Source organism: Camelus ferus, chromosome 26, assembly GCF_009834535.1.
Source record: "Camelus ferus isolate YT-003-E chromosome 26, BCGSAC_Cfer_1.0, whole genome shotgun sequence".
Taxonomy (NCBI): Eukaryota; Metazoa; Chordata; class Mammalia; order Artiodactyla; family Camelidae; genus Camelus; species Camelus ferus.
Genome location: NC_045721.1, coordinates 10,099,273 through 10,225,462, shown reverse-complemented (window position 1 = coordinate 10,225,462; position 126,190 = coordinate 10,099,273). Strand labels below are relative to the sequence as shown.

General features: G+C 42.2%; 1 long non-coding RNA gene across 16 annotated transcripts; it reads right to left on the bottom strand.

Annotated features, from left to right (window-relative positions):
- Positions 1–26,631: 26,631 nt before the first annotated feature.
- Positions 26,632–80,648, bottom strand: LOC106728480. Of its 16 annotated transcripts, none has more exons than XR_004315339.1 (13): positions 80,374–80,648; positions 70,307–70,406; positions 68,836–68,953; positions 62,734–62,868; positions 59,802–59,990; positions 59,490–59,565; positions 57,193–57,522; positions 54,476–54,615; positions 43,352–45,319; positions 39,222–42,638; positions 37,827–37,928; positions 30,310–30,446; positions 26,632–26,683 (listed from the first exon to the last, which is right to left on the bottom strand). It is a non-coding gene; the product is annotated as an uncharacterized LOC106728480 (long non-coding RNA). The 16 variants fall into 16 exon arrangements; XR_004315331.1 differs by lacking the exons at positions 26,632–26,683; positions 30,310–30,446 and adding exons at positions 32,939–33,282; positions 46,668–46,844; XR_004315332.1 differs by lacking the exons at positions 26,632–26,683; positions 30,310–30,446 and adding exons at positions 32,939–33,282; positions 46,668–46,780.
- Positions 80,649–126,190: the final 45,542 nt, after the last annotated feature.

The window sequence follows — 126,190 nt, the reverse complement described above, 5'->3', positions numbered from 1 at the left end:
TTTATTGAATTATTTCTTTACTTCCCCTGCTCTATTTTCTCCTGTTCTGTCAGTAATTCTCACTATTCATAAATGGTCATCTAATTTTTTAAATCTTTTCTCTTGTACTACCCATTTCTTTGTCTTTTTGTTCTACTTTTTGGGAGAGTTCCACATTTTACCTTCCTGTCCTTCTGTTGACTTTTTAAAATGTCTGCTCCCACATTTTTTATTTCCAAGGGTTCTTTTCTGTTCTCTACATATTCCTTTTTCAGAAGTTGCATATTGTTTTTAGTTAGTAAATGATATATCTCCTAGTATTTCTCTAAGGAGATTAACAATAGCTAAGCAATTTTTTTCTTCCCTGAAAAGTCTCCATTTCCTGTAAGTTAAACTTTTATTACTTTTCTCTGTTTTGGCCTCTGTCTTTCATGTCAGGAGGTGCACTAACTTTACATCATTTCATATCAGGGATGCACTGAGTTGGCTTCCCTTGAGGGTCCCAGCTTTACGTCCCAGGCTTAGTCTCTTCAGTTTGCAGAGCACCCAAGACTCAGTAACCCAACAGTAATGCTAATTTAGGATATAAGTAGGTTTCTCCAGGGTAACTGCTCTTATTAATCCTCCTTCTACCTACTGGTGTATTGCTCTGCTCCCAACTCAAGATTTAGGTCTCTGCTTTTATTTTCCTTTTCTTTCTGGTTCTTGAACATTTCCCTTACTTTCTAGAATGTCCTACATACATCATCATTATAACTTTTGTTTGTTTTAATTTATCAAGAAATGAGTTATATTTCAGTGGGAGTGGCAGCCTCAGAGCATCTGGTCCACAACACACCCTCAATTTTCCACCCTCCTCTCTCACTTTGTTTTAACTCAACTTCTTGTAAAACAGAATAATGAACTCCTATGCACCATTATCCGGTTTCAATAATTATCAACATTTTATTATTTTTATTTCATCTAACTGCATCCTCCCACATTATGCTTGGTTTTTGTTTTTAAAGAATTTTAAGGCAAGTTCCTGACATTTTATCATTTCCTTCATAGAAACACCAATCTGAATCTCACCTATAACATAACTGTGATACAATTATCATGCCATAATATCTAATACCCACCCTGTGTTAACATTAATTTTCACACATTGTTTCCCTGATCTATTTTCTGAGTTTCTTATCTTTTCCCCATAATTTCTTCTCTCCATTCTTCAAGATCTCCTTGATTTTCCAGGCCACTAATTCAGATATTAAGAGGGAATTCAGCTACTAACATTTTCACTATGCAAACCGTATTTTTAAGCTGCAGGATTCTTGAGGTTGAGGCTCATTTTTTTTTCCCCTTTCAGGTATCCAGCTATCACCTTCAATAACTCTGTTTCACTGGCCTCTGTTCTGATGATTTAATCTCATTTTCCTCTTTCTGACAGCTCCAACTTCTCACATGGGCAGTTATTTTCTCTCTCGGATACAAGTCTTCTTGATGGAATACCTTTAACAGCAAAAATTCCACAGGCTGTGACAGCAAAGGTGTCTTAATTAATGTTTGTTGAGTCAGTAATGAATATGTAGCCAGGATTTGTGTATCTCCTTCCACTACTGTTGTCGCCTGAACAGACTGGAGTTGTAATAAAATTTTCACCTGAACAACTGCTCAGAATTTTCATTTCTAAAGGCAATCATTTCCAGGAAAAACGGTCTCTCTTGGATATATTTTTAGTTGTTATATGGGCTGTGCCAAGCTTGGTCTTGAAAATACCCCTTGGGTCAAAGGAATATTTGTCATATTTGGCAATTAAACTAAGGATTTGGGGATTCTGCAGGGATGTATTGTATGTGTGTGCATGTGCAGGAGAGGCTGTAGGTGTCAACTGCAAAACCAAGGGTTCAAAGTAAGTGTAGGGTTTTAAAAGTGATTCTTTAACTTTTACGTTTCAGTTTTCTGTTAAATTCAGTCCTTTTTTCCTAGAAAAATAGACAAGTACAAATAGTCATAAACTTGCATCCAATTGCTCTCAGGTTTCCAGAAGTCTCTTCAGAGGCAGAGCAAACAACGTAGTTTTGAGAAGGGGAGGAGGAAGAGTCAGGGAGGCATCATCCCCTATCTGGCAAATAGGAAGACTTAGGCTTAGATTTGCCACCAGCTAGCTGTGCATTCTGAGTGAGGCACTTAAACTGTAAGACAGGCATAATCATACTCACCTCATAGGGTTGTTTTAAGGATTAATGGAGGCACAGTAAATTGCTAAAAATAAACATTAGCATTGTTATTTAAAATTTTAATGTAGGGTCCTAAACACCATGTGTCTGCTTCTGTAATATAGCCATATTCTAGAATTTGCCTCTGATGGTTCCAACACCTCTGGACTTTTGGTGGCATTGGTCTTTTTCAATTATGCACAGAGCAGTCCTATAGAGGATTAACTTGGTGTTAGTAAATAAGTGTTATTCTATGTTTAAAAATCCATTTAGATGTTAATGCCCTTCTCCCTTAAATGGGTCTCAGTGGAAAGCCCAACTTCAGCTGAGCAAATTTGCCCTGAAGGGGACAAGGCAGAGAAGGCTCTTCACTGCTAATGGAATAATTAATACAATGTGTTTGAGACTGAGAATGGAATGGTTAAGAAAACACTCGATCCAAGTGAGTGAAAATCAAATCTAAGTTTTCTGGAGAAGTGTAGTGAGCTGAACTGGGCATGCTGAGAACTGTGTTATCCGTCTGCCGCAGATAAGGGGGAGGCTGAACAACCAGGAAAGGAGAAATGTGGGCACTGGGAGACAGGACAGGAAATTACTAGAGAAAAGTCTATTTAAAAATAGAGAAGAGAGTTAACTGCCACATTGACTTTCTTCTTTAAGAGAAAAAACAGGTACCTGATCTACCAGAAATCAGAATGTTATGACTTTTCTACACAGACAGTGTGTAAGGCAGGAAAGGACATGACCATGTACTTTCTACATGACTCATTCTTATTTTGAAGCTGGGTGTTTCCAGGCAGTACTTTTCCAGATGGTCTGTTCTTAGTGGTCAGAGCAGGACACAAGGATTTGGGGGCGGGGCCGTGAGGTTAATAAAGGTAGAATCTGGAGCACTTGTTCAAGAAAGAAACAGATGAGAAATAGGAAGTAATTGTTAATAATTTTGTTCAGTGTGATAAAGACAGTATGGTCATAGTTTTGTTAGGGTAGTAACACTGATGGTTCTGGACATCTCGCAGCATTATGGTATTGAAGCAATGTCCAAACTCTTAAGAGATGTATGGAGGGATAAAATTTCATGATGCCTTAGATTTGCTTTTAAAAATATGAAGTAAACCAAAACTGTAACTGTCATTTTGTGTAAAAGCTGTGGTTAGCGGTGGCCTCTCTGCCTGTGAGGAACACTAGAAACACTAGAAAAAACAAGCATGTTGTATTATAGCAAATGGGAAAAACAATAAAGCTATCTGTAAAATTTAAAATATATACGTTTTTGTCTCCAGGAACAAGTACCTTTGATAAAGCTCTCTTGGCTATGTTGCTACCTAATTAAAAGCAGAATATATTTGATTGGGTGGAGAGAGCCATTTCTTCATGTCCTGCTTGCCAGTCTGAGAGAAGAAAAGCTGTTACTATGTAGACTCCTCAATAGGACCATAAAGGGGACTCCTGTGTGGTTGTCTGCAGCGCCTGATTGTGGTTAAATGAGGCATTTGCTTCATCAAAAATTGAAAAATGCCTCTTCCACCCTTCCCTCTTTCCTACCCTTACTGCAGCCTGTGTTTCTCAGAATGCAGGGAATACACATTCTTTTCACAAACTTCCATGCCAGGTGCAGGAGATCAAAAACTCCTTCAGTCAACACATGTTTTAAAACACTAACTATATATTAGGCAGAAGGGCCCTATGTGTGATCTAATGCCCCGATGGTGCCATCTTGAAATTCTTAAGAATTTTTGAATTTCAAGCGGCTCTGAATTTTCATTTTGCTCCAGGCTCCACAAATTATGTAGGCAGTCCCCAGTGGTTAACAAAAGAGACACGTATTGGTCTCATGTAGCTTATTCATAGATTAGATTTTGGTCCTGGTCCTGGTCCTGGTCCTGGGTAGGGGTAGGGGGCATACAGTCCTGTGGGAAGACAAGCAGATACGTAAACAAGTGGAGGTGACGGTGGAGAGAAAGAGGAAATGGTCCTTGGTAGGGGACAAGGTTACCCTTAAAGGGGGAGTGAGATGTTTGCTGGCAGAAGCCTATGTGGGTGGAAAAAGACTGTAGAGATGCTGAGCGGAGCACTCCTGTGTGCCTTTGGCAAGACTGAGTTCACAGTCTAATGGACACAATATGGTAAAATAGAGAGGGCCAGTGAAGGGCTCAATTCTGGAAGGAATCAATACGTCCATGATAAGGAACTGAAGCTTCATCTTTGGGTCAATGGTTCTCAACTCTTGGCTATTCATCAAAACCAATTGGGAAAACCTGAACATTATACCAAGCCTCCATTTCCATTAAATCAGAATTCTGAGGGATTAGGGCAAAGGAACTGATATTTTTTAAAGCAACCCCAGTGAATCTAATCTTTAGCCAGGATTAGAAACAATAGATTTCAGCAAAGGGGAGCCAGGGTGTAGGATATTATACTAATAAAACTGTACAGGGAGTACTGAGTGATAGCTGTATTTTTGGAAGGTCTACAGGAGTCGGAGAATGAGTTAGAGAGCCACGGTCAGAAGGGACATGAGTTAGGACAGTGCTGATGAATCACCTGGGGATATCGTTAAAAGGCTGACTCTGATTGGGTAAGCCTGAGGCAGGGTCTGAGATTCTGCACTTCTAACAAGCTCCCAGGTAATACTGACGTTGCTGCTTCTCTGGCCCCACTTTGAATACCTAGGACCCAGGACACAACTTCAGTCATCCAGTCAAGAGACACGCAAGGTCTGATAAAGGCAGTGTGCATGGGGATGGGGGCATCCAGGACAACCCCTAGATTTCTTGCTTGGATGACCAAGTAGAAGTTGCAAAAGAAAATCTTTTCACTTAGAGCAGCAGTCGCCTAAGAGCCATCAAAACTGAATGCTGTGTTTCCTCACCTCTGATTCCCATCCACTGAAGCTGAAAGGATGTGCACTTGGAGTGACCTCCATGCACCTGACCTAATGGAAGTCTCATTGTGGATAAACTATAGGGCTTGTTTTTAACCAACTACAGATACTTGGTTCACATTAACCAATCCAAAATGACCGTTTTCAATTCTTAAAAACTAAAAATAGACTTACTATATGATCCACCAATCCCACTCCTGGGCATATATCCAGAGGGAACTCTTAATTTGAAAAGACACATGCATCCCAATGTTCATAGCAGCACTATTTACAATAGCCAAGACATGGAAACAACCTAAATGTCCATCAGCAGATGATCAGATAAAGAAGTTGTGGCATATACGTACAATGGAATACTACTCAGCCATAAAAAGAATGAAATAATGCCATCTGCAGCAGGATGAATGGACCCAGAGATTATCATACTAAGTGAAGTAAGTCAGACAAGAAAGACAAATACCATATGATATGACTTATATGTGGAATCTAAAAAAAAAAAAAAAAAGACACAAATGAACTTATTTATAAAACAGAAATAGACCCACAGACATAGAAAACAAACTTACGGTTATCAGGGAAGGGAAATCAGCAGGGAGGGATAAATTGGGAGTTTGGGACTTGCAGATATTAACTACTATATATAAAAATAGATAAACAACAAGGTCCTACTGTATAGCTCACAGAACTATATTCAATAGCTCGTAATAACCTATAATGGAAAAGAATATGAAAAGGAAAATGTGTGTGTATGTATATATGTACAACTGAATCATTGTTATACACCAGAAACTAACACAACATTGTAAACTGACTGTACTACAATAAAATTAAAAAAAAAATGACCACAAATTCTCCTTTTCCATCATTTTAAAAGCACTAATTTTTCCCTCCCAGGAAACTACGTTTCTCTTAAGCTCTACTGGTCTTTGACAACATTGTACCATTCAGCAAACAAAGAATAAGGAGAAAGATCTCGTGGGTGGGAGTAGGTGGGGGACATGGAAAGGATAAGAAGATGAGCTCGGCTTGAATACATTAAAATGTGTGGTGCCCTTGGATGCAGAGGTTTGGTAAGTGGGTGGATATACAAACCTGGATACACAAGGGGAACGTCTGGGATGCAGAAATAGTTAGAGCCGTCAGGATACATGTGGTTGGACTTGAGAATGAGACCATCCTGGTGGGAAGAGGACCCTGGGAGACACCAGTGCCTCACAGATGGGCTGAGGATGAGAAGTTACATAGAACAGCCACTGCAGGATGTTTGGGAATGGCTTCGCCTCTGACAACCCCTCCCCCACCTTGTAGAGGAGCTTGGACAGCTCTTGATATGGTCTGTTCATCAGTGGAGGATGCACATGCTGCTGGGATGCCCGGATGGAGGTGCGGGGGGAATTGGGGGGATGACCAGGCAGAGTTACCACACTGGTTTGAGAATCACTCTGCCCCTCCTACCATCAGGTGCTGAGATAGTATGATTTGTCTTCTTCCCTTTCATTGTATTTTCTCTCAGAGACCTAACACCCCCTTTTCTAATTTGGCTTGTGTCTTGCTGAAGAGAGGGAAAATTTTCTCTCTACCTCTCTTGAGCTCTTGTGGCTGAACTAATAATAAAATTGACACAAGACAGTTTAGAAGGAGAAAAAATTTTAAAAATTTGTGCACATAGAGGTCTCAGAAATGGGACTGAAGAAGTGGCCAAAGCTTTTATACTTTTTAGACAAAGAAACAATACATTTGTGAGGAACTGACAGGATAAAGAAACTTAGACTTTGGGTGCTTAATTAGTGATGAATCTAAATGAGTTTGTTCTTGGGGTAATAAATTAAAGAGGTAACCAGGTGTGTTGATACACACATATCTGGCAATAAGAATGTCCTTCTACCTCCAGATATGCAAGGGTACCTTTCACATGGGAGATTTATTTCCTGCTTTCAGAGAAAGAGGGTCAAAGTGTCCATTTTGCACTGACTGTTTCTTAAATAACTTTAATTCAAAATAATCAATATGCCATTGAGGTATATTCTGGGTGGCCTTCCCTGGGCCCCAACAGTCTATTCCTCAACCTCCATTACCTCAATCTCTGGATGTGTGCAAAAATGTTAGCCCAAGAGAATCCCAGTTCCCACAAATCAGTAGAGACAAGTGTATAAATCCATGTTCCAGATGCATCAAAATCTTAGCTTCAGCCCTGCCAGGATCCCCACTTCATAAAAGAGCTACCAAAGACCGCTGTCCTGTTGTGAGATGGCTGAGGGAAGAAAATGGCCACAAACGAGCAGACCCCTTCAAGACAACTGGAAGTCTTTAAGAGGCTGGGAGGACAGAGGAAAGGAAGAAAACCAGGGAACAGAGTGACAGAGATAACAGTCACCAAATTGCCCCCAGAATTATTCAATAAGTGAATATTTGGGGAGGAAAAGGCAGAGCAAAACAACAATAATAACCCACTACTGCCACCTCACCCCAACATCAACAAAATCCCAACTTGAGTGTGGTTCCAGGTTAATTAAGACTAGGCTACATTTTAGCTGTTGCTGGGGGCAGCTGTGTGTTTGCATGACTGTCCCAGCTGTTGTACTAGGCTGAGTGCCCTTAGGTCCCATAAGGAAGACCCTGTGGGAGGCAGGTGTGGTGGGGGTAAGGTCACTACCTTAAATTTTAACTGACTCACAGTAAGGCTGCAGGGATTAACTAAAATCCCAAGATTCCTTGCTCTTGACCGGATTTTTATCAACTCCTTACAGAATTCTGATCAGCTCATGCTCATCAAAACCTGACAAGGCGAGACACTGGTGTGTTTGATGAGTGAAAACGGGAAAAGTAAATTATGAAGGAATGCAGTTTTCTTGGGAAAGAAATTCTTACAAATATGGTTGCCGTGATGGTGGCAGAATATGGGGGCTGTGTGTGTGCATGTAAAACTTTTTATGGTGACAGGTTGGAACATCAGTACTGAATGCCTGGTGTTTGGAGCTTCATTCAACAGGTATGAGCAGCCAATATGATATAACAATTTGTGCTGGTGACATTTAACATTCATGTCAAACAATAACATTTTAGTACCTCACAATATAATAAAGGAAGACATATATTCATCAATTTTTTTTTAAATCAGTTGTACTTCAGGGCTTGATATGAAGCCAGCTCATTTCATAGATGTGCCTCTGAGGAAACACTAAGGTAGGTAAGGGAGATTGAAAATCACAGGTTTAGTGTTTGTTAGTTTTCAGAATTGTGTAGCCCAAGAGTAATAATGCTGTACGACTCTTTTTACCTCACCCTAGGATGGGGAAGGCATGGGTGGCTGAGGAAACTAAATATTCACTCATAGGCATATTAAGTGACATCTTTGCTCTCATCCTTTGTTTTTTTTTTAAAACCAAACTGATCAGTTTATTTCTATCTATTTCGTACCCCCTGGATGGTTATGCTGTTGTACAATTTGTGCTTATACAGCAAGATTATTTAATGAATTTTGTGTCAGTGTATGTCTTGGATTTAATAAAATAACCCTCCCTTGGAGACAGCTACAGACATGCTATGAGTAGAGCATAGTCAAGGTGTGTGTGGGGTTCCCTGCACGTACCATCTGTCTTTCATTTTATCAGAAAACACTTTTTAACTTAAATAACAAATATATTTTAAATACCAATTATAGCAAAGTGCTAACCATTCATTAAGCTGAAACAATTTAAACACTGAATTTCAAACAGATTAAACGAAGATGAATTTAACTTTTTTATGTTTTATTTTTCCATTTAAAACAAAATAAGGTTTAATGATAAGATTAACTCATATACTTTAAGGAAGGATACATATTAGAATTAATATGACGTAAATGATCAGATTCACCAATCCCTCACACTGCCTCCATGTAAAAAAAGTTAAATGTTCTCAAAAAGATATCAGTTACTACTTACTTAAAAGAAATCTTCAACATTACCCTAAGACTATAATCATTAAACCTTATGGTAATGGAAGAGGTAGTGGTACACATTTATACAAGTATTAATACAAAATTTATGCACTGGAGAATTTATAAGGTCAGTTTTTTAAAATACTGCTTTCAAGGATGGCCAATATCTTTTTACATCTCCAAAACATGTAAGTAAAACATTCCAAACTTGTTTTTAAAAGTAAGCAAATTTGCTTAAAATTAATTATTATAGAGATTTATTGATACTATATTTGGCAAAGTTAGAGAGGGAACCTCAAAAGATTAAAAATTATCTTTAAAATGATTCCCAGGGTTGAGCCAAATGGTGGAATAGAGAGACTCACAGCTCACCCTCTCCCACAAATACACCAAGAATTACATCTACAAACCCACTGAATCGCACAGAACACCTACTAAACTCTGGCAGAGTGTCTCTTGTTTTGATATACAGGAGAATCCTCACAAAACCCGATAAACAAGTTTATACTGTATAGCACAGGGAACTATATTCAATATCTTGTAGTAACTTACAGTTAAAAAGAATATGAAAACGAATATATGTATGTTCCTATATGACTGAAGTATTGTGCTGTACACCAGAAATTGACACATTGTAAATAGACTGTACTTCAATAAAAATATATTAAAAATAAAATTAAATTAAATGATTCCCATATGATTATGGTAAAGGCATGCAGAAGTTTAGAAATTAGACATTTGTTCTTTTAAATAAAATGGCAAGTTAATTGTTCTTAATAATATATCATGGGGAACCACCAACTATATCTGTGAAGTTTAACAAGCAAGACTTAGAGATGAATATAAAATATCTATTTTGACAGGCACCTATTAGCAAAGTCAGTCCATGAACTACTGCAGGAGAGCACAAAAAACTCAAGGAGGGTAAGGCATTATATTCGTAAATTTATTCATGACATACATATTAGAAGCTAATGCTGTGTTTGGCAGTTTATGCATAGCTCTTTAAGACAGATCTCTTTCTTAAAACAAATACTGTATTTTAAAATCACCATAGTAGAAGATAACTCAGTACAGATTCTGAAAATTAACGTGGGCAAGGACTGGAGGGTGACATAAACGAAAAAGTCAAGGATTGCTGGTGAGACTGCGGAAGATTATTTTTCTTATGTAGTTTTCTACTCTGCTGTATCGTGGATTAACAAGCCAGACCTTCAGACAGCAGCTTTTAAAGTACACAAGGACTTGATGCAAGCTTATGCTCTGCTGGCCACCATTGCCAGCTGATCTAGAGGTGGCCCCTGTGCAGCAGTCCCCAAAAATGGGGCTCTAGATGAAGGTATAAGCTCCTGTTTGGGAGATACCTGTGAGCTGCAGCGAGGCAGATGGAGAGCGCAAAGAGAATATGCACTAGCCTAGTTACCTGAAAGCGCATCCCAGTCCATAGGGCCCTAGAGGTGTGCCTGCCCTCAGCCAAAACTACTCCTGTACCAACAAAGCGGCCTCCTTCCCAAAAAGCCTGGGGGCGGGGGTGCCTCAGTCCTCTGTGTAGTGCCCCTGGCGGCAGCCTACCACAGGCCGTCTCTCCCATTGCCACACTCCTGTGGGATCCAAAACGCAAGCCCCGAAGGCCACCTGAGCCTAGCGACCAAGGAAGGAGTGTCCCCCAAGGTGGCAGACAGAAAGAGGGGGCGCCGGACGCATATAAAAGCTCTGACCTGGCCCAGCCCCTGGAGGCGGCAGCGCAGGGAGAGTGCGAATATGGCGTCCGCCAGTCTGCGCCAGGGGAGCACCAGCACGCCCCCAAATGCCTGTAGATGAAACGCCTGTCTCCACGCCAACTCCAAGGCCAGCAAATGGGCCTCTCCCACACCGAGTCCTGGCACCCCACGCCCCCGGCGCTGCGCCCCTCTGCCTTGGGGCCCGTCAGTCCCAGCGCGAGCCCTTTAAGAGCCCGGAACGCTATAACCTGGTGGGGGCCGAGGTCACGCGCGGGCTCCGTTGGTTTTCAGTTACATGTTTTAGGAGCCGGCCTCTCAGGGGCAGGTCTTTAAAGTGGGGGATGCGCGATGTGGGGTTCAAACGCTTTGCCCCTCAGTGAGAAGCTGTGGGCCTCCCACACACGGGGTGGAGGAGGTGCGGGTGGGTGCTGGGGTTTATGCCGAGATTGTGCCCCGGCCTCTCTTACCTGCTTCAGTGTGGCCCTTCTCTCACTTGGGGGTGCCAGGAGTGGCTCAGCCAGTTTCTAGGTGTTTTTCAGAGGAAGTTATACAATGAGCAGCTGCAGAAGTGGCTTGTTTGTGAGAGGAGGTGAGTGTAGACTCCCCTTACGCTGCCATCTTGAACTAGAAGCTTGACTTGGAAGGACCGCAGTTTACCCAGAAGGCACTGGGGCAAATAACCGGTAAAGGAAGGCTGGGAACGGACAGGGTTTGGGCCATGGGGTCCAGCTCACACCAGGAATAAAACTAGGGGCATATCATCTCCCTACGTGTATTTTTGGCTCTGTCACAATTTCAGCCCAGGCTCTGACTCTACCATCTAGTTCTCCGCTTTTATGTAAATTGGGCCCATAAATCCCTTTCCTACTTAGCTTCCTATTTGTGAAAAAGAATTGGTCCCTTTTCAGGCCAAATCATACGCCTCTTAACACGTAGGGAGGCTAGGACATTTTTTGACACTTCGCATCTCTAGAGGATCAAAACTTGCTCAGGATTTTAGAGAACAATGGTATGCAGAACTAGGAGAAGTTTCAGAGATGAGTCACAAAGCTGACTTTCTAATGTCGGAGAGTAAGGAAAAGGCACATGTACTAGAATTATTTAACCACAATAAGATTAGACTTTCAATATAATAAATAGCCATTCGTATTTGAACACGGTAACAATTCCCATTTGGACAGGCATATTGTATGGGAGGTAGAAAGAATTTCCAAACTGTAGTTGAAACCAAAAAAGGAGTTGAGTGGGGGCTAGTTTGGGTTATTACATTATTATCTGTTGAGCTATAAAGAGAAGATCATCTGACTGATAAAAGGACTTCTGATCCTCTTGGTTGATGATGCCAAAGGCATTGACTATTCCTCATGATGAATCACCACCCAGATTTAGCAAATGCCCACACACGCTGAGGTGATTTCCAGGCAGAAAGGGTACCTCATGGCTAATTGAGGACATTGACTGTTGGTAAAGAAATCCTCAAAGAGGAAGAAAGAAGGTACGTAGCCATGGGGCTCTTCATAAAAAAAATTACTCCTTCTGGCAGCTTTTGCCACATTTTTAAGGAAGTGGTAGTTCTGAAAGAGCCTGCTTGCTGAAAGCATTTCTTACTGATGAGCTGGTGTATGTAAAGCAATTCTCTCTGAGGGACAGATGCTCTCTCAAAACATTTGTGTATAAGAAGGAAATATCTAGAGGGTAGAGGTGAGCCTACCCACTGTTGGAAGGACCAGCCAGGTACAGGGTCAGGTGAATGCCTCCACCGTGAGGTACTCACCTCCATTGTGGATTCAAGCAGCATTCTATTTGAATGAAGAATTGCTAAACTGAGAGGATTTACACCTTGACTGAATCATAATGAGGGGAAAAAATGTACTATGCCAAGAACAGTATTTTTGTGTTTTTGTTTTCTTGACAATAAACACTAGTCTGGTAATCAGCCTTGACAGAGAGCTGCTTCAAGCAGCCTCCAGAGGGGGATTTTCCCCTCAGATTTGAAATTATATTCTTTATCAGAGTAGACAAAAATGCTTTAAACAGACCTTGGCACTCAATCAAGTGGGTGAGACTATGCCCTTGTCTTGATTGTGAAAATCAACCTGCTAAAGGCTCTTTATTATTGGGTCAGCAGTGGATCTGAGAGCCTGCGTTCTCTGTCCTAATGTTGGTGAATGATATTCATCATGCATGGGATGATTATCAACACTGAGCTAAAAATCCTTCTCAAGCTCTTTTTTATGCCATTAGGTTCTAAGTGCCTTTCAAGTCTTTCTGTAAAGATATCGTTTTCTTAGGACGCCCTTTGGCGCGTGGGTGGTGAGATGGTAAATGTTGTGTAGCAAGGGGATTGTCAGTCCTTTACTCGGCCCACATCTGCTCCTCGATCCAGGGCTTGCTGGAGTTGGTTAAGCAAAGAAAGTAACGGATCACGTTTCAGAAAGGGGAATGGAAAAGTATTCTTATGTGCTGGCTTGGCTGAGTCCCCAGTCTGGGGACAGAATAAGCACCTCTCTAAGGTGGGCTATTGTGGTGGAGGAGTTCATAGTCTTTGGCACCAGATAGGTTGACACAGATGGACCTAGGCATTACACAAACCTGGGTTTTATTACCACCTCCCTTCTTTACTACTTTGTGACCCTGGGCAAATTACCAAACTTCCCTGGCCTCCATTTCTCCATCCGGAAAAGTGGGCTAATAGTGACTAATTTATGGGGGTGCTGTAAGCATTGGATGGAAAAACGTTGAAAATGAGTTTAGGGGTGCTTGGCATGTGGTTGTTTGTTAAATGTTCTAATTCATGTTTCAGAGGGGAGGCTCAGCAGAGCCTTAATTGACAGAACAGGTAACACCCACAACTGCTGACAGTCCAGATGAACATGAAAAACTCAAGAAGGGAGAAGCAAAATTACCATGAGGTCTGGGGTTAAGATCTGTTATTAAGTGGACCTCAAGGATTACATTGATCCCATGGGAACTTGAACCAGCTCCAGTCACTCAGGCATTAAGTTTGTGTAAACCGTGTAGGAGCGCCAGGTCTCTCTTTGACTAAAGTGTTTGCAGGACATAAAAAGTTTTCTTCTCACCTCTTACTCTACCAAAGAAGTATAAAAAACAGCTCGCCCCTTTCAGAGAATTATCCCATAGATGACTTGAATAATGAAGTTTGATGAAAGGGATTACTTTGGTTGCTGTCTTGATTAGGCTGGAAATATATCGAGTCTATATAAGCATCCCTGGACTGAGAAGTCATTGCTTATTGGTGCTTTCCTACCTGAGGCTTGATGATTAAGCTGCTCTGTCTCCCCTGGGGCTGTGTTCCTATTCCAGAGGTTGATCTGTCACAAGTATAAAGAGGATCAAATATTATGGGAACTATCTAGGCTACTAAACATAACACACTATTCTGATGATGTTTGCATTCAACCATGGCTTGGAATAATCATGGATATAAGAACCCTTCAGAAAAGTCTCTCATTAGCACATTTATCCACAGGTGTCTAAAAATAACAGCTCTCAGTGAAATGTCAGGACGCTTACTGATTTTCAGCTAACGCTAGTTTATCAGCAAGGGTGCTGTGAAAAAGGCACTTGAGTGTAAAGAAAGCAACCATTTCCCTAGCAATCTGTCGTGCGTAGCAAATTGGGACCATTCTGCCTCCTCTCCATACAAGATACTCGCGACAGACAGTTCAGAAAAGGTTTACAGTGCTCGACCTTATCAACAACCATGGAGGGAAGCATGAGGCTGCAGCTGCCTCATCACAGTTGGAATCTTTTTGGAAAAGGTTTCCACTTCCATCCTGTCGGAAAATCATCACCAGAGAACACAGACAGAAGACTAGGCGTCAGTATGAGACAGGAAAATGTTATATGGATTTACCGATGTGGTAGATTGAAATGGCCACAAAGTCTTTGCAGGTCCTTCCATCAAGAGATGAAATCTTATTTCCTCACCCCTTCCAGCTGGGCTGGCCTTGTAACTTGCTTTGACATGAGATTTTATCTTTTTGAAAGATGAAAAATTATAAAAGGAAGATGTGAGAGAAAGCATGAAAGCAAGAATAAACATGCTGGGGGACTGATCCTAGAGGGGCAAAGTGAAGAATTAGTGGGAAATCATATTGGTTGACATATTGATTCAGATTATCTAGGAGTTACAGACTGACACTGGCTTAAACCCAACAGTGTGTTAGATTGGATGCATTCTAGCTCATAAGACTGACCTTTGAATTTTCAGGAATTTTGTGAGCCAGTTGTTAAATATAGCCATTATAGAAATTAAATGATATAAATTACAATTGAATTAATTATATGATAGACAAAGGTAATAAATACTCAAAACTCATTACGTCCTAATTATTTTGCTACATCTTTCATCATTTGTGCTCTTGAGGTTATTTATATTTATTTTATTTCCATAGTTGGAATACTGTATAATGGTGTGCTATTACGAAGCTTTTCTCATCTTTGTACTTGGTGACATCTCATTGGTAGCTTGAAATCAGCCACAGTGGAAAAAGGTAGAAGACTTTACTTGGCTACAGCAATTAATATAACATATAATTAGTGCAAGGATAAATAGGGCAAATTGATGAATAGAGTCCAAAAAGAACCACACATATATGGACACTAGATTCATAAAGAACTCTGCAGAGCAAGGGGGAAATGACAGTCTTTTCAATAAACGGTGCTGAGTCAACTAAATATTCACATAGAAAATTGAAATTGACCCCTACCACATACATGTGAAAATCAATTTCAAGTGGACTGTATCTTTACACGTAATAAAATACTTCAATACATTTTCTAGAACATAACAGAATATCTTCATGACATTAGGATAAGCAGAATTCTTAAACAGGACACAATCCAAGTATTAACCATCAGTTAATACTTGTGTGTTGTATTCATCACAGCTATCTCGATGGGAAAGAAGGGCCACCAACACTGTGGGAGAAGATATTTGCAACACTTGTAACTGACAAATGACTCATATACAGAATACTCAAATTATAAGTATGAAAAAGACAGTTAGAAAAGACAAATAACACAGTAAACAAATGAGCAAAAAACTTGTGAACTCATTTTGTAAAAGAATATCCAAATAATATATGAATATTATTAAAGTTTATGTTCATAATATAAACCATATATAACCATATTTGCGAAAAATGTTCAGCTACATTAGTTATCATTAGTCATTAAGAAAATGCTGGTAATTTATATATATATATATATATATATATATATATATATATATATATATATATATATATATATATACAGAGAGAGAGAGAGAGACCTGGGCGGTAGTTACATGGGTATGCTCCCTGTGTGACAGTTTATTAAGATGTAGGCTTGTAATTTGTGTACTTTTCTGTATTTTTGTTATACTTCAATTAAAACAGTATTTTAAAAGTCTCTTTTAATTTCAATTGGCTTTATTTAGATGGGCTTCGGTCATTTCCAATGGACCCCAGGGAGTTAACATAGCAGGATTAGTGCCATTGGTTTCTCAGCTAGTCAGAAAGCTCCATTGGGATTACTTATTTAAATTCTCTCTATCACTTTTTAAAGACATCTTTGGGATTGTAAATGAAGCCTTTATCAATCAAGTTAGACAACACAATGGGGGCTTTGAGAGAAAAATGAGAGACAGCAAGCTATCATCAAAATACAAAGGAGAGCCCTGGGTGTGTCCTGCCTAATTCCTTTAGAGAAGTGGGGAAATGGTTCCTTCTCGCTGTGGGGAAGTGCTTTTCCATTAAGCTGAGAAACTGAAACAAAGACAGAGCCCTGAGGCTTTTGGGCAGGGGAGGAGGGTATAGGTCCCTCTAAAATTGTCGATCTCTCAAGGGATACTCTTCTTTAATAGGAAGTGGCAGGAACATCTCAGAACTCACCAGGCTGTGAACCCATCCCTGGCTCTCTCTTTGAGGATCTGTGCCGGCCGTAGAGAATGCGAGACCTAACCAAATTCATGGAGTCCAGCCTGTGTACCCAGTAGGCAATGTGGATTGAGTTGCAGAACCAACCCCTTCTGCTCTCTTGCAAACCCTTGCTAGCCAGCAAAGGGTCGATAAAGAGCCTTTATCCCGATAAAGAGGGAATAATTTGTGAAGCGTATCTGTGCTTAAACGTAAGGATCAGTCTGTTTTTAAAACTTTTATCCCACAGAGCTAAAGAGGAATTTAGGACAGGGGTAAAAATACTTTACAATTAATTAAAATAACAACACAATGATTTCATTTATCTTTCCTCATGTTAAGACAAACTGAGGCATATTAAAAATTTGAGTTTATTTGAGCCAACATCAATTCGAATAGGCTTGTTAGTACCAAACCAGAAGCAGTTAGGAGATCTTATTTGGCAAAACCTAGTTGGTTGGTTGTGATTGGTTGTCCTTAGGTTTTGATTTCTGAACCTTGAGGTATTCACAGGGTCAGGTTTTAGTTTGCTTAACTTAAGGCTGCCAAGGCATTAGAACCACCTCAGTCTAATGGCCTCCGCGTTTAATTAATTTAACACTCAGCTAACTGTTCTGGGTATTTAATGCATAAGCGCTTTGGAAAATGATTTCCTCACCTGCCTGTTAGAGATTGAATTATGAGCTTATTTCTAATATCTGGAGGTGCCACCTTAATAAAATGCCTGGAGAGAGTCAGTCTTGAAACAAATTGACAGTTCTTGACACTAGTGAACCAAGCTGGTTATAGCATGTTTGCTTTCAAATAGTGTCTATAATTAGAAGCAGATTCTCCACCTGAGGCAAAGTAAAGGGGCATTTGGTCAAATTTGACACTAATTAAGCAGCTCTTCCAGGATGATTCCAGTTTGTTTAGCCTTTCCCCGTGACTTCTATAACCTGAATACTTGTCTGTGCTTGTACATTTAAAAAATCTAGAGAACCTTAAAATCCAAAGACATCCTCCTAAATGTAGTTTGGGCTTCAAAACACTTAAAGAAAACACTATTTTTTTTAAACTCTTGAAACTGGTTATAAATTCTTAGAATTTGAGATGGGCACGTAGTCTTTATTCATATTTTTATTTATGACCTGGATAATACACTTTGCATGTGGTCTCAGATACATAAGAAGTAGCTGACAAAGATTATGAAAATCAATGGTAATAACAACCAGACAAAAATCCTTAAACGTCAAAAAAAAAAAAAAATCCATCAGAATGACTTAGAGCCTTTAAATGGTACTAGGCATGTAGTTTTCATTTTTAGAGAAATAAAAAAAAATTTTAGTGATAAATTACATGAGCTAGATAAATGCAAGTTTAGACATTCCAGGAATGCAAATGACTTCATTCTTAGTAATTCATTTGACTTAAAAATTTATTTTCTCTATCTCTGTATTGGAAAGTCCAAAAAGAATCCATGACATAGTGAAAGCTCACTTTTAAGCATTTTGAGTTGAGCATTTACTATGCTGCTATCTGTGCTTTATAGAACCAAACCCGAGCAGGCTCAGAAGGGATGTGGTTGAATTAGAAAGGTCCTCTCCTGGCTCATGTTTAAGGCCTATGCAGATACATTTCTCACCTGCAGGGGCAAATCCTCAACTCCTGGTTAATGCCCAGTGTAACATGGAGGTTACAAGAAAATTCTTGGTCTAAAGCCATTTCTATTGTATGGCACTGTAGGGGAGGGAAAAAATTGTTTTCCTATACCATCTTAGGTTCTCAGGTTCTCTGTTCTGAAAAAACAGATTAACAAGAGAAAAACAGAAGTTTATTAACCTGTGCATTGAGCATACACAGGAGAGTACCCAGTGACCCACAGGAGTGGTTAGAATTGTGCTTATATAGCATCTTAAAAGGACAATAAGGTTTTAGAGAAGTGCAAGACAAAGGAAAAGGGCTTTGAGTTTCTAGGGTTGGCAAATTGTAAGAAGGTGAATATACTGGGGAACTAATGGAAGATAATTTTAGCAAAGTTTGTTGTGTAGTTTCCTCTGCAATGATCAGGGTCTAGAGTTATGTCTGGTGATTAACTTCTGTTCTTCCTGGTAGAGAGTGGAGAGGGACACCTCTGTAAATTTGTCGTGCTTTTAGGTGACTAGGGGGAGGGCAGAGAGCCTTTTCTTCTATCTGCTTCTTCTCAGTTGCCTTCAGCTCAAAGTCATCCTTATGCCAATGTGGCATGTTCGGTGGGTGGCATATTATGTGACTCTATGACACTACTGATGGAGTCTGGCTAAAACATTTGTCTGGGGCAGCCGTACTGAAGGAAATGGCAAAATGGGGCAGGAGTTTGTGTGTGATGAAGGGGCTGTGGAGGGCGCCATGCCAGTTTAAAACAAACTACATGTTAATACTGATTCGTATGCTGACTTAAGTGTGACCTTGGACAGGTTAATCTCTCAGAGGCTGTTTCCTCATCTGTAAAACTAGGATGTAAGTAATGTTTACATTTAACATATGATAAGTAAATGGGATAATATCTGTGAAAGTGCTTCCTAGGCCATAACTGCTATACAAGATAGTCCTACTGAGCTTTATTTATCTGTATTTTTGTAAGGAGGTGGAAGAAAGTTGGAGAGAAGGCTATAGATAGATTTGTGTGTGTGTGTGTGTGTGTGTGTGTGTGTGTGCATACACGCACCTGTATTCATGAGTTTGTAAAATACACACCAAAATAATTAAATAATTTATACAATTTTTATTTATAAATAATTTAAAGTAGTCACTGTAGTTTTAGAATAATTGATCTCTATTCTGTCTGTTCAAATTATGGAATGTTAGGAATGTGCATTACAAATAAATTTATAATGACACTAAAGTTATTTTTAGCTTTATAGGAAAATCCTTTCTCCCTCTTTTTCCCTCAGTTATTGCCCAGTTATTACCCTAAGCCTCAGATAGTTGTCTATTCCTAGGGAAAGATCTCAATCTAAACTACCATGGAGTAAATAATCATGCAAGTTGTGGCTTTTATTTTTAGTTACTTTTAACTTGTATATTTGGATGAATCACTTCACTTAAGTTTAGCTAACCCTATGAAAGTTAGCTGAAGAATGTTTTTGTCATATTTATAGAATACATAAGTGAGTGTTCTTAGAAAATCTATTTTGGGGCTATTTACATTGCTACTTGAAAGAAGAAGAATTCTTTTCAGATGGTCTTCTACTCATGGCATCTGGAGGAATGTGGCTTTTGAAAGCTGTATGATCCTCCAATTTTCATTTTACAATAGTGTGTGTTTTCTACTTGTGCCCAGTAAATTTAGAAAGCTGGGGGAATTCATAGGTTTTATAATTTGACACTGGTTTGCTAATGAGCCAACTTCCCCTACTCCCCACAGCCCTGATTTGTGGTATGTGCTAATTTCCCTGATACAAATAGTTCCACCATGGCCAATTTCATGATAGCATCAAGTTAACAATGGACTCTCCAGAGCAGGTACAAGCTGGCTCCAGCACACCACTGAGACCACAAAATTTAATCAGGCATCACTTTTCTAAAAGATAAAAGCAAGATGAAGAAGAGTGGGGACAGTGGCTGTTTTTGGTCTGAGGTCTTTGGCATATGATCTATGTATTAGAAAGATGTATGAGTCACTCTTCACAATAATTAGTTCAGGAAAAGTCAGTGTAGGACATTTTCTCCTATTTGTCCATTACTTTACCTCCCCATCATGTCTTTGATAACCTTAAAAAATCTCTAAAAGAGAATGGTTTATCAGAGGTGATAGTATAGATATGGTTTACTTTTTTAAAAAATAAAGCAGGCTATTTAACACACAGGAGTGTATGAAAATACAACTCATCAAAGTTTCCAGAATGTAGTCAGCAAAAGAAGTGGTTGAGGAAATTGTATAGCACAATTGTATAGGGAATTGTACAAATGTAAAGGGAATTGTATTGAATGCACATATTGGAAAAGAAGAGAGATCTAAAATCAATAATATAAGCTTCCACCTTAGGAAACTAGGGGGAAAAAAGAAGAAATTAAATTCAAAATAAGCAGAAGAAAACAAATAATAAGAATTAGAGTAGAGATCAATGAAATTGAAAACAGGAAGTCAACAGAGAATATCAACAAAACTAAAAGTTGGTTCTTGGAAAAGATCAGTAAAACTAATAAACTCTAGCTGGACTAGCCAAGAAAAACAGAGAGAAGACACTAAAACACAAAGAGGCATCAGTATTCAAAAAAAAAAAAAAAAAGCAAGAAGAAATATTTGCAAACACATATCTGATAAAGGAAGTGTATCTAAAATATATAAGAACTCTTAAAATTTGCCAGTAAGAAAACAAACAACCCAATTTAAAAAATGGGCAAAAGATTTGAAAAGATACCTCACTAAAGAAGACATATGGGTGGGAAATAAGCATCTGGAAAGATACTCAACATCTTATGTCATTAGGAAATTGCAAATTAAAACAACAGTGAGATACCATGACACACCTATTAGAATGGCCAACATCCAAAATACCGTCAACACCAAATGCAGTGAGGATGCGCAACAGCAGGGCCTCTCATTCATTGCTGGTGGGAATACAAAATAGTATAGCTACTTTGGAAGACAGTTTGGCAGTTTTTTAACAAAACTCAACATACTCTTACCATATGATTCAGCCATTGCACTCCTTGGTATTTACCCAAAGGGGTTGAAAACTTTTGTCTACACAAAAACCTGCAAGCAAATATTATATCAGCTTTATTCACAATTTCTCGAAACTTGGAAACAATCTAAATGTCCTTCAAGAGGTGGATGGATAAACAAACTGTGGTGCATCCATGCAATCCAGTGTTAGTGTCAAAAATAAACCAGCTATCAAGCCACAAAAAGACACTGAGGAATCTTTTTTTTTTTTTAATTAACAAGAATTCTTTTGGGGGAGATAATTAGGTTTATCTATTTATTTATTACTTTTGGTGGAGGTACCAGGGATTGAACCCAGGACCTCGTGCCTGCTAGGCATGCACTCTACCACTGAGCTCTACCCTCCCCCTGACACTGAGGTATCTTGAATTCATATTGCTATTGAAAGGTGGAAGAAGCCAGTCTGTAAAGGCTACATACTATATGATTCTAGCTATGTGACATTTTGGAAAAGGCACTAGTATAAAGACAACAAAAAGATCAGTGGTTGCTGGGAGTTCTGGGGGAGGAAGAAGTGAGGGATGAATAGGTGGAGCACAGAGGATTTTTAGGGCAGTGAAATTATTCTCTGATACTGTAATGGTGGACACGTAACATTATGCATTTGTCAAAACCCACAGAACTTCCTGACACCAAAAGTGAACCCTAAGGCAAACTATGGACTTTAGTTGATAATAATAATGTATCAATATCGATTTATCAATTGTAACAAACGTGCCACACTAACGCAAGTTAAGAATTGGGGAAACTTTGTGTGTGGTGAGGCGGAAGGGGCATATGAGAACTCTCTGCACTTTCTGCTTAATTTTTCTGTAAACTTCAAAGTTGTCTAAAAACATAAAATCTATTAATTAAAAAAATGTAATGTAGACTGTTTAACACAGAGGAGTGTATTTTTTATCCTAGAGCAGATTGGCAGACTTTTTCAGTAAGGGATCAGATAGTAAATATTTCAGGCTTGTGGCCATGCAGGTCTCTAAGATTTCCTCACCTTCTCTTCTTCCTCCCCGCTCCCTTTCTTCTTAAACAACATTCTTAGTTTACTATCTGGATTGGGCCCAATGTCCGTAGTTAACTGATTTCTACCCTAGAAACTTTTCCTCGTTCCTTAATCTTGATCATACCCATCTACATATCCGCCTCCTTGTTTCTACTCTCATCTACATTTGAAATAGAAACTTGTGATATTTAAGTCATCTCCAAGTGATTTCCCCTAGTATTTGCCTTACTTATAAATAGGGTAATTTGAAAGCTGAGTAAGAAAAAATGAAAAGTCAAGAATTAACTCATTGGCTGGAAGTAAAAGAAAGGGCATTTTTTTGTTCTTAGGTTCTCAACTCCTCTTACCAAGATTTAGGATAGTCATCAAGAGAAGAAATACACTGCAGGTATTGGATTTACCCTGAGCCTGCTGAGAATACTTTATTCAAAATAAATTTTCATTAAAATTATTTTAATAGAAGCACTGTAAAAACAAGATTAAAGACTAATTTAGTAAAAATTATGATTATGTAATTCCATAATCCAAAATAAGTTCAGTTTGCATGTTAATTTTTAATTGCATACATTGGCTTGTTTTTCATGTATTCATATTTCTTTGTGTTTCATTAATTTTTACTTATTACTTTATCATATAAAATGTTTCAAATTTTTACAGTCTTTAAAATTATTTTCTTTAATACATAAGATTCCATTATATATACTGTTATATATATTATTACATTCTACCATAATATATTAAACAGTTCCCCTAGCTTGGGAATTATTTATGCTGCCATAAACATTTACATACCTACATCTTTTTTTTAGCTGAATTACTTTCTTATGATAAATTGCTAGAAGCAGAGTACCCATATTGAATATGATATTTATATTTGTAGTTCATGCAGCATATTCCTGTTTTCCTTAAGGGACAATGTATTTTTTCACGAAAAAATTTAAGGATTAAGTTTAGGGAAATGATTTAAATGTGAATTTAAATATTAGCTCTGAGAATCACTTCTTAGCATTTAATGAGTGCCTACTGTGTACCAAAGATAAAGAACACTTGGTCTCTGTCCTCATAATATTTACTGTTTAGTGGGAGAACAGTGCCAAGACTTGGATGTGAAGTGAATTTAAAGGGGTACCAAAAACCCCAGTAATCAAGACAAATACTGTTTTAATGCAATATATTAAAAAAGTCAACCCGGCAAACCATGGCTCATGGGCTGTCTACCTGTTTTTGTAAATAAAGTTTTATTGGAACCAGAGCCAAGATTAGGGAAGGGCAAGTGAGGCAAGGTTGTGCAAGGGCAGGTTGAATCTTGTTGCTATTTAAAATTTTAATATTTTGTTCATCATTCATTTTTTTGCATTTAATTTTATTTCTAAAATAATGGATTAAAATGTTATTTATCTTGATAACTGAGTTTTTTTGTGTCCTCTTAAATTTTTTTCCCAAGACAAGTACCTCACTCACCACATACATCCTAGTCCTGCCTTTGTGGGGGTGATCTAAGAACTGGATAATTGAAAGGTCAGCAAAAGACACTGGGCATTATGAAATCTGTGTGTGTGTGTGTGTTTTCCAGTGGTGATGGTTTGTATTTCACCACCCACCAGGACCATGGTGCTAAGCAACATGTAATATGAGACACCCCTGGGCGAGGATGATGTGTTTGGAATCAGCGAAGAGGGCGCCGGCTCATCCTCAGCACAGGCTGCAGCCATGCTCACACCTGTGTGGGGTCAGCTGTGTAGCCTGAAAATCTAGGCCAACCTTTGCCACTTAGCAAGGTCCGTCTGTACTTTTTGATTGACTAGTTTGTATAATCGTTATTGTTCCTTAACGCATTAAACATAGTATTATGTTCTTTAAAAAGAACTATAATAGTGGGAATAATTTATGCTGACCGTGTTTTAAAAGCTGGGTCACTAAAGTACTTGTAAGGCTTATCTTGTCAGAGATTACTGCCTGCCAGAGTATAATCAGAAAATCCTTCCTCTTGTCTAAAAACTGGTGTAAGAAATGGTTTCCAAGTTTGCTAGGAAAATGAACAATTTTTCTCAGAGTCCAAATATAGTAGACTCTAGGTTGGGTTATAAATATCTGGTCCTTCCTTAAACGTATTTCCCTTTCTAAATCTCACTTAATTTATGGTAAAATCAATTTTCAGGAAATGCTGAAAAATAAATCCTAACAACAGATACTATTCCATTTTTTCCCAGACACTCACTGCAACATCAAACTATAAGTACCTAGGATGTTTTTAGAAAGACGAAGGCATTAACACATAAATCTTTAGGCCAATATTTTGTAACTAAAAAGATAATTTGTATTGATACTATCATTTCTCTAGTACATGTGATGGGGTTCTTGCCATTCTACAATTCAATAAATGTATGAAATTTGGGCTAGAGGTGAACTTTGAGAAACAGAAATTGACAAAGAGAGGCAAAATATTCTGACAGTCATTATAATGGACCATTATGGAAGAAGTGTCTTGTGTCTGCATAGACGTAGAGGCAAGTCATTTCAGAACTTTTCTAAGGTTTTGCTATATTTCTAGTACACTAATGCCACACTCCTCACTGGGGAAAAAAGACTTCCCCCATCAGGTTTCAGATTCCTGTGTGCTCTCTGCTGGCTCACAGTAGCTGGAGGTGAATGGATATGGTTGAATTAGAAAGTCTGTGGAGGGAAGAGTCGGCCTGCCCCTCCCCGAGACAGGAAATGGCAAGGAGATTAAATATGCCTGATGTCTGTTGTGGGCTTCCCCTAGGCAGTGAAAACAAATAGAACACATAATTAATATTCTTCCTGCAGCTTGTGGAAGGCCTTTAGGCGGAACATCAGTGCTCATTTTACTATCTATATTCAGGCTGCGTTTTGATGCATGATATTTTGGGAAAATGGGGAGCATTGCATAATCTGGGATCATTTGTAAACAAATGTTGGTTTTCTAAACAGAAGAGCCTGCTGGGGGTTGTTCTGTAGTCAAGGCCAACCTGCTCAAATAGCAGATGTGGAGAAAGGAAGAGAAGTGGTGATTACTGGTGGAGAGTAGGAAGGCGTTGTTTTGAAAGGGAAGGTTCAGGCAGTGGCCTGCATACTGTCTATTCTGTTCAGTTTCAAATCCATTCAATAAATACCTTTTGAGCACTTACTGCATGCCAAGTTCTTTGTTGTCGCTAATACAGAGAAAAATAACACAGGATTGTGGATCAGTTTATAGTCTAATGGATACAGATAAGAGGAAGGAGATTTTTCAGATTAATCACAGCAGAATTCTGAACCACTGCCTGACCACCAAATCAAGAGCTGCAGAGTCCTTCCCCACTTGCCTGTGGCACTTACAACTGTCAGCCCACTGGACTCAAGAAGTTTGTGGGCAACTAGGCAAGTCCTATACCTTTGTTGACTAAAAAAAATGCACAACCTGAAAGTTGAAATTATGTTTTATTTGGTGGACTTACTGAGGACTTAAGCCTAGGAGACAGCCTCTCAGAGAGCTCTGAGGGTCTGTTCCATAGGGGTAAGGGAGGAGACAGGATATGTAATTTTTGCACAAGCAAACAAACACCAGAGGTAGTTGGAACATCAAAAGATTACTGTTAAAGAAAACCAGACATTGTTGCTCTCCCTCTGCATTTGTAAGGCAAAACCATAAAAAAGAACAGTACCTATAAATCTCATGGGTCCTACCTGCGGCAGGCAGGGAAAGACTGTAGGTTTCTGGCTGATCAGAGGTTGCTTCAGAATTCTGCCATGTTTAATTATGTTGTATTAGATGGTGCCCATTTGGTTTCAGACTTGCTCAGGTAGGTGTATAAGAATATGTGTGTGTGTATATGCATGTGCATATGTGTGTGTGTGTGTGTATGTGTGTTACTGTCAGTGTCCATAAGTTAGATGCAATAGTTACCCCAGTAGGTGATGCTAGATCAGGTTCTTCATCTTATGAGATGAGTCTGTCCCTTCACAGACTTAAGTCCCTTCTGGTTCTGTCATTCAGTGAGCCTGACTTTCTATACTGTTTCCCAGTACACGCAGCTTTTGTTTTCCCACGGTGGGAGAAGCGGGGGAGAGGAGGGAGTAGACTTAAGAGAAGTCTAACCCTTGATGATGTTGCATTCATCAACAGGAAGTTTATCGAGATGAGAGATAGAAACACATATGAAACACCTATAATGATGCAAGATAGTCTATAATTAAACTGGAAATTATTTAAAAGATTTAAGAATTCCAAAGGACACAGAGTCCATGGGACCTGAGAGTGACTAGGGGACATTTCTATGAAAGAAATACATAGTCATGTAAAACTTTACCTGGGCAGAACTTGAGAGATGAGGATGTGATCATGCCAAATAAATAAATACATAGTACCTGAAAAATACATATCGACATGAACAGCATTTACATACGCTCATTGATTTGTGTGGTCGTTGTCACTTATTTATATATTTATACAAGGAGATGCAAATGACACAACTTTGATCCCAATAAATTAATTAAAGCATAATGACAAAGCAAGTATCAATGCTATCATTTTTAAATGTAAAAGGAATAATAATACTAATAATAGCAAATGCTTATATAATGTTCAGAGTGCTATGCTCTGAGATTTGTACCTCTCTTAACTCATTGTCTATTCATAATAATCCTATGAGGCATAGGTTATTATTATTCTCATTTTACAAATGGAAAAATCGAGGCATAGAGAGGTTAAGAAGCTTGCAGCTGATCCAGTTCATGGAACTGGAATTTGAATCCAGGCAGTCGAACTGCAAGTATATTCTGAATCACTCTAGGAAAAGGAAGCTGTTTAACATAGACTATTCGTAACTTCTGTTAATTCCAGTGGAGTCCTTTTCTGTCTTCAATGATGTTGTTTATTCTAAGAGCAAAGGACACTGCCCCTGTCACTGGGTCAGGGGCTGGCAGCTGCTTTTCTCTCTGCACTGGCAGCATTGTGCTTCTTGTGCCCTCACGTGTCCCAGCCAAGGCTAGGGTATCATTTGGGACCTCAAAGGGATACTCTGCAGATGCTGTGGTCCTGGTATCTTCTGTCTATTCACAACCAGGCAAAACCTTTCCTAATCCTGGAGCATCAGAGGTAATCTCACGCCCACAGGACCTGTTTTTAATTTTAACAAATGCCACCTATAATTAACCATCACCATTAATGTTATGGCATTTTCTCATCTAGTTTTTTGTCTGAATTTCCTCCTGACTGTTTCTTACTATTGAAATTTTAGTATGTAAGCAGTTTGATATACTGCTCTTTTAATATATCACAAGCATTTTCTCCTTGTATCATAAATTATTCATAAATATAATTAAATTTGTTTGACAAGTGAAAGAATTACATACCCATGGCAAATATTTCAAATGGTACTGAAAGACTTTTCAATGCGTATAGTAGCATATATATGAACGATTAATTTTTGTTGATATAAATTGATCAAATGGTACACTATTCTGTAACCTGCTTTTCTCTCTCTCTCTCTCACACACACACGTCCTCTCAAACACAGAGAGATATTATTAATTTGGAACTGATATTTCTTTTCATTTTCATTTCATTTACTTAAGTGGGATTTTTCAATACAAAAGTAACACATGCTATTGTAACAATAGAAATGCACAAAGGCAGATAAAGTTAAAGCAAACCATCTCCTTTGGCCTCAGCTCCAGTCCCCCCACCCCCGCCCCCCCACCCCCAGCTACCCATGCTGACACCTGCTGTCTACTGCCCATGCCTTTCCCTTGCTCGTTCAAACAGATGCAAATGCATATTTACATAGAGATAGGTTCTTTTTTGGTTTGTTTTTACTCAAATATAATTAAAGCAAGTGCATTAGTCTGCAACTTATTTCTTGGTGACTCCCCACCCCTGTTGACAATATATTAAGAATATTCCTAATGATTCAAGAGATATGGTTTGATTATATTTTTCCTTCCTAATTCCTCTTTCTCTACACACACACACACACACACACACACACACACACACACACGCTTGTCTCACAGTTTTCATTTGCAATTTGGCTTTGCAGGCACCTCAGACCTGCTGATGTCCTGGGAGGTTCCTAGCTCCCAATCCTATCAGTCAAGATAAAATATGCACCAGTGACTCAATCCAACCAGATCCCCATTCCTTCAGGGAAAAGAGAATGAGGGCCTCATGGTCCAGCAGCTTCTGCACATAGAAAGCCATTGAGCCCCTGTCAGGTGAATAACCGGATCTATCTCTCCTTTCCTGAGCTTTTAAACCCACGGTCTTGGATGGAGAATAACGGTTGCAAGACGGCCAATTAATAAAACCCCTTTCTTCACCTGAGTTCTGAATCCATCAAGAGATCAAAACAAGAGTCAGATGAAAATATCCTCTTACTGATAAGCCAGACCCAGCCAGCTTAGAACTAGGGGCGCAATGAGCCCGCATCAGTTTGCCCGTCCATCCCCAGACGCATGCATATACAACGTCATACCCAGACAGCATCAGGCCGCCCCCTCCAGGGTACATGGTTGCTGAGAAGAAGGCAGCCTGAGAAGACAGCGCTCCAAGTGGAGCTCTTCCAGGACAGGAGCCAGGGATGGCCTTTCCTTTTCCCCAGTCTGACCCCTTAGAGGAGCCAGGCCTCCTCCTTAGTTGAGGAGAAAGATGGGAAAATGGGTAGACGTTTCCTCCCTCTTATTCCTGAAAGGGAGGAAGTTTGACTTCAAGGGCTGAGATGGGAAGACAGGGATGCACCCACAGCTCACACGCTGAAGAGTGAGTCATGTCACAGAAGCTAGATGTATACTTCAATCTGTTGTTTAATAAATAGGTTTCACCATTGTGTTCATCCCAGAGCGGGTACTATGTATTCACGCGGGAATGACGTACATTTTGAGAACACCTCTTGTAGCATGTTTCCTACCTGAGGATGCACTGGAAACACCCAGACGTTCTGGATGACTGATGCATGCCCACACCTCACAGAGGGATGGGGACAGGGTGATGCACATTCAGAGCCAGCATCCACCCACATCTGCATTTGCTCATCTGTCAAATGAGGAGATTGATTAAATCATCTCCCCAAGGACCTTATTGTGCCAGCCTTCTGTGATTCTGAAACACCGCCTCCTCTGTAACTGCTGAGGACCACCTTGTCCATAAATAAACTGGCAGAGCTGTGTAAACTTGCTGATTTCTAATGACTGAGAGCATCTTTTAGTCACGATAGGAGCCCAAGATTTACTTCTAAGCCAGTGGGCAAGATTGGGACCTACCAAGACCTCCAAGAATGACATACTCCGCTATCTGTAAAACCCACCTTTCTGGGAGGATAAACTGGTATAAACTCTTAGAAATTTCCATCAAAAAGCCTACACATACCCTTTGATCCAGCAGTTTTACTTTAGGAAATTTACCTTATAGAAATGAATCGATTCAAATAGCAGGGTTATCAATATAAAGATACTTTTTTGGGGGCAGCATTCTTTATAACAGCAAAAAACACACAACTTAAATATCTATTAATGAAAGATGGATTAGATAAATATGGTTCATACATAGAAAGAATAACCATGCAGCTATTAAAAAATATAATAAGGAAAATCTGTAAGTGCTAATGTGGAATATTGTCCAAGACAGAGTACTGATTGAAAATAGCAAGATGCCTACAGTATGTTCATATGATGACATTTCTTGGTGTGTGTGTGTGTTCTTATATAAGCTTAGAAAAAAAAATACATCCCAATCTCTTCACAGTGTCTATCTTGGAGAGTTTGCATTGTCTGCATGGGGGTGAGGGCTGCTGAAAACCAGAAAAGTAAAAACTTTAATTTTTTTACTTTCATTCATTTCTATACTCTAATTTTAAAAAAAAAAAGGCAATGGAATAGAATCTGTAAAAAAAATAGAATCACTGATGTACACCTGAAACTAACACAAAATTGTAAATTAACCATACTTCAATAAGCAAAACAAAACAATACGCACTAATTATTTTTATGGCACTTACAAAGAGAGCCCCCTCAACCTTCCAAGCCTTCTGGGGGAAGGTTTCATCATCACAGTGAGGGACCATCTCAGACTCTGCCTCAGACAGTGGCATTCTTCCTTGTGACAACAACTCTTTTTTTTTTATTCCACTGAGTCCTGGTACAGGAAGAAATTTGAAAATAACCAAGAGCTATTTGCTTTTATTCTTCTTATGAAAGAGTTGCATGGATTAAATGTGTTAATTTAGAAAAACTGCATAGAACAAAACCTGATAAAACAAATACTCATATTATCATTATCATTACTATTATTATTACTATCACAGCACTAGTGATCTTCTAGTTGCAAAGTGAGTAACTCTAAGAAGAGGACCTAGATGTCCTCTAGTCTAAACTCCAACTTTACAGATGGGTAAACTGGGGTTCAGAGAGGAGACAAGATTTGCCTGAAGCCACAGAATTTACTAGTAGCAAAATGGGATTAGAATCTAGGTGGAAAATATTAATTTAGAAATTTCATATCTTGGAAGTCAGCCAGCACATACCAGAAATTTTTGAGATGATAAAGTGGCAAGATAATCCTGGATTCCCCAGAGAAGTTTTGGAGAGGTTCTTTCCCTCTCATCATTTCTATTCCCTTGGCCCTTAGGATCCCCTCCACAGGACCCCAAGGAGTGCCTGCTTATTCAGGCCTGGGTTCCTTCTGAGTGGCTGCACCAGAGCTGTGTCTTGGGATTATGCACAGCTGTGAATGCATGTTGCTGTTGGGAGAGATGGAAGTCTGTCATGTTTTTTGGAAGCTGGATTCCTCACGTGGTAGAAGGGAAATCAGGAAAGTTTTTTCTAACTTTTCATGAATTCTTCCTTTTTAAGTGACATTGTTTCATAGAAGGCATTTGTATTTAGTTTACTAGGGCTGTGTTACAAAGTACCACAAACTAAGTAGCTTAAATGAAAATGTATTGCCTCACAGTTATGGAAGCTAGAAGTCCAAGCTCAAGGTGTCAGCAGGGCTGTTTCCTTCTAAGGGCTGAGAAAATTTGTTCCATGCCTCTCCTCTAGTTTCTGCTGGTTTGCTGGCATTCTTTGGTGCTCCTTGGTTTGTAGAAGCATCGCCCTGACCTCTGCCTTAGTGTTCACGTGGCATTCTCCCTGTGTGTTTGTCTGTCTTCAAATTTCTCCTTCTTATAAGGACACTAGTCATCTTGGATTAAGAACATTAATGGCCTCATTTTAACTTGATTACTTCTTTAAAGACCCTAGCTCCAAATAAGGTCACATTCTGAAGTACTGGGAATGAGGGCTTCAACATATGAATTTTGGGGTGCAAGGCACAATTCAACCCATAACAGCACTGAATAATTTTGACATGTGGAGATTGTGTCTGTTCCATTTACCATGAATGACCCAATGTCTAGTACAAGGCATGGCACATATTGGACCCCCACAAATTTGCTGAAGTAATGAACACACTTAATAGTCCTCATCTAATTATACTGGGGGTTTTCAGACTGGCTGTTCATAAGGTGTTAATTTTCCCTCAAAGTTGTTGATTATCCTTGGTGATGTGGGAGTTGGAAGACGGTATAGTCAGTAACTCCCCAATCCTGAGTGTAGCCAATTTAATGTCAGAGTCTTCACCCATGAGCACATCCAAATGCACTATTACCAAGTATAAAACTGCCTGACGTTGACTTTTGTCTGTCCTGTCTGGAGCCTGGTGGAGGGTACGCTAAGCTGTGAATTTATCTGAAAGCAGTGGCAGTAGGAAGAGGAAAAGAGAATAACAGAGTTGGCAGCCCTCTGTTCCTGTCTTGGAAATCCCATTTTGACTTCTGATGATACCAGGAGAGGTTGACACATGAGCATCTGGGTGGCACTGGCCATGGGAACGCTGCCCAGGCAGACGAGGAAATTCTCACAAATGCCTTTGTGACTGGGGGTAAGCCAGTTCTTCCATATCTGTGTCCCATCTGTAGGAATAGCAACTCCTTACAAATTAAACCTGGACTCAGAGGCCCAAGTAGTAAATCCTGTCTCAGTCTTTTATATTTCCCATTAGAATTGTTCGTGCACATAAACACCAGATGGAAGAGATTAATGAGACACATTATACTCAAGTAGAATAAATTGGTCTGAAATGTGGCTGTGGTGCTCTCATTTGGCAGACGGTAATATCAGCTCACATGGAAGATCACAGTTGTGCTTCCAGACTTTCTGGGCACTTGTGACACAACCTGCTAGCATCAGTGTAGGAGGACCCAAGTCAGGAAGCAGACTTACTTTAAACACCTGTACCCTTTTCACAAAATACTGGAGCATCCAAATCATGCTTCTTGAGTTGTTTCGAAAACGGATGACGATGATAATAGCAAAAGAGTACCTGACACGGGATCTGGGCACTTGTTTATTTTTATGTGTTTTGCTCTGTTGTATTTCGAAGTGGGTGAGTTCGCCTGTGAGTGTGTGCCTACATGACCATCTGGGCAAAAACTGGAGAACAGATTTGGGGGCCCTTAGTTCTTCTGTTTGATGGGAAATTAGCTCCCTCCTTGGACTTTAATTTACAGTGTTTAATGGAATAGAAATGATTGGGAGCGTGTGGTTGACTGTTCATGTTGGAGAGAAAGCTGTACTTAGTGTCACAAATGAGCTCTTTGCCCATTTATTGGTTAGTTCCAGTGAATGGAAAGAGATCACAGCATCTAAGCACTTAGACACAGAACTTAAGGGCTCAGACCAAGACCAAAATTCCAGTGCTCTGAAAGATCACAGGCAACCCCGAGTCGGCTCCTGGGCTGCTGTACCTTCCAACCCCCAGAAAGTAGCCCAAGGTCAGCCCCACCAGGGGATCCGGTTCAGGACTCAGGGGGCTTCAAGAAGATGTGTGTCTTTCTCGCAAGTCCTGGAAGGCTTGGCTCTGTGCACCTACAGGTCATTCAGAGAAAGGGTAGTTATCCTTTTCATGATGAATCTGTATCGCCAGAGCTGCCCTGCAACGAGAGTGAGGTGGAGAACCAGGCAGCATTTGTCTCTTGTCTGGACTTACACTCTTTGTGGAGTACAAAGTGCTCACTGACAGGCTGCCACTTTCCCCGATGACATTCCATGAGCTGCTGGCATGCCCCACTGCTTATACAACTTCAAGAAGTCTTTGACTGCAGCCTAAACATTCCAGGTGCATCCTGGTTTCTTTCTTGATCAGTTTGTGTCTGCTGACAGGTCCCGGTCCCTGCTTACTAGTCAACCACTTGTTTATCTGTGGTCCAGGTACACATGCAGTAATTCAGATGGAATTTGCCTCATACAGCTTAGAGGGGGAGTCTTATTTCTACCACTTTGGTGCCATATTTCTATTAATACCTTTTAAGCTTATAGTAGGCTTAAACATTTTCATTATGAAATAAACATACAGAAAAATACAGAGAACAATATAATAAATACATACCCACTCCCCAACACTAGCAAAAGCTTTTAAATTTTTTGCCATAATATCTTAGCGCTACACTTGATGTCTCTTGGGAAACCCCCCATTTCATATTCCTCTCCTCCTCCCTTCTTCTCTCTCTCACGTCCTCCCTCCCTGGAAGTAACCATTATTCCAAATTTAGAATTTTTCAATCTTACGCATGCTTTCTTTACACTAAAATATACAGCACTGTTTTGCACATTTTAAAAATTTCACATGCATAGTATCATTGAGTATGATTTTTTTATAACTTACTTTTTTATCTAACATTTTGTTTTTGGAGATTTCTCCATGTTGTTTGATTTTTCACTAGATTGCTCAGTAGTATTCCACTTTATATTCCACTTGATGGCTTATTTATGCTGTTTCCTTTTTTTCCTTGCCTTTCACAAAATACTGCAATACATATTCTAGTACTTGTTTCCCAGGGTGCAAACAAAAAATTTTTTTCTAGCACATATATCTCTAAGAAGAATTTCTGGGTCTATTAATATACTGACAAATACACACACCTATCAGTATGTGTGTGAGGACCCATTTCTCCACATTCTCACCAACCCTTCCTTGGTATTATCACATTAATATTTTTTAAGACTAATTTTTTTAGAGCAGTTTTAGGTTTATAACAAACTTGAGAGGGAAGCACAGAGATTTCATTTACCCTCGCCCTCACACATGTGTAGCCTCCCCCATTATCAGCACTGCTCGTTAAAGTGGTGTGTGTATATATATACATTTTTTTTTTTTTTTTAACCAAGGATGAACCTACGTTAACTGACCATACTCAGGCAAAGCCAATAGTTTACCTGAGGGTTCACTCTTGGTGTTGTACGTTCTATGGGTTTGGACAAAAGTATAATGATATATATCCACCATTACAGTATCATAGAGAGTATTTTCACTGCCCCCCAAATCCTCTGTGCTCTGCCTAATCATTGCTCCCCCACCCCTGGTAACCACTGATCTGTTTATTGTCTTCATAGTTTTGCCTTTTCCAGAATGTCATAAAGTTGGAAACATACGGTATGCAGCCTTTCCAGATGGTCTTCTTTCAGTTAGTAATGTGTGCCTTTAAGGTTCCTCCTTGTCTTTTCCTGGTTTGATAGCTCATTTCTTTTACATTAACATTTTTCACCAATCTGAGGGTATCTCACTGCTGCCTTAATTTGCATTTCCCTAATTATCAGTGCTGTTGAGTATGTTTTCCATATGCTTATTTTTGGTTTTCTTCCTGCCTCTTTCGACATTTTTGCCTCTTTTTTTGTGGTATGTCTTTTGTTCAGTTGCAGGAATCCTTCACAAAATTTGGACATAATCCTTTGTTAGTTTTAAGTGGTGCAAATATCTTCCCAGACTGTGCCTTGTCTTCTAACTATGTTTATGTATCTTTTGATGAACAAAAAAATTTATATTTTAATATAGTAAAATATACATTAATGGTTTGCTCTTTTCTCCTTATTCTTTTTAAGAAAATCTTCCTACTCCTCACCAGAGGTCATAAATAGATTATTCTACATTTTCTTCATTAAGTTTTATAGGGCCTCCAACATTAATTTAGGTTTCTAATTGACCTGGAATTGTTTTTTTGTGTGTGGTGTGATGTAGGGATTTTAATTTTATTGTGTTTTTCATAAAGATCACCAGTTCCCCCAGAATTTTTTTTTTTTTTCATGTGCAAAGCACTACTTTCTCCTGCTGGTCCAGTTCCACCTGTGTAGGCAAGGGTAGGAGACAGTGTTGGTGGAGTCTGGGTGAGACCTAGGGCTGAGGAAGAGGGACCACCCCACAAGAGTTACAGTTGTGGACAGATGGAGCCTCTGACAGATGATGCCAAAATGGGTGGGTTGGGGAGTAAAGATCTCCACGTCTCTCTTCTGCCTTCCATTCTTCTGCTGTTACTTCCCATTGGTCAAACCCAAAGGGAAGCTGGAGGGCACTGGTGTCCTGGGGATGCAGTCTGTAGGGGCTGGCCTCCCCGGGGCTCCGAGCAGCACAGTGAGGGGCAGAGGAGGGGTGCGCGTGGGGTCCAAGTGGAGACCAGCTCTCCGTGGTGCGCATCTTCCTCACTGCACCAGTCCTTCTCCCAGAAATGCATCGCTCTGTTTCATTATAGCTTTAAAACCTATATATGTATCCCAAGTAAGTATGTTTTAAAAGTAGGTTTTCCAAAACCATTAGCCAGTCCAAAGCAAGCTGTGTGAAGAAAAAGCAGTAGTTGCCCTGCCAGAGACGATCCACTGAATAGTCTTCAAGTCATGCTGTGGCTTCAGATTTCTTGAGAATTTTTAAGAACCCTTTCTGGAGAAAGCGGTCCTCGGCAATCTGCACATACTTAAGAGTAGGAGATTTAAAAGCTGGTTGGAAGTATTGAGAGAATGATGAGGCTGGCCAACGTGGATCTTCACTGTGGAGTGATCAAGGTGGACTGTTTTTAGAAGGAAACCCCTGATGTCAGTCTTTTTAGACCTTTCCTCTTGGGCTATCAGATTTCCTGGAGATAAATTTTACAAGTTCCTGTCTTAACCAACTGGGGAAAGAGGGCTGAGATCTCAGTATTCAGCATCCAGTTACATATGACAATTTCCCTCTTTGGGGCAGATACTATTTTAATCCACTCGTGCTGCTCTAATAAAAATACCATAAACTGGGTGGCTTGTAAACAACATTTATTTCTCACAGTTGTGGAGGCTGGTCCAAGATCAAGACACCAGAAGAGTCAGTGTCTGGTGAGAGCCTGCTTCCCCACTGAAGGGCATCTTCTCGCGCTGTCCTCACGAGGTGGGAGGGGCAGGGGGCTCTCTGGGGTCTCTTTATCAGGGCACTAATCCCATGCATGAGGGCTCCACCCTTATGACCACATCAGTTCCTTAAAGCCCCACATCACCTTGGGGGTTAGGTTTCAACAGAGGAATTTGGAGAGGGGTACATAAACATTCAGATCATAGCAGACACCCAGACCTTCAACTGTGTCTTGGTGGCGCCCAGTCCAGAAGACTTTCTGGTCATCTTCCAGGGTGGTTATATGCCATGTGGAGTACAGGAGGACTCTAGGAATTAACTGTTTCCCAAACAGCGTTCACCAAATCCTCCTTAATTTAGTACCTCCTTTCTTCCCAATTCTGGAGTTACCCAGTGCTGCCAGTGTCTGAGCCCATGAGGTTGCAACTCTGAAAACCAGGTTTCTTCACCACTCTGACCACTGCCAGTTGAGGATCTGGCTGTGGCAGGTCTGCTGAGTCAGTTATCATTCATCTGTCTGTGTCCTCCTGTGCTGTACCTTTCTGTCCTTTTAGGTAATCTCTTTAGTATGCTTTTAATGGAGTCTATGAAGGGAGAGACATTAGATGCACATGTTCAAACATCCTAACCCAGAATCTTTCTTTTTATTTTCTATAAATTTATTAGCTTTGAGAGGTAAATTGTTTATTCATTTATTTTCAATCTTTCTTGTTTTTTAATAGGTGCATTCACAGCTATTGATTTCCCACCAGCTGTTCTTTGCATAGATTTTGAGAGCACTTCTACTGTTGCTGGATTCCAAGAATTTTGTCATTTCCACTGTGATTTCTACTTAAGTTCACAAGTTACTTAGGAATGGATATTTAAATTTCCAAACGTTGTAAAACGATCTTTTTACTGCTGACTTCTAATCAACATGTAGTCAGAGAAGATGAGCTATAAGACATGAATCTTTGATATTGTGCTGAGATTACTCCTGTCTCCTGTGGTCATGCTTAAAAAGAGTGTAGAGTTTCCATTTGTTGGTGAAAAGATTCTATTTTAGCTCAGACTTGATCTGATTTAATAAGCATAGTAATTTTATTATTCTAATCTTCTGTGTTATTACTAACTTTTTATTGGCACAGTTTCTTCCCAGTTTCTTATTTTAGCTTTTGCTTTGTATATTTGAGACTATGTGGTTAGCTATATACATATTCATGATGGGTAGATATTTTTCTATTACATTTTATATAATGCCATTCTTTGTCTCTATTAATGCTTTAGCCTTAACTTTTAATTTTGTCTAAATATGATTTATTCCCCAGCATTCTTTTGCTTTTTACTTACTTTTTCATAATAAATATTTTCCATCCACTTGTTTCCAACTTTCTCTCCTCTCTCTCCATGCATTTGTGTATTTTAGGCATGTCTCTTGTAAGAAGTGTAGAGCTGCATTTTAAAATTAAATTAAATTAAATTTTTGAAATATGGAATCCCTCATATATTACCAAATTCTAAATATACTAAAGAGTAACTGAAAAATTTCTCTCTCGTCTTCTTTTTCCATCTTCCCAGTCTCTCTCTTCAGAAGTGACCAATATCATTGGCTTCTTGCTAGAGATAACCATTTGAGTATAAGTAAATATGACTTGTATACTTATTTCTTTTATGGTAGCATTATACGCACTGTTCTGTACCTTGCTTTTTCATCTTTTAAGGATTTATTCTTAACTGTACATAAAGAACTTCCTCATTTTTTTGAGTTCACTTTATGAATATATACTAACCTACTTAACCTATCTATCTCCCATCAGTGGACTTTTAGGTGGTTTCCAATCTTCTACTTTTACAATATTGCAATGAATAATCTTGTACAAACGTTATTTGAATAGGTGCAAGTATATCTCTGGGAGAAATTTCTAGAATTGGAACTTCCGGGACGAAGGGTGTATGCTTTTGTTCTGACCCAGATGTTGCCCAATTATGCTCCATAGAGTTTTGCCAGTTTACACTGCCGCTTACCAAGAATGTTCTAATTCATTGGAATTCCCACCTGTTGGTTTTCCCAGTTCCTTACTTAATCAGTCAAGGGCCAGTCAAGGAAAAGAGGCATCTTTCAGGATTTTAAACAGATGGAGTCTTCAAAAGGGAACTGATTATCTGGGTGGTGGAAGAGCTGAAAGAGTCAAACAGGCGATGGGGAGGCAGCCCAGGGCAAGAGCCACAGCAGCATGCTGCTGTCAGCCACAGTTAAGGAGCCCGCAGTGCTGCTGACCCCGTGAGCCAGAATCATCTGAGAAAACCAGAACTGCCTGCCCGTGAGGAGCTGGGAGGATGGAAAGAAGGGCTGTGAGGAGGGAGCCTAAGGAGAGGTCACTGCTGAAAGAGATGCCCCAGAGGCAGAGGGTGAAGGGCAGAAATACCTCAGTCTCCTGTTTTTCTGCCAATGTCTCTCATTTCTGAAAAAGACTTGAATTCAATAAAGGGGTTTGGGAAATGCATTTTCCTATGAATACAGACAAGAGCCGAGAAAGATGGGGGATGAACAGATCTGAGAGCAAAACCAGCAAATGAAGGGCACAGTCCCATCTTCCTGCCGTTCAGCTCCATTCTCATGCTCTGTCTGTATTCAACTACCAGGGAACAATGACTTCGTGCTTCTCCCTGACAGAATGCAACTGTGTACCAACTCAGATACTTGAGCCCTTTCCCCCAGATGGGGACACAACATCCCTCACTCACTGGACGCATCTCGACAGCCTAGGATCTGGATCCATTCAGGTCTGGATGTCATTCTTCTGATTGTAAACTTCAGTACCATCAGGGAAATTCCTCACACAAAATCATCAGGGAAAGGAGGGAAATGGAAAAAGAAATAACTGGTTAATCCATATCTATAAAAGCAGGTACCACTGTTCAGTCTTCATGTCTGCAACTGGCTATAAGGCTGAAGTTGATATTTATCACTTCTGCTACTCACTCCACATTCCTTTTGTCCTCTGCCAGCACTTGGCTATTTGGGAATCCTCACCAGGTGAAGTGACTCGAATCTATTCCCAAAGGGTCTGATTTTTTAATATAGTCCTGCCTTTACTGGGTGCAGTGACTTCCATTGATTTTTTTTACTATTGGTCATTAAATACTAAAAGGCACCGCAGAGAGTCCCTTCAGTTCCAGACACAGACTTCCCTGCTTCACTGGGTACCAGCAACCCAACTTCCTCTGGGTAATGGAGATTATTCTCCTCAGAAATATGATAACTGCTTCCTCTGCCTATTGGTTCAGTGGCAAAATAGCCTGATGGTAGCCTCAGCTTCCAGTTCTGTGAAACCACTGCTGTGTCCCTGTGGATGCACTCACCTCTTGGGAATCAGTACTCCTAACTGAGCAGAACCCATGGTCAGAGGACTGGAAGCATTCTGTGAATGGGCCACTAGGTGTAGCGAGAAGAATCACTCTTCTATCCCTTTGCTCCTGGCCACGTGGATTCCAACCATGGGAGAAACCACACAGGATGCAGTATACATGTTACTGGTCCAACATGGATACTGCATCCTGTTAGGACAGTATCCCACCCGTGCAGGGTATGATCTTCCAGCCAGACCACAGTTGAGCTTCCAGCAGACCATCCTGCCTGATGCTTCTGGGTTGTAGGGTACATGGTAAAATCAGCAAGGCAGGAGGGGGTTGGGAATGGATTTGAGAGCAAACTAGGCAAGTGACTAGCAAGTTCACCAATGTAGTCAGTCCTCAGTGCTTTGATCTTGGCCAATCCAGTAGCTGAAAAATGATATCTTACTGTGTTTTTATTTTTCATTTCTTTTGAATGTCTTTTTCTGTATTTAAGAGCCCTTTGGATTTCCTTTTTTGTGAACTGTTGATATTTTTTGTTCATTTTTTTTTTAATACTGATGCCTCTTTGTATTTTAGTGAAGTTAGTCTTTATGTATGGTAAATTTTTTCCCCCAGACTTGAAGTACCATTTGGTCATATTTTAAAAAATTATTTAAAAATTATGTTTAGGTCTATTTGTGGACTTTTAGGCCTGTTATCTTGTTCTGTCTTCTTATTAATGTACTAATATTACATTATTTTATTTCTTGTGGCTTCATATTTTAACGTGAAGATTAGTAGGGCTAATCTTCCTCCGTTGTTCTCCAACTTCAAATATTTCTGGATAACCTAGCTTCAAATTTTTTCCGTCTTAACTTCATGATTAGCTTGTCTAGACCTCCCCTCCCTCTCTCCCAAATAAGCCCTGTTGTTTTTATGTTGGGATCACATTCCCAAGTACCACTGTCTACCCCGTCCTGCATGATATGACCCCTGGCTGCTCTTCAACCTCATTTCCTGCCACTGTCCCCGTATTTTCTCTGCTGCTCCCACTCTGCCCTTTGCTAGTGCTCAGATACCAGCAAGAGAAAGTTGAGGAAGGAACGTTCCCCTCCTGCTTCTTCCCTAGAAGAAGAGCACTTTCTCTTAGTGCTCAGAGAAGAACATCAAAGGATACCATGGGATCCCTTTTGTATCTTCGAACAGAAACTTCTGGCCATTGAAGGATCTGCTTTGGTCTGCTTTGGCTCAGCCAAAGGGGAGAATAAAGAGGCAGTCTGAACTCATAGGTTGCTGAATGTCAGTGGATGTATAATATATGTAATATACAATCATAAAAAATGTTCAGTCAAGTGGGGAGTCATTCAGGGAACTCATGTGCACAGATTTCATTAGGAAAACAAATCTGTTACTTAAGTTTGGATTTGGGCCACCTGTTCTATTTTTCTTGAATTTAAAGTCACTTTCCTAGTGGGATATGTATTTTGAACTTGTCTAGGGAGAGGAGGGCACTTTATATTTTAGTGCTCTTTGGCTAAGGGTGAGACTGATAAAATCAACTCTAAAATGCTCTTTATCTCACGTGCATGGGATGGCTTTTTCATGGAAGACATGACTGAGATAAAATTTAATTTGACCATCAGAGACTGGTAGTTCTGACCTGAGGCTTGTGATTTGGGAGGGAAGCTGAGTCAGATGACATACAAGAGGCTGATAAGATGACCACAGACTGTCAACTCCCTGTCACTTTCCAGTCCAAACTTCTTTTATTAGTAACGGAAGGTAGACTCAACTTCCCCCAGACTGATTCTCACTCAGATTCATTTCCAGAGGCATTTATCGTAGTACTGTTTATAATTCAGAATAATTTGGAAATGACCTAAATGTGCATTGATTGGAGATGAGTCAATAAGTCATGGTTTAACCATAAAATGGAAAGTTATGCAGCTATTAAAACATTATTATAGGAGGATATTTACAGATGGGGAAAATATTTACATTACAATATTAAGTGAAAAAACAGTATTAAGTGTATAACAGTATGGCTTCATTTTTAAAAATTACATAAACATTAATTATTTGCACATATACATAAATATCTATATTTATGTAGTCATGTATTCAATAAGCAGGGATCAAGTGCATTTTATGTACCAGACACTGTGCTAAGGGCTGAGCCAAACAAGATTAATTCAGTTCCTGCCACTGTGGAGTTTACAGTTTAGTAGCATAGGAAAAGGCATCAAAAGGAAACACATCAAATATAATTTTTTTCTGGGTGGTGGGTAACCAATTTTCTCCTTTATGAGTTTTTATATATTCTAGATTTTCAACTAAAAGTAAATGTTTCTTATAGATAGAAAAAGACAACAAATAATATTTTAAAAATGAGCAGAGCTGAAAACCTGCTCCCTGGCAGGAGACTTTATCCTTGAAACTGAAAGTTCAGCTTGACAGACCGAAAAAGCTTTGGCTTAAGAACCAGGAAACTGTCACTAATCCACTATAAGACTGAAGACTAGTGACTTTCCTCTGAGCACCTGGTCTCAGTTTCTTTTCTCGTATGATGATAGTCTGGCCCAGGTGATGTCTAAGGTCTTACCAGCTCTAATGCTCTGGCTGTGGAACAGTATTTGCAGAGACTTTCATGGAGAGAAGAGTTTCCACAGAAGCAAATCTACAGTCAACATATCACCTACTCTTATAATTGTCCTAATTCACAATTGGGTTGTAGCTTCTTACCTTACGCACAAATGTTACCTTTAATTTATGTGCAAATCATTTTGTGAGCATTCTAGACATTTCCATCCTCTGCCTTTTTCATACCTGGAAGAAATGAGAGAGAAAAGGGTATCATAATCTTCTCATTGTCAGCTTCTCCGTGTGCCCTAAAGCAAATGATTCTTCATCAGTTACTCAACGTAGGCTTATGGTAGGTGTAACAGAGGATACAAAGTGAGCGTCAGGCATGGTTTGATCAAAGTGGCTTGAGCCCTCGAGGGAGAGAGGCAGTGAAAGCTTATGAAACAATTCGAGAATGGCACAGCAGTGTATCCCAGGTTGGCTTGTGTTGTTCCATCAGAATATGTTACGGGTATTCACACGAGGGAGATAATGGCATGGGTGACACTAGTCAGGAGAAGACTTCAGAGCAGACAGGTGTGATCTCAGCCTTATGGAGTGGGCATGATTTATATATATGCAAGGACAGGGGATAGCATTTCTGGATGGAGGACCACATTGAAAGGGGAGGAAAAGGCTATGGATGTTAGGGTGGTAAAATTTAGCAGATAAAAATACAAGATGCCCAGGTAAATTTGAATTTCAGATAAATAATGAATATTTATTTATTCATTTTTAGTACTATTTTGTATCATTATGTCCCATATTTGGCACATATAATATTGGGCACATACTTACATTAAAAATTATTTATTGTTTATCTGAAATCCAAATGTACCAGGGCGTCCTGTATTTTATCTGGCAACTCTAATTGGTGTTTGCTCATGTGAGTAGGTACCAGCACCCAAGAAACCTACCTGTTCGAAGCAGATGATCACATTCCTATCCCACTGTCTTGGATATTTAGGGAGTCCTGTACTGGCTCTGGGATTGAGTTTCCACTGGGTTACATTGAGCAAGTAAGTCGCAGACACTGTATCTTATTGTACCACTTATAAAATAAAGATTTCTGTATTGATGCCTCTATATTCTAAGGCATTATAGCATGAGAAAATCTGATATTAAATGAGAAAGGGAACCAGAACACTCCTGTCATGTCTCATACAGGAAAAGCTTCTGCAGACAGCCTCCTTCTTGCTGGGCCCTCGCGTCGTGGAGAGAGAAAGAGCAGGTTCTCTGGTATCTTTTCTTATAAGGGCATAGGTCCCATTATGATAAGCCCACTCTGGTGCCCTCAAGTAAACCTAACCACCTCCTGATGCCATCACAGGGAGGATTAAGGCTTCAACATATGAATTGGGGTTGAGGGGAGGCATATTTAGTCCACAGCACTCCCCTTCTGGTTTGAACACTTGTCTTTTCCCTGCTGACTAATCCATGGTGTGCCCTATGAGGGAGGGAAGAGGTTGTGTCCAGACCTGAAAGGAAGATGGACAGCTGTCGCACTGAGTGGTGAAACGTGGTGGCCCCAGAGATGTGGTCTCCCACTGCTCATCTAGAAGATCCCGAGCCTGGGAGCGTGTCTGACTTATCAAACATGACTCTGTGCTAACCTTCTCCCCCAGGTCTCCGTTGGACAATGAGGACATTTCTAGAAAATGATGGTGTAAATTTTCAGCATCTCCCTTCTCCTTTCTTCTGCATTTCTTGAATTAAGTTTCGGTTGACTAAATTGATGCACTCTCTCTTCCAGGAGCTTCCTCAGTACGGACTTAAAATCCTGAATAGGGCTGAAACTGTCATGGCTTCACCACTCCTCTGTTTCATCATCTCCCTTTGTATTGGTCACTTCCCGTGTTGCTGTCTCAGTCCAGGTTAAGCACCCAAGGGCAGGTACCTTTTCTCATTCAGCAGAGTCTAAAGCACTCTTTCTCACTCACTCAATGTTAGAACAACCCCTAGTCTAGAAAGGTCCTTCGAGACATCTAGTCTATTTCCTTCACATTAAAGATGATTTCTCTGAGGCTACGAAGAGGTGAAGAGATGTATGAATTAGAACCAGACCTCCTAACTCTTTCCATAGCACCCATGAACTTCACTGATGATGCCCCAGGGAGGTCTCAAGGTGCAGTGGAGGAGGTGTGTCATTGCCTGTGGGAGCCAGGAGCCTGGCATCCTGAGAAGAAATGGCTAGAAGAGTATATGTGGTTTTTAGGAACTTTGTGCAGCGTATGCTTCAGATTTTACTTTCCTGGAAAGGCAGCTGAGGATGGGAAGTCTTTGGGAGGATGGGGAGCAACTTTTCTCCTCCTGGAAGCTCCTCACCCAACATCTTGCTGTGGCCCCTGCTGCCGTGGCCTCTGCCCTCACAGAGGCTTGTCACCTTTTCCATTGACTGACAGCTGCTCTTTGGCATATGGAAGTCACCCGTGCCTCTGAGCAGGTGAACTAGTAGCTGGGTAAGTTTCTGTCATCTCAGAAAAGGAGGCAGGAGGGGAAGAAAAAATATTGCAGAATCAGGCATGAGAGAATTCTCCAGTTCGCTGGACTCTTAAAGGCAAAAGCACAGTATAAAGTCCATGTAAAGATAGTATTACTTTTCTCAGATGTCAGTGGAGGCATGAGGCCAGTGGGGGCTCCGTGAACGTGTGTGTACGACCCACAGTAGAGCAGATGGCAACAGGAAAACGATTCTCATTTCAGGCCCAAGTGGGCAGGTATCTTCTTGCTTTCCTTTTCAGTGAATCTGGAGAGGAAAACTTCTGTTGTTCCTTTCAGGGGAGGCACCAGAGGAGAAGAGCCGTGTATTCTGCCGTAAAGAAAACGGTGTTGTTTTTTGTTCTTCTGTATAGCACAGGGAACTATATTCCATATCTTGCAATAACCTTCAATGAAAAAAAATATGAAAATGAATATGTGTGTGTATATGTGTGACTGGGACATTATGATGTACACCAGAGATTGACACATTATAATTGACTGTACTTCAATAATAATAAGAAGAAGAATAAAAAAAAAATCATGTTGGGTTCATAGTAGTTGTTCAATAATTTTTTTTTTAAAGAAAGTAAAATAATGTTGTTTAATGGTACAAACTTGCAATGAGTAGCAAATAAGCCATAGTGACCTAATGCACACTGTAATGAATATAGACAACGATATTATACTACAATTATGAAATGTGATAAATATTGCTCCAATGGCCATTATAATATACAAATGTTTCAAAGTAACACATTGTAAACCTTAAATTCATATAATGCTGTATGTCAAATATATTGAATTGGAAAAAAAAAGAGTCTGTGGTAGAATACCACCGGTTGAACCTGAACTTGTATTAAACACATCAACCTAGAGTTACAGTATTAAGTAAGAGAGTGAATATTCACCGGGGAGGTAAGAATGTAATATTCACAAAATACCTCCTCCGGGCCCAGATACTGGCAGCCATTATGGAAACTCAAAACTTTCTTCTGGTTTTCAAATGCCATCAATGTAGCCAGCTCACAGCTGCACCATGTCAGTAAGACCAAACTGTCAGGACCCTATCTGAGCTCTCTCTGCATGGTTTTAGAATATTCTTGGAGGCCAGGAGCAACCTGAGTGAGGGGAGGTTGGGCGTGGGACTTCGCGCGTGTCTGCGAGAAGAGCGGCAAGGTCCAGCTCTCTTCCAGGGGCCGCACTCACTGCGGGGGAGGGAGCACTGGGCTCAGGGAAGCATCTTTCTTTCCTGAGTTCTCGGTGTGCAAATCATTTGTGGCCAAACATTTACTGTTCTCTAGGAAAGTTCAACCCTGTACTGGGCTCTGGGAAGGTTTATTTATTTCTTTAAAAAATTTTTCCCTGTAAAATTCTAAATGCTTCTGTTGCATAGAAAGCCCTCCTAAATCCTCCACATTTTCAAAAGCTTGAATTGTGTAATTGTGTTTGGAAACCATCTCAGGAAAGCTTCTGCAGGCCTGGGTACAGGATTACCATAAGGCTTTTCATTTAGATGGGCTGCACTAAAAGGCTGAGATGGGAGAGCTAATTGAACTACTGTACCTGAGTGGTCAACATGGAAGTAACAGCCACAGCAGCAACGATAATAGTAAAATCCATCGCCACAAGTAACATTTAGCCTTCACTGTGTGCCAGACATTGCGCTAATGCTTTACAAACCTTATTTCACTTAATTTTTTGAGACCTATCAAGTGGTTATCTAGGCGAAGAAGTAGCCAAGGAATCTCCTACCTCAGATATTTTTCAACTTCTTGGCCTAAGTGGCGGAATTTTACAGCATGTGCTAGAGTGCAGTGGATATGTGAGCTCATCAGTCTTCTCTCGAGGGAGTAAATCGTTTGAATCTGTGGAAAGGCCATCGAAATCCATTTGGCTTGGGTCCTGCCCAGTCAGGAGATGGGAGACAGCCTGGACGGGGAGGGTAAAAGTACTCACCATGGTGCTGCTGACAGTGTCTTAGGAGGCAGAACTGGCTTTTCTTCAGGACCCTTTAGAGCAGAAGTCAGCAAACTGTTTCTTAGAGGGCCAGATGGTAAATATTTCAGGCTTTGGGGATTGTGCGGTAAAAGCCACAATGAAAGGTATTTTGTAGGTACTTACATAACTATTTAAAATGCTATCATTTAAGAATGTAAAAATTACTCTTAGTTGGAAGACCTTAAAAAACAGGCAGCTGGCCAGATTTTGCCTGAGGGCTGTAATGGACTGATTTCTGTTTTAGAGAACAGGTATCAAACTAGGGAATCTAACTCAACTTCCGGTAAGGTCTCTGATGGTCCCAGGCACAAAACAGAATTGTTTTTCTCTAGGACTTTTGAAGGAAACATTTTGAGAGTGGAGGTCACTTGGGGTTGGCCTAATGGGCCAGTGTGGTTTAGACTCTGCTCTAGGGCTATTTATTTATGTATGTATTTCTTTTAGTTTTGATGAGTGTGTGCAGTGGGTCACACTGGCTTGTGAAAGCTGATTCTGCAAAACCCTTCCCAGCTCCACATTCAGAGATATCACATCGATATCCCGAACTTGGCCACAGCAAGAATCTATACACCATGGAAGTCAGCAAATGCTACAAATCAGGCCGTTCTTGAGGGTAGGAGGAACAAGCACTTAAAAATATTTACCAGCACACCACGGGGTATTTGCCTATTGTGTGATTTTTACTTAGAGAATTTTTTGGTGATGGATATATGTCACCGGGAGAAATGTAAAGAGGGCACAGGGGAGCCAAATAAAGTGGGCTGGTGGGCTGGCCTTATGGGGAGAAGGAACAAGGCCTGAAGAGCTCAAGGCTGGTTAGTCGTTTGCCTACCTGACACCTCCACTTGGATATGTTACAGGCACCACCAACTCAGCAAGTCCAAAGTGGTCTGAGAATCTCTCCACCTTCAATGAACAGCACGAGAGCCATCTTGGTTCTCTCTCTCCCTCTCTCTCTCTGACCTCCCTGCCTTCCAGTCAAATTAACCTTCAAGTCCTGCTAACAAGGCTTTCTATGGGATATTTTTATTTCTCTCCATCTGTGCTATATTCTCATTCTCCTCCTGTCCACCCCTGTCTCCTGCCTTGCCTCCTAGCTGGTCTCTTCTTGTTAGTTCCACACCCTTCAAGTCCATTCTCCTGGCCAGAACAACCTTTCTAGGATGCAGATTTATTCCTATCTCTTCCCAGCTTAAACCCTTCAAGTATATGTTACTCCTTCTGGAATAAAGTCTACACCTTTCACTGTGCCTTATGGCTTCAATCAAGTGAGATCTCCCTGCCTGTCCAGCCTTTCGGACTCCTGGGAATTTCTCACGTGTCACTCTACACTTCGGTCACACTGATCTTACATCACCTGGAGTGGGCTGGGTTCCCTCCCACATGCTGTTCTCTCTCCCTGCCCCAGTTTCATCAGGCTAACTCTCACCCCTCTTCACATCGTAGTTCATCCTGGGAAGTTACCTCCCCTGTTCTGCTCAGGGAGCTGGGTGGGCTGTTTACTCCCAGAGAGTGGCATTTAGACACAAGGGCAGTGGGGAGTGGGCTGCACAGATGTTTCCAGAGCCTAACCTGTTGAGTTTACACAACCCTCTAAGCTTATAGTCCAACCCTGCTTACTGGAGGCTTTTTTGCTTTCTCTGAACCCAAAATGTACACCCAAACTCTTAAAGCAGCACAACTGTAAGACATTAAAAGACCTTCTGGACAAAGCTAGTGGGTCCCAGAGCACAGTACTTTGTAGCAGGCAGATGCAGTTTTAGTTCTAGAGGATCCTGGTGCTGAAACAGTCCTCAGGCTACAGTAACTGAAGACAACAGGAACTGGGTACAGTCATCCCTGACACTGCAAAGCCCACAGGAAGTGCTTCCACTATTCTTCCAGCAGTCTGTGCATTTCGGGTTAAAACTCATGCTTTTACGTTGAGCAGTCATGATAGGGGTGGTGATAAGTTTCTTTCTGGACGTGGGACAAATGAATAATATGTTTTGGGATATTACTGTTGAAATGATTGTTTTAAAAATGATAGGATTTGAGACCCTTTAAACAGACAGTTTTAAAGGATCAAGGTTGGATTAAAATGGGAATGGTTCAGGTACAGCCAGAGAACAGTCATGCCAAAGACGTAATACAGCATCTCCCTTAACGGTGACCAGAGAGGTGGGGCAGGATTAAGGTAGAGCTCACTAGACCAGCCTGCTCGCCTCCTCTGGGCCGCTCACCATCTGTCAACTCACAGCACTCTCTAGGATGTAAACAATTCCTATCGCGATCTCTTAAAATAAAGCTTAATATATTCACATCTGGTGGTTTCCTGCTCCAGTTATGCTGAATTTTGGCCTTCATTAAAAAAATAAAAAACTATTCTGTGATTGCTTTGTGATGCTCTGGAAGAGTTTCTGGATTAGGGATTTGTGACTCTCTTTGATTGCATTGTGATTGGATTTGCAAGTGACAGGATGGAAGGGAAATCTGAAGTCTGTTTTGACCATGCTTCTGTGGGTAGGTACCAGCCCTGGCAACAGATCAAAGTCCTCTGAGCAATTTTTTTTTTTTAAGTGCAGGTTGCCTGGCTCTACCCCAGACCTATAGAACAGAATCCGTAGGCACAGAGCTGGGCATTTACTTAAAAAAAAAGTCCCCCTCACCCAATGATTCTGTTGTGCAACCAAGATGGCTAACCATGAACACAAGTGATTTTTAAAAGTCTTATCAGAAATCGTCAGTTGAGCATTCCTCTGTTGAAGGATCCTCTCTTCTGTGTAGGCAGTTGAAGTTCTCATTCTGAGTATTATCGATGTTGCAACATCTGCATTTACTGTTTAAATGTTAAGAAAATGGCTTGATAATATCAGTCTTCAAAGGGACTATGGAGCAAAGCATTTGAATTGGGACTATCACTCACACTAATTCCTAGAGATCAGAGCACGTGGGTTTCCTATTCGTAAGTTGCAGTGTATTGACAGATAAACCCATCTCTCCTTCCCTCAAAGAATGAAAGCACATCACTTTCGGAATCAGGTCTAATTGGCTTTGAGTCCTGGCTCTACCAACTTTTTAGCTGGTAACACCTTAGCTGCTGCAACTGTAAAATGGGCATAAAATATTTTTCTTGCAGGATTACAATACTTTTTAGACCTATGAATCATGCCTGGTACATAATAGTTGCTAAACAAATGAGAGTTATTCTCCTCCTGGGTATAATGAAAGTCCTAGAATTTCTGTGTGGTTCTGAATACTTTAGAGCTCTCCATTCTTCACAGGGAGCTAGCTGGTCATCAAAGTGTTGAATAAGGTTCTTGCCTGTACTGGATTCTGTTCCAATTTTTTATCTGGTCCAGTTTACCTATTTGGTGCTTTCCACAAGCATTTAAAGATGGAAGCAAAATAGTTTTGCGCTTCTAGACAGTAACCCCTTCTGATGTCTTCTCAAATGTAAAGCTAATGGCCAGATAATGGGAGAAAACACCTCAGTTTAAAGCACTTTGGGACAAGACTGACTCTATTGCTATCCCTCTTCTTTATACAGAAAGGTGATCTGGGATTTCCACACTAGCCAGGCACTGCCTCCCAATTCCACTGATCAGAACAAAACCTTTTCCCCCCTAACCTGTCTGCCTCCCCAGGGAAAAGGATCAGTTCTTTCCTCTCCTTGCCTTGTCTCAGCAACACACCTTCTGTTAATTGCTCTTCTGAACCTTGGGGCTTTTTCTAGCACAGAAGCCTTTTGAACAAAGCTCTTCCTTTGCAAAAAACTCTCACCTAAGAGGTGTTACAAATCTCTGTGCTGAGTGGATAGTCGGCTCAGTATCTTGATAAGACTTGTTCTCTTTCCTTTGACAGAGCAAAAATCCTTCTGAGGAAAAGAGGAGGAGTCTCCCTTGATGAATGCATTTCCATTCTTGCATGAATTTACACTCATGAATTATAGTATCAGACCCTTTCTATGGATCTTATTTTAAAAAGCTGCTACCTGGTATTGTGCGCATAGCCCATCATCCTAGAGGAAAGTGTGTCTTTGTTAACATAGAGCACTTGTGAAAATGTTGCAGGACAGATGGAAATTTTGCAAGATGAGAAAAGTTTACCAGATGGGTAAGAGGAGGAGGGGAGTGAGTGGATGTCTGGGGTAAAAAAAATTCCCTTGGGAACATGTTGCCCAGGACCTTAAAAATAGTGGATGAAATAAACAAATGAAGAAGAAGGAAAAGGCAGAGCTCCATAGGGCAGGGGGACTTGAATTGGCAGGTGAGGGACCAATGGTTTGGCTTGAGACTAAGTACAGAGCTATAAGTTATATTAGAAAAGAGAAGTGTGTCCAACCTGAGCTGACAGGCTGGAGAGTGGTAGAGCAAAATCAGTGAGGTGGTTTCAGATGAGGAAGCACCCAGAAATCTGAGACGGAAGAGAACTTGTCTCTTCCTGACGACAAATATGTGACACACTAGAGTGAATTTCTAAAGGAAGGGAAGAGGAGGAGAGAGAGAGAGAGAGGGAGAGAGAGAGACTGAGAGACAGAGAAGAAGAGACAGAGTTTTATAGATACAATATTTCATAGAAAAACTAAAAATAGTGAAATTCATGTTTGGGAAAATTTAGAGAAGGGACTGAAAGAGATGTTTACTGACACTAACTTACACATCCAGATAACATATACATACTGTTTATAACACAACAGCCAGGAAATGCATCTTCTCTGTAAAGTTATAGGAATAGCAGAGCCATCAGGGATGATTGGATGAGTGACAGTCAAATACAGTAGAAAAAGTCCAACTTAGGGGTAGATTAGACTGTCGACTGAAAAAAAAAAAGTACAACCTAAAAATTGAGAATTATGTTTTATCTGGTGGGCTTGCTGAAGACTTAAGCCTGGGAAGACAGCCTCTCAGAGATCTCTCAGGGACTGTTCCAAAGAGGTTAGGGAGGAGCCAGTATACAGAGGAGTTCAAACCAAAAAAAACCCCAAAACAAAAAAACCCAGGTAGTCGAACATCAAGATTACTGCTAATAAACTGAAAAATTGTGCTGTACACCAGAAATTGACACAACATTGTAAACTGACTATAACTCAATTAAAAAAGAACAAAAGAAAGTACATCTCTCTCTCTCTCTCTCTCTCTCTCTCTCACACACACACACACACACACACACACACAGAGATTAATGCTAACAAAAGAAAACAAGACATCTCAAGTTAATGAATTTAGCGCCTTTCTATGTATGGGAAGATGCAAGTCTGGGCTCCCTGAACTCATTCCTTTGATATGCACCTCAGCTATCTAGGGCCAGTGTCCTGTGCTTTCCGATCCTGAGTCCCCTTGGGGTACACAGCTGGGGGCGGCTTTAGTGACTGATGGCTTGATGGCCACAATATCCTTGGTTTATTGATATGGCAGGCGACATTTTTGCCCACAGTTCATCTCACCTCTCCTGGAATTTCAAATCCCTTGTCTAACAAAGAGGAATGGCAGTACCTTACATCAATGGGTTGCCGGAGGATGAAATGAGAGGTCTGACCTGGCACTTAAGAGGTCTTTGGGCCTCAATCAGGGTGCAAAGACAGACTGGTATCCCTCAAGCCCTTCTCAGGGATGTCCCCTGTGCATCGTTATCCTAATGAGCATCTGATATTTGTCAGATTTTCAACATCCAGTTTGACACTTAGGCTGATGGGGATTCAGCTACGTGCAAGCTCTTGCCAAAAAAAAAAAAAAATCTTGTTTTTGCTGGTAAATGTGAGAATTTTGCTTTCTGAGCTGTCAGGACTATAAACACTTCTTTTCAGCAGTGACTCAGAGTTGAAGGGGCTGGGAGGCTGGGAATCAAGCAACCAGTGTGAAACCCACAGACACTTTAAAGCCAATGTGAAATGTCGCAATGATGGACAACTTTCTTGTGTTGGTTTATCTATTTTGACATCTTCTGACATTGTCAACTATTGCATCAAAACACTGACCGTGAAAATGTTTGAGCACGAACTACTGTATGAATGCTCAGCAAAGGCGGCCGTGTGACTTCTGAGGTTCCTATCTGTTCTCAAAGCCCCAAAGTTTCTTGGGGTGCTCCGTTCTGTTTTGATTTCATTAATGACACATGGTGAGCTTTCTGGCCGTGAATTGATGTTGTACTTTGTTTATTCACTTTGGACCTATTACTTTGCATTTATTCCCTGGTGTTTTCAAGATATTTTCATGTGTGCTGATGTAGAGGGTGTCTCCCCCATTTTGTATCCTTTTCATTTTGGTTTACTTGCATGGTAGGCAGAATAATGTTCCCTGAAAGATGTCTACATACTAATTTTTCTGGAATCACATTATATGGCAAAGGGGAATTAAAGTTGTAAATGGATTAAGGTTGTTAGTCAGCTGACCTTAAAAAAGAGAGATTATCCTGAATTATCTGTATGGACACTATGTCAACACAAGGTCCTTAAAAGTGGAAGTGGGAGGAAGCAGGAGAATAGGTCAGAGTGATTTGATGTGAGAAGCACCTTTTTGCTGGCTTTGAAGATGGAGGGAAGGGGCTGAGAGCCAAGGAGTGTAGGCAGCTTCTAGAAGCCGGAAAAGTTAAAGAAACAGATTCTCCCCTAGAGCTTCCAGAAGGAACAGAGCCTGCTGACACCTTAATTTTAGCCTGGTGAGACCTGTGTCAGACTCCTGACCTCCAGAACCGTAAGATACTAAATTGTACTGTTTCAACCACTAAGTTTGTTGTAATTTGTCACAGCAGCCATAGGAATCTAGTACAATTTACATCTCCTCAAATATTAGCTTGGTTAGTAATGCAGCATCAGGTAGAGGCCATGAGTCTGAAAATGAGTCCCTGTGGTCATACTGGCTGGTGGCTTCATGCAGGACTTGTGGCTGGGGGCTGAGGGGGGCTGAGGTGGGGAGGACCATGCCCCAGAGGAGCTGCCTGCGGAAGTAGGAGCCACATCCCCACAGAATCTTCCTCACCCCTCCACACCATCCACATACTCTGCTTGACTGTCACAGGCTCACTTCCTTTTTTGCTCCTTGACTTACCAGAAGCATCTCTCCCTTTCTGAGAACAAGTCCACTTGACCATGTAAAAAGAAGCTGTTCAGGAAACACATATCAAGGTTTCATTTTGAAAACCTTAATGTAAGAGCTGGTGTTGGAAACCTCAAAGACCCCCCAGTTTAGTAATGGTTTAGAAAACTGGTAAGTGTGAAATGTCACAATGCTACACTTGGTTTTTCAAAAATTAGTTTTAAAAATACCTCTTCTAGCCTTCACTCTAAAGGATAAAAGATGACTTTTGAATAATTTTAGACTCTTGGCCTAAAGCCTGCTTAGGCTTTCAAGATGTATTTTTCCTTTCAGGACTCACTTTCATAGAACCGTCCACGTTTAGTGCCTCATATTAGCACCCCAAGCTTTATTGGAAATGTTGAATCTCTGCCTTAGGGTTTCTGAAGTGTAATGAATCAGATGTTTGAGCTATTTGTTCTAAGTTATCAATTACAAAGCTAGAGAGATCCGTGGTTCATGGGACTTCTAGGACCGTATAAATGTGATACAAGAGGGCTCTCAGCTTACCCAATAGTAATGGCACTGCCCAGTCAGACAACTACAGCCAGTGTCGAGCATCTTCAGATGGTCCACGGAGAAGCCTCAGAGATCCTCTCCCACAAGGACGGGCCAGTGGGTCTCTCTAGGATGTAGTAGCTTTCAGTGAGCTGTTGACAAATGTTAGGTTACAGTGAAAATCAAACTTGAGATGAAGTTTACAAACAAAGTAGAAGCCTAAGATGTCAATCCTAGAGTGTATAGAGTAAGGAGAGAGAGGAGCCCACACGCAGTTACATCACAGTGTGATGAATGCTGCCACATGAGAAATACGGGCTGCTTCTCTTTTTCTCTCTCCCTCTCTCTCTTCCAGTTTCTCTCCCTCTCTCCCTCTTCTTTTTCTCTGCAGTTTTTCCTCTCAAAAGCTGCTGCTGACCTGTTTTACTTCCTTTTCTCCCTGAGGGCCGTTCTTTGTGGGTACTCAGGGTATCTCTATGATCTTAATCTCAGCCATGTGTCTTTTTAGAAAATATTTTGTTTTTCATTTTATTTTTTTAGGTTATGTGACTTTGATTGCTTTAATTCATTTATTTGTTTGATTTCTTTTTTAAATTGAAGTATAGTTGCTGTACAATATTATACACGTTACAGGTGTACAATACAGTGATTCACAATTTTTAAAGGTTATACTCCATTTATAGTTATTATAAAATATTGTCTATATTTTTTCTATTTTACATTAAAGGTGGGGTATCTTATTTTGTTTTTTATTTCCAACTTTACTGAGGTCTAATTGACAAATTAAATTTTAGATATTTAAAATGTACCACATAATGACTTAATACACATATACGTTGTCAAATATTTACCACAATCAAGTTAATTAACACATCTATCAACTTGTATGGCTAATTTTTTTGACTGCTTGGTATTTAAGGACTCCTGAAAAAAGTTTTTCACTGAGAAATATCCCAGGTTCACAGGTAGGGGACAATTTAAGGGCTAGTGTTTCAGGCTCACTTCTAATGCTGACCTATTTGGAAAGCTAGTGGGAGAGCTTCTCCAGGCATGGAGAAGAATACCAGTGCTAAAAAGAAAGCCCTTTTCTGCTGTCTGTTATATATCATAGCAAAAAAAAAAAAAAAAAAAAAAAAAGACCCAGCAAAAAAGGAAGACTCGGAGCTTAAGAAAAATCCTGTTCCCAGTGGAAGGTGTGTTTTTCCTCATTGCTTTAAGCAGTAAGTAGCCAGAGTCAGCAGCCGGGCAGCAAACATCCGGGAGTCTTTGGTATTAGACAGGATGTTGGTCTGCCAGCTTCATGGAGGGAAGAAACAATGGCTGTTTAATTTGCTTTTTATAGCAAAGCCCATTTGGGAAGAATGAAGATAGGAGAATCTCAGAAGAGCTTCCTTTCCCTAAGGGCTGGCCCATCTGCTCGGAGAGAGGAGGGCGGGCTTCATGTGGGAAGCCACTGCCCTCAGCATCGCCTTTGCCAGGATGCTGGCCCCTGTGGCCACTGAGCAAATGGCAGGCTGTGAGTGCATGGAGGTTCGTTAGGGGCCCCTTTCTGAGCATGAGACAACTGACTTCTGTCCCAGGATTACCGGGACATATGTTCTGTGAACATCCAAGTATCCTTTCTCTAACAAAGCCTCTTTTGTCAGGGGTATTGTTGGGAGAATGAAGGCTCACTGAAGCTCACCCCTGCAAGTGATTAAACATTTAAGACAAATTAATCAGACTATGTCTAAGTATTGTATCTTTATGCCTCTGAAAGCAGAAAAAAGGAAACAAATTATAAACATCTATGAATGCCTTTGGGTCATTAATGTGAGTATCAGCTTCTGCATATAATGAATCAAATTAGCAGCTCTTCTGTTATTCTGGTGCTATGAATACTACCTTGAAACTGGTAGAAGCCTACCAAGCAGCTACAGGGGGCTATGCTTTTGAGCTTCTAAGTCTACCTTTCATCATCTTAACCTTTCTTGTTGCTTTGACATCTCTTTTTTGGAGTCTATCTGGAAGGACTTCCTACTTTTTTTTTCTTCCCTCTTGTTTCTCCTGAAACTACTAAGTTGCTTTGTTATAGTCATCTGTAAAGTAAGAATTAATAAGCTCTGGAAAGAACCTAACGAGATTCCTATGGACTTAACTGATAGCTCTGTAGGCTGTTACCAGACCTGTTTTTGTTTTATCCTTGTATCAAGGTTCCTACCTGTCTCACAGTGACCTCCGGATAAGGAAGGTATTTTAGACTCCGAGAGGGTGAGCAGGGGTCTTTCCTGAATGATACTGACTAGGTTGAGGGTTTAAGAGCCTGGGACAGATCTGGGCGAGAAAAGGACCTTTCTGCTCAGGGCTTGGTCCCTAAACTCAGTGAAGTCTGCCACACTGGAGGCTGGTTGTTTTTACAGTTGCCCTTTCCCTCCTCAAAGTGGAGACAAAAGCGGTTGAAGTGCCCTCTCTTTGCCTCACATTTTCACCTAGAGGCAGTGCCTACAACCAGGTGAGTCCCTCTGCACGATAATGATCCTTTCAGTGCCTCAAATGACATCATTTGGGGATTTGTCAAGTGACCACACTGCTGCTGATAAAGAAGAGATAATGGGGGAAAATATTTGTCATCTGAGTCTCTCACTATTTTTCTTAGTCATATATGTTCTGTTGTGGTCGTGGGAGTAAAGAAGACTCTTATGACTGCTCCAGACATTAGGGATGGAAAATTCTTAGATCATTCAGCTTACCCTTCAAGACTCACACAGGATTACAACTTTTTGTTCATCCTCTGAGCTGACTTCATCTTCCCATGCTTCCTTCTCAGGAGAAACAAAGTGGTGGGTGAAGATCTCAGTGTTGGGGAGATGTTCTCAAAGGATCATGCCAAGCAGTGCCAGTCCTGTCTCCCTGGAGGAATGATCAGACTCCTGCCCAGGCTGTCAGACACTGATTTCCATTCTGACCCTCTGTGAATCCAGAGCAAGTCACTTTAAAACATTCTTGTGCCTCGTTTTTTCTTCTTTATCCGTGGTGTCTGATAGAAATAGAATGTGTCTACATGTGTCATTTTAAGTGTTCTAGGAGTTTCATGAAAAGAATAAAGAGAAATGAGTGAAATTTGTTGAATGTATTTTTTTTTAACTCACTGTATCTGGACTATTATCATTTCAAGGTAAAATCAATATAAAAATTAAGGAGATATTTTACATTCTTATTATTCATACCAAATCTTTGAAATTTGTTGTGTATTTTATACTTATAGTACATCTTAGCTCAGACTAGCCACATTTCAAGTGCTCAAAAGCCGCATGTGGCTGGTGGACAGAGCAGTTCTACATAATGGAAGAAAGGTCTATTGCTTTTTTTGTTATTTCAAAAGAAGTCTTTTAATTCAAAATAGCACAAAACGACATCACAGTGTGGTAATATTGAGTCACAGCGGTTATTCTACAGTAGATGAACGGGTGTACTGTTCTCAGAAACAAGAGGAATCAATGTCTATTGCTTTTTGAAGAATATTGTATAGTATTTTGGAGCTGAATGAATATCCACCTTAAACAGTTAGACAGATACAGGTAAAGGATGCACAGTGATGCCAAGAAAAAATACGAGTCCAAGTAGCCCCCTAGATGTTGTTAAGAAGACATTTTTAAAGATGTCATGCACTGTAAACCTCCCAGAAGAAAACATAGGCAAAACATTTTCTGACATAAATCTTAGCAATGTTCTCCTAGGGCAGTCTACCCAAGCAATAGAAGTAAGAGCGAAAATAAACAAATGGGATGTAATTAAATTTATAAGCTTTTGCACAGCAAAGGAAACTATAAACAAAACAAAAAGACAACCTAAGGGATGGGAGAAAATATTTGCAAAAGATGAGACTGATATGGGTTTAATTTCCAGAATACACAAATAGCTCATACAACTTAATAACAGAAAACCAAACAACCCAATCCAAAAATGGGGAGGAGAGATAAACAATCAATTCTTTAATGAAGACATATAAATGCCCAATAGGCCCATGAAGAAATGTTCAATATTGCTAATTATCAGAGAAATGCAAATCAAAACTACAGTGAGGTATCTCACCTCACACCACTCAGAATGGCCATCATTCAAAAGTCCACAAATAATAAATGCTGGAGAGGATGTGGAGAAAAGGGAACTCTCCTACATTGTTGGTGGGAGTGTAGTTTGGTGTAGCCATTATGGAAAACAGTATGGAGAATCCTTTAAAAACTAAAGATAGACCTACCATATGATCCAGTAATCCCACTCCTGGGCATATAAACTAGAGGGAACTCTAATTGGAAAAGACACATGCACTTCAATGTTCATTGCAGCACTATTTACAATAGCCAAGACCTGGAAACAACCTAAATGTCCAACCTCAGATGACTGGATAAAGAAATTGTGGTATATTTATTCAATGGAACACTACTCAGCCATAAAAAAGAATAAAATAATTTGCAGCAACTGGATGGACCTGGAGATCATCATTCTAAGTGAAGTAAGCCAGAAAGAGAAAGAAAAATACCATATGATATCACTTATATGTGGAATCTAAAAAAAAAAAAGACACGAATGAACTTATTTACAAAACAGATACAGACTCACGGACATAGGAAACAAACTTATGGTTACCGGGGGGAAAGGGAGTGGGAAGGAGTAAATTGGGAATTCAAGATTTGCTACTAACTACTACTACTAACTACTATATATAAAATAGATAAACAAAAAGTTTCTACTGTATAGAACAGGGAACTATATTCAATATCGTGTAGTAACCTATAATGAAAAAGAATACATGTATGTGTATCGATGACTGAAACATTAAGCTGTACACAGAAATTGACACAACATTGTAAACTGACTGTACTTCAATAAAAATAAATACATTAATTAATTTTAAAAAAGATGTCACAGTGATTGAGCTGGTATTGAGAGACTGAGGCAAGTTAAGAAAGATGTTGAACTGAATAGTTATTGTAATGACAAGTGCGAACATGAAGGTGGTGGCTTAAAGGAGAGTTGACAAACCTACCCTCTCTTCCCAGTCCTGTCCAAGGCAGAGGGTGTTCTGGCAAAGGTGTTCTCTCCAGGTGTTTGGCAGGCAGACTCTGTCAGCGGAAAAGGCCAGCTCAACAGGCAGCCTCAGAACGCAGTGTCTGGCGGGGAGGTCCCCTGCCCTCTGCTCCCTTTGTGTAAGGGCAATAGCTAACCCTTGTCAAACACCTGCCAGGTACCGGGCTCTGCAAGGATTCATCTGTCAAACAGACTGTATCTGTTAGCTAGGGCTGCCATAACAAGATACCACAGCCTGGGTGGCTTAAACAACAGAAACTGGTTTTCTTACCGTTCTGGAGGCTGTTAGTCCAAGAACAAGGTGATTTTCTGTGAGGCTTCTCTCTTCAGCTTGGAGGTGGCTGTCTTCTGTGCATGTGGGCCCCTGATGTCTCTTCCTCCTCTTCTAAGACACTCAACACACTGAATGAGGGTCATACCCTGATGGTCTCATTTGAACTCAATCACCTCTTGAAAGACCCTATGAAGATAAGAATATGCTTACATTCTGAAGTACTGGGGGTTGGCACTTCAACATAAGAATTTTAGGGGGTCATAATTTAGTATATAACAGGTATATCCCATCTATCAGATGAGGAAACTGATGCCCAGTGAGGATAAGGGACTTGCTAATGGCCAATAAATGGGCAGAGACTACAGTCTGGATTTCATTACTATGGCCATTTTGTTTCTTCAGGCAAAAAAGATGTGTCTGGCTAGTTCTGTGTAATAAATTTGGAAAATTCAGATTTTCCCATCTCCTGCATGATGAGTTGGGTATTTCATGGGGAGTGGCTGATGAACAGTAGAGTCTGGGAGGGTGGAGAGTAGAAAAATGCAGTGGAAGCAGCTTAGGGACTGGAATCTGGAATCTGGGTGAGTTTTGGCTCTGTCATACGCTAGGCATGTTGCCGTGGTCAAGGCCTGCCCTCTCCAAGCTTATATGACTAATATTTATTAAAGTACAAATACTTAGCGTTGAACATATATCATCTCATTCTATGTTCACAGCTACCTGTGAGGTCGATACTATTATTACATCTACTTTACAGTTGAAGGAGAGGCTCAGAGAGGTTAAGAGACTTATCTAAGGTCACACAGTCAATAAGGCCTAGAGTCAAGACTTAAACCCAAGTTTGTGGATTCTAAAACCTTAACCATATCCTGACCCAGGAATGGAGCCCAGGGGTATAAAATCTGCTTTCTCAAGAGGAAAAGTCTGGGTTTTAATGTAAAATCTCCAGAGTTTTATGAAACCAATATTAGTGGCTGTGGCATGATCTTCTGAATGACTGGATTTCAGTCTGTGCCTGACACTTAGGAGCCATGTAAGCTACCACAAATTCCTTAACCTTTCTGAGCCCCAGTTTCCATGCCTGGAAATTGGAGATTGTGCTGTGTACTTTGACATGAAAGGTGAGACAGTGTTTGTAGAGTGCCTGGTGAGCACGTTGTAAGTGATGAGAAAACAATTAGCACCAGCATCAGCGGTGTCTCTCCATAGGATTGTGGGCCTGCAGGTGGAGGGCCTATGTGGCACTTTGAGGGGTCAAGGACAGAGCTGTCACCTTGAAAGTTCACACCCAAGGTTCTGCCATTTTACCTTTAGTTTTGGAATCTTCCACAGTTCTTTTCAAAAAAACACCACCCTTTGTTGCAGGGTTGGGAGGGATATTGGTTAATACCTTAGCAAGCATTAGTTGGCCTTTACTCATTCAACAAGCATTTAGTGAATTCTGAAAGTGGTGACAGAGTAATTCACAAACTCAAATTTGTGTGAGAAATACCTGAGGAGCTTGCTCATAATAAAGGTTCTGGGATGCCTTTCTCAGACAGTCCAATTGAGTCGGAGTGGGATGGGACCTAGGAATCCGCATTTTCACAGCTCTCCAGGGATGCTGATGCAGGTGGTCCTCAGACCACAGACTGAGGCACAACTGGTCCTGGAAGGACTTCTGGAACTGCCCTTGCCCCCCACGGGCACAGCCTTTTCTGCAGGGTGGTCTCACCTGGAAAAGCTACCACTCAGGGTGGACCAGGGGGTCAGCCAGGTGGGAGAGAAGGAAGCAGGGAGATTCTGTCCTAACTACATGGGCTTAAATCAGATTCCTTACAGTGGAAACTGCCAGTTCATTCTTAATAAATTTAAGTAATAAAAGAGGACCGTTTCAGGGTCCTGAAATAAGCAGTAATTGCCAAGATCAGATTGTGGTGTGGACTGCCCTCCAGGCCCCTAGTTACCATCGGCATAAACAGCTCCATGCCCAGCAACTGCCAGGGATGGTTTTCTTTCTCACCAAAGACCCCGAGCAAATGGGACGGTTCTTGCTGGTGACAAAAGTAGCTAGCATGCTTGTGGCTCTAACAGGCCTGGGGTTGTCAGTCATTTCTCGGCTTCCCACCTACGCACCTTCGTGTGGTGGGACTGAAAGTGTCCCCTCTCTCTCTTTGAGTGAAGTCCCTCAGAGATTCAGAGGGAGGATGTAGCATGAAGCAGAAAGCTGTGCCTGGGGCTTGGCACCTGCTTGGCTCTGTAACTGCTGTGTGTCTCTGCTGCCGCTGCTGCTGGACCACACAGGGATCTGGGCTGTGACATTTGCTGCCCAGGTTTTTTTTTGTTTTTTTGTTTTTTCTCTCAGTAGCATCTGGAAGAGACTTTGGGAGGGCCTAATCCAACTGCATGGTATTCTCTGGAAGCAAAGCTGAGGCATGTGGGCAGAAACAGCCTCTGGTCTGTTGCTCTCTTTCTGCCTCTAACACTCACTGCACATACCACAAGGTTTTTTTTTTTTTAGAGGTTAGACAAATTTGCATTCTTCTTCAAACTAGAGGAAGTGCTGGAGGAAGTCATGTATTAAAAGAATTGGGCAGGGGAGCTTACGTTAGGAAGAGACACGCTTCTTGGCAGCTTTCCCTGTGGCCAGCAACCCCAATAACCTTTGTGCTATTAACCCTTAAAGGTATGGATCAATGCTGGAGTCCAGTTCATTATTTATCTTAGACAGCTCTGTCTCTTTCTCTCTTTAAACCTGAGCTTTAGACTAATCAGCTGCAGTTTGTCCAATAATTCAGCTCCAACTCCCTGGAGACGCCAGCAAATCACAGAATAGCTGCTCTTAATATTGAGGACACCAAGAAAATCCACCCAGCACGCATGGGGTGTTGCCACTGTAAGGGAGGGCCAGAGGAGGGATGAAGCCCCCGGCTGGCCCTTTCATTTTTACCTTGGGACTAGGGATGAGCTTGTCTTTGATGCCTTCATTGGTTCTGCACTTTTTTCTTCCCTTCATAAATCCAGTGACATGATATATTGACGAGTTAACCAAACCTCAACTTAGGCTGTGTGTCAAACTGAGCCACTGCAAAGAAAGGAATTAAATTATTGGCATGAAACAACAGGACACTGGAGGGTATGGCACGGCAAAACCACTAGTAAAAGTGGAAGCAAATGACTTTTGAAGATACTATTACCTGTGCTAAGAAACTTCAGGCATAGATCTGGATCAGTTCTAGACCTACACAAAACTGACAGAAGAGTATAATGAATGCCCACATGCCCTTTACCTAGACTGACCAATTGCTAACATGGGCCATTTTTGCTGTATCTACATATATGTAGCTCTGTGTGCACGTGTGTATCATCTAAAAGTAAGTTGTACACATCATGACACTTTATCCCCAAAGACTTCAGCTTGCATCCCCTAATAAGGACATTTTACAAATCGCCACACCATTAACACCGAAGAAAATGAACGGTATTTCCAGAATCACAACAGCTTTTAAAGTAGTACTTTCGTTATGGCTTCTGGTATTCATCCTCACACCCGGGGTCACAGAGCACTACGTATGTCAGCCTTTGGGAAGGCCTGTGGGTCTCCCGATCCAAAATGGGAAATAAAGTTGCCAAGAGTTAAATGTTAGATTAATTTATGATCAGAGCAGAGTTATGCAAAGTTATCTTACAAGGCATCAGGGCTGCCAGATCTTCAATAGATGACTGTGTCCAGATTAAAGGTATTAATGTAGCTAAAGAAAAACCCTTGTCAGTCAGAAAGGGCCAGAATGGGGCACAAAGATGAGACCCAGGGGAAGAAATTTCAGTGCTTGTTATGCACAGTTAGGGCTGTCTGCTCTTGAGGACTAAACTAGACAACAGGGTATCTTAGCTTTCATCTGATAAAACAAAATATGTGTTTTTTAAAGGAAACCTGAAAATGGCTATCAATGTCTGGAGGCTCTGAAGGGGTGGGGAAACCAAGAGAAAAATATTCCCTGGGGTGGGGGGTCAGAGACACAGGTGGATACAGCTTCATCTGGTGGCTGGGTATTCAGGACCGAGGGAGGCACCAACTCACGTAGCAGGGCGTAAGGAACAGGACACCCTATCAGCTCTAGGAACTCTCAGTACAAGCTCTGCATCCCCCTCAAGCCAAAGGCCTTAAAGCCTTAAGTAATCTGAGTTCAAACTCTAATCTGTAAAGCACAATATCAGATGTGTCCCCTCGCCTCGCACTCAGGTCCCCTATTCTCCTGGTGTCCCTCTTATGAAGGCCTAGAATTCTGTCTAGAATAGAGACTCGATACTCTTATTGTGCTAGGAGCTTCACACTAGATGCTTGAAAGCAGCTTGCCGAGTGAGTGCCTGAATGCATGCCTAGGGGAATGAGAGTAGCACCCGAGGGATGGCACGGGCACCTGGAGGAGGGGGGGGCAGTGGGGATGCTGGAGGGTCATGTTTCAGGAAATCTAAGGTCTTGCCTAAGTCCTTCTAAGTCGGGTGCTATTAAGCAGTAAATCTAGCCTTTTTCAGTTTCCCTTGTCTTGCTATGAGGGTGGGGCAACTGAGCGGGGAAAGTTACTGGCAGAAGAGGAGGAGTTGAAGGAACCTGAACGACTCCCTACCTGGAGCGTGAGAGGAGCTGGGCCTCTGTCCTGCAGAGCTGCATTCCTTGCCCTTTAGGGACCACCGCTTCCTCACTGCCAATCCAGGCTTCTGCCTTCCAGCCTGGGCCCTACTGAATGCAGACTACAGTACACACTCCAGTCAGTTACCTCTGGTAACCTACAGTCAGTGATGGCAGGAAACCCCCAGATGTCACCATGAATTTGGGACATTTGCCAGCTAAAAAGAACTGGGGCAATATACTTCAATCCCTTGATTGTACAGCCATGGAGGCCAGGGATCAAAAGTTTAAACAGCTTCTCAGAGGTGGTGGTGGGACAGCACTGGAAGGCACAGCTCACCCTGCAGCCCACATCCTTCAAGTCAGCATCGCTCTAGAGAGCGCCAAAGCAGCCCGTTTGCCCGTCTCCCGGCTCTGTCTTTGCACACCCTCCCCAAGGTGGAAGGAAGTGGGTTTCCAGCCTTTTCACCCTTTTGCTCATCTCCATTCTCCCCTGAGGTGGGAAGGGAGGCTTTTACCATAATTAACTATCAAACTTTTGCTATGAGATACCGTCCCAACAACAAAAAGAAGACTTATCTGTAGAGTGGAGATCCCTCTAAGTAGAATGTGGGGATATGGGGTGTTGTGGGTTGAACTGTGCCCCCCTCAAAAGATATACTGAAGTCCTCACCCTGGGTCCCTATAAATGGGACCTTATTTGGATAAAGGTTCTCTGCAAATGCAATTAAGATACAAGTTAAGATGAGGTCAGACTTGGGTAGGCTGGGCCCTTCATCCAATATGACTGTTGTCCTTATAAGAAGGAAGACATGAAATAAACAGGCAGAGGAGAAGACCTTGTGAAGATACAGGCAGAGACTGGAGTTACACAGTCACAAGCCAAGGAATGCATGGGGCCACTGGAAGCTGGAAAGGGCAAGGAAGGCTCCTCCCCTAGAGTTTCTGCTGACACCTTGATGTTGGACTTGTAGTCTCCAAAACTGTGACACTGGAGACCACCTGGTTTGTGGTACTTGGTTACAGCAACCTTAGGAAAATACACAGGGCAAGTGGGACTTAGCTGGAACCTGGGAAGCTGAGGCAGGAGGAAGCCAGGATATGGGGCTAGGGATAGAAAAGGATGGAGGGAGGGGGCCCAGGTAGAAGGGCCCTCAGGTGCCCATGGAACTTTTACCTGGCGCTGTCTAAAGGTGAGCAAGGGGAACAGGAAAGCCACGTTGGGTCTCCTTCTAGATGATCATAAGCCAAGCCCATTTCCTTTCTGGCCACTGCGGGGCCTAGCAGTGGGAAGCAAAGAATTAATGTCTAGAAATTAAATCTCTGACATCATCTCTGGTTGGTCTCATCCCCTTTGAACTCGTACCTCTTCATTCAGCGATGAGAACAGTCAGGAACTGTCTGCTGGCGTTTCACCTCTGATGGGACCTGAAGTCCCCCAGGGAATAAACCGCATCTTACAGGGCCCTTTCTCTGGGTTCCTGCCAGTGCCAGGGCTGGGCTTGGTGTGTCCAGGTCTCTCAATCTACATTTATCGGTAGGGTGATTTGGTATCACAGCAGAAGTACATCCTCGGGTGGTTTAGGTTGTTTAATTTTAAATATTCCTGCAAGTCTGTGTAGAGTACAGCAGTATCTTGCCCTCCTGGGCAGGAAATAAGTCACATGGCAAGCGGCTCCCGTCTACTCAGTGACCTCAGGCTGGATGGCTGACATTGCGAAGCCTGGCAAAGCCTTCCAATTTGGGCTTTTCTTGTTTGTACTTTCAAGATGTTTCTGATTTAGAAAATACCCATTTTGCCTTTTCTGTTCCCTGCTTCAATCTTCCACCCTGATCACCTGGTTATTTATCTTCCTTTAAGAACCATTTGTTTGTTCTTACAGAGTTCAAAGAGCAAGATGATATAAAAAGGTCTGCACAGAGAAGCCTTACTTCCCTCTCTGTCCTCATCCTCCTCTCCCTGGACCACAGGGACAGATAATGGTCATTAGACTCTTATTTTTTCCAAGACTCTTATGCAGATAAAAACATATAAAGATATTCTTATAACCCCTGTATTTCTTACACAAAAGATAGTATACTCTATTCACTACTTGACATCTTGCTTTTAAAAAATTTTTATTTTTTGGGGGTAATTAGGTTTATTTACTTATTTTTTAATGGAGGTACTGGGGACTGAACCCAGGACCTCATGCATGCTAAGCATGCGCTCTACCACTGAGCTATACTCTCCCCTCTTGCTTTTATTTTTTATGCAAACAAGACTTTATTCAAATGTAACGTGTACAGTAAAATGTACAAAAAGTGAGTGTACATACCAATGATTTTTTTCCTTTTTAAAAATTTAGTTTTCTTGTGTGACTTTTAAAAACAGCTTTATTGAGGTAAGATTAGCATACAATAATAAACTGTATGTGTGTGTATATATATATGTACACATATACATATATCTCCATGAACCGTCACCACAATCAAGACAGTGATTATGCACTGCGCTCAGAAGTTTCCTTTTGCCTCTATATTTTCTTATTAGCCACTAAGTTAGAACAGATTGATGAGTTGGGGTGAAGACATCTAACATTATGCTGATTTACACCCTTGTGGTTATTTCTTTGAGGGTCCAGTAGTTCCTCCAGAGCCCAGGAGGTAGGTAACAGAATGTAAGTCTTTACTACTAGTGTCTTATTAATCATCTAAATTTCTGACGATTAAACATTTGACCTCAAGGGACTTTGGTAAGACTCATTTGAAGGTATTTTGTAGTAGAAAGCTTATTTTGTCAGCCTGTAAAGCTACTACTGCCAAAGGTTCTGGTCCTGGGAAATTTGACTCAAAGAATCAAAGATTCTCAGAAAAAGAAAGTTCCATGGAATTTCAGGGTTTCCTTTGTTTATGAACCATAACTCTGGGAGGAAGGAAATTAACACTCATTAAGCACCTTCTAAGTGTCAAGTACTTCACATAAAATAAATAATTTAATCCTCACAATAACTACCACAGAGATGGGATTATCACCGGTTTTACAGAAGACTGGATATAGGATCTGAGAGTCTAAGCAAGTTGCCCAAGATGACACACTAAGAGGCATGAGCTGGAGTTGAAATTCAGAGTTATTTTATTTTAGAGTCCATCTGTTTTATATCATGGCCTAACCTCTGCTCCTCACCTCTAGACAAATATTGACAGTTTATATACAGAGATATATATGAATATGTGTGTGTGCGTGTGTATATATACACACACACACATGTATGTACACACACATATACATGTACATACATACTTATTGGGATGTGCTGTATGTTATATGTTATACACTTCCAAAGCCCTTAGAAAAAGAAAATTAACAGTCTCTAACAGAACGTGGAGGCAAATTGGTCATAAAATACATGGATAAATGAGTTTTGCTATTTATATAAATGACATATGTTGAGTTGTTCCCCAGTGTTCTAGTTACAAGTACTGAGAAGTTTTATTATGGCCTGAGAATTGTGCTCTGCGTTTGATGGAAACACAGTAAGGATGAGATACAGCATCTACTGGTAAAGACAGTTTCATATTGCTTGGAGAAGTAAGGCATAACGAGGGAAACTGTGTGCAGTGACTGTGAGGGTAGTGTGGTTCTGGGGAAGGCCTGACTGGGCGGGGAGGAGGATTGGAAGATGCGAAGTTGGATGTATAGTTGGGGGTTTGAATCCAGAGCTTAAAAACCAGACAGTGAAGTTTTGGTGACTTGCTCAAGTTTACAAGGAGAGCTAACAGCCGAGCTAAGACGGGGTGTCAGGCATCCTGCCTGGTTATATAGTTGGCCCTTTCTATCTGTGGGTTCAGCAGCTGAGGATTCAACTAACTGCGAATGAAAAATATTCGAAAATAAAATCCAGAAAGTTCCAAAAAGCAAAACTTGAACTGGCTGTGCTGGCAACTATTTACAAAGCATTTACATTGTATTAGGAATTATAAGTAATCTAGAGATGATTTAAAGTGTATGGGAGGATGTGCATAGGTTATATGCAAACACTACATCATTTTATGGGACTTGAGCATCCATGGATTTGGGTATCTGCAGGGTGTCTCTGGAACCAGTCCCACTCAGATATCAAGAGATGATCTTACATCTTCTGTATTCTCCAAAAGCTGAAATCTTTATATCATAAGACCCAATCTTAATTAGCTGTAAGTTCCACAGGAAATGGAGTCCTACAGGAAACTGATGACCCACTCAAGAGGGGTGACTGAAGAACGTCCCATGGAGGGCACATTTACAAAGGTGGAGCAGATTCAGAGAAGAGCAACTAGGGATGGTAAGGGACCAGGACCAGTCGAAGCAGGAAGCCATTGCCACCCCCGCCCCCAAGGGTGGGGTCGGGGGGAATGGGGTGCAGAACCAAGGTTTTGAGCTTTGGGTCAGGGAATAAATACCTCTTCCTCACTGTCCCCACGTTCTCTGGTCACTTGCTGGTTTCTCCTATTGGCCCAAACCAGTAGGAAGCCAAAGGTCATCGGAACTGTGTGGGTACAGTCCCCAGAGATCAGCCTCCTACAGGGCAGAGTGGAAAAGGACAGAGGGTAGATTTGGAGGGACAGATGGAGAAGTCAGTGCAAAACCTGTGCTGGGGGGATCTAGGAAGGCTTTTCTGGGCAGTACATCAAAGGAGCTATTCCAGGTGCCCTAGAATCTCAGTTTTAAATTCACTCCCTTTTGTAATCCAACAGCTTTGTCCTGGTTCTTAGCAGCCACTCTCTAAACCCAGGACCTTATTCTTACTGGAGTCATCATTTCCTGCAGAACCCAGATACAAGTGCCAGCTGTTGAGCTCAAGCCCTTGCTGAAGAGGCAGTAATGGGTCTATTCTTAGTGAGTATATTGTGATGGGTTAGCGACTTGAAGTTCAAGGTAGTGGGTGCCCAGATAACTCTGAATGATGGTTTTGTTTATTGGTTTGAAAGAGGTTCTCCTCATTAACTCATTATCTTGCTGGAGAGGCAGTAGCATTTTGGCTCCAGCTTTTAAATGATAGTGGCTCTATTTCCGACTTGCTTGGAAACTATTATTAACTATTATTCCAAACAATATACTTGCATATTTGACAATCTGGAAACCAAATTTAGCTGGGCAAATTATAGACAACTGCTCTCGATAATGTCACTGTGATGTTCCAATTTTTAAAAAATGGATGATGAACAAAGCCAGCTTTAAATGCTTAAAACAATATTTTATGTAAGAAATCATTTCCCCCAAAGATACTTAGATCTCTGAAATGTTCCCAGAGCTCTCTGGAAGATAACTAATGTTTCTTTCAAAGGAAAGGGAAGTTGCAGAACATCAAATGTATGCAAAAACCCTTCAAAGCTAGATGTGCCATCAACTTATAAGGAGTTATGTGGAAACTTAAGAGGTAATTTAAATGATTTAAGCACTACAGTTTCCCTTCCTTCTCCAAAACCCCCCAAGACCAAGCTCATAATGTTAGACTGACCTTTAGCATATGTGATTTTAATGAAAGACAAAGCATTCCCTGCTTCTGAATATATCTCAAACCATTCTTTAAAGTAATGATTTCTTGTCAAGGCCCTTGCACCTACTTATGAAGAAGGGACATTTGACTTTTGAAAAATATTTTACAAGTTTGACTCATCTAAGTATATTATAGCTTTATTCTTGCAAACAAGAGAAACCAAGAACAGCTTGGGCAATGAAGAAATCTGTTAATACAATTGGATTGGAATGCCACTTATTTGGATTCCACTGTGTGAGATAGGCAAGTTACTTAACCTCTCTGAATCTCAGTGTTCTCATCTTTAAAATGAGGATAACGATACTATCCTGCATGCTTATTGTAAACAGCAAATGAATTTGTGTGTAAGCATTAAGGTATTTTTCCGACGGTACCTGTTACATGGAATACAGTGTGAGAAACCAGCCACAGTAATTCATCATGAGCCATCTCAGGGTTCAGGGCTCTTACTGAGGATGCTATGTTGCAGAGGACCTACAAGACAAAGAGACTGTGGTCATATATATACGGCATCTGAAAAAAGTCATGGTTTCTGACAAACTAGTCTAGCATATGTGAACCTGGGGGTGCATCTATTTTCAAACTTCTCTCTTGTTGTACCACAACCAGCTTGTTTTGCCTGGGATTACCTGACCAGGTAGCTCAGGGACTGTGATAATTGGGACAATGAAGGTAGTAGTACCTTCCTGCAAAATGATTCATATGATTGGTCTGCTGCCCATACAATGGAGAAATGATACTTCTAGACTTGGGGAGGATGTTGATACGAAATCGTGACCTGGCTCAGGTGGTGATGTTTCAGGAATTAAATAGCTTCAAACTTAAAACAGTTCCAAAGGACAGAAATTCTATAACAACCCAGGGTCTTTGTTTCAGTAGTCTTCAGACATCTGCCCTACTCCAAGAGAGCTCCTAAACGTGAACCTTTGGGGGAATAGTAATTTGTTCTTTATATTTTCCTGATTTTTTACAAATCTTACACAATGTGTAATCATCACTTTATAATTTATACAATTTATAGCCATCAAATAAAATTTTTTGAATATTATTAGAAATTGAAATTTATTTTAATGTATTTCATATGTTCTGTAACCACTGAATCTAAATAGAACATAAAACAGAGGGAAGGGGAAGAAGAGTTAAAAGAAATTTCAGCAATCTGCTGCAATATTGCCCTTAAAGGGGGCAGTTAGAAGTAAATTATCCACATTCTGGAAACTTTTATCCAAATCCTGACTCTTACACTCAACAGTTGTATGAACCTTGGGTGAGTTACTTTACTTCACGCTGCCTCAATTTATTTGACTGCAAAATGGGGACATAACATAAATATATCATGAGATTTAATGAGTTAATATATATTAAATGCTTAGAAAAGCAACGGCAGATAGTAAGCAGAACCTAAATCTTAGCTATTGTTATTACCCCTCCTAGAAACATCCTCTAGAATTTTCCTGATGTGTGGCAATTCAGCCTTTTTTCTATTGTAGGTATTCAGTCTAACCTGGTTAAAAATCAAATTATATTGAAAAGGTAATCATGGAAAAAAGCCTTCCCCATCTTCACAAATGATCCATGATCTTGCTGTCCAGAGGCAGTCACTTCTAATCCATACTTTTAGCTGATTATTTTGATATTTGCTTCCTTAGGTCTAAATAGTAGGCATATACTGCTATTTCTTGCTTTATCCACTTTAGATTGATACTGATTTCTATTGTAGCAATCAAGTTTAGCTTTTGAACCCTTCCCTTTTCCATTACTCTAATTCTTCCAAAAATTATGGTTAATCATATTTAGCATTTATTGTATTATGACTGTGTATATATTGTTCACCTCTGAGCCAAATGGTGTGCCATAATTATGCTTTGTTTGTTTCAGAAATTTTTGTTTTATTGGAGATAGTTAATTGCCTTACTTTTTTATTTCCTTAAACCCTCCTCTCCTCCACTCCCACCACATGCTATTCAGGTTGGTCAAACACCTCCTGTTTTATCTTCAAACGGTCAACTTTCTTGGATAATCAACAGACCACTGTGCTCCAAAAGGCATCCCTCCCTGAGTCCTTTATCCTCCTCCTCCAATCTGGACTTCCCTAGGCTGGTTGCCCGGATGCATCCTGGGTTTTCCTTACACCTTTTCTGGATCTTCCATCTTCATATTATTTCACTCCCTTACTTTTCTGAAGCACATCCTCTAGAAGCATATTAAAAGAGTGCATTGGAAGTAAAATTCTTGACTCCCTGCATATTTGGAAATGTCTCTCCCCTACCCTCACACTTGATTGCTCATTTGGCTGGTAATAGAATTCTAGGTTGAAAATAATTTCCCTCAGAATTTTGGAGTCTGTACTGGTTTGATGTCTTCAAGCTTCCCAGCATTCTTATGTCTTTCTGATTTCATTTCTTTTGGACGTGGCAGTCTGTTTTTTTCTCTCTAAACGCTTTTAGTCTCTTCCTTTCTATGCTGGCATGCTTTATTGTTTATTTAGTCATTGTGCTGAGTACTTTGTGGTTATTTTCAGTCCGGAGACTCATACCATTGAGTTCCGGGAAGTTTTCTATTATTCTTTGACAATTTTCTCTCTTCCACTTTCTTCATTCTTTTCTTAGAACCACTATGTCAGACTTCTTGAATTGATTCTTTAAATTCCTTACTTCTATTCCTCTATTTTCTTCTCTTTTTCTTTTGTTGCCTTGTTGGGGATATTTCATCAAACTTATCTGTCAGTCCCTTTACTGAGCACTTAAAAATTTATGTTTTTTTTCTTTTTTTTTTTAGTGAATACTATACGCTTCTGTTAAAAATTCAACATTACAAAAGAGAACATAGGTAGAAGCAAGCCTCTCTCTAGCCCTCATTCCTCAGACATCCAGTTCACCACCTTGGTAGGGATATTTGGCACAGCAGAGGGTGGAGCTGGGTATTTGATGAAAGTTTGCATGCTGAGAGATCAAGTTTCAGCTTTCTTTCTTAATGAATGGAACCATACTCCTAAATAGGAACTGGCTGGGTAGCTTTGCTGGAGAATAGAATCTTGGCTGTCAGCATCTTTAGGTCTTTCCAGAGTTGCTAAGATTCCCTAATGTAGAACATTCTAATATTCTGTTTGGAAAGTATAAATCTGAAGCCTGGTTGCTAACATTTTGAGAAGAGAGCTGGGGGTGTGGGGTAGGCAGTATTTGAAGGCTCTAGCTCCATACTCTATGTAAATTTCTACTTCATCTTTCTGTTTTCAATATGGTACCACCACCCTCAACTATACTTGGTCTCCTAATCCAGAGACACTCTCACCCTCTTTTTTTTAAACCCTCTCTAGAATCTTACCTGTTTTACCCTCTTTAGTCTCTGCTGGGTTCAGGGAGGAGAAGTCATCTGGCTGAGTTGCACAAGGGTAGGGATCTGTAGTCATACTGGATTTTTTTTTCTGTCCTTTAGATTGGATGATTTCTTTTGATTGTTTCTTGTTTACTGGTGCTTTCCTTTGTTATCTCCGTCCAACTCTTACTTAGTCTACCTAGGGAATGCTTTATTTTAGGTATATCACAGCTGACCCTGGAATAATGCAGGGGTTAGTGTCACCAACTTCCTCGCAGTTGAAAATCTGGATATAACTTATAGTTGACCCTCCCTATACATGGTTTGCCCAAATTCATACGGTGATTCCCTACTGGGGACTCAGCTAACACCAGGTTGTGTAGTACTGCAGTATTTACTACTGAAAAGAATCTGTGCATAAGTGTACCTGCTTAGTTCAAGCCCTGTTGTTCAAGGGTCAACTTCAGTCAGTTTTAGAATTTCCTTTAAAAAAATTAGTTTCCATACCCCTGCTGAGATTTTTCTACCTTTCATTCATTATATTTTTATTTACTTTATTGATCATAGTTATAACAGATGCTTTAAAATCCTTGCCTGCTACTGTAAACGTCTGGGTCATATCAAGGTCAGTTTCTGTTGATTACTTACTCTCTTGAATATGAGTCACATTTTCCTGTTCCTTCAAACGCTGAATCATTTCGGATGATATTCTGGACATTGTGAATGTTTTGCTGTGGATAATCTGGAAGAATGTTGTCTTTTTCCATTGATTGGTTTTAGTAAGCAGTTACCTTGATTGCATTTTAACTGAAAACTCTGATTTGGGGTGGTAACTCAAATCTTCTTTTTGTTCTTGTACCTTTAGCTGGGCTGTTTGCAGTTTTCCCAGTGCACGGGTACCTTAAGAGTCACTCAGATATTTAGTCAGAGTTTACACACATAATCTGTGGCTCCCCGTCACTGGCCCTCACCATTCCAATATTACGACTTCAATTTCCAGTGGCTGTGGTTGCCCTGAACTCTGCTCTCTGGTTCTTCAGGCTGGAAAAACTGCAGGTTTCTACTGGAGTTTTAGCTGTGCCATCTGGTTACCTTCCTTCCATCAAAGGGGAAGAAAAAAGTAGGGGGAAACTCACCATGTCAACCTGTACCATCCCTTTTTTCCAAATGTCGATTACCCGCTCTAGAATCTGCCTGCTTTTGTTCACTGTACAGTGCCTTCAGATAGTTTTTTTTTAAATTTTGTTCAGAGTTAATAGTTATTATCTGTAAGATGGCAGGTCCAGTATAAGCTTACTGTATTATACCAGAAGTAAACTCCTTCTAACTGCTTCTTAAACAACCTTTTAAACAATTATATGTTCAGTCACTAACTCCACTTCCAAAGTAACTCAGTGCCACCTATTTCTGAGCTTTTTGGAGGTTCTGTGTGCAAAAGATAGTACCACTGCTACTATATTCATCCCTAAAAGATCTCTTAATGAGCATGAAATGACATATAAATAAAGTGGGAAGGAATGGAAGACTGGGTCATGGAACTTTATAAATCAGACAGAATCTCTGCTGCTCTTCCATTTGTCTCAAACAGACAGAAGTTAGGTTTTTTTAGCCTCATGTGGGCCAAAATAAGAGTAGTCAGCATTTTAAAACATGAGGCTAAGGGTTTCAAACATCAGAATCCCCTGAGTGCTTGCTAAAAATGCAGATTTCTGGGACCTATCTTAATCTTCCCAAATCAGAATATGGGGGTGGAGCCTAAGGATTTGTAGACAGTAAGTAGTTGCTTATGGTATTATTATTGTTATTTTTGATGGAGGTACTAGAGATTGAACCCAGGACTTCATGCATGTTAAGCATGGGCTCTACCACTAACCTATTCCACCTGCCCCCCTGTCCCCATCCCCGCTTATGGTATTATTGACTTAGGCTGCATAATCAACAAACAGCCTGTTGGTGTGTGTCTGACTTCCTGTTTATCATAAACGTGACTGGTATTACCAGTCAGACGCAGCACCTGATTTTAAGTCAGTAAACATGCTTCGGGATGGCAAACGCAAAATGTTTGGAAGCATATTGCATAGTAGGAAACAGTTTTTTTTTGTTTTGTTTTGCTTTCTTTTTTCCTTTTCTTTTCTTTTCCCAGGTCAGTTTGAAATAGGGTTTTGGAGTAAGATTTTGGTGCTGAAATTGAAGGTGCTCTTAACATCTACACTCTGTAAATTCCTATCAAGAAGTCATTACAATGGACAGCAAATACAACTCTTTTGCTATAAAGAGATGACCTGGTGGCTATTCTCTCTGGCTTTTTCTCGTCTGCCTTCAGTTAAGCAGTATGAACTGTACTGCTTTGTTTATTAATCTCATAGAACCAGTCACTTCAGGGCATTGCATTCACACTGGAAAGCTTTGTGAAGGTTATCTCATTAGTTTCTGGAAGTTAATTTTTACACTTACCTTCCTATAAACTCAAGAGCCTAGAGGAAGTGTGGTAATTGGTCTGTTAGATCAGCCTAATTAGGAATTGGCTTCATTCTAAATTCTAAATTCATGCTACTCTAGTCAATCAACTTAGGTCTCAATAAATTTGTTCTAGAGAAGTCTGTGTACTTTTTAAAGAACCCCTTTTCTATTAAGGTACAGGCAGTTTCCTAAGAAAAGTCACCCCAAACACCTATGACTAAACTGCAGAAGAAGAAGATGTGGACATAATTCAAGTTTTTATTTCCAACTGAAATAAAATTGGAATCTCTTTAGGGCTTTAGTTAAAACTTTTGGCTTCATTCACTGGTCCAGAATTCAAAATAATTTCTCCCTCTGGTCTTGTTCTCTTTTCCTGAAGAATATTGAATTCAAATCACGTGAAATGGAGCTAATCTGTTCTAGCTGAATTTTTGGAATTCTTTAAACCCTCAAATAAGTTAATTTTATCTGGGACTCAGGAGACCTGGTGAACCTCAATGTTACAAGGTTTTCTCTGAACTCAGAACACCCAAGTGTTCTCTGGAGAACCAGCCCTGAGGGTCACAATTTTCAGTTCCTCCCTTCTTTCTTTCTTTTTAACTACCTGTTAATTATTTCCACTTTTCAGATTGGGAAATTGAAACACTGGAAAGATAAGCACTGTGCTCAGGTCTTGGTTACACACACCTTTTTGGAGGGGACCAAGACAGAAATAAAAGGCAGGTCTCCCTCTCCAATTCAAAGCTCCAACTCGAACCTCTACTACTGGGCCCTTAACAAGGTCTTAAGTCAGTGCCTCACCCTCTGGGGTACTTGAGCCCTTATGGGGTCTTTGAAGGAAATAAGGATTTTTGAATTGTTTTCATTAATTTCAAAAAGTCCAAGAGAAATCGCACATTTCCCAAAATAAAGCTGCATGAATTAACTAGGATGTCATGGTACTTTTGCTTTTGATTAGAGTTAAATTAATTCAGTTTGATAACATTGATGATCATGCTGATCTGAATCTGTGATTACAGTTATATATGTCTTAGATGATTAAAATGTAAAAAAAGGTTAATTATGTCTTAATAAATGCAGTTTATTTGATAGGCGGAAGTTTATAAAAGCTGAAACTCATCAGGAAAAAATATGATAAATTTGGGGAACTTTCTACATTTATCTAGAACGGCCAGAGTGCCGAGGCACATGTACCTCTAAAACGTATCTATTTAAAAATTCTTCTGGAATCACAAGATTCCATTTATTTGTTCTCTCTGGTTGCCTTAACATGGATGGTATAAAGTCAAATCGCTCTTTCTTATACTGTTAGTTATGACTATGGTCCATTGATCAGCTAATGTCCATCATCCACAGCTATTTAGTCTTAATTGTGTATGTAATTTCAACTGAGTGGGCTGATATCTGTGGAAGCTGCTAGCACATTTAAAAGAAGGTATTTGAGAGCCACAACACAACCATTATATTACATAACAGAGAAGAGACAACTTTAATCTATCCTTCTGCCAAAACTGAGGAGATACTTTCCCCAGGTGCCAACAGCACACGGCAGTTGTTAATGTCAGTGAAGCTAGTTTGGAAAGTATAAATAGAAGCATAACATATTCTCTGATCTCTTATGAATCATTCGGCTAGTCCAAAGACAGTTCTTTGAGGACGTTCTCCACTTGCTTCCCTGAGCTAACTCCCTAGCTTGGGGTTTTCATAATCATATTACAATTGCCGTGGCTTTAGGTGTCATGTTTGTGACTCACCTGGTTTGGGCTGCTTGAGACAACCAGTCCAGAGTTCACATTGCTGAAAGGCGGTGACTGAGATCATTGTTTCCCCAGGGCACAGCCTTCAAAGGTTAAATCAGTGGGTGGATGGGACAGGCTCTGGGGCTCAGGAACATGTGACTTGCTAAATTTAGGCTGCATTCTTCCCTAGTAGATTCTGGTTCCAGAGATCATTCTGGAGTGTTTCTTGGCCCTAAGGAGATGTCAGGCATCACCCCCACTGCTGTTCCCAGGCAGATGTCCATGAACTTCAAGGTAACACCAGAACTTGCTGACTGCCAATCACAGGGATCATTTGTATGATCCCTGCATGTCTGTTGGAGCATATTACACAAAACCACGTGATGTGACGGAGGCTTAATCTTCTCAAGTTCGTCACATGTCAAGGGGGGCTGGGGCAGGTGGCCTCTAAGGATCTCTCAGGCTCTGGCCGACTTTGTATAACTCTAAGCTTCCTTGAATAGTAAATCTCAGAATGACAATTGCCCTGGTCCAACACTCTTGATCAAGATGACGCCAGACAGGTGGCAATTTACATGTGTGCGAGAACTCTCGTTGGGGGTGGGGAAAACTAGGTTGAGACAAAGCACGTACCTCAAAGTACATATTTTAATTCTTTAAAAACAAAAAGTCCCACCCATCAAGTCAACTCTTTTCCTTTCTTTTCTTCGTGCTAGCGTAAAAAACAATCAGCTATGACATTTATAAGCAACAGTATTGGAACCTTTTGTCCCAGGGACTTGAAGGGTTCATGATTACAAATTTTTAATTGTGCCATTTTCTCTATTCTCAGATGTGTCTTTAAGGTTCTTAACTTTCTGTTTGTCTTTCATCCTAGGCTCAGTCCCCTGCATGAGATGTGTAGGTTTGGCATCTGTGAGTCTTCTAATAAGTATTTAATTCAGCTGTCATCTATTTAGGCTTGACACCAGCCTCCATTGCTCTAAGCCTATGTTGTTTAATCCTCACAATAACCTCATGATTTACTCTTGTCCTGTTTTATAGATAAAGAAAAGGAGATTTTTGAGAGGCTGAGTAATTTGCTTAAAGTCACATATATGTGGGGAAACAAGAATCAGGCTAAAGTGAGTTTGACTTGAGAGCACTTGTGTTCTTAATCACTATGCTATATTGTTCCCCTTCCTTTTGCTGAAAAGAGGAATATAATATGTGCTCTTTCACATTGGAGAGAGTGTAGTGTTAGCAGATCTCCTCTGCTTGAAGACATCCTCTGTGATGGAGAGGAAGGGGCTTGGGGTGGGGGAATTCTCTTGCCAGCTTTACCAACAAAATAAACATATATGACTTAATACCATTTACAGAAGTTTAAACATACATACACACAAAGCAAAAATCCACAATTTACAAGAGTACATTCCAGCAAAATGACATATATTAAACCCATTACAATGGCTGCTCTTGGGGGTGAGGAATAGGAGTGGGAAGTGGGGCTAAAAGGCAACAAATACTTCAGACAGGAGAGGGGACGTCTGAGGGCCCAGTGATGACAATGTGACGTGAACCGAGAAATGTAATGGACGTGACCCTTTGTACTTGAGTATCTGCCCTCTTCCCCACGAAAGAGTAAAAGCCAGGACAAGAGAAAAGTAGATCAGGTTAACATAAGACCTGGAAGGGCAAGGAAGGTGTGATTGAGTGTCTCCTCCCTCACATTCAGAAATCATTTATTTGGTCCTAGAATCAAGGGACTTTAATATAAACACAGGTTCATGGGGGAATGAGGTTGGCTCCATCAGGTATTTAAGTTTTGCCAGAGGATAAAGGTTTGTGGTCCCATCATCCGTACACTAAAGGAGAAGCAGTTTCAGAACATGTAAACTAGAAAGGACAGTCAGAATTACGTTACAGAAAAGAAAGCCAACGTTCAGAGAGGTTGAAGGACTAAACAAAGCTGGTTTGGACCAGATCCCGAATGACAACCCAGTTCTCTCCCTACAGGCCCTCACCGCTTCCCCGGGCTCATGTGCCTCAGCTGGTCTCTGGACAGGTCCTGTACAGTGATATTTCCCTGTTTCTCTTATTGAACTTGGGGTGGATTTGCATGACCAGTTTTTCCACTCTTCATTACCTTGACTCGAAAGAGTCTTTTACAAAATACATTAATTATTTCCCCTAGTTTTATTGAGATATAATTGACATACAGCACTGTATAAGTTTAAGATGTACAGCATAATAATTTGACTTACATACATCATGAAATGATTATCACAATAAGTGAACAACAAGAGAACATTTTGCTTTGTGTGTATGTATTTTTAAACTTCTGTAAATGGTATTAAGTTGTATATGTTTATTTTGTTGGTAAAGCTGGCAAGAGAATCCCCTACCCCAAGCCCCAAGCCCCTTCCTCTCCATCACAGAGGATGTCTCCAAGCAGAGGAGATCTGCTAACACTACACTCTCCCCAATGTGAAAGAGCACGTATTATTTCTCCTTTCAACAAATGAACATCATCATCTCATATAGATACAACATTAAAGAAATAGAAAAATATTTCCTTGTGTTGAGAACTCTTAGGATTTACTCTTTTAACAACTTTCATATATAACATAGAGCAGTGTTAATTACATTTATCATGTTGCACATTACATCCCTAGCACTTATCTATCTTATAACTGGAAGTTTGACCACCTCCATCTAGTCCCCCCACCCCCTGCCAAGAAAAGCCTTGACTTTGGAAGGTGCTCAAATAATGTTGATGACTATGATCATCAATACTAAGGAAAATGGTTGTCAACTCTTCAAACACTTCCGTAAGGAAATGAGCTGACCACTACTTGTTCTGGATTGTTGTGGTTTTTTTTATTTTATTCTAGTTTCAGCTCTGCTGTTAATTAGCTGTACGAATGTGAATCAGTCATACTTACCTTGGCCTTAGTATCTTCATTTGTCTGACGACAGTGGGTGGTTTTATATTCTCCAAAGAACCTTGTAATTAAGGATTCTTCTGGGACGGGAGGACCAGCATTCCTCACCAGGGCAGGCATAGGAGAACTCACGCTCACAGGCATCCTCTACGTAGCTCATTTCACGGCTCAGTCTTACAGGACCTCTGTGTCATTTCATTAGCGAATGAGCAGTGAGGTGCTCACCAACAGCAACATGCCATGTAGAGACAGCCAGTCCTTGCCTTCCAGGCACTGGTACCTTATTGGCGAAAGAATAGCAACAGACAGAAGCACACTGAGTGCCAAAACCAGCAGGGAGTCCAAGTGCTGTGCGTGCTCACACTACCTCAGACCCAGCTATGAGCGGCCACGGAAACCTCAGAGGAAGAGTGATTTACGCTGGGCTTTGAAGGGAGGTAGGCTTCTGATAGCAAAGGCAATGAAGTGCAACAATACAGGTGGAAACCACAGACCAAAGACACAGTCAAGGGGGCTCAACCTTGCTGGGGCATCTGCAAGGAGCTGTCTAACTAGAGCAGAAGATGATAGTGTTCAGATCTCAGCTTCTGGATGAGTGAGGGAGGTGACCAGGGTTAACTAGGGAGGTGACCGGCGGAAGGCTTTATTTACAGCAAATGTTAGTCTGCAGGCATTTGAGTGTGCATCTGAGATTGAAAATATGAGACTGTGAATTAACAAAGGTGTTTGGATTTGGAGCCAAAAGCCGAGTGTGACTGTGAAAGGAAAATCCACACTGGCTGGGCACTTCCTGGGGGTACTCTGTAGCTACCTGACCATTAGAATGTGGACATGAACTCTCTGGGAGTTAAAACAAAGACAGAATGAGGACATCCAACCTACTGAGAGATAACACAAAACTGAGAATAACAGATGAGTATTTAAGAATTATGAGGCAAGTGGAGATCGCTGCAAGTCAGAATGATTTTAAAAGGCAGCTTAAAATGAAACTTTTCTTAACAAGAGATAGTGAGTCTATGAGAAGATAATGCTACTAAGAGCTTTTACTGCCCATACTGAAAGCATATGTGTAATGTCTGAACAATTATATTTTGCATCTCAATAAATTCATGTGGCTACTAGAGTCAATAAATAAATAAATCTACTGTTTCAGATACATCAGAGGGTCCCCCTGGAACTTGGAATAATTTCCTTCCCTATGGTTATTTTTATACATGTATAGACAGGTAGGTGGATAGATAACAGATATAATTGGATAGGGGCCAAAAAGAGAAAAGGTGATTGACCTTGCATGCCTGGCTAAGAAATTGAGGCTTTCTCTTTGGACAATACAGAAACCACTGGTGTGCTGTTTGGATGAGGATTTTATACACTGAGCTTCTGTCTGGTTTTTGGAAGCTAAGGGTGAATTATCAACCATGAAATAGGAAGCATGTAGCTGCTGAGAGCCCTCTGGGACGCCGACTGGACCTGTTCTCAGAACTGCCATCAGCTTTGCTCCGGGAGCAGGATTGCTGAGCCCAGGGCAAGGCACACAGGGACAGAAGGGCTTAGCTGCAGCCTCCTCTAAGGGCTGTCTGTGACATCAGTGTGGCAGTGCTGGGACAGAATGGAGCTTTGGGCTTCCTTCCCTGGCCTCACGGGTCCTTCCTCCTGTGGGTTCCTCTGCTTCTAGCAAAAGGAAAGAAGACAAATTTTTGGAAGGAATAAAAACTGAACCTAGGTTGTTGTTTCAGCAACATGCCTAAAAATAACTAGCACTTATATGACACTCAGTGGAAGCAAGAAAGTTAGATTTCTTTTTAAATATGAGAAATTTAAAATTTTTTTAAATTTATTTTTTAATGTTATAATTGGGCTTATATAACCTTCTCCTCTCACAAATTTCATTTTTCAAAATAAAATACTAGAATCATTACAGTGAATATATAAACAGAAAGATACAAACACATACTTGAACCTACAACTGTCTAACTTTCTGATTCATTTCTCCCTTTCTAAAATTGGGTTAATGTGATTGTTTCTTTAAAAAATGTATTTTTTAATAGCTTTTTAAAATTGAGGTATAGTTGATTTATAATATATAAGTTTCAGGTGTAAATATAATGATTCACAATTTTTAAAGGTTATGCTCCATTTACAGTTATTAGAAAATACTGGCTATATTCCTTGTGCTGTACAATATATCCTTGTAGCTTATTTCTTTTACACATAATAGCTTGTACCTCTTAAACCCCTACCGTTGCCCCTCCCCCTTCCCTCTCCACACTGGTAACAACCAGTTTGTTCTGTTTCTGTTTTGTTATATTATATTCACTAGTTTATTTTTTAGATTCCACATACAAGTGATATCATACCGTATTTTTCTTTCTCTGTCTGACTTATTTCACTAAGCATAATACACTCCAAGTAGGATGGTTAGATTATTACTAGGATTTAGGAATAATTGCCCATCTCTTTGTTGGACATGCCTTCTATTCAGCAAGTAGCTACTTTTTACTTCTGTAGAAGGGAAATGGTAGGAGACAAACAGGATCACTCGGGTTAGTTGAATTTTCTAAATACCTATACTGTTCTGGAGACTGTTACCCCAGTGACAATGGGAACCTCTGATATTTGTGATGCATTAAGCAGTTCACATCATGGTTTCAAATGTATTATGTCTTTAAAATCTCACAATACTGCTTTGTGACCATCAGGGCTCTCCCTGCCCTCACCCCCCCCCCGGCCCCCCATTTAAAGATAAGAAAACTGAAGCTCAAAGAGTTTATATGAGTTGCCTGGGAACTCAAGGCCAGTGAGCTACAGAGCTGTGATTCAAATTCAAACCTTCTGACCCCTAGTCCAGTATTCTTTACTTTCTGCCACACAAAAAAGCAGCCTTGATTTTGATTCTGCATTAGTAATGATCTTTTCTAGTAGCTTATTCTGCTCCTCGGGTCTTGAGATGCTGCTGACCTCCAACAGAACACGCTGTCAAAGGCCGAGCCGTGACCCAGCTCCCCTGGACAAAGGTTATGGTCAAGGAGCACACCGCCCGCTCACACACTCTTATTTGCACAGAGAGGATTGGATTACAGGGTCATCTTTGTTCCAATCCACGCTTCCTCTTTCATTTGCATACAGAGAAAACTGTATTTGGGATCTGCAAAATCCAGCTGAGCATTTCCTTGTTTCATCACCGGTGTTTCTTTTTTAACCCGTTGCTGTTCTTTAAAACTCAAGTATAGGAGTGGAGCTGTGAATGAGTTTGAAAAATGTTGAGGGTGTAGATGGGTCCAGGCTGCGTGCTTGCAGTCGGGGAAGGTAGCCTAGTGATGCACTTTATGAGCTCCTTTGTTTATTGAAGAGGAAACAGAGCTGTTCCCAGGAGAGAGAAAGATAGGTTGATTTTCACTTGAAGGTAGGACCCTGAGGTTGTAGGGGTTTTGTTGGTTTTTTTTTTGTTGTTGTTGTTGTTTTTACTTTTTATTTTGAAACAGAGATTTATAGGCAGTTGCAAAGATAGTACAGAATGGTCCCATGTACCCTTCAAGAGTTCACCCCAATAATTACATGTTGCATAAATATACTATCAAAACCAAGAAATTGACATCGGGACAGTGTATGTGTGTTAATCTTTCCAGCACATGCACAGACTATGCTGCCATCACCAAAATCAAGGTGCAGAACCACTCCTTCAACCACAAAGATCTCCCTTGCACTAGCTCTTTATAGGCACACCAACCTACCTTCCCCTCAACCTTCCCAAACCTCTGGCAACCACTAATGTGTTTTCCATCACTATAATTCTGAAATTTTGAGAATGTTATATAAATGGAACCATACAGTATATGACCTTTTGAGAAGGGCTTTTTTTCCCACTCAGCTTAATGTCCTTGAAATCCACCCATGCTGTGATCCATAGTTCATTCCTTTTTATTGCTGATATAGTATTCCATGGTATGGCTGGTCCACAGTTTGTTTAATCATTGACATATTGCAAGACACGTTGATTGTCCTGTTTTGGGGGCTATTACAAACAAAGCTGGTATGAACAGTCATGTACACATTTTTGTGTGTATGTGAGTTTTCGTTTTTCTGAGATAAACACCCAAGAGTGTGGCTGCTCAGTCATATGGTAAGTGTATGTTTAATTTTTAAAGAAACTACCAAATTATTTTCCAGAGTGTCTGTAATATTTTATATTCCTACCAGCAATGTATGATGGACCTTGAGATACTGATCTTCACATCTTGCCCCTGTTCTTAGCCCAGTGCCTACAAAGGTGCTACCTGTAGAAGGCACTCAGTACACTGTTGTCTGTGTAAAGGACTAAGGACCCCAGAAACCTGCTGGCTCCTACCCTGCATTCTGGATTCCATTGCTATCCAAGGTTTAGGACTTTAAGTAGCTTTGAATAATCCCTCCAGTTTTTGAATTTAGATATGCCCAATCCAAATTAAGCCATTAAAAGGGGTCTCCTCTGAACCAGCTCCAGGGGAGGTGGACAAAAAGTTATATTTAGCAGCAGAGCTATTAATAGCTTTATTTTCTGCCCAGTCTTTTCTGCTCAAAGAAAAAGAAGATGTCCAATATTTTTAATCCCATGCCCCCTCTTTAGCATTTGGGCACCTTGTACCTCACTCGACTGCGAAATAGTTATGATGGTCTTGCAGACGTGGTCATGCTCAACGGAGCTGTGTGGTGTGGACCAAGGACATTAGAGTGCAAGAAGTCAGGAAGACGAGATCCTCCATTCTCCCAGTCCACAGTCCCCCATTACCCCCCAAAGAGAGATGCTCAGAGCTACCCTGTGAGTTTTCTGGAATCCTGACTCCTCCATTGAGAATACCTCTGGACTAGTACTTCCCAAAGTATCATTTGCAGTGTAACTTGATCTGTCAAAGCTTTGGTTTTCTCATCTGTGAAACATGGATAATGGGAACAGTAAGTTGTTTGTGGAGTAAATGAAATAACACGTGTGGAAAGAATCTGCCCAGGGCTGGGCTCCCAGCAAGTACTGGTTCCTCGTACCAGTCCCCTGTTTTTCTTCTCAATGGCTAGACAAATACGAGTTCTTGTAACATCTTTCCATCCTCTTTTCTACCTATGTGGCTCCTTTGCTTCAAAATCCTGTTCAAGTCTCATCTTTTCTGTGAATCTTCTCTCAAATGACCTCCTTGCCTTGTGAACTTTCGGGATTTTTTTAGAGCTGAGTGGTCCTGGATGAGCTTACACTCATCCAGGCATGTGGGGCTCCAAGGTGTCCTTAGGTGAGCTGCTTTGCATGGAAGTAGAGCCCAGAAGGGGTTCCTTGAGGAGAAAGTTTTAGGTGCTAAGACACCTACGGGACAGAGGGAAGAGACGGCGACAATGAAAGAGTGTCCAGCCCAATTCCTTTGGTCAGAAAGGGTCAGGCCACCCATTTCTGTATTTCAGCAGGGACCTCCTGGCTCTAGGATAGTGAGGGCTGGAGTCATGCAGCTCTTACGTGCAGCACCGGGAGGACGGGCAGATGTGGAGACATGGAAAGACAAGTCCTGGGCAGCGAGGGCAGCCTTTCCCCGGTGGAGACCAGGTGGACGCCCACCTGAGCCCAGTGGGAGAAGAACAAGCCCGGAACTGTTCACAGACATCAAAGACATTCCCACAGGGCTCTGAGAAACGGGGAGGATTTTGAAAGGATTTTACATAGACAAAAGGGACGATGAGACAGCAGAATTTATGACCTCATTCACACTTACCAGCTGATTATGCTTCGAAATAATGCAAACCACCCCACTGTGTAGCATCAACTTAACGGGAGTGGAGTGAATCCTGCACAGGTTTGTGGGTGCTCCCTGTTGTATCCGGATTGTCCCCTGTACCAACTGCCTTCTGGAGTTTGAGATGCAAAGAAAGGGGGGGGAGAAGAGAACAATTTATTATTTGTTAGGACTTCATCTGTACCAACAGATCTTGTTCTGCAATTCTGTTTCCCAAACCCATCCACAGCTTACATCATTTTTTCTCTCCTTTCTGTGCTATTTAATGATAAGAGATTTCTGCAGAAATGGGTCGATGTAGAATTGTGCTGAGAAACACTCAATAACTTAATGGTTCCAGTGTGGCTAAGAGAGGGTTTTAAATTGCCTGTGTCTAACTCAACACAACGAAGACCAAAGTGATAGCGTGATCAAGGATTATTCAGTTTAGCCATATTTGCACTTGGCTCGTTTTAAGAATTGACATTTTCTCGAGTTATTTAAGCCATTACTGCGAACATAAGAGTTAAGGGATCTGAACTTCTTGGAAATTGTGAATGAATGTCTTTAATTTGATTCTAATCCTTTTCTTTTCTTTTCTTTTCTTTTCTTTTCTTTTCTTTTCTTTTCTTTTCTTTTCTTTTCTTTTCTTTTCCCTTCCCTCCCCTCCCCTCCCCTCCCCTCCGCTCCCCTCCCCTCCGCTCCCCTCCCCTCCCCTCCCCTCCCCTCCCCTCCCCTCCCTTCCCTTCCCTTCCCTTCCCTTCCCTTTGTAGAATGCTCAATTCACTTCTGGAGTTAAGCTACAGAACTTGCAGGTTGTCCAGCTGCCTCCCTGAGGTCTTTGCTGACCAAGAAGTCAGCTGTGATGTCTCACTGAGCCTTCGGACTGGCGTCTGTCATCCCACAGCCTATGCTGGTGGCTCGTGGGTGGGCCACAGAGAATGGACAGGGTCTCCTCCGTGGTGGCAGGATGTGCAGAGTGTTCCCAGGATGGACGGCTGCCTGACAAGTGTCCACCTCCAGTTTCAAAGCAAATGGCGGGCAGCGCCCTTCCTAAGCACAGCGGGTGCTGCCCTGTCCTTCTCTCTCCAGAGATAATTACAGAGTATTTCCCATACCTTACAGCCAGCCTAATTCACTCAGCTCCACATCTTTTAAATGCAAATGACAGGGAGGATGCTGGGGTCCTGGGGGCAGTGCTCAATGCTGGTAGTGTTGTCACCTTCTGTCGTCCAGGTGCATGGCTGGATTTCATTTCATGCCTCACGATCTTGGCACACCAAGAGCCTTAAGTGTGGTCCAGTGGGTTGAGCCAGCTTCCTGCTTGTGTCAATGCCGTGCTGGCAGGACGCTTCCGGTGCCCAAGAGGCAGTCAGTGCTCCCCTGGCTGAGGCTTGAGATGCCCTTTTGTTCCTCACCACTTGGCCCTGGAAACAGCTGTCTTCTGACAGGCTTATCAGGCACAGGATGTTCTCAGCACTCCAGAGCTTTTGCCAGAGAAATAACAGTGGCCGGTTCTTTCCCTAAAGTCGCTCTCACTCCAGGAGTGCCTGGGGGATCTCCCAGGGGGCAGCTGATAAATATCTGTGGAATGAACTGGTTTAGTGGAGCAGCTTCTGGATCACTTACTTGCGTTCTCGATGTGGTGGTAGGTTCGGTTGAACGTGAACTACAAAGCCTAGACACCTTTATTTATACGTTTTCTTTATACGCAGCCGATGACTGTTTAGAAGGTTGGAGGAGATGCAGCCCTATGGCAGAGCGCTGCAGGGCGGGGGGCAGACAGCATTTCTTTTCAAGAGTTTCCACGTGCCAGGCACTGAACAAGGCAACTTATATACATTATTTGACTTCATCTGGACTGCAGCCACCTGAGGAAGAAATATGGCCCTGCTTTAGTGATAAGGAAACTGAGGCTCAGAGAGGGGGAGTCATCTGCTCGCAGTCACACAGCTTGTAAGGGGAGAGGCTGAGTTAGGAGTTCTGTCCATCAAGGTTTCTCCTGTTGCTGTCGTCCTGCAGCTGGGTGGCTGCTGGGCTTGGGGTGACGTTGGGATGGGCCAGGCCCTTCTGGGCTTCCTTCCTCTTCAGAGAAAAAGTCAAGACACAATAAGCAGAATGCTTTAGGCTGGTGTAGCACTTGAATACTTACAAAGAATGATTTTATCTCCAGAATTTCCTTGCGTCTCACGGTAACTTGTGAGTGATTAGCCAAGTATCACCAATGAGAAGCTAAGATACGATAAGACACAGAGTTTGGTCTAGAACTCAGGGCTTCTGACTGTGCATCTACAGCTCTTTTCACTGGGTTCCAGAGGAAACGGAGCACTTTTATTAAGCATTGTGGAAAAAAAGTTCAACACAGTGTTAATTTCAAATACACAATTCTAGGCTGAAAGCTCCTTAAGTCAGGAACTAAATGGGATTTACATTTGTGTCCCCGGAAACTCATTGCAGGTGATCAATACGTGCCACAGGAATCAATGTCACTGGACATCGTGAATCATCCATCTATAAAGCAGCAAGCCTCACAGTCCTGGCTGCAGAGTCGTTCCTTAACTGTGTAAGTGTCATCCTTATTTTTAGTGCAGCAACTACTAACTAGAACAGCGGCTTAGAAATGTTTTAGTGGTAGAACTCTTTTTTTCAAAGGCAATCTTCAGCAGAATCTTGACATGATAAGTGGCTTTTAACAAACGGTATACTAGGCAATTTGTATCTTCAGCATCTGATGGAAAATATTTTGTGAGAAACTCCTGCCAACTGTCTATAACAAGGTGCACAGTCTGAAGATCACCCAGTGAATGAACCAGATTGACCTGAGCACTATTCATTTCGTCACATGGTCAAACGTTAAAGTGCTATGTGGGGAGAAGGCAGAAGGAAAAGAAGAGATGAGGGCAGAATGGTGGGTGTCTGCACTCAAGGTAATCCATAGCCTCAAGGACACAGGCTAGATTACACAGCCTAGAAGACACAGGCTTGAGGATGCAGACTTGAGGACATAGGTTCAAGGACACTGTGCTTTAAAGTGGATGTTTATTGGAAAACACATTAAAAAAATGGAAAAGCACCCAAAACTATTCCAGTGTTTTATTTGCAGCCCAAAATTCTCACAGCAAACACAGCAATCAAGGAAGTCCCAGCACTTTGACCTTGTGCCAGGTTATCAGCCCATGAGCCCATGCATGGAGTCAACCACTGTCACAAAAGACATCAGTACTTCTTGAATTGCCTTAGTTGTTGCCATCTGAATGGTGCATCCACCTGTGTGGAGCACCAGTGGCATCTGCCTTGATGTGAATGGCACAGAATTTCATTTTGCTCGTTCCCTGTTATGAGGTTGGCTTCACTTTGTCGCTAGTGTGGCAGCCTCTTCTAGTCCTGCCCAAAGCAATTGGAATAACTCTGTCAAAGGTGAGATGGGTTTCTGATTTCTATCTCTAGATTGTGAAAGGAGAGTTGGCATTAAAGAACCTGAAGTCCCTCCTCTAAACGTGTGTTAAGTGCACTGCAAGGTGAGGCATGACTTCACTGTCTAAATTATGGGGCAACAGACTTAAACAACAGAACTGGGGGGAGGATGGTGGGAGAAGGGTTGCAAATTGATTGTACAGTTCAGAGTTAACTGCTCTCTTATCTTTTCTGTGGCCCATTTCCTTCCTGGAAAGACTCCTCTGGTTGAGCAGTCTTTGCTTCTGTCCCCCTTCCTGACTGTGGGCTGTGCTGCTCCAGGGGAACTGTACTGATCCCTGAATAAATCACGAAGTTGGCATGTGTGTCTTGCCCCAGAACCCTTGAATACTTGGGGTCCTGTGACCCTCCAAGTCTCCTGGGAAGGAGCAGCTTTAAACGGAACCCAAATGGAACCCCATCTTTGGAGAGCCACACTGTGGCACCATCTAAGTCTTAACTCTAAAAAGACCAGACACTTCTGGGGCAATTTCCCACTTTGGTTGGAAGTTAGAAAAACCCAGGGGGAAAAGAGAAAATTTCCAGCCTCTAAAGTCACACTATGCAATTATGACCTTATTTACTTGGGCTTCTACTTGTGAAATCACTTGAGTTCAGGTCAACAAGCATTTTTTTTTTTTAGCCCTAATATGTGCCGGACATTAGGCAAAGAGCTAAGTATATAAAGATAAGAAATATCCATCTCTCAGCTTTTCAGGGAAAGAGAACAGATTCGTAACTAAAGAAATCATTGTACAATTAATGTTTAATCAGTGTCATTATGAGAGATGAAAATCAGAGGACTGGTTCGTCCTGGGGTATCTAAGCAGGTATCACAGAGTCAGTGGCATTTAAGAGATAAATAGGATTTTCTTAAGTAAACAATGGGAGAGGCTGTCATTTAAACAAAGGCAGTAACAAAACATAAAGTATTTATGCTCAAGGAGTTTGCAGTATATAGTAGGACATAACACGTGAGTGCACACACATGCACACACACAGATATTTATTACTCTAAAAAGGAGAAGATGACCTTCAGCCAGGGTAAGCTTTTACAGGGGACAGCACTCCGGACCGGGGGATGTAATGTCTGCCATCCAAAGTGGGAGGAGGACAAGCCAAGTGATGCACTGGTACAATGGAGGCAGAATATGATCTGTCCATCAAGAGAAGTGACTGAGACTATGAGAGCACAGGTGTGAGGTAGGGGTTAGTGGTTTAAAGAAGAAGCTCCCTTTAGCCAGGACACTGAAGATAAGTAACACTTCAAAAATCAGAGAAGGGGGAAGGACATTTACTCTTCCTCTTCATCCTCTTGGAGCCTGTCCCTTCTATTCAAAGGGACACGGATCTGCTTGTCTCCTTACCATAAATAAGAAAGACTATGCTAAATGCATAGGAGAGTCACACCGGGGACTGTGTCCCCCGAGCTCCCTCCTCCCAAATTACAGAGTCCTGCCCCCACCCCCAGCCTGTCTTGGCTCCTGCTGGTTGCCTGGGTGGGGCATGTTAGAAAAGAATCTCCTCTAAGATGGCCAGAAGACACAGAACTCCAAACCATAAGCAAGGACTCTGGTGTAAAATTGATGAACAGTGCTATCTGTGCTCATACCAATGCAGATTCCTAAGAGAAGGACTTCTTATTGGAAGCATAAAGTAACAGTATAGGAAAACTCAGGCACAAACCCTTGGAGTTTGTGGATTGGGATCAGCCCTGAATTAGCCACCATCAAATGTGTATTGTGCATGATGAGTATTCAGAGAACCACCTTCTCTTCAGGAGCTTATGAGCTGGTTCAAAGATAAAGCTGTAAATACATGAATAAGTAAATAGCAGTACGAGTATAAACTGATGCTACAGACTGAATGTTTTATAGACTGAAAGTTCGTGTCCCTTCCACCCCCCAAATTCATATGTTGAAACCTGTTCCTCCAATGTGATGGTATTTGGAGGTAATTAGGTCATGAGAGTGGAGCCCTAAGAAATGGGATTAGTGCCCTTATAAAGGAGACCCCATGGGAGCTCCCTTGCCTCCTTACGCCTCCTAAGGACACAATGAGAAGACGGCTGTCTCAGAAACAGGAAGCGGGCCTCCACCAGACACCAAATCTGCCGGCGCCTTAATCTTGGACTTCACAGCCATCAGACCTGAGACATAGGCTTCTGTGGTTTATCAGCCACTCAGCCTATAATATTTTGTCACAGCGGCCCAAACATAGTAAGACAGCTGAGATCCCACAAGACCATACATGATTAAGTTTCATGTGAGCAGTGCACTCCCCTCTGAAATGGAAGAATAACGTAGTCGGATTAGATGATTTCCTTAGACTTTGTTTTTAGATGCATTATTATTCGAATCTGATAATAAGCGCTTTGAGCTCAGAGTTTTATCAGCCAAACAGGTTTTCCTCTCTTCCTCTGATTGCATTTACATCAGAAAATAATTCAAAAGAGCAACAGTTACGTGGAATTAAAGATTGCTTGTCTGCAATAACAGCTGTGTTATATTGCCTGCATCTTATATGCAGGACACAGTATGTCAAAAATATTGATCAAGGTGGGAGGACATAGCTCAGTGGGAGAGCACGTGCTTAGCATGCATGAGGTCCTGGGTCTAATCCCCTGCAACTACATTAAAAAATAAGTAAATAAATAAACCTAATTACCTCTCCCCACCAAAAAAAATTTTTTTAAATATTGATTAGTGAATTTACAGAGTATACTGAGGTTTCTTTACTTACAAACAGGTTAGGTTTATAAGGTCATTCTTTTTTTAGAATCTTATTTTATTACGGTAAGAACACAACAAAATTTTAAGCGTATAATATAGGACTACTGACAGTAAGCACAGCGTTGCATAGCAGGTCTCTAGAATTTATTCATCTGGCTTAACTGAAACTTTATGCCCATTGATTAGCAACTTCCCATTTCCCCCTCCCCCGCAGCCCCTGAAAACCACCATTTCACTTTCATTTTCAGGTTGTTCCTAGATCTAGTTGTTTGCAAATTCAAAGTGTCTCCAAACCAACAACATTTGACATTTTCTCACCACTCTCATCATTCTTATTTCTTTATTTGTTTCATTAGAAATTCTGCCTCTTCTTACTAGGACCTTCAACGCTCAATATTTTTGACTACATCAGATACCATTTGCAAAATTCCTAAAAAAAACCCAATAAGCCTTCCACTTTCCACTGAGAGGTCAAGTGGGGACTTGGTCTTGGAGTAACACTTGGCTTCTCCAAATGTCTGTGACTTCACATACAAGGCTTAAGGGGGAAACAGGGAGATCCAGCACTCAGAGTCACTTGTGGGTGTTAAGAATGGTCCCTGAGCTCAGGAATTAAGACCTTGCCTCCCTAGGCCTTCTATTCCCCCATCGTGGGGCTCGAGAGGAGGCCTGAAGTATCCACCTCTCCCTACCTTTCAATACTTACAGCTTTACCACCAATATATGTCTTCAGTCCAGGAGGACTAATCTCAGTTCACCCCCTGTCCTAAGTTATCCTAAGAAGACTCAGCCTCCCAGGTCACCCCCATCTCCCCTCTAATCCCTATAGTTCTGTGTACCCATTATTCTGTCTCCCTCTCTTTCTTCTTCCTAATTCCCAAAACTTTTCTACCTCATCCATCATCAGCGAAATCTCACATGTCCTAATCTCTTCTCTTTGCCTGAATTTCCCCGGTCCTTCCACCACTCCATCTACCTCCTCCCACACCTGCACCATGTACCCTGCCTTCCCACCTGCCACAGACTCACTCTGCTCTCCTCTAAAGGCTATCTCTTTGTGAACTAGATCTTATTCCCCCTTGTTTTCTCAAGGTCATTGTTCTAGAACTTTCTACCTCTCTATTTTACATCATTACTTCTTTCTTAAAAAAAAAAAAGTCTTATTTTAACCCGACTTCCTTCACCAGTGATTGCCCTGTTTTTTTGCTCCCCTTTGCAGGAGAATCCCTTGAAAGAACTGTGTACATTTACTGTATCCAAACTCCCCATTTCCATTTTCTCTTTAACTCTCTCTTGGTAGGCTTTCATGTCCAGTGTTCATCAGTAGGAGATATTGATAAAGTCACATCATTGTGCTAGTGGTCAATAATACTCCTTCACCTTAGCTGACTTATCAATGGCATTTGATACAGCTGGTCACTCCCTCCTCCAGGGAACAACCTCCTCAGTCAGCTTCCAGGACCACACGCTCTTGCTTCTCTTCCTGCGTTGCTGGACGCTCCTCCTTCTCACCCTCCTGTCCTTTACAGGCTCCTCCTTTTCTTCCTGACACTGGCTCACTTCTTAATACTCTTTTCTATCCACACTTTCCTCCCTTGGTGATCTAATCAAGCATCCGAGCTTTAAATATCACCTACCTGTCAAGAACTCCCGATTTTTCAAGTCTATCCCAGACCTTGCTCCAAGACTCTAAACTCAAAAAACCAACTGTCTTCTTGTCACCTCCACTTGGAACTTTGTGGAGCATGTTCTCAACTTAAGTTCTTGATCCTTCTCTTCAAGCCAGCTTTGCTCCCCAATTTCAGTTGATAGCAGCCCCATTTTTCTGCTCAATTAGGCCAAAAAACTTCAAGTATTTACTCACATGTTGCCCTCCCATGAGGCCAACCCTGACAATGCTATTCAAAATGGTACACTATTACCCCCTTGTTCACCTCATCCTCCTTACTTATGCTATTTTGATTCCATAGCCCTTACCTCCTTTTAACACCCTATGTAATTGTATTATTATGTCAATTGCTTATTATGTCTCCTCACTCCCACCCTCACCTCTGCCTGAATTATAACCCCCAGGAGGGCAGGAATTTTTCTCTGGGCTGTTTGGATGTATCCCATGCATCTAGGATATTGTCTAGCCTGTAGTGCATGCCCAATGAATCTTTGCTGAATGACCAAAAATAAGCAAATTAAGTCACAGTGGCCTAAGCCAATAGCACAGAGAATGAAATAACCCTACATGAACACTGATGTCATGTGTTGGCAGCACACAGAGTGATGTGACGTTGCCACGTGTGACACTGTTCATTAAGAGTTTGAATGTTGATGTTTCTAAGTAGGGATGCTTCTGTGATTCCTTTAGATGAAGTTGAGTGAATTCAACCTCAAATTCAGTGTTAAGGGGGAGGGAGTAGCTTCCTGACCTTACATTCATGATATGTTGTTGTTGAGCCTTATAACACTCACAGGCATTTATGAGGCTATTACTGTATACTGCACATATGAGTAGGTGCTATGCTTTGGGTGATGGGTTTATGGCTCTACCACCAGCCCAGAGGCAAGCTAGTGTCCTTTTCCAGGTATAGAATCTGTGGATATTATGATCATTTCTGAGAAATGGGCTACAGATCTGGCTGAATTTTGTGAGCTGGTGAAGAAGGGACAGAGTGGAGCCAGCACCCCACCTCCTACCCACATCGTTTATGGTCTGCTTCCGGCTGCAGCTCTGAGCCAGTAACTGAACCTCTTCTGGTGGTCTGAGCAGGTGACCCCAAGCAAGTTGCTTAACCTGTATACCTCAGTCTCCTAATTAGTAAAAAGGGGGTAAAAATAATATAGCTAATTCAGTGGTGCGTTTTGAGGACTATTACACTTTCAAGCTGTCATCCAATGTACCATGAATAGAGACAACTACCAATATCTGAGCACCATAGATTGTTATATGTGGCCTGATTTCACAGATGCTAAAACGTGGGAAAATATGCATCTTACAATCAATGAAGTATGGTAATGGTTTAACTGAATGATGATACTGTTGTGGGCTGAATTGTGTCCCCCCCAAATTTATATGTTGAAATCTTAATCCTAATACTTTAGAATGTGACCGTATCTGAAGATAGGGTCTTTAAAGAGGTAATTAAGTAAAATTAGGTCATATGAGTGAACCCTAATCGGATATGAATGAGTTCTTTATAAGAAGAGGAGATTAGGGCACAGACATGCACAAAGAGGGAAGACCATGAGAAGACACAGGGAGACAGTGGTCGTCTGCAAGCCAAGGAGAGAACCCTCCAAAGAAATAACCCTGCCAACACCTTGATCTTGAACTTCGAGCCTCCAGAATTGTGAGAAAATAAATTTCTGCTGTTTAAACCAGCTAGTCCATGGTATTTTGTTATGGTAGCCCTAGAAAACACCTATAGATCACTCAATAAAGCTTTCTAAGATCCCAGGACAAGGAATGAAATATGAGACAGCCCTGTCTTAGCAGAAGACCTCCAGCCAAACCCCACCTGGTCCCTTGTATTTGATTAACCCAGTACCAGGTTAGACCTTCCCTTCCACTTGGGTATTTATTCAATGGAAGTAAACGTCTCAATTGTTCAACAGCTCACCTGGGATGACAGAGTTATATGTGAACTCACACCATTAGCACTTGACTTCTTGTTTAAAAATTCCACTTATGAGGGTATAAGAGGGAAAGTGTGAAGAACATTTGAGGATCCACACACTATTAGCAGGATTCTGACTAAAGTACATGGGCCATGCTCAGCTCAAACCATCTTTGGTAAAACTAGCAGTGGGTACTTGACATTAAAAGGGTTTATAACAGCAGACTGTCTAGATTAACTAGCTCTCCAAACAGGACTGTTGCCCTCCCCACCATTTTTTTTCCTAGAATGGTTTGACATTTGTGCATAATATGAAGAAAGATCATTAAGACGGCAATGTGGCTGCTAAGAGGCTTGAGCTCATGTTTGCTAACCTCCTGTATGGTGAAACACTGGCACCCAGACAAACCCTCATTCACATTAGAACAAAGCACTAGTTATGTGTGTTGAAATTCCTTAGAGAAAATGTCTTGCAGGCCATTGGGGGAGTGCATGAATGCTGGAAATACTTCACCCAGTGTTGCTCAATATCCTGGGAAGACAGTCTGCTGGCATCTGGACACTCACCCTGGAGAAAGGTTGCAGGACTCTGGGGCACGTGGGTCTGGTGAGGACAGCAGGAGTGTGGGTGGATGAGTGGGTGGAAACGGGGTTGGATGTTTTCTCTGTAATCGTCCCAGACTGGGCTGGAGCCAGCTCCAGACTGCCTGTTTTCTCAGTCCATTGAGGGTATCCAAAGTCAGGCTTATCACCAAGGCTGCCACCTTCCCTGCTCAGAACCAGATTTTCCTGTTTTCTGATTCTAAGTCCAAACTACTTGGGTTTCCTCAGCTTTGACTTGGAGAAGTAAGAGGTGGAGGAATGGAGGAAAGGTTCTTGATCAGCATCAAAGGTATGAAATGGTTAGGTGGGAGTCTATGTGTGTAGGATGGAAGCCAAATCAATTTTGGCTCTGGTTGTTTGGAGGTAACTCCAACAGATAGGGTTGAGTAAGTGACCAGAGGGTGCAGAGGGAGGCAGGTGTGGTAATGGGGTGAAGGGAGCAGGTGACCAACACTAGGAAAGCAAGGGGAATGGTGCTGAGCTAGAGCAGTGCTTCTCATGGTGGCCCTGGGACCTGCAGCCTCAGCACCACCTGGGATAAACATGCAGATTCTCAGCCCCACCCCAGACCTACTGAATCATGAACTTTGGGGGTGGAGCCCAGCCATCTGTGCTAGAGCAAGTCCTCCTGGCAATTCTGATGCAGGCTAAAATTTATTAGGGGTGCGGGGCTGACAACCCAAATCTTTTGGAGTGTATTTGGAGATGATCCAATCTATCATCCTTTGAATAGCTTGGTTGATTTACTACAGTGGATGAAGGAAATTTCTTCCTCCAATACTGCATAATGACTTTTTCAGAACTGGGAACTCAGTGATTTCTCATGAAGAAATGAAAGAGATTTTCTCCTTACTGGGTTTCAGCCATCCCTTCCAGAGGGCACGAAGGTGTGACTTTGGAAAATTAGCATTGAGTTGTGGCTGAGAGGGCCTTCCTTGCAGAACAGAAGAAATAAACACAGGCCTGCAGCAGGGATGTTATATCATCTGGTCACTATTACCCACGTGTGAGGCATGTGTTAATTGGAATTGTCCTCAAGTTCTCTGCTGCAAAAATATACAATCTGAAGTCAGTCTTCCCCAGAGGCTGTGTGTTTTTGAAGGAAATCTCTAGAGCTAGTTACTCCAGCAGAGAATTATATATAGATAGACCCCAGTACTGTCTCCATCCAAGGGAATTTATTTCTGGAGTACTGGAAAACACTTCAGTTAATAGCACTCTCCAGCTAATAAGGTCCCAAGCTATGCTTCTGATGCTGGCTGGTGTTATGAGGATCTGCTCTGCTGCATTTTCCATCAGCTCTGCCTCCCTCTCTGCTAGCTGTCTGTGAGGGGGGCCAGGGAGGAGGTGCTTTATATGTCAGTGTTCCTCTTTGGCTCTGCAGCCAGGGTAAGAAGAGATGGTTCCAAGTAGGACAAGATGAAATCATGAGGGACAAAATTTGTCTTTGGTGGCTTCCTCCCAATCCTGGAAACCTAGTTTCCATCTGGGTCCGCCTTTGTGGCTACACTCAGACTCCCAGATTTCAAACTTTTGTCTTCTTGTCATTCTTCTCTATCAAAGCACAGCTGTCCTTTGCCTCAGCCCTTTCAAGTTGATGAACAAAGGTCCCACTGGCCATGGGCATCCTGCCGTTTCCAGGTAACCATGTGCATTTAAGTGGCCTTCTTGAGTCTCATGGTGGGAACTGCTGAGCCATGGTGCGCTGGGCAGAGGGGAGTGCCCCTCCGAGGCCCTTGGATCCAAGGACACAGATGACTACTGATGGCACCGGTGGACTCAACAGACCCAGGACCAACATAGAGAGCAAGTTTTGCTTGAGCTCCTTCTGAAGAAGGCTTCCCTCAAAGGGCAGGCAGGAGGACGGGTGTGGGGGAGGCTGAGAGAGCCAGGGTCCCCGCTTCTGGGGCTGCCTCTGAATTGCTAGCCTCACCTATACAATTTAGTGGTAAATCAGGGGAAATTAGGTCAGTGTCTGACCAGAAAAATCATCTGGGCCAATGGTAAAAAGTCAGCTCTCTGAGCCTCATGACTGACCACGGAGGGCCGCGGGCGTCTCTGTTTTTGAAAAGCACTGCTGTGATTGAAGGGGTCGAGAGGTGTGGGAAACAGGGAGTGTGGGAAACAGACGTAGGAGATTTCCCAAGGCCCGGCCTCTCCTGTGATGTCCTCCAGAAGGGCAGGAGGGCAATGCTTACAGCAAGAGCCTGGGAGCCCGAAAGCCTGAGTTCAGATTCCGGCTCTGTACCAGCTGTGTGACCTTGGCCAGTCATGCCTCCTTGTGTTTCAGTTTTCTCATCTGCAGAATGGACATAATAAGAGTATCAGTCATGGAGGCTTGTTGCTGTTGAAACGATGTCAAATGAGCAGAGGACAGAAGGGTGCCTGACCCACAGTGAGGGCTCAAGGTTAGTTGTTTTCAAACTACAAAGGACAGGGTGAGAAAAGGCATTTGACAGAGCTTCAGAGCTCAGCTCAGGGTGACCCCTCCTTGCAGCCTACTTTGGGGCTCGGAGCCAGCTGGCCTCAGTCCCTTACTTCTGCATTCCTTACTAGCCTGGGCTCACTTTGCTCACGTCACCGTTTGACTTCATGTATGTGTCCACATCCCCACTAGACTCTGAGGGCCCCAAGTGCAGGGCTGGGGTGCCTTTACCTCTTTACCCTCAGTGCAGGGCACAGCTGGTGAAGGGCAGGCCCCACGTCAACACTGGCTGAGCCGAATTCATCTCCGGGGCTTCTCTGACTCCCAGCTCTCCTTGCTTACCTCTGTCTGTCTGTCTCCTCTCGTCTCCGTCTTTGCCTCCCTGGATTGGAAGTCCACACTGTTCTGACAGACACAAAAGCTGGCCCATGGTGGGGATGTAAAATATCTTCCTTTCTCCCTTTTCCTTGGTGGAAAGTGTATGCTGGGAGATTCCAAGGCCAGGGGAAGGGCAGGGTTTCTTCATCAGCTCCGAGGGGAGTGGGAGCCCTGGCAGTGAAGGTGGGAGGACTCAGCTCTAGGACTGTGTTCTGAGTCCTGCAGGGCAACTGTCATTGAACAGTAGCTAAAATAGCACCAGTTGTCCCAGAAAGCTGTTCCATTTTCTGGGATCTGAGCATTTGTTCAGCACTGGACCCCTAAGAGAGTCAGGTCAGGTGGCCTGAAGGTTGACCCAACTGCCAGTCATGGAGGGGCCAGGCCGTGGGAGGCAGTAATCCACTTAGGGGCCTAACTCAGGCTGGGAGGTGGGGTCCACTCCTGGTCCCTGCCCTGCCTCCAGTGTTCTTGCTTCTGTGGACTCGGAACTTCTCCGTGCTCTACTGGCAAAGGTCACAATAGTAAAAGAGAACCAAGCAGAAGCTGTATCACTTTTTATGACCTAGCCTTGGAAGTCCCACAGTGTCATTTCTGCTGTGGTCACAAGCCCACTCAGGTTCAAAGGGAAGGGGTGTGTCCAAGTTCCTGGTAAGGAGAGCGAGGGAGATGGGAGCTATAGCTGCAGGTGTGTATAAGGGTTCTCCATAGAAACAGAACCGATAGAAGGTTCACTGATTGATTATAAGGAATTGGCCCACACAGTTACAGAAGTTGAGCAGTCCCAGGCTCTGCAATCAGTGGGGAGACCGTGGGGAGCCAAAGGTGGAAGTTCTTGTCTGTGGGCGGGAAAGACCAGCCCAGCAGTCAGGCAGGCACCGTTCCCTCTTCCACAGCTTTTTGGTTCTTTTCAGGCCGACAGTGGTTTGGGTGAGGCCCATCCACGATGGAGAGGACAGTCTGCTCTGTACAGTACTGAGTTCCATTTATACATCACATTGATGTGCTGGGGCTCTCACAAAACTGAGAGTAGGGTGTTACCAACTTCAATTTGTAAGTAAACTCGCAGATGGAGAGCTTCAATAACTTGCTCATGATGGTACAGCTGGTGAGTGATACAGGCTGGATTTCCACCATGTCCACCTGATGCACTGCTCACTCATGACACGCTCATTGCACCGCATCAGAGTTCCTCTCACGGGGGGAGGCGACAGCAAATGGAGCAGTGAGGTTGATCTCAGGAAACAGCAAAAAGAAGGAAGTGGAAACCAGATTTCCTTCCTGTGTTTCTGAGTGGTGGTTGACCTTTCAGGGACAAGCAGGTGGCGGAGGCTGCCTGATTCTAGGGCTATCAGTGAATCTGGGCAGGGAATGGTCTTGCAGAGCAGTCAGGGGAAGGGGCCTGCCTGCGCTCAGTGAGGAAGGAAAGGGCCAGGTCTCCGCATGCCTGGCTTCTCTCCAGGGGTGAGGGCAACCGGCCTGGCACTGGGAATCACAGCACAATTGCTAGACATTCTCCTCTGCTGTCAATTTTGAGGTTTCCTGGGAAAGCATGTTTCATTATTATAAAATAATTTCCTGGGAGAAGGCGGGAGAGAATGGATGGCGAAGAGACGAGCCTTTGGCTCGGTTGCCACTAGTCAGTGTTCTAGGCAAATTCCTTCACTTCTTGGGGCCCCTCGTGGGCACGTGGGCCCCAGGTTTCCGGCCAGCCCCTACGGTATGTGCTTGTCCTCCCTCACCATGCCTGGTGTGACCTGAGTGCTCAAACGGGCTGAATCATTGAGCCTGTTGAACTGAATCTCCAGTCACTCCACGGCAACGGGAGGGCTCTGTTTGGTATTTCTCTTTTAGACCTGGGCACGGGGTAAGGGTGCACTGCTGGGCAGGTCCCATCAAAGCTTTTATGGCCTTTACATCTCTCGTGTGACCATGACCTCCTACGTCACCTTTCTGCAACTTCCTGCAGCCAAGTCAACCTACAGGGCTGTGTTAGAATGTTCTCCCTTTGTTCCCGATCTTCTCGATGCCACCCATTGTGGGAATGAATGCAGTGAGTCACAGGACGGAGCCCACCAGGATGCTCTGGGTGCTGAGAGGCAGCCCTGGCAGGCACTGGACACTCACACTGTCTCATGCGCTTAGGGGTCAGGCAGGCCGCTGTCCTCCCCTCAAGCTCTCCCCCTTGTAGACCCTCCCTTCCTCTCCTGGGCCCTCCCCAGGTTCTGTCCTGCATCAAGCTCCGTCCTCTCTTCATCGAATGTTTGGCTGTGGGCTCCATCATCCTTTGGGAGCTAGTCCTCCCTGATAAGTTTCCCCTCCGCTCCTCACTCCAGCCCTGTCAGCTGTTGGGGCTTTGAGGAGGTTGGAGGGACTGGGGCAGAGTTAACAGCAGGTGAGTCATCTTCCCAGGTGGTTGTGGGGAGAAGGGAATGAATGAATGTGCTGGTAGGAAAAAATGACATTCAAGCAGACAGTACAGCTGAATCAAGCGTTAGTCACCGAACCCTGGGGGAGAAGAAGACCCTCTCTGTGTATGGGGGGTTGGTGAGGATCTGGGTAGGGAAGACGTCTGAGAGAGCAGTGGGAGGGCCGTTTACTGAGTATAGTCTGAAAATAAACTCTGGATCATTTAGCTCCATGAAAGATCATCAGTATGCATGAGTGAGGGTCTACCCTGTGGGCAACTCTGTGCGTCACAGCAGTGTTGCTTTAGAAAAGGATACACGGGAAGAGAATAAAATGTGCAGCGGGGTGGGTATGAGCTTTCATGGTAGAAGGAGTATCTATTTTGGGGGGAATCTTTTTCAAAAAGAGCATGAGTACTCTCTCTGTCTAAAATGGTCAGAAGCCAATCTGAAGCTTAGGAGGGCACCAATTTATCTGGCACAGCCCTTGAAACTCCGTGGACCCACGGCCTCTCAGTTCATCATCTGAGGACAGGAAGACGTAGTCCCAAGGGGCTGAGGTCTCAGTCCCAATAAGAAAGTTGAGATAAGTTAGCATCAGTCTCTTTCATTGGAATCACCTCTTACTGCTTTTGCAAGACACTTGGTTTCTCCCCTTATTACCTTCTTCCCTGAGCCTGGCTCCCTCAATCTGGCACTGATAGTCCACATTTCTGTCACGGGTACCATCCCTCTCTGGTCTCTGACATCACAGACCCTGGAGTCGTCTCGGAGTTAGTAAATTCACTGAGTGACTTCACATTTATTCATTTCCTAACATCACTCCTGCCCCCAACGCCCTCCCCAACCCCAGTGTTCTCTTTTCAACCTTGTTTTCTTCTGCATTCTCCTGCCCTCTCCTGCCCAGCTTTGGGCCTCCATTACACCAGGTATATCTCCTAGCCGTCGATTCGCAGCAGGCATTTCTCTCCCCAAACTCCCTGAGTTGTGCTAAGATGATGAAACGAAGGACCACGTCAAGAACATGTGGCAGAGACCCCTACCTGTGCACCCAAATCCATTTCCTCTCCCTGGGAACTGGGCTGCCCTACATTGACCAGTCTCCCATCTGTTTAAATGTGGCCAATAACTGAGTTCTAAGCAGAGGATTGTGAGTAAAATGACCAACACTTTAAGAAGAGCACCAGCTAGAAGCAGACAACAATGAGGCTTGGGTGATGGGGTGATGGCAGCATTGAAACTAGACAGTGCCCGGGTCCCTGAATTACAGCAAAGGGGAAAGCCATCTCCAGTGAGACTGGATTTCTATCTACACCAGCAAGAGATAAGCTTGTATTGTGTTTGAAAATATTTATGTCAACAAAACCCAGTTCAAGTCCAAAGTCCTCTATTTGATTTTCAAGGTCTTCCGTAGTTGCCCCTTCCCCTGTCTGGCTTCCTGGCCCATGGCTCCCACCTCCACCCTCTCCTCTCTGGTTGTCCCAGGCTCTGTCAGCCCTCAGCATGCCCAGTCCTGCCCTCCTGCTCTGAGCCTGTGGTCCTCCTGCCCTCTGCCTCCTTTCTTTGCTTATCTCGATCTCTAGTTCTTTTAGGAAGAGCCACCCCTGAATTAGTAGGTCAGTAGTTGCTTCACACTTGCTAGTTTTTAACTTCTTCTCATTGGTAAGAACTGCCTTGGTGTTTACTCCTCACTGTTGGGCATAAAGTAGGAGTTAAATATATTTTTTGCTGAATCGATTGCAGTCTAGGGTCCTCAGACTTTATTCCTTGACATGAATAATATGAAGTATGCTCTCTTATAGATCATTTGTTCATTCAATAAAAGACTTACTGGATGTCAATCTTTTTACAGTTCCCACCAACACTGTTATAAAGAGCTATAGTGAAAGCTACAGGGAATGCAGTAAGAAGCTACTGGCCTCCAGCCTGTGTGTCAGAATACAAGGCTCTTGTTTGATGATGCGTCTGTCCTGGTTAGTCCCTGAGGCTGCTGGTGTATTTTCATTTTCCCTTTACATCTGTGATTCATGATCAACATTATACCCCTAACATGCAACCCTGAGGCCGAACTCCCCCTGCAGTACAGGGGCAGGCTTCCTAGAACAAAAGGGTCCCACTTGACCTTGAGTCTCAAAGTTGACTTTCTTTGCCAATTTATCAGGACAATGCTCTTGAACACTAGGATCTGTAGCAAGAGGGGGATGCATAATGCAGATACACGATGCATGGTGGGGGGAGAGATGAGACCAAACGGCAGAGAACTTTATGTTTACATTTTTCTTGTCTTGCCATAAAATATGAATTTTATTTCACAGAGTCCTCAGCCAGTGTCAGGGGGACATCCAACTCCAGCAAGAGCCAGATGGGGCCACAGCACTGGCAGCATAAGGCAGACAGGGGGCGCCAAGCCCCACAGGACAGAGATAGCACCAGGGCACTACAGGTATCGGAGAACCTCTGCCACTGGAGGACTCAGTGAAGGCCCTCTACTCTTAGGCCACCTTGGGGAGGGGGATGGAGTGGGGCGGAACTCAGTATTTCCTTGGACAGGACTGCTTAACAATGAAAAGAGAGCACTGAAGTAGGAACAGACTCCGATATTGCTAACTAGCATATTTGGATCTTCTTTCTTCAACTGGAGTTGGCCTTGGCACCTACTTCATAGGGTTGCCGTGAGAATTGAATAAATAGTATGTAGAAAGCATTTGGAATCTGACAAGTTGTAATCAAGGTCCTTGCTATGACAAGGTCCTTGTTGCTCCCCGGAGAGGTGGCGCTTCTGGGGCCAGCTAGGTCACTTATGAAAAATAAGATGTTATATCTATTTTGCCCATCTGAGCATAGTGTGAAAAAAAATCGCTACCATTATATTTAATAATAACATGATTTAAGTAGGGGTTTGGGGCTTACAAAGCACTTTCAAATATTGCCCCCTCGAATCCTCTCTACAACCACCACAGCAAGGGAGATAATTTTTACCCTTATGTTACAGATTTGGAAACTAACACTCAGCAAGTTGGGTAGCCTCACCCAAGGCAAGATTTCTAGCAAATGCTGGAGGCAGCTCTGAAATCCTGGACTCCTGACTCCAAATCCCCTTCTCTTTCAACTCCATCCCTCCTGGAAATGGGCCCCCTGCCACCGGAGAGGGCAGGACCCTCCACCTACTTCTCTAGTCACGAGACTTCCCTCCCACAAGGAGGCTTTTGTTGAGTTGGGCCGGGGTGCTGAGAAAGGAACAGGATTACAGAGGGTCCCAAACATGCGGTGCTGAAAGAATAGAGTCCATGGCTAACTTAATGAGTGCTGGGTTCATTTGTATAACAACCCTGCTTGTGCAAAATGCGATTCAATGATGCTGAGGGCTGACCGAGGGTTCCCTCCAGCACCGTGGGCCAGTTGAGCAAATGTACAGACAAGCAGCTCAGATGCAGAGAGGCCTAGCAACCTTCAAAAGGTCACACATGATCAGAGGTGACTCACATATGAGGAACCCCCATCATCAAAAGGAGGAAATGGCTGGTGGAGATAGTAAATGCCAACAACAAATGAAATGGAGTCAGACACGCATGGGTGAGATAAAGTCCGATAAGAAAGACTTTCTCTTCCATCTTTTTCTCTTAGTTTAGACCCTTTCGGTGGCAAACAATGGAAGCCCACAAAAAATTCACTTCCATACTCAACAAAGGTTATCTGTTTGGGTTTTTTAAAGTATATTACCTAAAATGGAGAGAGACAAACCAGCAAAGATTTGCACGGATATCTGCCTGCAGCCAAAGCTTACAGCTCCGTCCTCTTCAGGCCCCGGGGATGGGGGTGGCAAACCTGAGGATCTGCTCTCTGGACAGTGTTTTATTCAAACGTGAACTGCTTGCACCATGACCACACCATCTTCCCTACATGGGCACAAGCCAGCGGCTGGTGCACATATCAAAAGCCCCAGCTCCCACCCACATGACCCTGGAAGAGAAGGGTCCAGAACTTGGCATACTTATTCTCTTGTCCTGACTCAGTTTTTGTAGAATCATGTCCCCGTCCTTCAGTCTTCCTGGTTTTTAATCATAGTCCCAATTCAGGAGTTGGATATGAAGTAAAGCAGGAATCAGTTCAAAGAAATATCATGCAGTTTCTTCAAGCTCAGTATTCAGTGCCAACACTCAGCCGGTAACTTCACTGCTCATGAAGGGCGCTACCATTAGGATTTGGTTGCTTTTAAAGACTCATGAGACATCTTTGCAGCAATAGGAGAGATCTTACTTTTAAAATAGAGTGGGATTTTTCTTATGAAACAGAGCATTACCGCTGGTCTCCCAGCATTGCCTTCTCCTCTGCTTTAGGATATATAAAAATAAACGTGGTCTGTTTACCCCTCCCTATAAGTCAGGAAATAACAAACCTTGAGGTTTTAGGGCAGCGGTGAACCCTGCCTTTGGGTCCATGCCATGGCAGGATATGATCTGAACTGCCCTGCTTCTGTCGGTTTGCTCCTATCAAACCCACGCCTTCTTTTTGAGTTAATTACTCAACTGAAGATTGGGACAGAGAGAATTAATGGAAATTGTGGAAACTGAAGTTCAAAGGCTAGATTTCCAACCATTGTTTGTTCCTCATACTTGACCCTTCTTTATTCAGGCCCTTTATTCTGACAAGTTATTCTTTCTGAACCTGAACTAGGAAGCAATAGTCCCAAGCACACTAGATCCTCTGCTCTCCCTCCCACTGTTCACTCTGCCTGGAATGTGCTTCCTTCCATGTCTACATATCCCGAAGCTGCCCACCCTCTTCGAGGCTCTGTAGACATATCTTCACTTTCATGAACACTTCCTTGGTCCTTCAGCTGCCAGTTGTAAGACAGCAGGCTGCTGGCAGCGAGCAAGGATCTGGGGACCAGACCACCACCACAGTTCACATCCCAGCTCTGCCACTTTCTAGCCACAGGACTTTGGTAAAGTTTCTCACTATGTCTGTGTCTTAGTTTGCCCACCTGTAAAACAAGGATAACAACAGTAACTACCCTCAGAGTTACCAGGAGCCTTCAATCAGCTGTGACGTAACAAGAACTTACAACAGTGCCTGGCGCATGTGATGTAACAAGTACTTACAACAGTGCCTGGCACATGGTAAGTATACATAAGTGTTCGTTAAGTAAAATAAATAGTATTACCTCTTCTGAGCTATTAACAGCATTTCAGTGGTATCTTCTCTAGTGCATACCAGTGTCTACTTTCTACTATACACAGTATCTTCTCTCCTTTCCTAGACTGGAAGTTCCTGGCAGGAAAGCTGTGCCTGTTTCCGCCCTCTGGCCCTCACACTACCTTGCATGTGGTAACTATCGAGTGAAGGATTTCCATGGTGATTGCTGTGGCCTCATCCTTTATTTTTTTCAATCATCCTCTTAGATACGTTTTAGAAAATTCATTTCCTCTCAGATAAAACACAGTGGAATGTACATCCTGCCAAGCATCCATTCAGTCCATGGCCACTGTCAGCTTGTGCTGCAGTGAGGAAGTGTGTCAAGGCTGGCTTCCCAAGAAGACCTGCTTCCTGATGGCATCCCAAGATTCAGACCCTTCTGTCAGCTGGCTCAGGGAGAATCTATTTGCTTATGGGGGCCCGGTTCGTTCATACCCAACTTCCAAGATGTCACCTAACAAACCAAAATGGCAAACCAGCAGTTTTGATGGAGAACTAGATCTCGCAAGGAGGTATTTAAAAGCTCCAGCTGGCAGGTTAGCACGGCCTCTTTCCAATATGGACACCTATCTAAGAAGCCAAATCAGTATCAGAATGCTGCCCAGTGGAGAGAGCTGAATGAAGAAGTCAAACGTTCAAGTCAAGACTGCTTGATACGCCCACTTACACTGGAGAGAATGCAGACCAGAGGGACAGGGCACTCTCCCCTCAGCACCAGGAGACACGGCGGCAGCAAATTCCAACAGTTGTGATCCTTTTCCAGTATTCCTGGCCAGTCATTAAAACTTCTGTAATGGCAGTATTTCTTCACAATGCATATGTTTCAGTGTCCAAGATCACAACTTTTCTTTCACTTTGCATTCTAAATGAAGGCTTTTCTTTGGGATGTTACTTAAGTCCTTGGCTTAATATTTAGAAAATGCTTTAGCTTCATTTGCAACACATTTGTATCAGTCTTTGGTGTGTAATTTTTTTGAAGGGAAGAAGGCAAATATCCAGTTTTACATGGATTCTTGTTAGTCTCAAGTCCTGATGGTGACATGGTCCAACCTTTAACCCATATTCCAGGGGTACCCTGTTTGGATTTCACAGCTTCCAAAACCGTGAATATAGCTGGCACCTTAATTTTACTGGGAGGCAAATGCCTCCCATACATCTAGCAATTTCTGTCTCTTGAATGTGGTTCTACTATAAAACATTAGTAGGCTCTGTTGCTGAAGAGGTTATTCCTATAGTTTTGACACATGCAATTGTAGTTTCCCCAGTAAGTGGGAGACATCCTGCAGTTAGTATATAGTAGCATTTGGGTTTTGCTTGTTTTGTTTCAAATATACTTGAACTTCTTGGGTGGTAGTGGAATTGGGAGATCGTACCTCGAGTCTAGAGTTTGCTGATAGGCTACACCCCTGGCTCAGTACCACAGTGTTATGATTCTGAAAGGTCTCAGGAAACAGGATGGCATCATCACAGAAGCCCCTCTTGCTCTCGGCTAATCAGGCAAGTTCCGCCAGTTCTGTTCTCTCCACATCCTCACCTGTGCTGTGTCATTCCCTGAGAGTGAGTCCTGGGTTCCATTAGAGAACTGAGCTTTTATTTGAAAGGCAAAAAAGAAAGCTTATGTTTCAGGAAGGTCTGTCAAAAGAGAAGATTCCAAGCATGTAAGTGGTTGAAAATGGTTTCAGCTGCATTAAAAATTCTAGATACAGGCTTTGCCTTGGGCTTCAGTAAACAAGTGAAGAGTCATGGGTGAGCATGGGAACGAGAGTTACACACAATTTTGAAATCCCCTCATTTTGCAGAGGAGGAAAATGAGTCCCAGAGAAGGGAGGTAACTTCAAGATGATAAACTCCGTAATGGAGACAGGACTTGTTCTTAGGATTGTGTCTTGAGACTCCCTGTCTTTCCAACTAGATCTCCCATAATGGAAATGGCAAACACCTGATAATTTAGTTGGCGTTTAGCCACCAACTTCTAAGCACAGTGTGGACTTTTCCCCTCATTCCTATTAGAAAGTGTACAGAATGGAATCTTTGTAGAAATTTTGGTTTAATCATATCAAAGATAATTCTTGAGAGATTACCACAGGCCATGTTCTATATGCCAGTGTGCTCAGCACTAGGGTTAAAACTGTGAGCCAGGTTTGTCTTCATGGGGCTTTCAACAGTGAAGAACACAGACCAGTGAACAGGAGGAGTAGGAGGGTAAGTCCTATAGTCAGGAAGGGGATTCCTATTTATCAGAAGGAAATGAAATCACTATCTCGAAAAGATATCTATTTCCCCCTACCATGTTCATGGCAGCATTATTCACAATAGTCAAGAAATGGAAACAACCTAAGTGTCCATCAGTGGATGAATGGGTAAAGCAGATGTGGTATATACATATAATGGAACACTATTCAGCCACAAAAAGAAGGAAGTCCTGCCATTTGTGACAACATGGATGGACCTTGAGGGTATTGTGCTAAGTGAAATAAGTCAGACGGAGAAAGAAAAAAAATACTATATGATATCACTTATATGTGGAATCTAGAAAAACCAGACTCATAGATACAAAAAATGGTTGACATTTACAAATGGGGAGTAAAATGGACAAAGGAGATCAAAAAGCACCGACTTCCACTTATAAGATAAATAAGTCCTGGGGGTTATGTACAGTTTGGTGACTATAGTTAACAGTGCTGTATTGCATATTTGAAAGTTGCTAAGAGAGCAGATCCTAAAAGTTCTCACCATAAGAACAAATTTGTAGCTCCATGTGATGATGACTGTTAAGTAAACTTATTTTTGTGATCATTTTGCAATTTATACATATATCAAATCACTGTGTTGTACACCTGAAACCAATACAAGGCAATATGTCAATGATGTCTCAAATTAAAAAAAAAAAACTCTCAAAAAAAAAAAAAAAAGAAAGAAAGAAAGAAGAGGAAGGGAGTCTCAAGAGGTGGGGCAGGGAAGGTCAGAGAAAGTGTCTTGGAGAAACTGCTGTCTAAACCAAAATCTGAAGATAAGTTTTGGAATGATTCAGACGGGGAGGAGGAGGGGGAAGAGGACCGGGCTCCCACCTGCTGTCATGCTATGTCATGCTTCTGTGGGTGCACGTGTGTGCCATGCCCTTTGCTTGGAATGCCCTTCACGCCCTACCCTACCCACACCCTCATCCCCTCTGCCTGCTGAACTCTTAGTCATCCTTTCATTCTGGGGGCAAGTGTCATCCCCTTCAGAAGCTCCTATACCCAGAGCAGGCAAAAGGTCTTTGCTCTGTGTCCCTCTTCTTGTTTTGTTTACCCTTTATTAAAGCAATTGTCCTAGGCTGCAAAGATAGGCTGTCTGGCTCTCTTCCCTACTGGGTCACAAAGTTTTAGAAAACAGGGACTTTGTCCAACTCATATCCTCTGGACCCAGTGTCTGGCACAGGGAAGGTATTAAATAAGCATTGGTACTTGATAAAAGAAGTGAATGGTGTCCAAGTTAGCCTAGAGCTCTCCTAATGCTGCCTCAAAAGCATGCAAACTGCATTTGGTTCTTCAGATGACTTTTGAAGCTGCATTGGCTGGGCCTCTCCCCACTCCCAAGCTGGTTACATGCTTCCCCCAGCGTGTTCCCAAGCCCACAGTCCTCCCTGCTGAGAAGCCCAACTATCCCAGGTTGTGTCCTGAGGGGATGAACTGTGAGAACCAACTTCTCTTGCCCTTCTGGAGGTTTCTTTTGGGCTGAAGACTTCCTAGGAAAGCTATGGACCAATATGAAAAATTATTCAAAAAGGCTGGAGCCAGACAAACATTTGTGGGTAAGAAAGAGAAGAAAAAGAAGAACTGTCTTTGCGGGAGGAGAATATAGTACCTGCCCTTGCCGGGCAGTGGTGGTGATGGGGGCCATCTTTGGAAGAAAGGAAAGCTGTGGGGAGCCTGACGTAATCTTGAGTAGCTAAACCATAAACTTCTTAGTTTGGGGGGTATTTTTTTAAACTCATTTTTAACATTTAACAGGTACATTAGAACTTGTTTGAGTCATCTGGAGATTTTACCAACTCCTAAAGGGACATAGTCACCTGCATTATCCTTGTTGGGATGAACCAGTTTCCCTGCTCATTCATTTCTTATGCACCTGTTAAGAGTTATCGTTTCCATCTGAAAATACATTCACAGTGACTGTCCAGGACATTGATTTCAGTTTAGTCATACAAAAGATGTGATAAACTCCACTGGCAGATGGAGAGTGTCTGAAGCAAGAATTAGCTTAACTGGCTGTACTTGTTTAACGTGCTCCCATTTATAATCTGCTTTTGTCCACCACCCTGTACCTGTGGGAGAGAGACAGAAGTCTCCCCTCCTTCTGGGCCGGTGTCTATCTGTGTGGGATAATTTTTACACTGCTCCACCTAGACCTTTAGTCTTCTCAGCAAATCTGCTTATTAGGAACATTTTTAAAAATGGAAAGACCCAGATGCAGCAGTGGAGCATACAGTTGGAAAGCACGTGAATGTCAGGTGAGAGGCTAACGACTTGGGGCCTCAGTTTTCTTTCCTAACTACCCTGGGCTTCGGTTTCCCATCTCTCAAATGAAGACCTTGAGGGAGGCAATTTCCAGTTATTTTCAGGTTCTTATGGTCTTGGATGTATCTAAGCTTGTATCGTCACTGTTGGAAAGGGCGCCCATACCAGGGAAGGGACAGAAAGGTCCGAAGAGCACTCATCCATCCAGGAGGCAAGGAAATGAGCTCTCTTGATTCAGACCCAGGAAACCGGGTAGTGCACACCGCAGCCCGGCTGACACGCCCTGTTGAACCAGGGATGGGCACCCATTGGGAGGGAAGTGGGAAGCCTTTCCTGGATGCCTGAGGGACCACCGTTAGTGAGTGGGCTGCCCATTGCCCTTCTAGCTCTCCTCCCCTCCCCTCATCCCCGTAAGAATGAGAAGTCCTGGAGGGGGGGATTGAGCCTATGGGCTGTGGGGCAGAGAAGAACCTGTTCTGAGCAGAGAGGAGGTTCTATAAAGGGAAGCCGAGCAGAGCCACCTTCTAGGTCCTCCCACTGCAGAAGCAGTTCATGGTTCAGTGCCTGGGACAAGGGAGGAGGAAGGGAGAGCTGACCTTGGAGTGTGAGGGCCTTGCTCAGGAAGAGCTGGTACAGAAAACATGTAAAGATGCCTCCTTGTGAGTCTTCACCTTCTCCCCTTCTATTACGGTGGATTGGGGCTGGATCAGGGCAAGTGGCAGAACAAAATTCCAGAAAGGCAGGTGGGCTTGGAGGGGAGGCGTGAGAGTGGCTGGCAGTGCTCGGCTGTGCTTACCCCTCTACCTGTCAGCTGCCCCGGGAAGCAGAGAGGGCCTGCCTGCCTCTGAGAGTCAGGCGCTCTCCTGAAACTCAAGCCAGGCTTTAAAAGAGGCAAGAAACGAGATGATTAAGCCAAATTGGGGTTGCAGTGGGGGTGGGGTGCATTTCCCAAATCCCTGCAGGTGAGGAATTTTAGCAATGGTCATCGCTAAAGGTCTCTGTTATTCAACAGAAGAAATTAATTCTCACATATCTTGATTAAGTGCCTGCTGTATGCTTGGAAAATCAATGGAGGTGCTTATAAAGCTTTTCTATGAGCCCTAAGGCACATTTTCTGGCTCTGCCTGCCTGATCCTACCTCATCAAAATTCCAGATGTCTGGAAGAGGCTGTGTTCCATTCCATGAGGCCCTCTGTGTTAGTTCAAAGCGACCGGGGTGCCCCGATGCAGAGCGCACCAGGTTCATGCCCTCAGCTGCACTTCGAGAAGGATGCCAGGTGGGCCTGTCTCCAGAGTGATTTTTCTTAAGCAAGGGGTTCTTTGGAGTAACTGGGCCCCCAAAGTATGTGTGAACCTCCAGAAAATGTTTTTTTAAAAACAATAGAGTCTGTAACTTTTTTTGAAAGAATTTTTTAAATTATCTTTTTTGGTAGGGGGGTAGGTAATTAGGTTTATTTATTTATTGATTTGTTATATATATTTTATGGAGGTACCAGGGATTGAACCCAGGACCTCGTGCATGCTAAACACACACTCTACCTCTGAGCTACACCAGCAACCCCTTAGTCTATAACTTTTATTAGATTCCAAAAAAGAAAAAAATAAAGAAGAGAGATAAGAAGACATAATAAAGCAAAGCCCCCTCTCCCCAGACCACCAGCTGACTCTCTGCCCAGGGGCGGGGAGGCCGTTCCTCAGTCTGTCCCTGTTCTCTGTATGGCCCAGGTGTTCCCCTACTTTTCCAAACGCAGGACACTGGGCTCTCCCCGCTCCTGCCCCCTTAGTCATTTGAAGGCTCTTCCTTGGCTACCCAGCCACTCATTGCTGGGGGGGGGAAATGCTGGAAGGTGACATCACCAGGGTCCTTCAGATCCACACTCTCCCTCCTCCACCAGGCATATATTCCAGAATGACTTCGAAGGGATGGCCCCCAAAAGCACCACCTACCCTGGGATGAGGGGGCTTTTTTGGTGAGGGAGCCGGGCAGGGGCTGGGAAGCCGGCTAGTGCCTTAATCTCTAGGGAAGAAACATTTAGCTCTATAAGGGTTGTGTCACTAGTTCTAACCTTTTTCCTGTTTTTGTAAAACTCCAAATCCCATTGATTTTCTTTTACCACAGATGGATACATTTGCTAATTTGCTAATAATATTGCCTTCCACGGACAGGAAGGAACTTGTATTTGGTTACTTGATTTTCTTTCAGATGCCAGTCCCCTGGGAAGTGGGGGTGTCTTCACAATGATTAATGGGACATTTTCTTGCTAAAGAGTGGGATTTCTAATTTATGTCCAGGTTTTCTCTTTCGTTTACTCACAGCCCACCTCCCGAGTTACCCCTCAGAGACTTGAGACCAGCTCGATGGGTATTTAGAAACAAGGAAGGCGCTTTTCCTCACCTGCTGTGCTCTAGCCCCATCCTCCACTTAACCTCTAATTGGAAAGGTCTGTGCTTACTTCCATATGACAGCAGTATTGTGACCCATTGAAGGAAAAAGCAGTAAGTGGGGGAAAAAAAGAGTTCTCTTTGTTTATATGTTGCCCTTATTGGATTTAAATTGTGGTTGGGAAGAATGGGACATAGGATGGTGCTGGAAACTGAGACGTGGAAACATGCAGATTGTGAAGCTGGGGATCCTTTTCCAGCAATGAGGAGAAGAGGGGATCCCTAAGATGACAATGATTTTTTTCTTAGAGAAGTAAAGCTATTCTACCAGTTACGATAGGACAAAGATAAGCTGAATGAGGCACTTTGTGTAACAGAATGAGCACTGAATTTGCAGCTAAAGGATTGGGCTTTAAATCCCAACTCTGTCACGTACTAGCTTTGTGACCTCTGGGAAAAACTTGAATTTCATTTTGTCAACTATCCAATAGGAATAGTAATGTATCCAGATGGTTTTACTCTCAAAGAACATTTTCAATTCTTTGAACTGGGTTTTCACCAATTCAAAATGGCTTAAATACTAGAGGAAATGATCTAGCTCCCGGCTACTAAAAAGTCAATGAGTGGCCAAAGCTTCAGGTATGGTTTGATCAAGGGTCCAGATGTATTTCTCTTGTAGTCTCTTATTATCATTTGTTTTTCTCTTGGGAGAAAAATGGCAGCAGCAGTTCCAGTTGGCAAATCCCATTGCCTAGAATAAGGTAGAACTTCTCTTTCCCAACTGATGAAAAAAAATTATTGGATCTCACTCTGACTGGACTTACATCACATGCTCACTCCTGAACCAATCGTTCAGCCTGGTGAATGCCATGCACTGACTGTCTTAGGCCTGGCTCCTATGTCCTTCTCTACACTAACTTCCATAACAAAAGGTATGGAATTGCCGTTTGATTTAGACTGGTTATTTTGAGGATACCATCCAAACAGCACAACTGCTTCATGGCAGAGAGGGTGTGTGCTGGTGATACGGATGAAAAGTAGTATCATCCATGAAAGATTAAAGGGAGATTAGATAATTCAGCATAGACGAGCAATCCTGATGCCACCCCCAGCACATGAAAGATGCTCAGGCACCAGTAAAATATGAATTTGTGGTGAAATATCCTGAATTAGTTTTCTATATCTGTGTAACAATTTATCACAAACTTGGCAGCTTAAAATAATGCCCATTTATTAGCTCATAGTTCTATAGGTCAAAAGTCTGGGCATCGTGTGCGGGGTTCTCTGCTCAGGGTCTCACATGGCCAAAATCAAGGTGTAGGCTATGCTGCATCCTTATCTGGAGCTCAGGGTCCTTTTCTAAGCTCATGCAGTTTATCGACAGATTCAATTCCTTGAGGTTATTGGACTGAGGTCCCTCTTTCCTTGGTGGCTTTCAGCAGAGTGCCCCTCTTGGCTCCTACAGGCTATTTTCAGTCTCTTCCATCTTCAAAGCCAGCAATGGTGAAGTTCCCTTGCATTAAATCCTTTTCATGTGTTGAATCTCCATCTAGGTCTCTAGATTCAGATTTAATGGGTTCGTGTGACTACATCAGGCCCACCCAGATAATTTCCCTTTTGAGGAACTCAAAACCAACTGATGGTAGCCTTATTTACATCTTCAAAACCTCTTTTGCCATGAAATATAAAGTCATCAATCACACAGGAGTGTTACCCCCTCACATTCCTAGGTTCCACTCATGCTGCAGAAGGTACGAGGGGTGGGGAACAAAATCTTGTGGGCCATTTTAGATCTCTGGCTACTATATGCTCTTAGAATAAAAACCCAGTTATTTTAACATGTTTTAGTGCCAGTGCATGGTGTTACAATACAACAATACATTAATTGTTGAATAAATGAATGAACATGGTTCCCAAGGCCCTTCAGGATCTGGCTCATTCTTATCTCCTGCCAAATGACCCCCTACACATACACACACACACACACCTGTCCACACTCCTAGGCCAATCTTGCTAAGCCTTCAGATCAGCTGCTCTGGCCTCTTTGCTTCTCCAAGCCTGGGTCAGGTGGCCTGTGCCAAAATCTTCCTAAGTACCCTCATCAGAACACTTACTATGGGATGGTACGATCGCTTCCATTCAAGACACTGAGAAGAGAGAAAGCAGGATATGTAGGCTGGTTTGGAATGTGACTGGCCATGGATTTTGACATATATTTTTCCAAAGATTCAGACCTTCTAACATCAACCACACCCTTCACCCTAGAATCCATTAACACTACATCAGTGACTTGACTGTAGATCCTGTTTGGCTTCAGAATTCTGCTTTCATTTGCTTTCTTATTACATGAGAAGAGCTTAGGTGAGAGCACGCAGTAAACTGCCCAAGGCCACATGACTGACAGACATGGGTGCCGTATTAGGGGTCGAGATGAGGCAATGCATAGCAAGTGCTTTCGGTTTTTCAACAGAGTTTTAAATGTCCCGGATGAATGTTCACCTTCCCCTTTACTGTACTTCCTGCATTTTCCCTGCAACATCGCTCGTGGTGGGAAAGAAGAAAAGTGTGCACCTTATGAATTTTTCTTCCTGTTTGAAAGTCCATTTCCGTCTCACAGAGAAATGTCCTATAGGGAAGCCTTAGGCCATGAGTGCTGAGAGTCAGGGCAGTAGGATGAGATAAGCGTGCCTAAGACTTAGCAGGAAATCCTGAACTGCACTCTCTGTGAACTTGGATAAGCTTCTCCTCAATCTTAAATATTCCGCTGGGCTCTGGGGATTAAAAAAAAAAAAAAAGATGAAGAAGCAGTTCCTGCCTTTGTGGAGCTGCTAGTCTAGGGGTAGAGACAGAAATGGCAGCAGAAAAGTGACATCTGTCTTGGTGAGTGTTAGAACAGAGGTGGTAGAGTACAGGGGAGGGAGCCGGTGGTGACAAGTGACTCTCATCTTAAGTCCGAGTGGGCGTTTGCCAGGAGAAGTAGGAGAAAGGGAGTTCGGGCAGTGGGAACAATCCTGAGTAAAGGTACTGGGGCACAGAGAGGAATGGGAGGAGGGAAGGGTGAGGCACTGCCCTTTCAAAATGCACCCTGTTGCTCAGGGAGGCAGGCAGAGATCTGGGGAGGGTGGTGCATGAGGTAATGGAGCCACGGAAGGAAGGTCTCCACCTGGACCGTCCACTCAGCGAAATGCAGGTGAGGAAGAGAAGCAACTGGTCTAGGCAGTTGCTTAGACAGCACAGCAGAATTTTCCAAATGCCCCAGCCTTGGTAACTTCCCCACAGTCTCAGCTTCCTTAGCATGCCCTGTCCCTTTGAGGACAACTCACCTCCACCTTGGCTATATCAGAGTGAAAGGCCCTGGTCTTTTATGCCAGCAAGGAGTCACCAGGAACAATAGGGACCTTTGAGGATGGCTTTGAGGCCTTAAAAAAATGGCTGTAGAATTGATTGGCCCCAGGACCTCTGCCCAGAGAAGAGAGCCTGGAGAACTAGCAGTCCCAGGCGTGGTGACAACCTGGACTCAAGGGTTGGGGAAATAGACTGCACCTCTTGATGGATGGAGCTGAAAAGTCCACATCGGATTCACGGATGGGTAGAGAATTGGGGCCATTTTCGCAATCAGTAGACCACAGTCCTCTCTCGGGTCACCAATCTTCACATGCAATATTGCCCTCCTCCCCAAAGACCTCCCAAAGTTGCGTATTGTTATGGCATCAGATTCTGGTCCAAGGCCAGGATCTTGTGACTAACAACAGGTCCAAATGTGGTTCCTCTTGATCCAAAGTCTTATGAGCTAAAAATGCAAGGTATCTGCCTCCCACACACAACATACAGTGATGAAACAGGCACAGGGTAACCACAAAGGACACTGCCATCGGAAGAGGGGACAGATTGGAAGGCTTGGGACTTGGACAGTTCTGAAATCACTCAGTACACATGTTGCCCAGGGTTGGACCGCGGTCATGGCAGTGACTCTCCCAACCATTGTTCTTGGCTTTTGGCCCCTCCATCTGGGACGTCTTCCTTTCCCATCCTTCACCACTTCTGATGAGGGCACAGGAAAATTGGCAACATGCTCAGTCTTTTTCCTCCTGTAAAGCACTGGGGACCCAGAGGCATTTTACAATTTTGAACAACTTTAATTTAGAACCTTTTAGTCTAGGCTGATGGCACTTTGGCTTTATAGTTCCATTAAAAATTTTCCCGGGGTTACTCCCGGGATGCGATTTGAATCCACTCTATTTCACAGATTCTTCTTGAGACCTGCCTAACTCTATAGACTTTTTCTCAGCTACTTCTGACACTGGGGCTGCTATGGGACAGCATTTTTAAAGTTCCTAGAAGACCTTTTGTCCAGCTGAGAGAGTATACCAGGCACTGCTGTAATTCCTTCAGAAGTCTTAGAACCACAGTCTTGATTTGTCTTTTACTCTAAGCTTGTATCTTTCTGGCAGTGCCTTGAGTTTAATCTTTTACTGGTTTAATTCACTGGAGGTAAGAAAGTTTTATTTTTCATCCTAGCCTGTTCTGCACCCTCTATATTCACCTAGCAAACTAACCAGTTATTTCTTTAGCAGTAGACATTTTCAAGTTCTGCCTGGAAATCTCATTGCTCAAATCTAAAAGCTCACAAGGTACACTTTCCGTCTTCTAACCTACCACAGACAATGATTTTACCAATTGTTTTGCACTATTCAATAATGGGTCATCATTTCCCCAGACTTCTATGGTTTTCAGGCTTCTGCTTGTTGCCTGGTCCCTAAGACAATGTCACACATTTTAGGATTCTGTTACTGCAGCATCTCCCTCATACACATTTTGTTTCAGTTAGCCATCGCTGCATAAAAAACTCCCCAACACTTAATCACTTAAAAATCACTTTTAGGGTCATGATTCTGCAGATCAGCAATTTGAGTTGGTCTCTTCCATTTATCTGTGGTCCGTTGTGGGTGGGCCAGGTGGCTCCATTTTTAGAGATTATCTGGCTGTTCACTGGGCACCTTGACTCTCCTTCACATGTTTCATTCTCTGTGTTTCTTTCACATCCCTCCAGCATGTTAACTGGGCTTATTTTTTATTGTGAAGTAAAGTTCAAATGCAAGCACACCAAACTGTTCAAGAGAGCATACAGAGGAACACAAAACCTCTTGAGACCCAAGCTTGAAACACGCACGCTGCCCCTTCTGCTGCATTCTGTTGGACCCGGCAAATCACAAGCTGAGCTGTTCTGAGTGAAACTATGAAGTTACACAGCAAAGGGCGTAAATACAGGGAACCATTAATTGGGGCCATCCACGCAGTCAATCAATTCCACAGAGAGAAATAATCTATTTTACTAAAGTCACTGTGCTTTGTTATAGCACCATGGTTTGTAATCTTACGCTCCTGCTGTGTGCCCAGCAGCGTGCCTGTGACCTTACTCCTATTTCCAAAATTAAAAGGAAGAAGCATTGTCCCCAGGGAAAGCTATCCTGCCTCTGTCAAGCCTCTCTCTGCTGCTTGAGCTTTCCTGGACTGGCCTTTAGTGGAGAAAAGAATTCCGGTGAACATAATTGTCATTACGATGTGCATAAAGTGAACAGCCTGAGACCATAGGGAAGGGTGACCCTTCAGAGATTCCAAAATAAAAATAGACACAAGCCATTGTAGTACCTATGGATAATGCCATTTTTAAAAAAGCAATCATTCGTCTCCAGAAGACTCTCAAATGGGTTTTCCTCTCAAAACCAAGTGGATGCCCTAATATGCCTTCAACTGAGAACATTTAAAACTTTGAATATTTTTAGACAAGTTTTACTGAGGCCTTCTGTTATGGGCTGAACTGTGTCCCCCACCACACCCCCCTTCAAATTCATACACTGAAGCCCTAACCCCCACATTTGAATGTGATTTTATTTGGAGATAGGGTCTTTAAAGAGTTAATGAAAGTTTAATGAAGTTAAAGGGACATCATGAAGGTGGGCCCTAATCCAGCATGACTGGTGTCCTTACGAGAAGAGGAGATTAGGACACAGACATGTACTGAGGGAAGACCATGTGAAGACACAGGGAGATGATGGCAGTCTATAAGCTGAGAAGAGAGGTTTTGGAAGAAACCAATCCTGCGGCCACCTTGATCTCAGATTTCTAGCCTTCAGAGCTGTTAGGAAGTGGATTTCTTTGATTTAAACTATCCAGTCTGGGGCACTTTATTACAGCAGCCCTAGCAAACTCATACACTTCCTAAGATGGCAATGACTTAGGGTTTTGTGTGTATGTATGTGCTAGAATGGCTCACTTTGAGGGCCCACAAGTTTCCTCGTCAAAGTAGATAGCAGAGCTTACTCTTATTAACAGCAAAATTTTATTGAGCACTTACTCTCTGCCAAGTTCTGTGTTCACATGTACCTTCTCATTGCCCTCAAAGTGATCCTATGAGCTAGGTACTATGTTATGTCTGACTTTTTGGTGGGGAAACTGAGGCTTAAGTGACTAAGGGGTTGAGCGACGGGATCTGAGTCTTCCAGCTGGCAGAACTGGGGTTTCACCTCTCTCAGCTGGAAAAGGCCTGGTCTTTGAAGTCAGACGGATGTGAAGTCACATCTCTGTTCTGCAAATTACTAACTATGCTACGTTGAGTGGTTACTTAACTATTCTTGAGTCTTAGAGTCCACATCTAAAAAAATGGTCACAGGGCACAAGTTATTGTGATGGTTCAGTGATGTAACTTATGCCTACTAAAATCTTTAAAGAAGCCTAGCACAATTCTTATAACATGTCAGGGGGCTCAATGAATATTAGCCTTTGTGTGTTAAGACAACATCAGGCCCTGTTGCCTTACAAGCATCTCTAATCCAATCAGTCTGTGGGTCAGGGCCAGAGGTCAAGGCTGTTTCCTGCATTACATTTTTTCCAGTGCCTTGTCCCATCTGCTCTTATGTTTCCTCAAAGGATATGACCTTTACCCATGACCTCAGAGTGTAGATGGGGAGGTCACAGAAGGTCTCACGCAGACCCAAGAAACTCAAGATTCAACACAAACTGTTGCACAAAGAAATCAAAGGCCACCATGTACCTCCTCTTAATAAATGGATGAATCCATACTCTCAATAAAAGGGTGGTGATGTGAAGGATAGGTTATGTTCAGAGATGCGATTTGGAAGGTGTTGCTTTCATTGGATGGGATTTTATTGATCAGAGGGTAAGGATGGTATTGCACTGGGCACAGACGAGAGGTAAACTCTGAAGAGGCACAGCACCATATCGAATGTGATTAGTGCCTTTAAAAGGCAAAACATGCTGAGAGGTTAGGGGACGGACCAGTAATTTTTGGTTTAGAAACCTACAAAGCCTCCATAGAGAAGATAACATTTAGGTAGAACTTGAAGGAAGGGAGGAGAGAGATGGCTTGTCCAGGCACACTCTGCCCTCAGCCTGGTGGTATATTAAGGCACATGGGTCTATATTAAACTGACAGTGTAGACTCCAGCTGAATTCTAACTATTTGTAAGAAAGCAGTTTGTAACTTATTACTACTATACTCCAAAAACTTCACAGAAAGAGGCTATTTCAGGGGCAACTATTTGAAAAATAAGCAGTTCTTCAGTCTTTTTTTTTTTTTTTTTTGCCTACTTTAAGCTCTTCCCTGGGATTAAGTCACATGAACCAAGAGTGGGGGTCCTGGATGATGCAGCATGAGTGATGTTGTATGGCCAGGGGATGAACTGCTTTCATAGCAGGTGCCCTGGGGTGAAGGACAGGACATCCCATCATGGGGATGCTTTCCAGGCTGCCCATCAGTGGAAAGTATCCCGACCAAGACCTGATCCTGTAGCTCTCTCTGGTCCAGTGGTTGCTCTTTCTCTGAGGAAGTCTTGTCTGGAGAGGAAACCAGCTTTTCCTTTCAGAGTTGGTTTCTAGAAAGCTTGGAGTCAGATCTGTGGCTCCCTCACAACAAGTATGCACATCATTATGGGACGTGGTGTTTTACTCTTGGCTCCATTTGAAATCTCCATCGTTTTCTTAATTCTTTCTTAAGACCTCTCTTTGATTCATGCTTTTCCATTCCGGCTTTTATATCCTGGTGAGATACTTCCAGTCTTTTCTGAAAGGAGGTGTGGTTGAGCTACACAGTCCTTTCATTTCCTTCAAGCCTGCAGATCTTTGCCCATGAGGTTTCTTTTACCTGGAAGACCCTTTCCTTTCCCCTTTTTCTCTTTTCACGTTTCCACTCTTTCCCCTTGACATCCCTGAAGCTCTGCCCTCTTTTGTCTGTTTAGATGTCACCTCCTCCATGGGTGTGTTCTCTTAGCCTGTCCCCCGACCATAGTGCTCCTCACTCTCTGCAGAATGGACTGTTTCCTTGTCTGTATCCCCTGCTAGACCATATACTTTGTGAGGCTCGAGACTCTATCTGCCTTCATCAGAGTAGGATTTTGCCTGATACATGTTAGAAACACAGCAAACATTTGCTATATGGATGAGAGAAGTTATTTTTATGACCTTCAGTTTTCTGATCTGTCAAGAAGACACTGGTTATCATGTAGGATTGTGGTGAGGATCAAAGAGAGTGATTCATGCAAAATTCCCAGTACAGAGTCCCCCATATATTATGATGTCCTCTCACTTTCAGCCCACTTCCTGTAAGTGATTTATTTATTAGGACATCATTCACTAGGAACCAAATATTTCTTGGGAGCTGTGCATGTTTATCTCCAGGAAGAAAAGTGATTAAGGAGGGCTTCCTGTAGAGGTGGAGCCTGTGGAAGCATTTAAAGGAGTTAAGACTTCAGACAATAGCCAGCCTCAGAGAGGGGTGGTGGAACGTGGGCTGTGGAGAGGGACCAATCTTGGGGCCAGCAAACAGCCCTCGACTTCATCCTTCTAGGTCACTACTCTGTTTTTGCGGGGTTTTTTTGGGGGGGGGCGGGGGTAATTGAGGAGGTACTGGGGATTGAACCCAGGACCTCAAGCATGCTAAGCATATTTTTTACCACTTGAGCTATACCCTTCCCCCAGGTCACTACTCTGATTTTCAGGAGGCAGCCTTGACAAATGCAACGGACTTGGGGCTCAGTATTAGTGGACCTCTGATGAGCAGGTCCTGGGAGTCGTGAGCTCCTTTGTGCATATATTCCCTCTTTGTGGCTCCAGAATTTAACATATTTCCCTATTCTGAAGCCTGGTGAACTCAGTTGTCTAAGCCACTTCTCCCTTGGCTTTCCCTTCAGCAAGTAACACAGTTTATAGTGTCTATTCTGTACCCAAACTCCTTTTACCCCTTTGGCACTTAAAGTAACAGAGCTTCCAAAATGGTCAGAGACTATCTGCACACATGTCTCTGAGATCACTACACAGTGATGTAAGAAATGCTACCTCTTTACTTATGGGAGGCAAGATTCCTTCCACAGATGTGGATTGAACCCCTCCTGAGTGCCAGGGACTGGGAAAAGAGGTATCCAAGGATGAGTAGCTTGGTCCATTATCCCCCAGCCAGGAGAGGATCTGTAGCAGCTGTTCTAAGAGTGGCCTCAGCCTCTTTAAAGCCTTCATAGTCTGTTTCTTCTTCCCCATCTTGACAAGTCACCCAGACAAATGATTCAAGGGCAAATCATTGTGCTTGCTATGCAAAGGCCCCTTCTAATCGTATCTGTCTCCTAATAACCGCTGTAGAGCCCCGCCTACAGGAAAATTCCAGAACTGCAGCTGGAGGATCTGGGAAGAAACGGCACGCAATGCCAGGCTTAGGTGAGTAGCGGGGAGGTCTCCAGTCCTTTCTGGGGGTTCCCTCCATCTCAATGTCTCACTCTCCCCATTCGCCAACAGAAGCCAGAATAAGGAGTGAGAGGAGGAGGCACTCCATCTCTTTCACCATCTTTGCTTTCCTGCTTCCTTTTAATATGATGGAGATCTTAACATTTAAATATGGCTACTTATAATGTACATACTGTTTCAGTACAGCCCTAGCTCAGGGCTATGGACATAGTAAGGTCTTAAATAAATATATAGGGTTTGCTTGGTTTTAAGTCTTTGATTCTTGGAATCAAATGTGAAAGACAACTGGTATCCTCAAATGTTCCTTGTTTCACGTGGAACCAAGAGGCTCTGAGCGGCAAATCTCAGAATGAGGAACCATCTCTTTCTTCTATGGCCAAAGGGAACCAGAAAGGAGAGTCAATAGGCTGTTCTTTTAGTCCCCACGGTGTCCAAGATCTAGGTTTCCATATTGAAAATGGAGACCATGCAGATACCAAAAAATTATACCAACAATTCCCTGTCAAGATCAGCTGAGCAAGCACAGTATTGGCTGGAAAACCCTGACCTCGTTTATTAAAACAATAGTTCCTCAGGACACTATAGAATTTCACTAATAACTAGCTGAATATATGTTTCAGCCTGGTAATAATGGCTAGCAAACTAAGAGGTACTTACACTTAATTATACCTCTAGCGTTCAGGCTGGCACAGAGGGAGGCCTTAATTATCAATGTGTTATGCCCCTGCTTTACATATAACAAATGGCCTTAATATGGCTATTCATGTTATAGTTTAAACATCTCGGTAATTAGGAAGAGGAAAATAGTTGTAGCAGAGGGAGCTGTCTGCTTCCTGTGCTCTATATGTGACCTTCTGCGCTCTGCACCTCTGAACTGAGACTCTCAGCTGAGGGAGGCAGGATCAGCCTTGGGTATGGCGTGGATATTCAGGCACATGACAAGGCTAAGGTGAGAGCTACTCACAGAATTATATCCATTTACTTAACATATCTACTGAATACCTCCTATGTGCTGAGCACTGTTCTAATAATCACAGGGGATGCCAGAAAACAAAACAGACTCAGATCCCTGCTTCTGTGGAGCTTATATATGAAGCTGGTGCAGTTATGGAAGTGATAACTGGCTCAGATAGTCACCAGTAGTGGGCTTGCCCTCTGCCCTGTCCCGTCTTGTGCTTCCTTCAACAACTTGGATGAAGACATAAAAGGCAAGTGATCGATTCTGCAGAGAGTATGAGTGAGCACCCACCAGTGCAGAGCACGGTCCTTACGTGATTTCTCATCCTCACCACAACCTTGCAAGGCACTTACACTATTATCATCCCTTTCATTTCAGATCACAGAATTCTGTGGGACTTATGTGGATTTCCCATCCAAGTTGGCTTCCCTCCCTCTGAAGATGCAAGGCTGAAGATGGTGTAATTAATACTGGATAATGAGATGAGGATTCCAAAAGTCTTTATTATCTGAATAAATGAGCTCAAACTAACAGTTTGCACTGGGGGTGTAATATAAAGCAATCAGATCTGAGACACAATGTTTAGAGACTTGAATCCTCTTGGCACTATTTTTGATGCATTATCTATTTCTGTGATTACTTCCTGTAGTTTATGAGGTTTTTCCCTGTACTCTGGAGGAAGTTGTCATTTAAAATACAAGATTAATAAATTTAATAGCCAAGTTTAAGTTTAAGCAGCCATGGTCAAGGTGATTTAGGGGTTGATCTCTGTTCTAGCTATCTCTCACCGTGTAATGAACCAACCCCAAACCCAACGATGTAAAATAACAATCATTTCACTATACTCACTGATTCCGAGTCAGGGATTTGGACAAGGCATGTCAGGATCAATTTGTCTCTTCTCCACAGTATATGGGGCCTCATCTGGGAGGACTGCAATGGCTGGGGGGCACTCAGATATCTGGGGGCTGGATTGGTCTAGAGGGTTCTTCACTCACATGTCTAGTGTCTGGGCTGGTGACCTGAAGGCTGGGCTCAGCTGAGACTGTCTCCTGGAGGTCTTCCATGTGGCTTGGGCTTCGACACAGAATGGCAGCTCAGGGAAGCTGGATTTCTTAAATGGCAGACTGAAGCTCCAAGAGCAAGTATTCTAGCAAATTAGGTGAAAGTCACATGGAATGGAATCATTTCACCATAACCTAGCAGTCAAAGCAGTCCCAAGTCTGTCTAGATTCAAGGGGAGGAAATATGGACCCTATCTTTTAATGAAAGATGTATCAGTGAACTTGTGGCCATATTTAAAAACCATTGCATCCCTAAGAAACATATCCTCCCTGTGGGTCTTCAGCTCAATTTACTTTGCCAGAGTAATTCCCAATTTGCAGAAGGAAAAACTGGGAAGGGAGGATGTGACTGTTGTTTTTCAACTCTTTGAAAGACTGTCACATGCAAGAGAGAACAAATTTAACTCTCAGGCTTCAAGTACACAACTAAGAGCCAGTAAGTAAATATCAGAGGAGAACTTCCTAGATTCAGGGATGTCTGTCAGTGGCCGGACCAGCTAGGAAGATAGTGAAGTCTCTGCTTTTTGAACTATTGATAAAGCACAAATCAAGAATGTTCTAGAAGAGTTTCAGGCATTGTCTGGGAGGTTGGAGTAGATGATTTCTTTAGGAAAGCAAAGGCAGTGAGTGACTGCACA